Source organism: Chelonia mydas, chromosome 1 (genome assembly GCF_015237465.2).
Source record: "Chelonia mydas isolate rCheMyd1 chromosome 1, rCheMyd1.pri.v2, whole genome shotgun sequence".
NCBI classification, from domain to species: domain Eukaryota; kingdom Metazoa; phylum Chordata; order Testudines; family Cheloniidae; genus Chelonia; species Chelonia mydas.
Window position 1 is genome coordinate 200,306,986 of NC_057849.1, and position 119,784 is coordinate 200,426,769.

Consider the following 119,784-nt stretch of genomic DNA (forward strand, 5'->3'; position numbering starts at 1 on the left):
AGTCTGCAGCATTTGGAATTACCACCTGCTGGAATTGGAGTTACCAGCTGCTCCACAGCTTAGATGTGAGGTGTGCAGTGGAAGCCTCAAGAAAAAGTATGAAAGCCCTATGAGAAGTCCCCTGCAGTAGGACGCCATTGCAAGGAATGTGGCAAGCTGAACCATTTTAGCAGTATGTGCAAGAGCAGAGGAAGTTCTCAGAACAATTCAGACAGACTTGTACAAGAGGGGGATGGCACATCAGACGGTGGGGATGACATCATAACTCTCTCCTTGAGTCTAAAGCATATTAGATTGTCAGGACAGGAAAGCAACAGAGGACAATACCAATCTTCGTGCCTGCAACAATGTTAATAGGGAAATTCCTTGTGTGATTTCAGCTGGATTGTGGGGCCTCCTGCAGTGAGATTCCTCAGGGTGAATTGGACTCAAAGACACTCATTACAAAGAGCAAGCACAATCTAATGTATAATAAAAGCATAATGCAGCCCATAAGAAAATGTGAACTGTTAGTCCAAAAAATAACAGATCACCAACTGAAGTTTGTGGCAGTGGATAGTAAGCACCTCTGATCCCTTTTGAGGAACACAGCCACACAAACCATGGATCTGTTAGGGTGCAGCATGAGAATTTTAGAGCTGCAGAGCAAGAAACAAAAGGGGGAGTCCCACAGACAAGGGAAACAATTTTAAAAGCATATGAGGATGTGAAGGAAAGCTGTGATTGGAAGTAGACCCCAGAGTGGCACCTGTGTGCTTACCACAAAGAAATATTCCAGTGGCACTACAAAATCTAGTATTTAAGGAGCTCCAAAATCTGCAGATCAGGGGTATCATAGCACGGGTAGAGGCCCCTATAGCCTGGCGGTGGTAAACAAGTAATCAGGGGCAAACTAAGAATCTATACAGACCCAAACCCAGTGAAGGAGGCATTGAAAAGATGCCACTGTCCACTTCCCTCCATTGAGGACATCTTGCCAGAACTTTCCAAAGTCAGAATCTTTCTGGCCTGTGATGTGAGGAATGGGTTTTGGCACATAAGCCTGGATAAAGAGAGTCACGCATGCTGGTCACTACAGATGTCTGCACATGCCAATGAACATAAACTCAACACCAGAGGTGTTCTACAGAAGCCTCACTCAAGTGCAGGAAGGACTGCCTGGAATGAAAATAATTGCAGATGATATCCTAATTGTAGGTGAAAGAAGCAATGTTACAGAAGCTGAATGAGACCATGTCAGAAAACTATCAACTTTTGTACAGTGATTCAGGGTAGAGAATGCATCTGTCATGCATCCAACGAAGTGGGTATTCACCCACGAAAGCTTATACTCCAATAAGTCTGTTAGTATATAAGGTGCTACAGAACTCCTTGCTGCTTTTAGGGTAGAAGAATGTAAACTTCAACCCAAAAAAAATGTGATTCAGAAAGCGTGAGGTGTCATACCTTGGACATTTGCTCATGGCAGAGGGACTGAAAGCAGCTCCCAACAAGATCAAAGCAGTCAGAGACATGCCAGCTTCGGTGGGGGTGAAAGGGGTACAATACTTCAGAGGAGTGATACATTTTCTGTCCAAGTTCTGTTCACAGAACAGTAGCAAGACCCATATGTCAACTTACAAGGCAGGGACTGGTGAGATCCCCAGGAGCATTTGGCATGCTGAAACAATTGATAAGGGATGCCCCTATCCTGAAGTACTACCAGCCAGAAGAGCCACTGATACTCCAGTGTGATGTGTCAGAGGAAAGACTGGATGAAGCTCTTCTGCAGGAGCAGCCAGTCCCTTATGCCAGAAGAGCCTTGTCAGAGACTAAATAGGGGTATGCCCAAATAGAGAAAGAGCTTCCAGCTGTGGTATCAGTACACCTATGGCCACCCCACAATAGTGCAACCAAACCACAAACCCCCTAGAGATAATCATGGCAAAGCCCCTTCTTAATGCTCCAAAGAGACTGCAGCACATATTGATGCTTCTGCAGTGTTATCAGGTAGAAAATGGATATTGTCCAGGATGGTTACTTGTGTTAGTTGACACCCTGAACAGGGCATATATACTGAGCATCAGTGAGCTGGAGGAAGGGGATCAGGACATTGAATCCATTAACATGCTGTGCTATCTCCCGGTATCAACAGCAAAGCTCATAAACATCAATGAGGCTACTAAAAAGGACACCCAACTACAGGCAGTCAAGAGTGATACTAAGAGGGTGGCCAGAAGACAACAAACAGTACCAGTAGGAGCAGAACCATATTTTCAAATTAAAGATGACCTGAGCATGCAGAATGGAATCTTACTGCGAGGACAGAGCTGTTAACACCTTGTCAAGGTTCCTTCCCCACTCTGAACTCTAGGGTACAGATGTGGGGACCTGCATGAAAACCTCCTAAGCTTACTTTTACCAGCTTAGGTTAAAACTTCCCCAAGGTACAAACTATTTTTACCCTTTGCCCTTTCGCTGCCACCACCAAACATTTAACCGGTTACTGGGAAAGAGTTGTTTGGAAACATCCAACCCTTGCACCCTACTTCCTGGGGAAGGTTTGGTAAAAATCCTCATCAATTTGCATAGGTGACCACAGACCCAAACCCTTGGATTTTAAGAACAATGAAAAAGTATTCAGCTTCTGAAAAGAAGAATTTTAATAGAAGTAAAAAGAATCACCTCTGTAAAATCAGGATGGTAAATACCTTACAGGGTAATTAGATTCAAAACAGAGAATCCCTCTAGGCAAAACCTTAAGTTACAAAAAAGACAAAACCAGGAATATCCATTCCTTTCAGCACAGCTTATTTCCTCAGCCATTTAAAGAAGTCATAATCTAACACATATCTAGCTAGCTTACTTACTAAATTCTAAGACTCCATTCCTGTTCTGTCCCCAGCAAAAGCATCACACACACAGACCGAGACCCTTTGTTTCTCCCTCCCCCCAGCTTTTCAAAGTATCTTGTCTCCTCATTGGTCATTTTGGTCAGGTGCCAGCGAGCTTATCCTAGCTTCTTAACCCTTTACAGGTGAAAGGATTTTTCCTCTGGCCAGGAAGGATTTTAAAGGTGTTTACCCTTCCCTTTATATTTATGGCACACCTCATTATGTAAGGAGGTTATGCAAAAAAATACATATCTTACACCAGGGCATTGACAACTGCCTTAGACAGGCTTGAGAATGTGTTTACTGGCTGAGAAAGATTACACAACTCTGCTTCTTGAGAGAAGGATGTGACACCTGCCAGCCATGTGATAACCACCAGCAGAAAGAGGCTCCGTTGCCATATATGTCGTTCACCTGGCCACAGGAAAAGGTGGAGCAGACTTTACTTTCAAAGAACAGCCGTATTTGATTACAGTGAACTACTTTTCACATTTTTGGGAGACTGATGCCCTGCCTGCTACAAGAAGCAAGTCAGTGATTGGCAAACTGAAAGCCCACTTTGCAAGATACGACATTCCAGACACTATTCACTGATGACAGACCCCAGTTTGCCTCAGAAGAATTCCCAGAATTTGCACGCAAATGGGAGTTTGACCACCACATCACCTCCCCAGCATACCCAGAGTAAGGGTAAGGTGGAATCAGCTGTGAAAACAGCTAAGGGACTGTTACACAAGGCTGTTTCTTCTGCTTCAGTCCCTTAGCATTTTTGGCATATAGGAATACCCCATCACAGGGGTTCCAAAACAGTCCAGCACAGGTATTAATGGGATGAAGGACCAAAACATGTTATCAGTTAGGGCAGACCTGTTGCAGCCTGAAAGATGGAGAAACTGTCGAGAGGAGCTGGCCAACAATCAGAGAAAGCAGGTTGTGGAGTACGAAAGGTTAGCCGAGGACCTACCGACCCTGGAGACAGGCAATCCTGTAAGGATCCAGCCATTGAAATATCGGAAAGAGTAGCTGAAAGGAGTTGAGGGGTGCAGTGGTATCCAGGTCATACGCAGTGACTACATGTGAGATACAAGTGATCCAGAGGAACAGGACAATTACACCCCAGCAGCCACAACACTAAGTGGGAGCCTACAGACATACAGTGATCATCACAGAACAGAGACTGAGAACCATCTAGAGGCCAGCTCCACAGGGAGGGAGGCAACTCCACAGAGAGCTAGTTTGCTAGACTTGGAGACAGGTGACAAGACACTTCTGGTGTGGTTGCCTGTTGAGAAGATCAAACTCCTCAGATAGGGTTGCCAGGTATCTGGTTTTCAACCGGAATGCCCAGTCAAACAGGGACCCTGGCAGCTCCAATCAGCACTGCTGACCAGGCCACTAAAAGTCCTGTCAGCAGTGCAGTCGAGTCGAGCTAAGGCAAGCTCCCTGCCTGCCCTGGCTCCACACAGCTCCTGGAAGCAGATGGCATGTCCGGCTCCTAAGCACGGGGTAGCCAGGGGGCTCTGCATGCCGCTCCCACCCTGAGCGCTGGCTCCACAGCTCCCATTGGCCGGGAATTGCAGCCAATAGAAGTTGCGGGGGCAGCACCTGTGGGAGAGGGCAGCATGCAGAGCCCCTGGCCCCTCCGCCTAGGAGCCAGAGGGACATGCCGGCTGCTTCTGGGAGCCACCTGAGGTAAGCACTGCCCAGCTGGAGCCTGCACCCCCTCCCACACCCCAACCCCAGCTCTGAGCTGCCTCCCACACCCAAACTCCCTCCCAGAACCCACACCTGCTCCAGCACCCCAATCCCCTGCCCCAATCCCCCTCTGCACCCTAAACCCCTCACCCCAACCATCTGCCCCAGCCCTGAGCCCCCTCCTGCACCTCAGCCCCCTGCCCCAACCCCTTTGAAAGTGAATGAGGGTGGGGGAGAGCAAGGGATGGAGTGAGCAGGGACAGGGCAAGAGTGTTCGGTTTTGTCTGATTAGAAAGTTGGCAACTCTATCCTCAGAAACTATGTAACCAGCTGAGTCTGTAGCAAAGATGAGATATCAACCTGGCTATGTGCTAGCAACCTCTGGCCAAAGGGATGTAGGGTGGGGGTCTGGGCATCAATTATTTGTCTTTAATATTGATGTTAAAATGTTTATAAATTGATTGTATCATAGTCAGAGGTTGCATGTTTCCTAGAGGGGAGTATTATTGAGGGAACATGAGGAAAACAGAATACTGGGGACTTAGGCTGCAAGCAACTTAGCCATATGAACAAAGCAGTCCAAAAGGTTAAACAACCTTTCAGTTTTAACAGTCATTCAGCAGGTCTTTGAGAATGAAACAGGAGCAGAGAATCTCGCTCTGGTAGTTTTACATCTACTGTGCATTCACTTTACACAACTGTAAAGTAACACAAGGTGCAAGGCAGTGGAGAATCCAGCTCGTGATCACCAAGACACAGATTCTGGTCACAGATACACACATGTAAATCTGTATCACCTGTTGACTTGATGGATGTACTCCATAAAGATCAGAATCCAGCCCAAAGGGATTAAACAATTAGACTGGAAATATCTGTAACACCCCTTGCATCATATGCTTTATGAAAAAACTTGTACAGATACAGACAGACATCTTCCTTTCCAAATGCAAACAGATGGACATTGTACCAAAAGGACTGAAGGTAAAAAATCCATTACAATCTACATACCACACAGACTATGCTGACAGCTTGTGCCACACACTCTCAAAGAAACTGTGGAACCACCTGATGAACATCCTCTACAGCAAACAGGGAGAGATAAAGAATGAGCTCTCAAAAATGGATACTCTCAAAAAACCAACCTTCCACACAAACTTCCTCATGGCTGGACTTTACTAAAAGTAGACAAGCCATTTACAACACACACTTTGCTTCTCTACAAAAGAAAAAGGACACTAAACTTTCTAAACTACTACATGCGATAAGGGGCCACAGCAATGGTTCCCTCAACCCACCCAGCAATATTGTTAACCTATCCAACTATACTCTTAGCCCAGCAGAAGCAGCTGTCCTATCTCAGGGCCTCTCCTTCTGCCCCTCCACCCCCACGAACATGATACAGTTCTGCGGTGACCTAGAATCCTATTTTCGACATCTGACTCAAGGAATATTTCCAACACACCTCTGAACAACATACTAATCCACAGAGACCTCCCTACCAACACTACAAAAAGAAGGATTCTAGGTGGACTCCTCCTGAAGGTCGAAACAGCAGACTGGACTTCTACATAGAGTGCTTCCGCCAACGTGCACGGGCTGAAATTGTGGAAAAGCAGCATCACTTGCCCCACAACCTCAGCCGTGCAGAACACAATGCCATCCACAGCTTCAGAAACAACTCTGACATCATAATCAAAAAGGCTGACAAAGGAGGTGCTGTTGTCATCATGACTAGGTCGGAATATGAACAAGAGGCTGCTCAGCAGCTCTCCAAACACCACTTTCTACAAGCCATTACTCTCTGATCCCACTGAGAGTTACCAGAAGAAACTACAGCATTTGCTCAAGAAACTCCCTGAAAAAGCATAAGATCAAATCTGCACAGACACACCCCTGGAACCCCGACCTGGGATGTTCTATCTACTACCGAAGATCCATAAACCTGGAAATCCTGGGCCCCCCATCATCTCAGGCATTGGCACCCTGACAGCAGGATTGTCTATGTAGACTCCCTCCTCAGGCCCTACGCTACCAGCACTCCCAGCTACCTTCAAGACACCACTGACTTCCTGAGGAAACTACAATCCATCGGTGATCTTCCTGATAAGACCATCCTGGCCACTATGGATGTAGAAGCCCTCTACACCAACATTCCACACAAAGATGGACTACAAGCCGTCAAGAACACTATCCCCGATAATGTCACGGCTAACCTGGTGGCTGAACTTTGTCCCCAAATGTAAAATAGTTATGGGTAAGGACAAAGTCACAATGTATACCTTCAGATCAGCAGCACTGCTACGGGTGCCCGCATGGCCCCACAGTATGCCAACATTTTTATGGCTGACTTAGAACAACGCTTCCTCAGCTCTCGTCCCCTAACACCCCTGCTCTACTTGCGCTATATTGATGACATCATCATCTGGACCCATGGAAAAGAAGCCCTTGAGGAATTCCACCATGATTTCAACAATTTCCATCCCACCATCAACCTCAGCCTGGACCAGTCCACACAAGAGATCCACTTCCTGGACACTACAGTGCTAGTGAACGATGGTCACAAATGCCACCCTATACTGGAAACCTACTGACTGCTATTCCTACGTACATGCCTCCAGCTTTCACCCTGACTACACCACACGATCCATCGTCTCCAGCCAAGCTCTGCGATACAACCGCATTTGCTCCAACCCCTCAGACAGAGACAAACACCTACAAGATCTCTATCAAGCATTCTTACAACTACAATACCCACCTGAGGAAGTGAAGAAACAGATTGATAGAGCCAGAAGAGTTCCCAGAAGTCACCTACTACAGGACAGGCCTAACAAAGAAAATAACAGAACGCCACTAGCCGTCACCTTCAGCCCCCAACTAAAACCCCTCCAACGCATTATTAAGGATCTACAACCTATCCTGAAGGATGACCCAACACTCAAATCTTGGGAGACAGGCCAGTCCTTGCCTACAGACAGCCCCCCAACCTGAAGCAAATACTCCCCAGCAACCACATACCACACAACAGAACCACTAACCCAGGAACCTATCCTTGCAACAAAGCCCGTTGCCAACTGTGCCCACATATCTATTCAGGGGACACCATCACAGGGCCTAATAACATCAGCCACACTATCAGAGGCTCGTTCACTTACACATCCACCAACGTGATATATGCCATCATGTGCCAGCAATGCCCCCCTGCCATGTACATTGGTCAAACTGGACAGTCTCTACGTAAAAGAATAAATGGACACAAATCTGACATCAGGAATCATAACATTCATAAACCAGTCGGAAAACACTTCAATCTCTTTGGTCACACGATTACAGACATGAAAGTTGCGATATTACAACAGAAAAACTTAAAAACCAGACTCCAGCGAGAGACTGTTGAATTAGAATTCATTTGCAAATTGGATACAATTAACTTAGGTTACCTTGCATAATGACTTAGCCACTCCCAGTCTCTATTCAAGCCTATTTCCCCTTGTTTTTTGCTACCCCCCCCCCCCGACGTTCTTGTTAAACCCTGGATTTGTGCTGGAAATGGCCCACCTTGATTATCATACACATTGTAAGGAGAGTGGTCACTTTAGATAAGCTATTACCAGCAGGAGAGTGGGGTGGGGGGGAGAGAAAACCTTTTGTAGTGGTAAACACCCATTTTTTCATGCTTTGTGTGTATAAAAAGATCTTCTGTACTTTCCACAGTATGCATCCGATGAAGCGACCTGTAGCTCACGAAAGCTTATGCTCAAATAAATTGGTTAGTTTCTAAGGTGCCACAAATACTCTTTCTTTTTGCGAATACAGACTAACATGGCTGTTACTCTGAAACCTAGTATCCTTCTGGCACTAAAGCAATCCTAGAGTAAGTGATAAAAATGAATCCATAATTTAGTGGGAGCAGTATTGCCAACTCATGATTTTTTCCATGAGTTTTGTGATATTTGGTGTTTTTCTTAAAACTCCATGTAGCAAAGCAACAACTCACCAGTGTGGCACCACCTACTGGTCATCCTGGGAATTAGCTTAACTCCAGCTTCAGAGCACCATCAGCAGGCCAGTGGCTCACCTGCCTCAGGCCACCCCTCCCCCCGGACCCATTTACCCTGGGGTTTTACCCACTGCAGTACCCCTACGCACTGAGTCTCCCCTCCCAGGGGAACCCCCAACCCTCTACACCCACCTTACCTCAGTGGCTACTGCCAGTCATCATCTAGCCTCCTCTCACTGGGGCAAACTGCAATCTGTAAAGGCAACTCATCACTAGCAAAGGGGTCAGACTAGCTGCCTCTGCCTAACCCCAGGTTGCAGTTCAGCAAACCCACTACCTGCTTTGGCCTTTAACAAGGCCCACAGCCTAGGGATTTACTAGGCTAGCGCTCCCCAGCTTCTCTTACCTTTCCCTAGCACTGCTCTACTCCCAGGCAGCTAGGTCCTTCTCTCTTTACAGCTAGGGAGAGACTCTACCCCAGCTCCTCCCTAAGCCCTTATAACAGGGCCAGGTGTGGCCTGATTGGGGTGTGGCCCCAGCTGTGGCTGCTTCCCCAGTCAGCCTAGTTTTTTCCTCTGGAGTGGGTAACTGCCCCACTACACTCTAACTGTGGGAATCATGTGATTACATGAGCCTCTAAGCTTTCTTTCCTTTTTTTCCCCCAGTAAGTTTTTAGCCCTTATGATCACAGAGATAAGCTTGAAAACATGAAGCTAGTGCACACTAAAGGCTCCAAAACCAGAAGATAAATAAAATTAAATCTAAACCTTATTTTATGTTCAGTCCAGTGGTACTGAAACTAGGAGTGCTGTGGGTGCTTGAAGTACTAACAACTTCAAGCCAGTACCTGCTGGCTTGAAGTACTAACAACAAACACCAAATACATGATTTCCATTGTATCCATCAGCACCTCCACTATAAAAATTGTTCCAGCACCTCGGTTCAACCAGGCTCATGATTTTTGGAGGCCTGACTCTTGATTTTGAATGCTCAGGCGTGGCATTCTTGTGACGGCTCAGGTGTTGTTATACCACCTGCTCACAGCAGGATTAGACCATCCAGCCTGGTGCTCATGTCTCGTTGTGCCCATTCCCCACACCAGCCCTCTCCGGGGTGGGAGGGCCTAGCGAAGGGCTCCATCATAATAGCACACTAGCTGGCAATTCTGTATAATGACAGGTTTCAGAGTAGCAGCCGTGTTAGTCTGTATTCGCAAAAAGAAAAGGAGGACCTGTGGCACCTTAGAGACTAACCAATTTATTTAAGTGAGCTGTAGTGCACGAAAGCTTATGCTCAAATAAATTGGTTAGTCTCTAAGGTGCCACAAGTCCTCCTGTTCTTTTTGCGAATTCTGTATAAGTGATTCTCGGTGCCTTTCAGCCTGGGATGGGCCCGTCCCAGTGTGATGGGGCCTGATATACACAGTCAGCCCACGGGCCCCACATCTATAACCACATGTGGTTACCCCCTTTCAATCTGGAGGGTTACCCCCTAAAGACCACAACCCCCATCCCAGCATGCACTGCTCTATCTGAGTGCAAGGGGAAGGGGGGGGTCTTCTACCTACACTGGGGAATTATAATCCCTCGCTCGCGAGGCATGCTGGGAGCTGTAGTCCCTGAAGAGCCGCCTTGCATGCTGGGCTTTGTGGTCTCGCATCGAGTATGAGGCGGCGTGGATCGGGTCCATTTTATGCAAATTACAGGAGCGAGACGGGCGGGCGGTTTTACGGGGAGTGGGCGCGGCCCGGGAAGGGGCGTGGCCAGCGCGGCGGGTGGCGGCGCTGGCAGTTCAGCGGGGGCGCGTGCTGCCTCTTCGGGCCGGTGAGGGGGTTTCTGCGGAGCCGCCCGGACTCCTGGGTTCGCTCTGGCAGCGAGGGGAGACAGGCGACGGCCCTTCCCGTACCAGCCCCCGCCGCTGGCGAGGGGGGTGGTCGCTGCGGCCCCTCCCGTAACCCAGCGCCGGGGGGCTCGGGAAGCAGCCGCTAGGGCTGCCCTAAGGCCCCGCAGGCCGCTCCGACACCCCCCCCCCCCCCCGCATGGGGGGTGTATCCGCCCTGGGCTCTCCTCCCCCCCGCCCGCCTCTGACTGGAGCCGTCTCCTCACGCAGCTGCTGACTGTGTGGACGCTCCGATTCCGGTGTCAGCGCGCCGCGTTTTCCTGGAGTTGGATCCGGCGTGAAACCCGGCCGCGTTATGGCGGGATCGGAGCGTCCACACGGGGAGCCGCCCGGCGTGGGGACGAGCCCGAACTCCCCTCGCCTTAAGGCGCGGCTCGCTCCGGGTCTGTGCGGCCTGGCTGCCGCCAGCCAGCTCTCGCCCGCAAAGGGGGCCTCACCCCGCTGTGCAGCCGTGTTTGAGATGGTTTTCTGCAGTGGCAGGGAGCAGGCTACTGATGGGAAGACAGACCCGGCCTGGCCCTAGTATACCAGAAGTTGGCTGTCCGTGGTAATTAGTAGGGGAAACTGGCAGGCGTCCTGTGGTGGAATTACTGTAACAAGTTGTCTTTTCTCTTTATTAGCTGTGCAGATTGAGTGTTGACGAAGAATGAAGAGCGATGCACAGAAGATGGCTAAAGTTTAGCATTTTGGACTGCACATAACCGAAACCATGCTTGAAATATGCACTGCAGTCAAAAGACGTTAATTGTTTTGCTGAGCCCTTTGAAGAGGACAAGCATTCTTACACAAACAAATGTAGCCCTGAAGTTAAAATGTGAAGTTGTTCTAGAGAATTAAACTCTCAACAAGAGTTCCAGTGGATGGCCTAAAACCATGTCCCTGTCTCGTGTTGAAAATCCTTGTTTTCTGCTCTTTCTAGCTGTATTTCAAGCCATATTTATCCTGATTTTGTACCGAGGTGGAGCATCGAGTGTGTTTCGGGGATTTTTAGATGCACCTCAGCCCTGGGATTACTCAAAAACACAGGATGTGTATACAAACCTCAGCTTGTTCACCCGAGCTCCTAATGAAGAAACTATGCCATATTGCACAGCCCAGTCACCGATATTTGGTATGTATAAACTGCTAGTGTCTGAACTAGTGCATCAGTGTAATAACACTTTTCACTTTACAAAAGTGAAACGTATTTGTCAATAATTTACTATAGTGTTTGAAGCTTCTACTAGCATTTCCACTCTGGGGTTAAATTAATTTCTCCCTTTCATCCTAAATCTACATACTGGAAATTTACTGACTCTGACTGTGTCAGGTACTGTCAAACAGTGCAGATGGTTTTGTTCAGTGTATGCTTAGGCCCTGTTTATGCTAAACTTCACAGTGTGCTTGTAACCAGCTTTAGCTGGTTATGTCGTATACGCTAAATAGGTGGTGTGTGGGTGTTTGGTTGTTTTTTTTTGTCAACACATAACATAGTTAATACACAGGTTTCAGAGTAGCAGCCGTGTTAGTCTGTATTCGCAAAAAGAAAAGGAGGACTTGTGGCACCTTAGAGACTAACAAAACACAGTAACCATGGCAGCTGAGTGTTTAACATTCCTAGAGGCCTTGACTGGCCCATATTCTTATTTCCAGTTTGTAATGCTGTTGTTTTGCTGTTTGGAGAGGACCTTAGTTTACACAAGGAAATTCCGTACCAGTTTTCCAGCAGTGGTGTAGGTAGCACTGTAGCTGCTGCAGTACAAGCTATAGTGTAGACTGGGTGCTGTGCTATATTTACCAGTGTCATCTAGCCTTTCTCAGACTTCTGCCTGATTGCAAAATTACCTGCATCCAATCAGGTAGAACTCTGAGACAGACTAGATGACACTGGTTTTAAAAAATAAACTGCTTGTTTCACTGTTGGTAGCACTGATTCAGCTACATCACAACATGTTCCAATCTGGAAATGTTTATACATTTCCTAACTGCTTGTGTAACCAGTTCAGCCAGTCCTCCCTCCTCCCAGCTCTGTGTGGTAGGGCACCGCAATCTATTGCCCCCGTGCTGCAAATGCCATAATCTGTGTACGTCTTTCATGTACAATAGCCACTGCTGAGGCACGAGATGATAGCTGCCCAGATATTCTGAGATGTAGTGACGCAAATGCGATCAGGCAGTATGGTAAGCGGGGATACACAACCTTGCTTCACACATAATTGTGTTCTGTTTTAAAAAAAAAACTAATGTGTGGGCACAACACAGCTGTCTTGAACAGTTGCCTGGTTTAGTTAGAAAACGTGGATTTACTCATCTGGGTGGGCATTTAGACTAGCTCTACAGGGGTTATAACAATATTTGATCATCCTTTGTTTCTCCCTCTGCTACCACACTGCCTGTGTTTATTTCATTTAATCTCAGTGACAATGTGCATGGTTTCTCACTCGTGTTGTCTTGCTTGTATGCCTCAATCCTCTCTTGGAAACAGCCACTTCTGTGAGCAACTCTCCTCGTGGCCATTGAAATAATTGTCCGTGAGCCTACTGGCACAGATGCCAGTTATTATTTCTTGAGGTGTAGACTCAGTCTAGAGCAGACTAGAGCTCACTGATTCACTTAAGGGGGCCTGGATAGATAGCGACTGAAAATTTTTACTATGAGCCAAGTTGTAGACTAGCGAATGGATGCTTGCACTCACTTTCAGCAAACCCTAACAAAAATCCTCCTCTCTTAAAAGGCTTTCTTTAAATAGGAGGCTTTACTCTATCTTTAACCTCCAAACAAAAACGGTGAGCACTGTACAACTTGCCTTTCAGCCATCAGAGAATAATGTTTTCTAGGGAGCTACCAAAATGAGAGCAAATTAAAGAAGGAGTTTAAATAGATTAAATACTCTAGAGTAATTAGCATTTATGGAAACCTCTAGAGGAAACTAGAATTGTAATGTTGTTTCAAATGCATGCTGCAGAAAGCAACCTGGTGTGGTATTGGAACACCTGCAGTGTGTGAAATAAGATTCTGCTTTAGTTTACTAACTTTCTAACCAATAACACTTTTTTTAGTGCATGAAAAGAAATTTGTTTCTCCAGATACTCATGATCAATTGTGTTCAAACCTCATCCAAATGAACTCTTTTAAATGTATGCTCCTGTAAAAGGCATTTACTCTTCTCCTCCTTAGAACTAAAATAAATATACAAATTATTTATTAATAAAAACCTCTCTCAAGAGTCCCATTGAAATTAAAAACATCACATATGGAATAGAATATCTGTCCTTCCAATCCTTATTTCATAGTCTCCATTAAAGAAGACTTCAAATGTAATTCTTGAAGCTCCAAGTTGGAGACTGATAATAGGTCACTTTGGGCCCGATCCAAATCCCTCTGAGGTCAATGGAAAGACTCCCCTACCCATGGGCTTTGGATTAGGCCTTCTATGAAGTGTAGCCCTTTCTCTATTTATGTGTGTGGTAAATGTTCAGTGTCTTCATTACGATACGGAACAAGTAACTTTATTTCCATCTTGAAGATTGTCTAAGCAAAAGTCAGCTGCCTGCTATTTCATTTTTTTTTTTTTTTGTCTAACCTACAGTTGTATGCTCAACTTGAGCCCAGTCAAACTGAATCCATCTATTTATCATTTAACTTCAAAGTCCTGTGTTTTTGCACCTTGTTGTAATATTAGATTAGATTTGTATGATTTAGATTTAGCTCTGGAAAACTGGATAGGTCAAATTCCTCCCTCATGTACCTGCTGAATTAAATGGGTTTATACCAGGAGCAAACTTGGTCCAATGTCTTTGAAAATAGTCCCTCCTCCTTACTCCCATCTGTCATAGCCTTCTTGGGAGCATGACCAACTGCTATGGTACTAGTGAGTGGTCCCTGCAGTCGTGTCAAACTGATACTTTTCTATTAGGGATCGTACTTTTGCTTTGTATTTAAAGGGGAAAAAATAGGCAAGGGCATTTTTCTATGAATTGGGGTTAAGCCTTTAGCTGCAGTTGAGAGACCTAGCCTGGACGCACTTCTGGATTCGGCCCATTCTCCATCGTTAGGATTTGGTGCTTTAGCTAATGCTCCTTTACTGCTTCTTATTTCTTCATCTAAACAAAGTGGGCTTGTCTATATGGGGAAATGTACTGGCAGAACTATACCAGAATAATTGTACCAGTACAGTGACATAACTGGTGATATACCAGTGCACTAGAGTGATCACCTTTTCAAAAGACAAAAGTGGGACACATGCAGGAGCCCTGCCCACTTCCGTGGCCCAGGCCAAGCCAGAGCCGGGAAGTAGTAAGAGCCACCCAGGGAGCCTGGTCCGCTGTGGTCTCAGGCACCCCGTCCTGAACAGGTGGAGGGTCAGGAGCTCCCCACAACAGCCCGGGCTCCCTGAGAGGCTCTTACTATTGCCCAGCTCTGGCTGCCGGGGGGGCGAAGGGGGGAGCTCATAGCGAGGGGAGGAAGAAGGCCCACCTTGGTCGTGTCATGTTGTGTGTCGTTTCCCCCCCCACCACGCGCACACACGAGGAAGAGGTTGGCACCACCCCGGAATCTTGGGCAGCCGTGGAGTGACGCCGCAGTAAATCCAAGACACATGCTGTCCTGGAGTCATTCACACCAGGACTTGAACTCTGCATTTCGGGACTGTCCTGCCCAATTCAGGACAGGTGGTCACCCTACAGTATGCTGATGTAACTGCACATGTGGACACTCTTACTTTGGATTCAGGGTGTCCACACAGGGAGTTATACCAGTATAACTATAGTGGTATAAAGAAAAGGAGTACTTGTCTAACACGGCTGTTACTCTGAAACCTATAGTGGTATAGTCATACTGATATAGTTCTATCAATAAATTTCCCCATGAGGACAAGCTATTTCCATTCAGGGTAGTGCTTACATCTAATTGTTTAAGTTCCCCTTTGACAGGTTGAATCATGCAGGTCTTGCTGATGGCAAAACTTCTGTTGAAGTCAATGGTGTTGCATCCACTTACTCCAGATTAAATGTGTACCAAGAGGACCGTTGTAAGGTCATCTGATCCTAAGGTGTGCACACTCGAGGTCTGAAAGGTCTCACATTTCCCTTGAAATGAATTTGATTCAGCCAAATCCAGCAAAAACCTCTCAGTTTGAACGCATTGCCTAATAAGTAAAGCAGGCTGAGAATATGTCCTGCAGTGGTGCTGATGAGCTAAAGGGATGGACTGGGGGGCTCTGGTTTTTATATATGCAGCTAGAAGCTTCTTGTTCTGGTTGACCATTATACGTCTCTAAACATGGTTAAAATATTCTTTTCCATGTAATGTTAGATACAGAGCAACGGCTCAGGAAGCTTTGGGGCCATAACACTTTATAAAAAGAAAAGGAGTACTTGTGGCACCTTAGAGACTAACCAATTTATTTGAGCATAAGCTTTCGTGAGCTACAGCTCACTTCATCAGATACATCCGATGAAGTGAGCTGTAGCTCACGAAAGCTTATGCTCAAATAAATTGGTTAGTCTCTAAGGTGCCACAAGTACTCCTTTTCTTTTTGCGAATACAGACTAACACGGCTGTTACTCTGAAGCATAACACTTTTTATAGTTTTTGATTCAGTAGTACTCTAACCTGTTTGTTCTGCAAATCATTTCATAAGTAATGTGATTCAAGAGAGGATCTCCTACCTGAACTCCTCGCTGCTTGCCTTTGTTACATTCTGTCAGCCAGTGGTGGTCAAGGGAGCACAGGTTGGAAGCATGGTCTTTATGTAAATAGTGTCGGCTGAGAGAGAATGAATGATAGTGGCCAGGGCAAGAGCATCTTAATTCCTTCTACGGTACAAGAGTGCTCAGCGCCCTGTCTTCTGTGGCAGCAGAGTTTGCTATGGAATTCACCCTTTGCCATGGAGTTGTGCTCCAGAATCTGAATGTTGATTGAAAAATAAAATATTGTTTATAGCACTCGTGGTTGTAGAGAGAACTTTGAAAATGTAAATCGATGAAGTGCTGTCTGCACAAGTGTTCAGAGAGCTGAAATAATAGCTCTGAAAGGTGTGAACTAATCCATTCATTTTAACTGTGGACTATGGCATTTTTTCAGTACTTCTGCCCTGAAATTTGTTGTTTTTTGCTCCTGTTGGACCACAATGATTTTTCTGTCTACCTGCTCTGCAGAGAACCGTATGCAGCTGCCTTTACTTTCCCCACAAGAGGGAGTTCGTTGCATTACAGTGCTTGCTCCCTATGCTGTTCCATGGAGCTAGGAGGCAGGGGTTAGGGACCCAGACCTGAAGTCCAGCTTGCGGCCAGGGAGTGTGGGGGAGCCAGAAGTGCTTAGGGATACGAGCCATAGATGCAGCGTACAGGCTTCCTTTCTTTTCTCCCCCATGTGTGCCAGGGAAAGAAGCAGGTTCTGAGCTAGGTTGCTTGAACAACATCATAGGAACTGAGGAGCCACATGGCCAGGAGAGCATGACAAACAACTTTATTCTCTAAAATAATCATGGTTGGAAAACGCTTCCAAAATTCATCTATGAGCCATGGGGGTGGAAGAACAAAAATGTAAGAATACTGCACGTCAGTAGAATAAATTAAGGTTGATTTTTAGAAAGCAGGAGTTGCTGTTGTGGAATTTACAGATTGGCGCTACTGAATTTAGTCCTGCAGTATGCAGGGCCCTGATTATACTGAAAAAAACAACACCATCTCTTTAAAAAACAAAAAAAAAACCTCATACCCTTTGTTGTTGTGACTCCCATAAATGCAACTGAATCTGAATAGAGATACATTTTGTTAGTATCGCTTAGACAAATGCCAACTGACACTGGAGCAATAGTTAGTACTTACCTATAAAAACAGTTACTTTAACTTTTTTTTGTTTTAAATATAAAAACAGTATAATAGAAATGTACAGATTAAAAACAATAATGGAATGAAGTGTTTTGTTTTTAAAGACAGAAGCTGAGAGTTCCATAGAAGCAGCTAATACAATCATAGTAATCACCTAGCCATGGTAGGTATGATCTCGAGCTGTTCCTCCATAGCATAGTTACCTGAAGAACAGCCATTCTGTTTGTTGCAATTAAGCAAACATGGCAGCAGTTGGTTAGGAAAATTCTTGATAACAGAGTCAAAAATCAGAGTTCTCCATTAGGTTTCAGAGTGGTAGCTGTGTTAGTCTGTATCAGCAAAAAGAACGAGGAGTGCTTGTGGCACCTTTTAGTCTCTAAGGTGCCACAAGTACTCCTAGTTCTCCATTAGTTAGATATCTGGTTCCTTGATTTTTAAATACTTAGGAAAGCTTTGGGTTTCATGGGGGGGGCGGGAGAAGAAGCCACCAAAATCATTGGAGCTCATAGTGTCCTGCTGTAGCACACAGGTGTATTGTGAGGCTGAATTTATGAATCTTTACAAAACCTTTGTATTTTTTACCTTCCTGTGCAGCGTGGGGCATGGGTCACTTGCTGGAGGATTCTCTGTACCTTGAAGTCTTTAAACCACGATTTGAGGACTTCAGCTCAGACATAAGTTAGGGGTTTGTTACAGGAGTTGGTGGGTGAGATTCCGTGACCTATGTTGTGCAGGAGGTTAGACTAGATGATCATAATGGTCCCTTCTGACCTTAAAGTCTATGATTCTATTTGTAAAGTAGCAATGGTCTGATTTCCTGACACTAAAAAGGCGGCAGAGCCCATTCTCACAACAGAATGGACTGAGAGCTGGGTGTGAACTCTGAAAGGAGGAAATATTCCACCTACTACTAAATATCAGATTGCCCTTAGAACAGAAGGGGAACTTATCTTTGGGTGGCATGGGCTGCCGTGAGAGAAAGTGCCCCTGCTCCCTTGAAGTTCTGTTTTCTCCAAAATAGTTTCTTTGTAGTCACTACAATTCCTCCAGACCACTTTGTCCTTGAGCCCTTGCCTGAAATGAGGCATTGATCCATAAATGGGAAAAGGTAGTAAAGAAGGCAGATATGATTGTAGAAGAGTAGTTGGAGAAACAACCATCCTGCAATGATAAATATCTTGCCTTTTGTCGAGACTCCCTTGTGGTCTGCTTACACAACGTACTTCACAGGAGTCTGTCTTCTCTTCTAATGTGAGTGAAGAACAGCAAACGTCAGAAGAACAGGACTGTGGATCAGCCCACTTAAAGGCCTCCCTTGTGGATTCTAAACCATAGTGTGACAGATGCCCACTATACTGCTCCCTGTTGGGTATAGCTCAAGTGTTTCCAGCAGTAGAAGTATGAGGTTTTATTCTGATGAATTTGAGGTTGAACCAAATCACTGTTCAAATCCACCAAATTTTCACTTTTTTTATCCCCCTCCCCCCCCTCCCCGTTCCCTCGTTCTTACAGTTGGTCCATTAACCATCACCTTCAATGCATTCCCCAGTGAAAGAAGGATAATAAAAAAAAATCCCTTTGTTCGGTTTGGAGGCTGCTATAGCCCTCCTCACTGCCTGGCTCGCTACAAATCAGCCATCATTGTACCACACAAGAACCAGGAGAAGCACCTGCGATACCTTCTCTATTATCTACATCCCTTCCTGCAGCGCCAACAGCTTCACTACAGCATCTACTTGATTCACCAGGTAAATCAAAACCATGTGTGTCTATCACTGCTGCTGAGATTTCCAGTTAAGGCAGGGGTGGGCAAACTTTGTGGCCCGAGGGCCACATCTGGGTATGGAAATTGTATGGCAGGCCATGAATGCTCACGAAATTGGGGGTTGGGGTGCGGGAGGGGGTGAGGGCTCTGGAGTGGGGCCAGAAATGAGTTCAGGGTGTGGGAGGGGGCTCCAGGCTGAGGCAGGGGATTGGGAGGGGGGAGGTGAGGGCTCTGTCTGGGGGTATGGGCTCTGGGGTGGGGCTGGGTATGAGGGGTTGGGGATGCAGGAGGGTGCTCTGGGCTGGGACCAAGAGGGTGGGAGAGGGATCAGGGCTGGGGCAGGGGGTTGGGGCATGGGAGGGGATCAGGGGTGCAGGCTCTGGGCAGCGCTTACCTCAAGCAGCTCCTGGAAGCAGCGGCATGTCCCTGCTCCGGCTCCTACGCGGAGGCACGGCCAAGCAGCTCTGCGCCCTGCCCCATCCACAGGCACTGTCCCTGCAGCTCCCATTGGCCTTGGTTCCCAGCCAATGGCCTTGGTTCCCAGCCAGTGGGAGCTGGGGGGTGTTGCTTGGGGCAGCAGGTGGAGCCCCCTGGCTGCCCATACATGTAAGAGCTGGAGAGGGGACATGCTGCTGCTTCCGGGGGCCACACGGAGTCACAGCACGCGCAGAGCAGGGAAAGCCCCCCACCCTGCTCCCTGACTGGAGGGGGGTAAGCCCTGGACCCTGCTCCCCAGCAGGAGCTTGAGGGCCGGATTAAAACATCTGAAGCGCTGGATGCGGGCCCCAGGCCGTAGTTTGTCCACCTCTGAGTTAAGGAATGGTTTGGCTGTAAATGAAAAGTGGAGACACAATTTTCCCCCACCATGAGAAATATGGAGTTTGTGAATATGAACGTACAATGGCACATAATTAACCCACTCTCTTTGTAACTCTAAAGCGCTTATTGTATCTTAGCACTAGATACTGTTCCATGTTTGTTTTTTGGAGGGAGAAATTTAAAGGGTGATAATCTTTCCTGTGAAAGAGGACTGAATATGGCTGCTTCTCAAGTTCATTGGAGCTGCTTCTGAGTCAGTCAGAAGGAGGTGCCAGAGTGAAATCGGGTATCTTTACTGTCTGCCTAGACAAGAGTGAGATACAAACTCTAATTTGATCCTGCTCTGGGTCACACCTACATAGGCCAAACAGTTGGTGTTACTGATGAGTTCTGGTGTTGTGAAGGATCCCCAGAGAGGGGAAATTAACTAGTGGTGAAAACTGATGGCTAGTTAGGAAGGGGAGTATCTTTCAATTGTATGTAACTAGCATATGTGTTCTGATTTCTGGCTTCTTTCTAAAGAGGGATGAGGGCAATAATCTCTTTGTGCAGGGAAGTATAGTTGAAGATCTACATTTAGTCTGCTACGGAGATTAGAATCCCTTTTCTCTTTATGCCCATGGGCAAAAGACTTCCAACTTCGCAAAGTTCATAGAGTTGCTAAGGCAGTAGGTCAAATTTTCAAAAGCATTTAAGGGACTTCTGAAAGCTTTTCCCAGCATCACTTGGTTCCAGTCTCACTCAAATTGTAAAATCCATGGGAGTTTTGTCATTGACTTCAGTGTGAGCAGCCTTAGACCCTTGAAGCCGTTCCTGGAGTTGGTGAGTAAACTGCACGTTTTCTTTTCCAGGCTGGGAATGCTACTTTTAACCGAGCAAAGCTCCTTAATGTTGGTGTCCGGGAAGCCATGAAGGATGAGGACTGGGATTGTCTGCTCCTGCATGACGTGGACCTCATTCCTGAAAATGATTATAACCTCTATGTCTGTGATGAATACTACCCCAAACACATTGCCAGTGCCATAGACAAATTCCAGTACAGGTAAGGGTCTGCTTTTGGGATGGATGCTTTTGATGATCTTATAAGCAGTTCCTTTTCATGGAACATATAGTATAGCCTAGGACTGGACACTGAAGGATGTTACCTCAGTGTTTTCCCACCTGGGCGGCTGTTGCAGGAAGGGATGTGTCAGAGTAGCTAGTCAAATGATTCCTGACGCTCTCCCCCATGCACCCATATTAAAATGGAAAGACAGATCCTTCCCCTAGATGAAGGATGGAGAGCATTAAGCAGAACAGAGCACAAATATGACATGCTTTTTGCTCACTTGCAAACTTAACACCATTAATTTGGGCTTGAATAGGGACTGGGAGTGGCTGGCTCACTAGAAAAGCAATTTTCCCTCTCTTGGTATTGATACCTCCTCATCCACCCTGAGTGAATTGGCCTTGACAACACTGGTTCTCCACTTGTAAGGTAGCTCCCTTCTCTTCATGTGCCAGTATATTTATGCCTATATCTGTAATTTTCACCCCATGCATCTGAAGAAGTGGGGTTTTTTTTACCCATGAAAAAACTTATACCCAAATAAATCTGTTAGTCTTTAAGGTGCCACTGGACTCCTTGTTGTAAATGTGAGATGGTACTGCTGCTGAGTAGGAATCTGAACACGGAGATGTTGATGAAATCATAATCTACATCACTTTAAACAACTATGGCTTCCCTCCTCTGCAGCTATATAATTATCATGGATCATTTTATGACACACCAGGGCAAACCCAGTCCTTTATGAGCTCCCACCCTTTTTTTTTTTTTTTTTTGCCTTCAGCAGCTATTCAAAGCAAACTGAAACTCATCTTCCTGTGATGGATGGCTAATTATTTTCTTTCCTTCTTCTGTGAGCAGAGTACGGTATTTCCCTCACACTGGGGAAAAAAATGCCTGTCCGTTGCAGAACAGTTAATCTCTGAATTTTGCTGGTTAGAAGGAATCTCAGCTGAATTTACCAGTCTGATCTTCCGCACTGAAGTCTTAATATCCCACTTATTCAGTGACTAAAACTTTCTACAGGTTATCTTTCTAATTCAATACTTGCCACGTAAATATGAAAGAACTATCATCCAGCTTCTTGTGCAATATAAGTACAATAAGCTGAGACCAAGATGCATGTGACTCATCACTGCAGTGTAAGACAGTTTGTAAAGTGACAAACTCTCCATTTTGACAATTTGTTCTTCTCTTCGCCAGTTTGCCATATTGGTCCTTTTTTGGAGGTGTGTCTGCTTTGACTCCAGAGCATTACATGAAGATAAATGGGTTTCCAAACACCTACTGGGGCAGTCGTGGTGAAGATGATGACATTGCTGCAAGGTACTAACGGATAGAACTGGGCCATTTAAAATAGAACTAAATATAAAAGTAACAACATATTGCATGGTCTCCATTAGCCCAAGAGGAGGAACTATAAAAGAGCTAATAGGTTCTGGACAATTTTAATTTTATATAGTGCTATGATTCATAGATTCCAAGGCCAGAAGGGGCCATTATGATCATCTAGTCTGACCTCCTACTTAATACAAGCCACAGAACTCCCCCAAAATAATTCCTAGACCAGTGGTTCTCAACCAGAAATAAACCAGAGAGCAGGGCTGGCGCTAGAGTCACTGAGGCCTAGGGAAAAAAGCCGAAGCCCATGCCCCACTCCCTGGGGATGAAGTCTGAACCCTGACACATGGGGATGAAGCCAGCTTAGATTTGAGGAGCCCCCTGTGGCATGGGGCCTTGGGCAATTGCCCTGCTTTTTATCCCCTAATGCTGGCCCTGGCTTTTAATCTACTGGATATGTAGAAAAACATTTTTTGTGGCACAGGTGGGCTGTGCAGTATTTTATAGCATGTTCGGGGGGGGGAGGCTCAGAAAGAAAAAATTTGAGAACACCTGTCCTAGACCATATCTTTTAGAAAAACATTCAATCTTGATTTAAAAATTGTCAGTGATGTAGACTCCACCACAGCCCTTAGTAAATTGTCCAATTGTTAATTACACTCACCATTAACAATTTACACCTTATTTCCAGTCCAAATTAATCCAGTGCCTGAAAGTTGAAACTAGACAGTTATACTTTCTCTGCTAGATTGAAGAGTCTGTTAAATATTTGTTCCCCATGGAGATACTTACAGACTGTAATGAAGTCCCCCCCATTAAAGCTAAACTATAAATAGATTGAGCTCTTTGAGCCTATCACTGTAAGGCAAGTTTTGTAATGTTTTAATGATTCTGGTGGCTCTTCTCTGACTCTTCTCCAATGTATCAACATCTTTCCAGAGTTCAGTTCTGGGGACATTAAATTCAGAATTGATGGTCAGGGCATGTTAGATCTAACTTCCTACTGTACAAAAGTGATACTTTAAACAAAATTAGAAGCTTTCTTCAGATAGCTTGGACTTCAGGAGCTAGATAATGTTGCATTGAATACCCCTGTGCTGTCTCTGGAGTTCTTCCAAGAGCTGTATAAACCACTAGTGACTGATAGTTGACTCTCACCAAAATTAATCATTCCATAGGAGAGAATACTAGGCTGACAAGGTAGAAAACCTAGAAGTTAGCTAGGGGATTTTAGGGAAGCTTTAGATTTAAAAATAGGAGGGGATTCAGGACATGGCATTTACCACCTGAAAGACTGTTTCAGTAAGTACACAGTATTTGGGGAGCTCAGAATCTGGATTCCTTACATTACTGTCTTTAAACTGTCAGACACGTAGTGACGTATCATAGAGCCTTAAATACCTATGAGTCAGTGTTGGCAAAATGTGATGTTTTGTTGCTAGGAAGGTGACGTGCTATGGGTGTGAATATAGAGAGTTTAATTCCAGCTGCTGTGCCCAGTGCAGCTCTGTAGAGTACAGAATAAAGACCCCTTGGCCTTGTCTACTCTAGCAAGCATTGTAGCTGTAATTCACCAGTGGTACAGCTCTAGTAGCAGACATTGAGGCAAACTGTTGGGGAGGTTATACTACTTAGCTGGCAGTAAAAATCATACATTTATTTCCTGCTCTTATGCGGTGTGACAGGTTATGTAATTTTCAGTGGAACATTCTGTTCAGGGACTGTGGGAGTCTTCCCAAGCATTGTGCTCCTGAGCGTGGAAAGTTAGGTGTTTAAAAGTTAATTCCTTTGATCAGAGGAATCTTATTATAGGAACATAATTACTTTTAAAATTAAATGAAAGTACTATTTGATGATTGGAATATCAGGGTATAGTGCATCTTGAATTTCGAAAAACAAACAGAAGACCCACTCCAATGCTTTCTGCACTACTTCAGCTCTTAACATGGGTCTCAAGTGTGGTGCCAGTGGTGAGACGTGCCGTACCAGAGTCCTGTGCATTAGGGTGGACTTCCTTTTATTCCTTTATTTAAAAAAAAAAAAAAATCTGTTCCAGGGGCACTGTTCACCTGAGTAGACCCCAAAACATACCTTCCTTGAAGGAAAGTAAATCTCTTGTGAGAATTATGTACTACAAATGGATAACCACTTCCACTTGAGGGGCACATTGCTATTAATGGTGGAGGCTAATAATGATTCTTTGTTCACAAACGTACAGGCATGTGTTTACAAAAGTTTGTAGTGATTTGTGGTGCCTCCATTTTTGAGTGACCAACTTGAGACCCCTAAAAGAGAGCTGAGTTTTAGAAAGGACTAAGCACCTATGCTGTAGAACAGCAAAAATAAAACTGGAAATATGGCATGAACCCTTGCTGGCCTTGTCTTCTCGCTAAAGCTGTGTTATATTAAACACAACTGAAGAGCCAGGTTGGCCAATCAGTGCTGACCAGTTTTGCAGTCAGTACAGATGTAGCAAAGTTGGGTTCAACAGCATCAGCTAGTTGTGTTTGAACCTTAATCTCAGGCACTAGTATCCTCCTCGTTCACCTCCTATGAGAAATGAGCTTCAATATCTGAACAGGAACCATTTAAGTATTAACATTAAGCACAGACCATGTTTTATGCTAATTTTGTGGGTTTTTCATTGTTGCATTAACATAGCTTTTTGTATTTAAAGTTGCATTACTACAATTAGTCTTGCAATGCCAGACTAGAGTTCAACAGCAAAGTTAGCTCAGCTTTTTTGCAGTTGTCCATTTTTCTGTTTGAATGTGCAGTGTAATTAATGTATGGGGTTTTTTTTTAATGCAGACGTACAAACTTTTTTGCTACAGCCCAGGTTGAGATAATGGTACTTTACCAAATGCTAAGACATACTCCCTTAATGAATTCGTACCATTTCTGGGTTTATCTTTTGATAATTCTAGTCTAAATTTAACTATTGTTGGCACTCTGGCCTTTCTCAAGGGCCTGGGAGCAGGAATGTTGCAGTGCAGCTTGCTGCTATCTACCTCTAGCTCTATCTCTAAAATGAAACTTTTAATGAAAGAAATTGAATAAAAAGAAGTTTCAAAGATGTTAATTTGCCAAACTAAACTGCCTAAATCTTCAGCAAATTAAACAAACATGGTAGTAGCAATGGGTCTGGCTATTGGAGCCTTTCCTGCACTTGAGATCTATCCAAAACTGGCAGTGATTCACTACAAGTGGTAGTAGCACTAGGAATAATTTTTTGTAAAGTTCCCTAGGCTGGGCATTCAGACACAGCAGTTGATACAGCCTCTGGAACTCTACTGCCCTAGGCCATCTGAATGGGAGCATAATGCACTGCTGCTGGCCTGCTCACATTTATGTACCACACTACTTCTAGGTCAAATAAGTGTTCCCATCACAGTCTCCATGAGTGGTGTCCATCAAGTCAGTGGTGCATTATGCCTGATTCAGGAGATACCACTGAGTACCATAATCTTACTTCCTCTTCTTGAATTTGAAGTACTGTCTTTTCAGCCCTGTTGTATGTTTTGCTTTGGTTGCGTTTCTACCAGGAAACATCTCTGTACGTTGTGTAGCCTAGAGCTGGTATTCATAGAATCATAGAATATCAGGGTTGGAAGGGACCTCAGGAGGTCATCTAGTCCAACCTCCTGCTCAAAGCAGGACAAAGCCCCAGTTTTTGGCCCAGATCGCTAAATGGCCCCCCTCAGGGATTGAACTCACAACCATGGGTTTAGCAGGCCAATGCTCAAACCACTGAGCTATCCCTCCCCCCAAAAAAGTTTCATATTCTTGTATATAAACCTAGCTTTTGCTCTATCTTCATTTTAAAGGATTCAGTTAGCAGGAATGAAAATAGTCAGGACCCCTATTCATCTTGGACGCTACAAAATGGTGGATCTTGAGCAACACACAGGGAGTGAAGAGCACCTAAGAAGGTAACTATTATAGGAGGGCCCTGTCCTCATTTGTCCAAATTCCAGTGTGGCCATCCCTGGTCTGAAGAGCTTGCTGACTGAGTGCTAGCAACTTCCTCCTCATGCAGGGCAGAAAGCAGCTCCTTGGACTGTGCCTATCACTATCCCGCTTTTAAATGCTATTTAAAGAAACGGTCTCTGACTTTGTTCAGCACAGAGTTTGGGAAATTCACCGGGTGGAAGCATTTGCTTGATTTGTTTTGATTACAACTTTTAAATTTCTGCAGTCCTGCTGGCAGCCTCTGGACTCATGGATAAAAGAACATTTGTGATATCAGCAATATTGTCTGGTCAAAAGCCAATTACAACTGAACCTTACTTTCTTTCAGTGGTTATATTTGTAAAGTGTAGATGCTTTAATACTAGTTCATCACATTGTTTGAAGTCCTTAGTAGTAAGCTCATTCTTTTGATTGGCAGTTGCTAGCAAGTTTTGTACAGAGCCTAGCACAGTGGGGTCCTGGCCCATGATTAGGGCTCCAGGCACTACAGTAATAGTTTGTTAAAATATTCATATGAAGAAACAAGACAACTTCCACATTAGTTACCTCAAGGTATCTTGGAAACATTAAGAATCAGCCTTGAAGCTTGTTCTCTTATGTTTTCCTTCCTCTCAAGATTTTTATGTACATCTCAGACAAAATAAGTCTTAAGATTTTATGTAACAAAGTATTATGCTAGCAGTAGACAAACACTAAGCTGTATGCAGACCCAGTGAAAATGTGAAATCGGAACGCTGAATTCAGAAGACATGGGTAAGGTGAACCTTTATCTTTAACTTAAATCCCCAAGGACCTACTTACATACCAAGAGCTGGAGGAAGGTGTTTATGCTGGGGTGGAGGCTGTCTACATTGGCATCTCAGCCCTCATCCTTAAGACTAAGCTCCTTAACAGCTTCTCTCACATGTTCGCAAATCGACATACAGCCACCTGCATCTCCATTCTGCCTCTGAAATCCTCATTGCCACCTTTGCCTCCTCAAGCCCCATCTCTTCACGTTCCAACATGTGCAGTATGGTGCTGCCACTGCCTTTTCAGACCTACAGATCGGCATGGCCACATCATCCTTATACTCACACATGCACTGGTCCTCCCCATTCATTTCAGGCTCCAGTTTCAAACGGTCCTCGTTCATAAACACCACACAATTACTCCAGTCTTCTGCACCTCACAGCATGTCCCTGCTCCACTCTCTGCTCTTTCTGCTTGTCTAGAACAGGTTTCCTTTGTGCGAAGGAACAATCTGAGGTCTTTTGGTGGAACAGACTTTACCTGTAAAGCTGCTGCCACCTGGAACAGCTTCCCTATCTGCCTGTCTACATCTTACTTCAAGTGTTACCCAACAGTGCCTCTCTTCTCTCTGATTAAGCCACTTAATCATATTCACAAACAGAGTGTGTTGTGTATTTTTCAAGAGTTGTATTGTAACTGACTGGACAAAGATGGGAATATCTAACTACAGGTACTCTCCTCCCTTTAGGCCTGCTCCACTGCACAACACCAGAAAAACATGGAAGGATGATGGAATGAATTCTGTAGAGTTCAAACTCCTTTCAAGAAAGAAGCACCTTCTTTATACCAACATCACTGTGGACATTGGGAATGCTCCCACGCTGCCTCCAGAGGAGAAAAACAAAGAGAGTAGAGCTTGAGCATTGGTACAGCACCTGAAAGTTGTGCAACACAGGAGGTTCCAGCCTATAGTTAATCAGGAATCAGAGGTCTACGAAGATGGAGGAATTGTTTCCTGCTGTGCGCTTCATCTTTCCTCCAAACATGCGAGGGTTAGAAGAAAAGTCTTCAGGAATGAGGCATGACCACTAATAGACTGGATTCAGTTTATTGTAGAGAATCCCTTAAGCGCTGTAAAATGTGATGCTACTGAGCTCCCCCCCCCCACACCCCCCCTTCCGTTGCAGCCTTGAGGAGTACATCCTTCATCACCAGACAACTCCAGTCTAAGCTGTGTACTCTTAAATCAGCATGACCCATTAGCAGGATAGTTAGCTGAATGCCAGCTACATAACCTCTGCATATCCTACTGCTTACTGTTTTAAAATGGTAATTGGGATTAAACCCACTGAGGACATGTTCTGTGTTTTGTCTGAAAGCAACCTCAGTCCCGTCTCCCTGGGAAAGAGATTCTCTAGTTGCAATCTTTCTTGAAATAAGATTTTTTTTTTCCATTAGTGTTAAATATTTCCCTTTCCAACTGTTACATTTGTAAATATTCTTCAGGAAGTTTAAATACAAATTTTGAAAGTTAATAGCCATCTTATGGTTCCTGTTTTATGTGACCATTTGCTGTGTACGGGAGCTTCTCCACAGGAAGTCTAGCGGCTTGGTATAGCAGAAAGTTTTGTCTAGTCATAGAGCAGGAACCTGGGTATGGGCCTCCTGCATTTTTTGTGCCTGCCAGCACTGATCGAATTATAAATCTATTCACTTAGAACACTACTAAAACAACTCCGCATGGGACTGATAGAAATAAAACACTAAGAGCTAGAAAAGGGTTACTTGAAACATAAGTTACCAGTCTCCCCTCAGCTGCAGGAATTGGTAGGGCTCTTCCAAATTCACAGTCTATTTTGGTCATTTTCAGAGTCATAAGATTTTTCAAATCGTAAATTTCATGATTTCAGCTATGTACATCTGAAGTTTCATGGCGTTGTAATTGTAAGGGTCCTGACCCATAAAGGAGTTGTGGGGAGGTCGCAAGGTTATGGAAGGGGGAGTTGCAGAACTGCTAACCTTACTTCTGTGCTGCTGTTGACAGCAGCACTGCCTTGAGAGCTGGACAGCGGGAGCCTGAAGTTCTCATCCATTCAGAAGTACAATGCAGGCCTCGCTAAATTCCCGCCACCACCTAAACGCTGCCCTGAAGAAATCTGAATAAGTGGGGAATTCAGTCTCCACAGCCAGTTCACTCCTTGGCCTAGCTCTGAAACTGCAATAAAGGGGGAACCTGTCACTTTTGTGGTATGGACACTTTTCTCCAGTGAGTGTGTGAATTCTCATCTAGTTCTACAACACGTGCCACTTCTTAATGCTTTAGTAACTAATCTTGGGCTAACAACCTAGTTAAAGGCACTTATCTTCCCCCTTTACCAGTCCTTTCAGCCATCCAGTGGGCCATCTTTTCAGTTTTCACAGATCATGTGAGACAGCTAGTACATTTCACTACCTTTCCTCCGAATCAGCTTGGAAAAGAGGAGACTAAGGGGGGATATAAGTATATAAAATCATGAGGGGTGTGGAGAAAGTGAATAAGGAAAAGTTATTTACTTGTTCCCATAATATAAGAACTAGGGGCCACCAAATGAAATTAATGGGTAGCAGGTTTAAAACCAATAAAAGGAAGTTCTTCTTCACTCAGTGCAGTCAACCTCTGGAACTCCTTGCCTGAAGAGGTTGTGAAGGCTAGGACTATAACAGGGTTTAAAAGAGAACTGGATACATACATGGAGGTTAAGTCCATGAATGCCCATTAGCCAGGATGGGTAAGGAACGGTGTCCCCAGCCTCTGTTTGTCAGAGGGTGGAGATGGATGGCAGGAGAGAGATCACTAGATCATTACCTGTTAGGTTCACTCCCTCTGGGGCACCTGGCATTGGCCACTGTCGGAAGACAGGATACTGGGCTGGATGGACCTTTGGTCTGACTCAGTATGGCCTTTCTTATGTTCTTATGGATTCTAACAGTGTCACTGTGACCCTAGAACCAGCCATTTATTCTTAGCTGACTGCACACAAGCCTTGTCATAAATCTAAAGAAGTCATTTGCTCCTACTGTATTCAAGACCATTTCTTATGGAGTTACATCTTCTAAGCAGCTGATATTTAAACAGTCCCCTACTCCTTCTGTGTGTTGTCTGGAGGTCACACTGCTAAATGTGTTAATCTCTTTGGGGGAAGAGGAATGCAGCATTGCTAAACAGCTGTGGGGTGACCCTCAGGACTAGTCACTAATAAAGTTTAATTAGAGCAGTCACTCTCTTAGGTTGTTGAATCTTTTTAGCTGCCAGCTAAAGTAAGCCCCCTATCTTTCATTTCACACTGCCTTCCCGTCTGGATCCTTTCTGTTGTAGGATGCGGGAAGAGACATGTTAAGGAAAAATTACTTGGCATTAATGGGAATTAGAACACAGACTGTAGTACTGAGCTGTCTGCTTTTACCCAGGATAAAGGAGAAGCAGTTGAAGCTGGACTGTGTACACCACCCAGATAGATTAAATCAGTGTCTAAAAGGGACCCTTTTGACACATTTGCAGTAAAGCACCACTTGGAGTCCTGTCCTGTCCTGTTTCTTAATACAAACTGAATTTCTCCCCCCCCCCACCCCCCCTTAAACAAGGCAGAAGTACACAGACACAGGCTTTGTACTCTGTCCTGATAATCAACAGACTGGCTGTGTAAGGACTGGCAGTCTCAGGGGAAGGCCCTGTTTTTTTATTTCCTTTCCCCTAGCAGGGTCTGAATCCACACACGTTAGGATTAAAAGCCTCAGCGTCTCAACTATCTCTGCTGTTTGCTCCTTCTCTATGCCTTACCAAGCTGCTCTAGTTTATGTCCTGTGCCTATTAAAACAGGACTTAATTATCACCAACCAACTTCTCAAATGGCATCCAGAAACTACTAGAAAGAGCATAAGCACTGGCATGCAGAGAAATACCATTAATAAAGGCTACGGTCTTCTGCACTTGCTAACTCTGCCTTCCTGGTCAGTGTAGACTCGTGGTAGCATTCGGGGGGCGGGGAGACAAGTGAACCAAACTAAATGCAACTACAGTTTAATTTCCTTTTATCATTAGGTGGCACTAGCGATTAGTCTGTTCTAAAAACCACTTCTCCAGAGCAGCCGCTTTGTATTCAGTCTACAGACTATATCATATTCTCCACCATATGAGGTCTACTAGTGCCAAAATGAGGAAGTCCTTGTGTCATAGCCACAACACAATTTGTGGTGGCACAGAGTTCCTCTGGGCTGCTGATCTCTGCTGCATGAAACAGATACTTTTGACAGCTGCAGCTTCCTTGAGCAGTTATTGCGGCAGTGTTCAGGGGGAAACAGCAGATGGCAGCATATGATGGAATTTACTTTTCAAAGTGTTTATGGTGGAGCAGCGTCTCATAGCTTTTATAGCATTAATGATAGCAAGCATCTGCTATTTCCATTATACATCATTTGTAATTTTCACTTCCACACATTTTTAATTTTCCAAACATTGACCTTTTGTCTCAAGTTTTCAAGATGCAGGCTCTTGCTTTTTGGCAGAATTAAAACACAATTAAAATCCTTGGTTTTGAGGAATAAGTTAGGAAAACCCTCCACACTTTTCCCATTATAAAACCACTCTAAGCACACAATACAGTGAGAGCTAGAATGACTGAAATGTAAAATTTGGCCCATTTGCTTGATTTGAGGAAAAAGGTAAGAGTGTAAAAAATCTAACTTTTCAGACTGAAACAGTGTCTGGAAGGTCCTGCCCCCTTTGTGACCTCACTGTATACAGTCCACCTGTTCAGCCCTGGTGGGCTTGAGCAACAGCTGCTTTTGGGACAGTTTTACAGAGGGGAGAGATGGAATTTTTTTCCCCCGCTCCCCTCAAAAAACCACCTGCCTGACCATCAGCAACAACAGAAAATAGTGGAAGTGAAAAATCTGTCACTGATTTTAAAATCTCAGCAATTTTTGCTACATTCCAAAATATTAGTAATTTCAGAGCTAGTCTGAAGGTCAAATGGATGCAGTTGGCAAATTCAGGGGCCAAGATGGACACTGTTCTTGAGTCTTTCCTCTGCAGAACAGAATGAATACGGTTAGCAACTAGCTAGGAAATAATTCTTTAGACTTCATGCTACCATAAGAGGGTTTTTAATATTCAAGTTTCTAGGCAATAAATTACTGCTTTCTAGAAGAATTAATATAACAAACATCAGAATCAAAGCTTTTTTTCTTGAGAAGACTATGATCTTACATTTATTGATTGCAACCAACATCTACCCATCAAGCAAGTGTCAACACAGTGCTGTCTGCTGCTGTAGAGAAGGGGCTTACACCACTCCCATACATTTGCAGTTGAAAAACTTGCGATTTACTGCAACTGCTAACCAGTTTATCCACAAATCCACTCCATTTTTTCTAAAGCACGAACTACAAAAAGCCAAGTCATTACCTTACTGGGTATTTATACCACACCGAGCACCAGGCTAACAGTGTCTAGGAAGCAAGAAACTGGGGGTAGTCTCAATCCATTTTACACTACTTATTTGTGTGTATTCCCTCAATGCCCAGCCCAGACTGGCACAGTAGGTGATAACCACACTACTGTCTGTATTACAGGTTTGCTGCAGAAATAAGTGAGCCTTTCATATACCCACAGGACTCTTGAGCACTCCCACTAGGTACTGAATTGAACTGATGAAGGACAAGGGAATCCTTTGGAGTGAAATGGGTTGTATTTTATTGAGAGTTTTTAAATTCTCTTCAACGTGGCTGCAGTTAACATGATTACTTCCCTCTCCCTTTCCTTATTTACCCAGGCTGAGATCAAATCAGCCTTTCTAAACAAGACTTTAGGCTATAAAATATTCTTGTGCTTTGTATGATAACAGTCTCACTCCTTTAGAAAACACGGCAATGTTGGCTCCTGTGTCCTGCTCTCTAATGGCAGAAGGTTTGGAAACAGCTACTGGAGCTGAAGCTTTCAGTGGGTGTAGTTCAAGCTCCCAACAAGGCCAATGAAAAGCCAACAGCCCGAACAAGTAGACTTTCTAAATATCCCAGTGAAAACAAACTAACAGGCACGGTGACATATCCACTCAGGCAGTTCAGGTCTCCAGCTTAACGCACAGCGCTGCCACAAAACAAATTTGTAACCAAATAATTAGAAAGGATGAAAGAAGCTATTTCCTCTGCATTGTCTCTGTGCTGCAGGGGGACCCCTTCAGGCAGAACGCTGCCTTTCCAGTCACTGCAGCAGCTACCGCAAGAGGAAGATCTATTTCCGTCTTCTAGAATCTACAGGAAACAATGTTACAAGATCTTGGGTGGCACGCTGAAATCTACTGTGACATTAGTGTACAAAGGGTTGTGCTCCACTGAGAGCAGTTTATAGGAACAGGAGTTCAGCCCATCTGTTTTCCACACTTGGGACACCTGCCGCAAAAGTTTCATCCTAAGGATATAAATCAGAGAAAAAAAATTTTATAGGACTGTAGAGTTGAGAAACCCCTACTCCAGAGCTGGAGGTGCCATTACAATTCACAGCAGAGGAGCATCAAGCTCTACCCTGCACCTAGGCTATTGGTGGATCTGAAGGAGAATCACAGAATATCAGGGTTGGAAGGGACCTCAGGAGATCATCTAGTCCAACCCCCTGCTCAAAGCAGGACCAATCCCCAATTTTTGCCCCAGATCCCTAAATGCCCCCCTCAAGGATTGAACTCACAACCCTGCGTTTAGCAGGCCAATGCTCAAACCACTGAGCTATCCCTCCCCCCTAAGTGAGAGCACTTTAAAGACAGTGTTCCTTTTACACAGTTTTACATCTATTCTCATGTGTGCATGTGTACTGGGAAGCATAGAGTCCTGCTTTCCCTTCCCTCAGCAGGATCAGATTCACATGTACAGGTAGCCTATAATTTCATGAAAACTCCTGGCTTTCTAACCTTTGAGGCTTGAAAGATAATGTGCACCCAAATGATGGATATGTGCCTTTAACTGTAACTCTGTCTTAGCTGTTGGTGGCGGGGGGATGATTTATGTGCACAATTTTAAGAGGTGATCAGATACCATGCAATGGTCTCCAGGAACAAGCCTAGCTAGTTAGCCTCTTTCTCCTATAAGGCTCACAGGAGAAGGACACCTCAGAAAGCACTTTCCCAGATGGTGTTAGCAGGAGAGAGGCTGCACCATCAGTCCTTTCTGTCTCCCCGTACGGCGAGAGGGTGTAGAACGGAATGCTAGTCCTGACTCACCTTTCTCCATTCACCTCATTCCCTCTGTCTCTTGTGTGGAAGATCATAGTGTACTTTCCTACAGCAGGGGATGGCCGTATCACCCGCATCTTCTGCATCTCAACCCTGAAAGTAATAACATTACAGTGAACAGAACAGTACCTTTAAGCATGGCAGGAAGGGGGTCACAGACTTGTCAAGGGCATCTAGAGGATGGGGAGCTAACGTATGTATATAGACAGAACAGAGAGCCACACCCCCAGAGAACTCAGACACACCCTCCTCTTTCCCCCACACCACACTCCACCATAGAAATGGAGCCTAGCAAACTTCTATTTTCCCACAGCACACTCAGTTACGGCTCCAGCCATCCATTCCTTTTGACCACAAGCAATTAACTGTTAAGTTAGTATGGCTTACTTGGGGGTTTAAACACATTATACTACAGAGCATTTAAACAGCCAGTCTTTCTCTCTAGCCTTGCAGCCTGTTTCATGTTGGCTGTATTCATCCAGGGAGTCTATGGCAAGGCCTCGTTCATTCTACAGTGAACTTGGCCTAACTTCTGTGGCCAGGGCGCTGGATTCTGAGGCTCTCGGGTGACAGTTGAAAATTCCAGGGTAGCATCAGGAAAATTAAAAACAACACAGTCTAGTCTGTCTTGATTGTATGATGGAATGCATATTTAATTCTATTATTTATTTTCATATTAAAGTCACATTATTTTATGCCATTTTCAATGAGCTACAGGCTTTCCCATTGAAAACACAATGGCATTGAAGAAGTTAGAGGGAAGCTAAAGATTTCAACTACGAAGGCAGGGGACCCTTGTGGATTTTGGCAACAGGGGAGGCAGTTCAGCATAACGGGGTAAACACACAAACTGGCAGTTTGTTAGAAGGACCAAGACACATGGGCAAGGAAATAATAACATTGATATTCTGGCCCCAATGAAGTCAATAGGTTCACATTCATCGTTCGGGTACAGAATGAACATCTCACTGCACTCACTGGGCAGCTGGCACCTCTCAGACTTATTGTTTCAGGCTGTCTGCAGACTGAGACACCACACATCATGGCATCAATTTAACCTCTTTACATTTTGAAGGGTCTCCTTGCAACAGCAAGTACTAGATACCTGAAGTTCCTCACATGCATTATAGAGCCTAACTTCAGGCACCCACCTTTGAACATTTTGGGTGTTTTGTTTTTTAAATAAAAGTTTATGGAGCATAATCCTCCTGCAAGTGACAAGTGCGAAAGCAAATTTCGTGGCCACAGAATTGAGAAGTACCCAGGGCTATTTGTCACCAAAGCAGCTGAAAGAGCATCTAGCTTGCAGTCAGAAAGCTAAACAGGGTTTGAAGAGTTGAAGCCCTAAGGCTTCTTGATGACTGAACCCTGGTCTACATTACAAGTTTAGGTAAAATTTAGCAGCATTAGATTGATTTAACCCTGCACCTGTCCACACAATGAAGCCATTTTTGTCAACTTAATGGGCTCTTAAAATCGATTTCTGTACTCCTCCCGACGAAGAGGAAGAGCACTGAAATCGACATCACCGGGTCGAATTTGAGGTAGTGTGGACGCAATTAGATGGTATTGCCCTCCGGGAGCTATCCCAGAGTGCTCCATTGTGACCGCTCTGGACAGCACTCTCAACTCAGACGCACTGGCCAGGTAGACAGGAAAAGCCCACAAACTTTTGAATTTCATTTCCTGTTTGGCCACCGTGGCAAGCTGATCAGCACAGGTGACCGTGCAGATTTCATCAGCAGAGGTGACCATGGAGTCCCAGAATCGCAAAAGAGCTCCACCCTGGACCGAACAGGAGATACTGGATCCGATCGCTGTATGGGGAGATGAATCTGTGCTATCAGAACTCCGTTTCAAAAGATGAAATTCCAAAATATTTGAAAAAATCTCCAAGGGCATGAAGGACAGAGGCTATAACAGGGAACCGCAGCAGTGCCGCATGAAACTTAAGGAGCTCAGGCAAGCCTACCAAAAAACCACAGAGGCAAACGCCCACTCGGGGTCAGAGCCCCAGACATGTCGCTTCTATGATGAGCTGCATGCAATTCTAGGGGGTGCCCCTACACCTACCCCACATCTGTACGTGGACTCCTGCAACGGAGTCTCACGCAACAGCGATGAGGATTTTGGGGACGAAGAAGATGATGAGGAAGGGGAGGTTGAAGATAGCGCACACCAGGCAAGCGGAGAAACCGTTCTCCCTGACAGCCAGGAACTCTTTATCACCCTGGAGCCAATACCCTCCCAACCCGGGCTCCTGGACCTTGACGGCGGAGAAGGCACCTCTGGTGAGTGTACCTTTGTAAATATAATACACGGTTTAAAAGCAAGCGTGTTTAATGATTAATTTGCCCTGAAGACTTGGGATGCATTCGCGGCCAGTACAGCTACCGGAAAGGTCTGTTAACGTGTCTGGGGATGGAGCGGAAATCCTCCAGGGACATCCCAATGAAGCTCTCCTGGATGTACTCCCAAAGCCTTTGCAAAAGGTTTCTGGAAAGGGCAGCCTTAGTCCATCCTCCATGGTAGGACACTTTACCACGCCAAGCCAGCAGCACGTAGTCTGGAATCATTGCATAAGAAAGCATGGCAGCGTGTGGTCCCGGTGTTTGCTGCCATTCAAGCAACATCCGTTCTTTATCTCTCTGTGTTATCCTCAAAAGAGTGATATTATTCATGGTCACCAGGTTGAAATAGGGGAATTTTATTAAGGTGACATGCAGAGGTGGCCATTCCTGCTGGGCTGTTTGCCTGTGGCTGAAAAGAAATCATCCCCGCTGTTAGCCACGTGGTGGGGGGAGGGGTGAAGTGATCATCCCAGAGAATTTAGTTTAGTTGGGTTTGTGCTGCACGTTAACCCAGAAACATCAGCCTCTCCTTTTAAATGGCCAATGTGTCTTTTTCAATTTTACTCTCCCTTTTTTATCTCCTGAAGCTGCAAATGTTTCAACGCTGCTACGAGCATCTCCGTCCCAGAGGCTAGCGCTGATAAGAAGGCAAAAAAAACATACTCACGATGAAATGTTCTCTGAGCTCAAGCAGTCCTTCCACACTGATAGAGCCCAGCACAATGCGATGAGGGAAACAATGTCAGAGTCCACGAAAGCACAAAATGAACGCGAGGACAGGAGGGACGAGCGAGAGGAGAGGTGGCGTCAGCGTGATGAGAGGAGGCAGGATGCAATGCTGAGGCTACTGGAGGATCAAACTGATATGCTCTGGCGTATGGCTGAGTTGCAGGAAAGGCAGCAAGAGCACAGACCACCGCTGCAGCCCCTGTGTAACCAACCGCCCTCCTCCCCAAGTTCCATAGCCTCCACACCCAGATGCCCAAGAACGCGGGGGTGGGGGGAGGGGGCTCCCAGCACCCAACCACTCCACCCCAGAGGACTGCCCAAGCAACAGAAAGCTGGCATTCAATAAGTTTTGAAGTGCAGTGTGGCCTTGTCCTTCCGTCCTCCCCTCCTCCACCACCCCACCTGGTGCTTCCCTCCTCCCCCCCCTCCCCCCCGCGCGGGCTACCTTGGCAGTTATCCTCCCATTTGTGTGACAAATTAATAAAGAATGCATGAATTTGAAACAACAATGACTTTATTGCCTCTGCAAGCGGTGATCAAAGGGGGGAGGGGAGGGCGGTTGGCTTTCAGGGAAGTAGAGTCAACCAAGGGGGCGGGTTTTCATCAAGAAACAAACAGAACTTTCACACCGTAGCCTGGTCAGCCATGAAACTGGTTTTCAAAGCTTCTCTGATGCACAGTGCGCCCTGCTGTGCTCTTCTAACCGCCCTGGTGTCTGGCTGTGCGTAATCGGCTGCCAGGCGATTTGCCTCAACTTCCCACCCTGCCATAAACGTCACCCCCTTACTCTCACAGAGACTGTGGAGCACACAGCAAGCAGCAATAACAATGGGAATGTTGGTTTCGCTGAGGTCTAACCGAGTCAGTAAACTGCGGCAGCGCACTTTTAAACGTCCAAATGCACGTTCTACCACCATTCTGCACTTGCTCAGCCTGTAGTTGAACAGCTCCTGACTACTGTCCAGGGTGCCTGTGTATGGCTTCATGAGCCATGGCATTAAGGGATAGGCTGGGTCCCTGAGGATAACTATAGGCATTTCAAAATCCCCAACGGCAGTGGTGAGCTGGAGCCGGTTCGCACCTGTCAAGGTTCCTTCCCCCCTCTGAACTCTAGAGTACAGTTGTGGGGACCTGCATGAAAAACCCCCTAAGCTTATTTTTACCAGCTTAGGTTAAAACTTCCCCAAGGTACAAACTATTTTTCCTTTTGTCCCTGGACTTTATTGCTGCCATCACCAAGCGTCTAACAAAATATAACCAGGAAAGAGCCCACTTGGAAACGTCTTTCCCCCCAAAATCCCCCCAAGCCCTACACCTCCTTTCCTGGGGAAGGCTTGATAAAAATCCTCACCAATTTGCATAGGTGAACACAGACTCAAACCCTTGGATCTTAAGAACAATGAAAAACCAATCAGGTTCTTAAAAGAAGAATTTTAATTGAAGAAAAAGTAAAAGAATCACCTCTGTACAATCAGGATGGTAAATACCTTACAGGGTAATTAGATTCAAAACACTGAGAATCCCTCTAGGCAAAACCTTAAGTTACAAAAAGACATAAGAACAGGAATATACATTCCCTCCAGCACAGCTTATTTTATCAGCCATTTAAACAAATCAGAATCTAACGCATATCTAACTAGATTGCTTATTAACCCTTTACAGGAGTTCTGACCTGTATTCCTGCTCTGGTCCCGGCAAAAGAAAAAACACACAGACAGAGAGAACCCTTTGTTTTCCCCCACTCCAGCTTTGAAAGTATCTTGTCTCCTCATTGGTCATTTTGGTCAGGTACCAGCGAGGTTATCTTAGCTTCTTAACCCTTTACAGGTGAAAGGGTTTTTTCCTCTCGCCAGGAAGAATTTAAAGGTGGTTAGCTTTCCCTTTATATTTATGACAGCACCGGTTCGCTGGAACCGGTTATTAAATTTGGAAGCCGACAACCGGTTCTAAAAGGGCTTCTAAATTTAACAACTGGCCAAAAGTGGCGCCTTAGGCGCCGAATCCGTGGGTGTTCTGAGGCTGGAGCATCCATGGGGAAAATTTGGTGGGTGCAGAGCACCCACTAGCAGCTCCCCTCCCCACCCCTGACCCCAGCTCACCTCCACTCCGTCTCCCCCCTTGAGTTACGCTTCGCCCCGCTCTGCTTCTCCGCCCTCCCCCCCTCCCGGCTTCCCACGAATCAGCTGTTCGTGCAGGAAGCCTGGGAGGGCTGAGAAGCAGGCCGTGGCTTCGCGCTCAGGCCCAGGGAGGCGGAGGTGAGCTGGGGTGGGGGGGCGCAAGGAGGGCCGCCCGCGCCGCAGCAGGTAACCCGGGAGGGGGGGGGCGCAGGGAACCGCTCCCTGCCCCAGCTCACCTCCGCCACCCTCGGCCTGAGTGGGAAGCCGCTGCCTGCTTCTCAGCCCTCCCCGGCTTCCTGCCGAACAGCTGATTCGCGGGAAGCCGGGGGTAGGGGGGTGGAGAAGCAGAGCAGGGCGGCACATTCGGGGGAGGAGGTGGAGCGGAGGTGAGCTGCAGCACCCACCAAATTTTCCCCATGGGTGCTCCAGCCCCAGAGCACCCACGGAGTCGGCACCTAAGGCTGGCCACTTTTGATGTGATCAGTGGGGGGAGTGGCCGCTCCCCCTGCTCCCCCCCAGCTACGCTACCCTGCCCCTAGGAGCCAGAAAGACCTGCCAGATGCTTCCCGGGAGCCACCCCAGGTAAGCACCTCCAGGACTCCCCACCTCACCCCCCAGCAGGTCCCTCTGGCTCTTAGGGGCGGGGCAGGCACCCACTACAGTGGCCCACGAGACCCTCCTGCTTCCAGGGGCAGTCAGGGGACAGGGGAGGGGGCTGGATGGGGCAGGAGTCACGAGGGGCAGGGGCAGGCCACGATGCCCTCGTGGGGTGAGGAGGGAACCGGTTGTTAAGATTTTGGCATCTCATCACTGCCCAGTGGTTATTTTCTGGTCTGGAAAGTAAGTCCCTTGCTGCAGCCGTTCCCAGAGACCAGAGTTCCTAGAGATGCGAGCATCACGTACCTTTCCCAGTCATCCCACGCTGATGTTGGTGAAACATCTCTTGTGATCCACCAGTGCTTGCAGCACCATTGAAAAGTACCCCTTGCGGTTTATGTACTGGCTGCCCTGGTGCTCCGGTCCCAAGACAGGGATATGGGTTCCGTCTATGGCCCCACCACCGTTAGGGAATCCCATTGCAGCAAAGCCATCCACTATGACCTGCACATTTCCCAGAGTCACTACCCTTGATAGCAGCAGCTCAGTGATCGCGTTGGCTACTTGGATAACAGCAGCCCCCACAGTAGATTTGCCCACTCCAAATTGATTCCCGACTGACCGGTAGCTGTCTGGCGTTGCAAGCTTCCACAGGGCTATCGCCACTCGCTTCTCAACTGTGAGGGCTGCTCTCATCTCGGTATTCTTGCACTTCAGGGCAGGGGAAAGCAAGTCACAAAGTTCCATGACAGTGCCCTTACGCATGCAAAAGTTTCGCAGCCATTGGGAATCATCCCAGACCTGCAACACTATGCGGTCCCACCAGTCTGTGCTTGTTTCCCGGGCCCAGAATTGGCATTCCATGGCATGAGCCTGCCCCACTGCCACCAGGATGCCCAAATTTCTGGGGCCCGTGCTTTGAGAGAAGTCTGTGTCCATGTCCTCATCACTCTCGTCACCGCGCTGCCGTCGCCTCCTCGCCTGCTTTTGCAAGTTCTGGTTCTGCATATACTGCATGATAATGTGCGAGGTGTTTACAATGCTGATTCACCAGTGGTGAGCTGGAGCCGGTTCCCACCAGTTCGCTAAAACCGGTTGTTAAATTTAGAAGCCCTCTTAGAACCGATTGTTCCGCGAGGGACAACCAGTTCTAAAAGGGCTTCTAAATTTAACCTGACAAAAGTGGCGCCTTAGGCGCCGACTCCATGGGTGCTCCAGCCCTGGAGCACCCAAGGGGAAAATTTGGTGGGTGCAGAGCACCCACCGGCAGCTCCCCAGCTCACCTCCACTCCACCTCTTCCCCTGAACGCGCCGCCCCGCTCTGCTTCTCCGCCCCCCACCCCAGGCTTCCCGCAAATCAGCTGTTTGCGTGGGAAGCTGGGGCAGGCTTCCCGCTCAGGTCCAGGGAGGCGGAGGTGAGCTGGGGCGGGGGGGCACGAGGAGGGCCGCCCGCACTGCAGCAAGTAACCCGGGGGAGGGGGGTGGGGGGGGCACGCAGGGGAACCGCTCCCTGCCCCAGCTCACCTCCGCCACCCTCAGCCTGAGCAGGAAGCCACCACCTGCTTCTCAACCCTCCCCAGCTTCCCGCCAAACAGCTGATTCGCGGGAAGCCAGGGGGCGGAGAAGCAGAGTGGGGCGGTGCGTTCAGGGGAGGAGGTGGAGCGGAGGTGAGGTGAGCTGGGGCTGGGCACGGGGCAGGGAGCTGCCGGTGGGTGCTCTGCACCCACCAAATTTTCCCCGTGGGTGCTGCAGCCCCGGAGCACCCAGGGAGTCGGCACCTAAGGCGCCACTTTTGATGTGATCAGTGGAGGAGCGGTCGCTCCCCCTGCTCCCCCCCAGCTATGCTCCCCTTCCCCTAGGAGCCAGAGGGACCTGCCGGATGCTTCCTGGGAGCTGCCCCAGGTAAGCACCACCAGGACTACCCACCTCGCCCCCCGGCAGGTGCCTCTGGCTCTTAGGGGTGGGGTGGGCACCCACTACGGTGGCCCATGAGACCCTCCTGCCCAGTTCTGGGGGCAGTCAGGGGACAGCGGAGGAGGGTGGATGGGGAGATGTCCTGGGGGGGGCGTCAAGGAACGCGGGGGGGTTGGATGGGGCAGGAGTCCCGGGAGGCAGGGGTGGGCAACGACCCCCTCGTGGGGTGAGGAGGGAACCCGTTGTTAAGATTTTGGCAGCTCATCACTGCTCATAACTGCCATGGTGATCTGAGCAGGCTCCATGCTTGCCGTGGTTATGGCGTCTGCAGGACAGCAGAGCTGCAGGGGCAGCAGTGGTTGGATGACCAGTTTTGCAGACCTACTGCACCGTCTGCTTCCAGGACACAACAGCTGAGCGGGCTGCATGCTTGCCGTGGTATGGCGAGACAAGAGCAGCCGAGCAGAGTTGCAGCGGAAGCAGTGGACGACGACGGTCATATAGACAGAGGACCTGTGAGACCACCAGGAGAGCAGAAAAGCAGAGTGGCAGCGGAAGCGGTCGTTCGATGACGACGGTTTGCAGACCTACTGCACCGTCTGCTGAAAGCAGTATGGCGCCCGCACGGAAAAAAGGCACAAAACGATTGTCTGCCATTGCTTTCATGGAGGGAGGGGCGACTGACGACATGTACCCAAAACCACCCGTGACAATGCTTTTGCCCCATCAGGCATTGGGAGCTCAACCCAGAATTCCAATGGGCGGTGGAGACTGTGGGAACTATGGGATAGCTACCCACAGTGCAACTCTCCGAAAGTCGATGCTAGCCTCGGTACTGTGGACGCACTCTACCGACTTAATGCACTTAGTGGGGGGACACACAATCGACTGTATAAAATCGCTTTCTAAAAAATCAACTTCTATAAATTCGACCTAATTTCATAGTGTAGACATACCCTGAATAAGCAGTAAATTGTCAAATGAATGAGACACACTCAGTTTGCATCCTCAGACTCTCTTCACAGAACTTCCTTTAGGAGGAGGCTCAAAGGAGAGTAGTATGTTTAATACAGAGTCAAAAAGCAGAATACGGATGTAATTGCTTCCGCTGCAGCCCTGAGGAGGATTCTCAAGGGATGCCCCTCTTCTGATACACAGAAGAAAACAACACTGAAAATCCTACTCAAAATTAACGCTTCTGCTCTCGGTGAAATCAATCATTTCCCCATAACACAGACAGCGCAGCTATGTAAGTATCCTGCTGCCAGACACAACCATAATCAGTTGTCATCTCGATTCCACCACCCAGTAACACACTGCTGATCAGCCACTAATACCCTGCCACACGCATTGCAAATTCCCTAACTCGTTTACTCTTCATATCTCAAGAACTTCCAGTGGTACATTCCCTTCCCTATTCCATCTGAACTGAAGTGCTCATGTTAAGTCACACTTGGGATATTATAGGCAGATATCCCATTCATCCACATCCTATACCATACTATACCATACCATACACACCCATTTCCCACTAGCCATTTGGTTACCTGATTCGGAGGTCGTCATCTTCTCCACCCCAGCCCCAGTAATTGTTAGAGAATCCATTCACCTTCGAAAACTGATCCCTTGTTAGAACAGTTACTCCCCCAAAATATCCCTGGTAACGCAACCTAGAAATGGACAAGAAGGTATAGTGAAAAAAACTGAAAGATAGAAGTGACATGAAATTTAAGAACTAATACTACTGGAAACACAGCCCTGAAACCTTGGGCCCAAGCTGCAAAGTTTGAATCAAGGTCTGAACTTTCTCCAAAATTCAAAGGTGTTCAGGTCCTGGATTTAGGCCCATTTTGCTCCAAAAAACAATGATTCACTTCAGAGTACTAATCAGAACAACTCTCTCTCCAACTGGCAGTCTGGAGCATTCTTTACTTTGCTCTTTAACTCTGGACCTGTCCTTGCCAGTCAAAGATGGCTCTGTATCCCAACAGCTCTAGATGAAAAGGGAGGCAGCAAGGCTACACAATGACATACTGAAAGGAAGGCAAGCTATTTTCTAATCAGTGGATTGCTGGTATTACAATTTGACAGTAAAATCTTGAAGACTGGATACGAAAAACAGATTGTAATGGTACGGAGCTAGAGGCACTGGAGGACAAATTCAGAGGTGATGTGTAAGATACTGTAATGTGTAAATTACATAGTGATAAATTAGTGTAAGGGAGCTTGACTCTAAGGGAGATTAATTTCAGCTTCTAGCTTCTCTGTCTTGGAAATTACACCAATTAGGTGACACACTTTACTCGCCCTTTTACCCTCTTGCTAGTTGCTTTTTCTGGCACACTCCGCTCCTCTGGCCTTCAAGGCCTGGGTTACAACACAGCCTGCCAGGTGATATGCAAGTGGCTATAAATTATATGTTGGTGAGTAAGTCTAAGCAGATGTAATGCATAAGCTGAAGAGACTGGAAGAAGGTGTCCATTGCAGTTTATACAGAAGATAAGCAAAGTAAACTGAGCCTGGAAGACCCAAGATCATTTCTTTAGTGTGCCCAGGATGGAACAGTCTCCCACCAATGACCAAAACAAGGGCTCCCACCCACCTATTTCCCCAGCCTATTTTCTTTCTACAGTCAGATTATTTAGGCTGCCCCTTGTACTCCTGTCACTCTCTGGGACTGCAGTCTGCTTCTCTAGAGACAGCATGCCTTGTCTATCTGTGAGCAATGAAAGACGCTGTTCTGGCTAGATACACTCTCCCTCTGATGTCTCACCTCTTCTTTCTCTTCTTCCCCTCCTTCTTACAACTTCTCTTCCTGCTTTCCCTTCACCTCCTCCCCCAGCATGCCAAAGGAGATCATCAGGCTGCAGCATGCAAGGATTGATGGGGGGGAAAGGATCTGAGATCCTATTTTGGATAGAACTTGCTGGGAATTTTAGCTGTGTCTCACCACCTACAAACTGTAGTGATGGGTGGTTTAGAAAAGCAGACTGATTTGATCAGCTAGATGGACCAGCAAGTACCTCATCTGTACAGACAAATGCAAGGGTTTGAGTGCAAGCCCATTTGAAAGCATGAGCCCTTGCACCTAAAACTAGTAGCTCTTCTAGCTATCTGAAATGGGACAGTGGGTTAAGCCTGCCAAGGAATGGGGAGGAACCAATAAAACACTGACTTCAATTCAAGGTTTTGAATTCATTTCAGGCCAGTCACATTAGATCTGTGCAAAGTAAACAGAATTATAATGAGACCTCATATACACACACCTCACCCATTTTACAATCCAGTTTTGCTCTCTATTGGATGTGTCATTGGACTCCCTGCAATAGTGTTGCCAAGAGATTATCCCTATTGTTCACCATAATCCACATTTGCTAGAACAGTAAACAAGGGTTTATAGCCATTAACCTATGGGCCTCAATGTGAATGTGATTTTGTTGTTTGAAGCAAATGAAGTGGCATCATCCCAGCCTTGAGGAAATTCCAGGATGCCCATCTGCGGAACAGTGAATACTTGTTGTGCACAACAGTGGGGATAATAAAGAGCTGTTTCTAATCTGCTGTTCATCAGGTGAAGCTCCACAAACCTGCTTTACTCAAGACACCCTGTTGCACAACAGGTTTTAAGGCTGAAAACAGCTTACTAAAACAGGAAAAGCCAATCTCTTTTGAGTTTTGTGAATGGGCTTTTAACAAAGCAATAGGAAAGGAGTGATAGACTCCACCTAATGACCCGGTTGTGCGTGTATTAGTGTTCCAGCAACCTCAGAGGGGTTCTTTCTTAGGGGAAGAGGTGGAAGCCTCTCACCTGGGACTGTTAAAACTAGACTGGGAAAAAAAAAAACACTAGAAAAAATACAGTAGCAACAACTGTGTGCTGGCCCCAGGGAGCTAGAAGTGTTTTCCATCCTCAACTTCTGGGATTCAATATTGTAAGTCTGAGGAGAAAAGTTTCTTACCGTCCCAAAGAATCAAAGATCAAATTGCAAACTATATAAATACAGAACTACCGAAATGTAGCCACTCTGGGGTGAGTGCAGCAGCCAAGTAGACAGTCACCACATAGCAACAGGAGATGAGAGGAGATTTTCTACAAGGCCACTAGGGCAAATCCCTCCTTTTACAAAAAATGCCCTATAAAAGTGTCTATGTACAACAGATAGGCCCTTGCATTTTAAGGTCCTGTTTCACAGGCACCAACTCTGTGGGTGCTCTGGGGCTTAAGCACTTACGGAAAAAAAATAGGATATGTTCAGCACCCATGGACAGTGGCCCCGCCCGCGCTCTGCACTGAAGCCCTGCCTCCACTCTGGCTCTTCCCCTGTGGCCCCACCCATGTGGTGCCTCTTCATGCCCCTGCCTCACCTCTTCCCCGAAGCCTCCGCCGCTTGCTCCTCTCCACCCCCATCACTCGCCCTTAAGGCAGGAGGGACAGAAAGGAGTGAGCAGCCAGCAGAAGGCGCTCAGGGGAGGGGGCACGGGCACAGTTTGGGGGAGTGCAGGGAGGCACTTTCCCCTCAAACAGAGGTGAGGTGTGGGGAGGGGGGGTGTTACATGGGGTCATGTGCCACTTCTCCCCCCCCCCACCCCGATTTCTGGGAGGAACACTGAGCTGTAGAGCAGGCTTGCTCTGCTTGGCCTGCAGGGCAGGCCTCCCCCTTCTACCCACCCTGCCCGGCATGTTTTGGCTCAGGGAGAGCAGAGCGGGCAGGACAGAGCAGCTGTTCTCCAGTGCTCCAGGCCGCTGCCTCCTGGGTCCTAATGCCCACCTGTTCACCATACAACGGTATGTGCGGGGGTGGGGGGGAAGAATAGACAGTGGGCAGGGAAAGAGAAGGAGATGGGGCAGGGGACAGTGGGGAGAGGAAGGGGGAGGGGATAGGGAAGAGGAGGGGTTACGGGAATGGGCGGGGAGGAAGCAGGAGCCCAGCATGTGGCATCTGCTCAGCAGCAACAATAGCCCCAGCAGGGAGGTGGCCGCAGCAGCCCTAGAGCAGTGACATTGCTGCCACAGCTGGCACCGAAGTGGCTGCCAGCAGCAGCTGGGGCTCCCCTGTTAAGGCAATTCATCCCCCCCCCCCCACCCCCACTACCACTCCAGGCAGTGGGAGAAAGGCAGTGAGCCAAAGAAACTGGCTTCAGTGTGCACGTGTGTGCATGCATGGGCACACTCCTGCCCCCTCCCCACAAAACAGCAGTCAAACTACACCTATGGGAGGGGAGCGGAGAGGAGCATCGGGGGAGCAGCGGACCAGGGGCAGGAAGAGGCGGAGCAAGGGCAGGGCCTCCAGGGAAGAAGCCAATCAAGGGTGGTGCACCCCCTGGGAAAAACAAAAGTCAACACCTGGGTCCTGTTTGAAAGATCTGCACCTAGTAAACTGCCTCATTTAGCCACCTCAGCAGGACAAAAGGCTGAGTCAATCCTGATGGGGTTTTAAGACGTGGTTCCAGGCACTAGGGCTCTATCTGTCTAGGTTCTTACATGGCTCTCCTGAACATAGGATCGGAGTCTCTCTCACACGATAATGAAGTTGCTGGGATATAGGGAAGAACTGTCCCAATTTTAAAGATGGGTACAGGAGACAGAGATTTTAAAAAGTGACTTTGTCGAAGCTCACATGGGAAGTGTGTGGCAGAGCCAAGAATTAACCCAAGATCACCAGTCCAGTGCCTTAACAACATACCTAGCCCTCTGACGGATTCCCTCCCACCTCCAAACCAAGGCTCAAACCACTAAGTCATGTGAATGAAAACTAACAGCTCTTTCCCAGGGACAAAAGGCGGCTTAGAAAATTAACTGGAAGAAAATCGCTAGTAAGAGCAAAAATTCATCTGTGATTCATTACTCAAAACAGATACAGTAACTAGGGCATCTGAGGCCATTCAAGTGCCTCAAGGGTCATTCCATTGTTACTCTTCTGGAATCCAATTGACTCTTGAATAACTGGGGTGCTTGCTTCTACTGTGTTCAGTGGGCTGTCTTATGGCCCCTGGTATTCTCTTTGCAAGGCACAGTACTTCCGGAAATCTGTTATGAGTCTGGTTGGAATCCTGGAGTTAGACTGACTGAGTGGTAAGGGAGACAAAATGGGAGAGGTAATATCTTTTATTGGACCAACTTCTGTTAGTGAAAGAGACAAGCTTTGGAGCTCCACAGAGTTCTTCTTCAGGTCTGGGAAAGACATGGTAAGAGGCTGTTTATCTCATGTAAGGAGCTGCACATTAAAGTCTTCTCCTTGCCCCCTCCCCCCCCACATCTCTTTATAAAGGGTATAAAAGAGTTCTACTTTCACACACTGCAGATCAGCTTTTGAGCAGCACAACTTTTATCACTAATATTTGTATTGGCATGGCATAAAAAAAGGAAGGACATCTTCAAAGAAAAGGCTACAGCATTCCTACTCAAACTCCTCTAAGTATTCAGGCCAGATTTGAGGGCCTTGTTTATCTGAGGCGGGTGGGACTTGATTTCCTATTTCACACTCTAGATGTATTATTTGTGTTTCGGTAACACCTAGAGGGCCCAACTGGCATCAGGACCCCACTGTGCTATGAGCTGTAAAAACAGCTAATGAGAGAGGCAGGATCATCCTCCCTAAAGTTGCTCTAATAAAGTTTCCTCTTCTACAGATGTAGGCCTGATATGAAGATCTTACAGAAGAGGAAACTTTATTAGAGTAACTTTTGGGAGGATGATCCCGCTAAAATCACAGGACCAGGAGACCTGAAATGAATTCCTGGTTCTGCCACAGTGTCTATGCATAACCTGTGGTACATCACTTAGCTCCCTCAGAACCTCCATTACCCCATGTGAGAAACAGGGCTAACCACAGTGACCTACCTCACTGGTGATTTGAGAGACTAAATTCATTTATGTTTGTAAAGATCCTTGGATGGAAGGCGCTATAGAAGGGCAGAGTATTATATGAGATGGCAGGGAATGCACCAATCTAAGGGTCCTTTAGAAAGGGGAATGTTACCAATAATCTGGCAATTACTAGTCAAAATGTTCTCCAAGCTCTTTCATTCCTACCTGTACCCAGTGTTGTTCCTGCCAACTACAAGGTGCTTTGGTTGTTTGTCACACGTGTACATGTTAAAGTCATTCTCTGGCACCAGGTCCACATCATGGAAAATGAAACAGTCCCAGTTTTCCTCCTTCAGGGCCTCCAAGTATCCTACATTCAGCAGTTTAGCTCGGTTAAACTTGGTATTGCCAGCCTGTGAGTAAGGAAAGGAAAACAAGGCATACATCAAACCCATTAAAGGTTATTTGCAACCTGCCTGGATTCCATCCTAATTGCATAGGTTACAGTATGCTTCATGGCTCTCAGCCTTTATACTGTACCAAGTTCTCACACCAAACAAAGAGCTATTCCTTGACATTATATTTGGGCATCAAAGCAGCCAATATTGTGAAGTGTTTCTTCATCCCCCACCTGTCATGAATGGCCATAGACAGAGTCAGACAAGGCACAGGTTATCTAGCTGCCAGAAGTAACTTAAGTTGTGTGATACTATTCTACTCCCATCACTTCTTGCCTTAGAATTTCCATCAGACAAAGTAATGAAAGAGCAACGACCATGTGGCTTAGAAAGCGCGGAGTGTAAATGCAGTTATTATTAGCATGAGTTACATAAACATAAAAAATAACTGTATTCTAAAATTTAGCACTTTTCCTCCATTGATTTGCGAGCACTTTACAACAAGGGAAAGTATTGCTATTTCCATATAGAGAAGCTAAAGCACAGAGAAGTTAGTGACTTGCTTAAGGTCACACATTATGTGCAGAGCTAGGGAAAAATGTGGTACTCCTACCACACAGTCTGGTACACTACCCGCAATCTAGACACACTGTCTTTTATATACACAGAGCTGTACCGGGACTCCTGGCTTCGGATTTTATTTTATTCTATTTTTTACTGGATTGTACATGTTTACTTTTTGCTATAGTTTGGTGCCTCTTCCCTTTTCAGAGGGATCTGTTCTATAGGTTTATTTTAATTGTAGCTGAAGAATTTTGAGCTGTAGTTAGTCGTTTCTTAAGCCTATGATGGTGACAAAATTCAGTTAGAGCAATGACGCAGCCATCTCGTGAGCATGCATGCATTTGAATGCACGCACGCACGCACCCACACGCTAGCCTGCAGAACACATCCTGTGGCTATGTGTGAACAAAGGCCTGCAGTGCAAACAGAAAGAGAATGACAGTTCACATTCCCTTTAAAAAGGAAGTTGACTATTTTCCATCTTTATCAATGTGTAGGAGCAGGATTTTATAATTGTACTATAAGAGTCGAGGTACTAATGTAGGTCTTGATTTCATTTTACCAGCCACCCCATTTGAATAGCAGAAAGGAATGACCCTCTGGGACATTGATAGAAATGCATCTGACAGACTGCCAGTGTCTGTACTGATGTTAAGGCAGGGACAGACCAGAACAATCCTTATGACTGATTATGGTCACCCTTTTGTTTTAGGATAAGTTATAATGTCTACTATGGTTTCCTATATGTAAATTAGGCACTCTAGATAAATATACATTTCTTTGTTTTAAGGTTTAGTAAGTAAGAGACAGGACCTTGTACTGTGTCTATGTTAAGAAGATTCAAAATAAACTGACACTGTTTGTATTCTCAAAGGTCTCTGTAAAAAGACTGTTTGTGTATGAGGAATGTATGCATCAGGAAAAGATAAGGTGTGAAGGCCATTGTTATAGCCAGATGGTCAAGGAAGAAGGCGTAAAGAGACTTAACGACACCACAAAATCATCAGCGCACATCCATAATGAAGGAAGGGCAAATTGACGACCCTGAGGTGAAGGCTGGCACCCCTAAAGGCAGGACAATTGATTACATCGGAACCAGGACAGGATGACCCTCTCGGAGGTGTATTGGAACGTTTACGTCAAAAGATACACCAATTAGGAAGTAACCGGTCACAAACTGACACAGCAAAATCCATGGACTTCAACAGAGAAAAAAGACTATAAGAACAGGGTGCTTAGCCATGGGACTTTGGGTTCATCTTGTCACACTCCAGGAGCATCGGATCGCGACCGACAAAGCTCTGCTCCCCTCTGCGACCAATCTGGCTGGCCACTAGATTGATCCAGACTCTGGACTCGTAACTCTAAACGTCGACTGGCAGGACTGTGTGTGTGAATGAAAAGCATATGCTAACTGTTGTATTCTCAATAAATGCGGCATGCTGCCTTCTCCCCTATAAAGATCCCGTGTGCTTCTTATAAGTATAACAAATGTTTATTTTTATAAAACCATCTGCTAAAAAATTATGATCAATATTGTTTTATCAGTTGCCATTGGACTTAACCCTAAGCTAATATATATTTCCTGCAGACACAGCAGCGCACACACACACATAGGATTCAGTTGTGACAGACAATGAGCTGCAATGTATTAATCTAGGACTACTGATGTGCAATAATTATATGAATATTTAAGTGACCTGATCAGGGAGGTACATTTATTGTGTAACTATGGTGAGTTAATAGAATTGCCTATAAGACTGTACTGATCTAACTTAATGAAGATCTGAAGGGAGAACAAACAGGAAAGCAATGCAGTAAACCTAGATAAGCAGCCTCAAGTGCATACTTGGAAGACAATGGGCCAAGCTGTTAGCTTCTAGGATCCTGTCTCCAGGTTGAAGTGTCAGAGTTGTTTTGCCAAAGCTGGGAGCCTGGAGATCAAAACACTCAGGGCTTGGCTATACTTGCGAGTTACAGTGCAATAAAGGAGCCCCGGGCACACTAGCAAGGCACGTAGAGCGCTCTGACGCTGTGGCTACAGCGCTGCTGGTACTCCACCTCAGCGAGTGGAATAACGTTTGCTGCGCCCCCACTTCAGCGCCGTGGCGCCAGTGTGGATGCACTGGTCCTATAGAGCACTCTGATCAGCCTCCAGAAGTGTCCCACAATGCCTTTGCTAGCCACTCTGGTCATCACTTTGAACTCTACTGCCCTGCCCTCAGGTGACCAACCATCAAACCCGCCATTTAAATTCTCTGGGAATTTTTAAAATCCCCTTCCTGTTTGCTTAGCCAGGTGTGGAGTGCTCTCAACGAATCTTTCCAGGTGACCATGCCTCCACGCGCCAGGCGAGCCCCAGTATGGAGCAATGGCGAGGCGTTTGGGGGGAGGAAGGGGTCCAGTCCCACCTGTGCTCCAGCCGTAGGAATTACAATACCTTCAGGCAGATATCAAGGAACACGATGGAAAGGGGCCATGACTGGGACACACTGCAGTGCCGGGTTAAAGTGAAGGAGCTGCAGAATACCTACCGCAAAGCCCGTGAGGCAAACAGACGCTCCGGTGCTGCCCCCCACGACCTGCCGTTTCTACAAAGAGCTGGACGCGATACTTGGGGGCGACCCCATCTCCATTCCGAGTACCACCATGGACACTTCAGAGCCCAGTTCAACAAGGTGGGAGGAGGAGGAGAAGGAGGAGAAAAGCGGGAGTGAGGGTGCTGAGGCGGAGGAAGACACCCTGGAATCCCTAGATGCATGCAGCCAGGAGCTGCTCTCAAGCCAGGAGGAAGGTAGCCAGTCGCGGCGGCCAGTGCTTGGGGAAGGACAAACACCAGAGGAGGTTCCTGGTAAGCGGCTTTTATTTTGGGAAGGAAGTTATTCGGTGCAGGCTCTTGGGGTGAGGAGGGTTAGGGCTGCAGGCATGCCGAGATGCGGAATAGGGCATTGATGTGCTCTGTCACATCACGGTAATCGGCCTCGGTGATCTCTTCAAAGGTCTCCTCCAGAACTTGGGCAATGCGCTTGCGCAGGTTTCTCAGGAGAACCACTGTGGTCCTTGTCCAAGTCAGGCTAATATGTCCGCGCCACTGTGCCATGAGGGGTGGGGGGACCATTGCTGCACACAGGCAAGCTGCATATGGGCCAGGGCGGAAGCCGCATTGCAGTAGAAGACCCTCCCTTGCTTCCCAGGTCACCCTCAGCAGCGAGATATCTTCCAGGACGACTCCTGTGGAAAATGTGGGGACAGTGTTCAGTATAGGGGCCCCCTGATGCTGTTGGCTCTCCCCAGTGCACAGAAACTCAGAGGACAGTACAGCCGTGAAACGATCAATCACGCTTGACCCTGTGCTTACTCACCATTTTGGGGCTCCTGTGGGTTATGTGTGCTCGCATTGGGATGGACAAATTATGCTATTGTGTAGACTGTGCTTGCCCTTAAGTGGGGGAATGATTGCTCTGTCTGGTGTGAACAATGCTGCCTCTGTTAAGTGTTGCATTTTGCCTTTACAGATGCAACCTTGAGATCTCAGCCGTCTGTGTTATCACCAGCCGAAAGACTCCAAAGAATCAGAAAGAGGCCACGTAGAAGCAAGGAAGATGTTGCATGAAGTAATGCAGCATTCAAATAATGAAAATTGAAAAGTGCAAGAGTGACGGGACAGTGAAAGGAGGATCCGCCAGCAGAATGAGGTGCGCTGGCACAAAAGCGCGGTGCTCCGGCAGCAAAGCACGGATCGGCTGATAAGCATCATGGAGCACCAAGCGGACTCCATCCAGGTGCTCGTAGCCATGCAGGCGGAGCGCTACCGTGCCCGCCCCCCCGCCGCAGCCCTTGTCCCAAAACTCTTTCCCTTGTGCCCCCATGTCACCTCCAACCCATTCTCCCCAGCATCCGGGTTCTTAAAGCCAGTAGCTGCCTCCAATACCTGTAGCTTCACCACCCAGCCCTGAAAACTACGACCCTTACCCTCTGCACTCAACCCCCATCCTGAATTATAGCCATCCTGAAGTGCAGCACTCATTGCACAGCACTCCAGACAGGAAGGCTGAGTATGATAACAGGACATACCCAAATCTGTGATTGTACCATTCCCCACCCCACCCTCTTGCTCTTTCTGTTTCCCAAGCAGTTGTGTTTCTTTTCAATAAATGAATTTTCTTTTCAATAAATGGATTTTCTGGCTTTGAAAACATTCTTTATTATTGCATAAAGTAAAAGATACCTTAGCCCAGCAAAGAAACAGGCACTGCAAGTCAGCATAGCAAACACAGATTCTTACTAACATTGGAACGACTGCAATTCATTCCCATGCAGGGCACCAGACATTATTGGTGGCTTTCAGTCTCAAATTGCTCCCTCAAGGCATCCCTAATCCTTGCAGCCCCACGCCGGGCCCCTCTAATAGCCCTGCTCTCTGGCTGTGCAAATTCAGCCTCCAGGTGTTGAACCTCTGAGTTCCATGCCTGAGTGAATCGTTCACCCTTCCCTTCACAAATGTTATGGAGGGTACAGTATGCGGATATAAGCACGGGGATGCTGTCATCGGCCAGGTCCAGCTTCCCCTCAGAGAGCACCAGCGGCCCTTTAAACGGCCAAATGCACACTCCACAGTCATTCTGCACTGACTCAGCCTGTAGTTGAACAGTTCCTTGCTGCTGTCAAGGCTCCCTGTGTAGAGTTTCATGAGCCACGGCATTAAAGGGTAAGCGGGGTCTCCAAGGATCACAATGGGCATTTCGACTTCCCCTATGGTGATCTTCTGCTCTGGGAAAAAAGTCCCCGCCTGCAGCTTCCTGAACAGGGCAGTGATCCAAAAGATGCGTGCGTCATGCACCTTTCTGGGCTCGCCTGTATTAATGTCAATGAAACACCCACGGTGATCCACAAGCGCCTGGAGAACCATAGAGAAATACCCCTTCCGATTAATGTACTTGGAGGCTAGGTGGGCTGATGCCAGAATTGGAACATGCGTGCCATCTATTGCCCCTCCACAGTTAGGGAAACCCATTTGTGCAAACCAGCCACAATGTCATGCACATTACCCAGAGTCATGGTTCTTCCGAACAGGATGCGATTAATGGCCCTGCCAACTTGCATCAACACGAGTCCAACGGTCGACTTCCCCACTCCAAACTAGTTAGCAACCGATCGGTAGGTGTCTGGAGTTGCCGGCTTCCAGATGGCAATAGCCACCTGCTTCTCCACCGTCAGGGCGGCTCTCAATATCGTGTCCTTGCGCCACAGGGTGGGGGCGAGCTCCTCACACAGTCCCATGAAAGTGGCTTTTCTCATCTGAAAGTTCTGCAGCCACTGCTCGTCATCCCAGACTTGCATGACGATGTGATCCCACCACTCAGTGCTTGTTTCCCGAGCCCAAAAGCGGCATTCCGTGGTGGTGAGCATGTCCGTGAATGCCACAAGCAAACTCGTGTCATATGCGTTACTCGAGTCAATATCACCGTCAAGCCCTCACTGTCACTTTGAATCATAAGGAATAACTCAACGGCCAAACGTGACGTGCTGGCGAGACTCGTCAGCATACTCCTCAGCAGTTCAGGCTCCATTCCCGCAGACCAAAAGGGAAGACAGAGCACGCAGTACAAAAAACGTTGAAAGATGGAGCCAAATGTGGACGGAAGCAAAGGGAATGCTGGGATGCGAACCAATGCATCATGGGGCGTTGGGACAGGACCCAGAATGCCCTACACTCCCCACCCCATTCCCACAAGCCACAGCGCCAGAATGGGAAGAGGTGCTCTGTGGGATAGCTGCCCATAATGCACCGCTCCCAACGCCACTGCAAGTGCCACAAATGTGGCCACGCCAGTGCGCTTGCAGCTGTCAGTGTGGACAGACTGCAGCGCTTTCCCTACTCAGCTGTATGAAAGTGGGTTTAACTCACAGCATTCTACATCTGCAAGTGTAGCCATGCCCTAAGAGTTTAAAAGCCCTTCTCAGAGGAATGAGAGGGGGTCCTTTCAGGATCCATCCAGGGAGACAGAGAAGTGCTCTGTGAAGGAGTCTGAAGAAGTTGTTCCTTCTCACATCCAGGGGATGGTAAGCCTGGGGGAAGAGCAGGCATGCATATAGGTTGAGTATGAATATGGAGCCTTTCATTTACATATTAGGTCAAATTCAGCCTAGGCTGGTAGTTACAAAGAGTCTAACATCTGAAGGCTGTTTGGTGTCACTGATCAGGTCATCCCAGTCCAGTTCCTACATGCAGCAAGCCACATCACAATTACCAGTGGCTCTAACTGGCCCTCTTGTTGCCAGTTTCAGCCTAAACCCAAGGACTGAATAACTCATGGAGATTAAACTCCCCTCTCTCCCCCTATAGGCAAGTTTAAGGCACACTGGGGGACGAATACATTGTGGCAAACAGTGCAGCACCTACTTTGTGAACAAAGGAAAGATTTGTTCTTTAGGGCTTTCACCAGCACCCTTAAAAAAAAAAAACATGATATTTTAAAAATAATGTAAAGGTGACCTGCAGAGAGAAAAGAATTGTCTTGGTGCCCTTTTCATGATCAATGGAGAAGACTCAAAAGGCCCTTTGGGGGAAGGGAAACTCAGTGGTTTGAGCATTGGCCTGCTAAACCCAGGGTTGTGAGTTCAATCCTTGAGGGGGCCATTTGGGATCTGGGGCAAAAATTGGGGATTGGTCCTGCTTTGAGCAGGGGGTTGGACTAGATGACCTCCTGAGGTCCCTTCCAACCCTGATAGTCTATGATTCTTTCTCCCATCACCCAAGAGGCAGTCTCTGCATGTTTAGTATTAAAAAGTCAGGTGTGGTCCACCCTGCTTTTTCTGGAACACAGTGTGGACAACTAATAAGGTTATGACTTCACCGTTAACAAGAGCAAGTGACAGCTGATCTTCAAAATCCCTTCTCTGTGTTTACACATTCTGGTTTTGTGTGTGCCTATCCATCAATACCCCCTAACAATAAAGGATATGGGAGAGTCCCAGTCCACATCTCTGGGTCTTCAAAAAAAAGACCCTCCAGCAAAACAGGGAAAACAAGACTTGGCACTGGTGATAGATTAGACAGAAGGAGCTTTGGGGCCTTCTTTAATACATCCTAAAGTAGTAAAGGAAGGACATCCCCCTCTTCAGCCAACCTGTAAAACTCCGATTCAGAGTAATGAAAAAAACAAAAAAACCAGGATATTCCAAGCAAAAGCAGATCCTGCCAATCACTGCTGCTCCTGTTCCTAGATGATTTAGAGCCAGAAATAGGTCTTCATTCAGAATTTCCTGCCTCTTGTTGGTTTATGACACAATTGTGAGGTTATTTAAACAGAACAGGGTGGGGAGTTTTGAATTAAATTTGTTTCCTGCTATCTGAAGAGTGAATCAAAGTAGAGCAGACGTGAATGGAAGTTTAAAAACAGAAAGCCCTGAGAGTGGGTTACGAGAAAAGCATTTGCTGGCTTCCACTCCCAGAGCAGACTTATGCTTCAAGCTCACCTGACCACAGTACCAGTGTTGGGTATGAAAGAAACCCAAGCAAGAGTTAAAATGCTCTACAAAATTAGCAATTAATTTAGCGCAAAGCCACTGAATGTGAACAGAATCTCGAAGGTATCAAACATACTGTCAGGACTTCACATTCCATTCATCTTTGCTACGCAAAGGGTATCTGTATGCCAAAGAGCTCTTATTTAGTGTTTTATTCCAGACAACAGGAATTCGTACACAAGTACTATGATGTGAATAATGATTGTCACTATCAATAAACTACCTGAAGGGGTGAAAGAGACCCATGAACCAAGATCCTTGATCTGAACACCCCCAAAATTTTGGGGCTGAGAACGCTTCATCCTGGTTGTGTAAGTTTAACATGCTGGGTAAGTTAATTTTCTCAGTAACAAACATTAGGATGGTCACCTCAAGGCCTAGGTCGGAAATGCTAACTAAGCTACAGGTTTCAGACTAGCAGCCGTGTTAGTCTGTATTCGCAAAAAGAAAGGGATGACTTGTGGCACCTTAGAGACTAACCAATTTATTTGAGCATAAGCTTTCATGAGCTACAGCTCAAATAAATTGGTTAGTCTCTAAGGTGCCACAAGTACTCCTTTTCTTTTAACTAAGCTACAATACATTTCATAGTTTCTTCAGGCTGGCAAGGGCTTCCTATGTATGATTTTGAAGGCTCTAGCTACATCAAGGACATTTTCTAAAAAGATTCCCATCTTTACCAACAATAGTCCAGATTCCCCAGTACTAGCACCAGTGTGAGCCCCAATGCAGAAGGGCTGCCAAATCCATGTTAGCACTATAACAATTAGACTTGTTCTGAGCAGGCTGGATGGCATCCTGCGTAAAGCACAAGAGGCAGCTACCAGCCAGTTTGCCTTGAAGCTCGCAGCACTGTTAACACAGACAGAACTGAATTGGTGTTAGGGAAGGTGGGACATTTTTAAAGAGCTTCTCTAATTCAGACAGGATCGCTGAACAAAAGGAATGCCATTGTCCTCTAGCCAATAAAGGAGACAGCCAGCCCTGAGGCACCATCACAAAGCCAGGAGAAATATCCGCAGGGCAGAAGAGTTTGGGATGCACAGGAGTTAATTAATCTCCTATCCCCCCCCAAGCAAGCAGTTCTCTTGCCTTCATGATTGCCTCACCTGGTGGATGACATAGATACCATAGTCCAGTTGCTGTCTCTGTAGGAATGGGTGGAGGTGCTCCAGCAGGTACAACAGGTGCTTCTCTCGATTGCGGTGTGGGATCAGGATGGCCACTCGTTGCAGTGCTGAGCACTCTGCAGGGCGATGCCGGCCTTTTGCCACCTGAGGATTCTCCTTCCGTACCTCTTCGAATGTGAGAGATGCTTTGAACTTGAGCTTGCTGGGGCCCTCTATAGGAGAAGTACAGGAAGCATTCTTAATTCATTTCTGGTTTCAGGCTAGCTAAGTGCCTTCATGGAAGTGACTCTGCACTCCAGCATTTATAGATTCCGAGACCAGAAGGGGCCATTCTGATGATCTTGTCTGACCTCCTTTACATCACAGTCCATACAACAGCATGAGAAGCTTGGGTTCAATCTCAAATTCTAATTTATCTTGCTTCCCAGATCAAATGGAATGGAGAGTGTTGTAAAGGCATTACATGGGTCCTGAAGGGAGTGGATACTTGGAGTTGCTTAGCATTTATTCACTTGAAGAAGCAATGTCAGTGATGTATAAAAGGAGTCCCATTCAATCAGAAGGATAGTCATTGTTTCAACATGGGCTTCAAGGGGAGAGAGAGTGGAGAGAGATGTGAGAGTAGAAGTGCAGGAAATCATCATGGCTTTAACCATGGACATTGAAGGATGTAAACATTTTAGGGTCAGGAAATGCCTCTTACTAATCCAACATTCCCATGCCCAAATTAGACCTTTTCAGTGGCTGCTGTGCTGATCTTTCATTATAGCCTCTGCTGACATAGAGAAAGCTCACTTGAGGGAGAAGAAATCACACAACTGTGACTAGAGATGGTTGCAAAGTTTTGACTGAAAAAAACTCCCAGAAAAAATGAATTTTTTTTAAACTATTTTTTTTGCAGGAAAAAATGTCAGCATCGCCCAACCAGCTTGCATGAGCATGGGCATACAAGGAGGACGACATGGTCCAGAAGCTTTGTGCTGCTAACGCAGAAATCGCCCCCTGGCAGTAAAGCTGAAAAAGGTAGCATGGGCCAATATGGCAAACCTCAAGGTTCCATGGGCTGCTCAAAGTTCCATGGAGCTACGGTACTAATAAAAATGGCCAGTCTAAGGAAGCCTCTGAAGATGTCCATATGACCCCTAGCCAGGAGGATAGCATTAGTCCCCAAAACAGTCACACAGTCTTTGTCAAAGGAAGATACACTTATGAAACTGCATTTCATTTCCCATTAGGGTTTTCACATCTGCTGTGGAGATGGAAAGTGGAAGTGTATGGGTTGTGAGGAGGATGGAAATATCTTACCACAAAAGCAGGGTTCAGCATAAAAGAAAGAGGGGGGGTGGGAAGCAGTGGAACCAGCAAGCAAGTCAGGTAGGGGCAGAGGCCCATTTCCTACTAAATTATTATTCTGGAGTTCAGCATGTTGCAATATGCATTTCAGAAGATGGGCTGTACTTAAGTACTGAAGATTTAACAGATTAAACAATGAAGAGCACAGTATGGGACCTATAATGAGCCCAGTAACCAGGTACCTACAGTTGCCAATGGAGCACAGTATCCAGATATCAGGCTGCTACAGCTATTTCTGATGGGTTTTCCTTCCCCGCCTTCTGTTCCCCTGTCTAACTGGCTGCCATAGCCAGTAAGTACATATGGGCCAAACTAGTCTCATAGGCAAGTAGGGATGTCATCCATTCCATCTCCTTCCAGTGTTGGCATGGTGGGTTTTTGCTAGCCTTTCAGAATGAAGTCAGGGTGACAGCATCTAGGTAACTCATGAGCTACCAGAGTTAGTTTAGTTTACCTAGCCAAAGCACCACCACTGGGCATGGTGAGGACCCAACAACCTCTCCCCATAATGTATTAAACTGTCCTACACATCTCTTTATACTTCTTAAGTATTTCTAGGGTGAACAGATATCTAACAGTTGAGAGGACGCAGTTTATCTTTTATGCAACCGTCACTAGCTTTGAGTTTGATTCACAGGAAAAGCACCTGGGTGAAAGATGGCTAGAGGGGAACCAAGGAATCAGTAGCACAAAAGCAGATTTCATTCATTAAAGATACTGAAGACTGAGCCACTTACGCAGGTAGGGAGAGAGAGCAGGGCAGTGACTCACGGTAGACTTCACTGTGGGAACTTCTTCTACAGTTGACATGGACTTCTTTTTCTGATTCTCCTTCTCCAGCATGGTTGCATTCCTGAAATTCTCCACCAAGCTCTTTGCTTTGGGAGTCTCCTGTACAGTGTCCACAAGGTAACTGGAGGTGGCCCATGCCACCACCATTATGCAGAAGATGAAGATCAGCAGCAGCCTGAACTTGTAGGAAAGGTGAAGGATGGCTGAGCTCAAGCCCATGGCCCTCCCTCGTATGCAAGCCGCTCTCTCAGCAATTTTCCTGATGCAGCTCTTTCACCATACACCTCAGATGGGTGAAAATAAAGGACCCAGAAGGAATGTCACAATAAGGCAGGAAGCTGGGAGATATCAAAGGCTGCTGAGCCTCCTGTTGCTTTGGAATTCATGGAGTTCTGGTACAGTGATTGTTGGAAGGCAAACATCACATGACTCACCCTAGTATAAAACAGAGAGAAGAGGTTGTTTTATATTCCCTCAGCTGCACTGCAATGCACTCCCGACACCCACCTCCCCGAATTCACTAGAAGAACGTGGGGCGCAAGGGGTGCTAACGGAGAAGCAGAGAGCCTAAGCGGAGAGCCAAAGCGCTACAAAAGCAGCATGGTCTGGTTGGTAGGGCACCAGACAGTAAGTCGAGAAACCTGGGTTTTGTTCCCAGCTCTCCCACTGACCTGCTGTGTGACAGTGGGCAAATCTCTTCCACTCTTTGGGCCTCTGTTTCGCCTCCCACCCTCTCTCTGTCTGGTCCTATTTAGATTATGAGCTGCAGCAGAAACCGTCTCCTACTATGTGTGTGTACAGTGCCCAGCACAATGAGGCCCTGATTTTGGGTCTCTAGGACTATTTCAGTACAAATTATTAACACCAACTGGAAAGCAGGAAGCTCTGCCTGGCCTGCCTCTAGCCATACTCCTGAAAAGTGAGGCACAGCTGAAATTACCTCTGAGGAATGAAACTTGCTTTGCTTTAAAGTTTAAGGAGAGATGTTCTCAGGGATGCACCCCAGGAGTGAGCCACACAATGCTTACTTAGTGTCAGAAATCCTTCCTTCCCCAGCCACTCAGCATTATTACCTCGTGACCACTGCCCTCCACTTTCTTCTCATCTGCTCTCAGAATGTTGAAGAACTAGCCGGGAGGAGGCAAGTTTTCCTGTTTTTCTGAGTGGGAGTTTCCTTTTCAAGTGAGATCTTTCCCAATGATCCTGTGATACTGGCAGACCAGGTGCCAGCTCATGCCAAGGCCCCAGGCCTCACTGAACATTTACAAATACACAACTGGAAACCAGTCTTGTTTACTTACATCAGAACAGATATTAAGTGTTAAGTTGATAAGAACATGCTTAGTGATTAGACTTGATAAAAAGCTTGTAGGATGCTACATGTATTACTCTCATTTATAATCTCTATAGCCCATGGTACAAAATTATGCATGAGTGTTTGCATTGTAAACTTCTGTAATTGTATTACACAACAAACAACAAAAGAAGCATCGATAAAGTGCTTGTCCTGCACACAAGAATAGCTCATTGAAAGCAACTGACCTATTTTGTAGCATCAAAGGACAGAGACTTTGTTGATTGCATTCCTAACTCCCTCCAGGAATCAGAAGCCTATGCATGAACTTATCCCGTCAGTTTTGGGCTCTAGAGAAGAAGGGATAAAAATCCCTAAGGAGGAGAAACTGAATCTCTCTTATGCTGTGTGGACTTGGAGGAGCAAGGATTCCTAAACACAACCATAGAGTTCCCCATGATGCTTGGCATGGTTTAGCCCTGGGGGGGCGGGGGCAGGAGAGAGAACATTTTGCATTGACAGATCACTACAACTCTATCACTCTTAGGATTTAGACTGCAATGCATTTGTGTTACATGCTTGTATATAACTCTTATTTCTTTTTCCTAGCTAATAAACCTTTAGTTAGTTTATTACAGAACTGGCTACAGGCATCTTTTATGAGAGATCCAAGATACCAACTGAGCTGGAGTAAGTGACTAGTCTCTTGGGATTGCAAGCAACCTATTTTGTGATTTTTGGTGTAAGTGACCTTTTATCACTGAATCCAGCTTGCCTAAGTGACAAGATAGACTGGAGAGCTTAAGGGAACTGTCTGTGACTCCATGGTAAGACTGTTTCAGTGATCCAGGAGTTCACATTTGTTACTGGGTTGTATAATTACATTTCACCAACATACCACCAGTTTGGGGTGTCTGCCCTGTTTCTGACAGTCTGCTCTGAAGTAAACACTCATGGTCATGAGCCACTCCAGACAGCATGATAGATCCAACTTTTTATTTCTTCCCCCAACCACCTCACAGGTTCCATGTCCAGAAGACACTCTTCTCACTGCATCATGATCACATAGCTATTATGTTAATTTTTCATGATGCAAAACATACAAGGAAGAAAGAAATTAGATTGTAACTGTGATACGTAGCCTATCCCTTAAATCAGCTTCTGTGCCAGATGATGACTGGAGGATAGCTAATGTGATGACAATTTTTTTTAAATGCTCTAGAAACAATCCCCACAATTACAGGCTAGTAAACCTAACTTCAGTACCAGGCAAATTGTTTGAAATTGTAGTAAAGAACAGAGTTATCAGACACATAGATGAACACAATTCGTTGGGGAAGAGTCAGCATGGCTTTTGTAAAAGGACATCATGCCTCTCCAATCTATTGGAATTCTTTGAGGTGGCCAACAAACATGTGGACAAGGGTGATCCAGTGGATATAGCGTACTTAGAATTTCAGAAAGCCTTTAACAAGGTCCCTCACCAAGGGCTCTAAAACAAAGATGTCATGGGATAAGAGGAAGTTCCTCTCATGGATTAGTAACCGGTTAAAAGATAGGAAACAAAGGGTAGGAATAAGTAGTCAGTTTTCACAATGGAGAAAGGTAAATAGTGATGTCGCCAAGGGATCTATACTGGGACCAGCGTTGTTAAACATATTCATAAATGATCTGGTAAAAGGGATAAACAATGAGGTTGCAAAGTTTGGAGACGATAAAAAATTACTCAAGATAGTTAAGTCCAAAGTAGGGATGTAAATAGGGTTTAAAAATAGTAACAGTTTAACCTATTAAAATTCTTGTCAATTAAACAGTTAACCATTAAGGAGTCCCAGCAGCCAGGGGAGTTTAATTGTTCACCGAAACCGGTAAGACTACTCCTGAGAGCATTCTGTGCCTACAAATTCTGCACACAATATTTTAAAATTTTGCAAGTTTTATTTGTCAATAAATAAATGCAGAGGCTCCAGCATGGCAGTGGGGAGCACAGGCCACTGGCTGCACAAAGGTGGAAGATCACCCTGCAGCCCCCCCACCCCAGGACACAGACTCAGCAGAGAGGTTGCACCCAACCCTGACACAGCACAAGGCCTGGGCCTGCCCCAGAAACACCCTGGGGCCATGCCCCTCTGTGCCAGGTGCACCAGGTGTGGGGCAGGCAGGCTCAACCAGGCAGGACCCAAGTGTGGAGGGGCTCAGTGTGAGGAGATAGAATTCTGTGTGAGACAATCTGGATGCAGGCAGGCAGTGGGGTGTCTGAGTGTGGGGGGATCTGGAGGCACAGAGGCTCATTGCGGGGGTTCCAGGTGCAATGGGACTCTGCAGGGGCTTCCAGGTAAAGGTTGTTGGGGCTCAGCAGAGCGCTCTGTGTGTGGGGTTCGCAGCGGGGGTGAGGGGAGTGCTGGGAGAGTGGGGCTTGGTGGGGGTCTGGGTGCAGGCAGTTGGCAGTCAGTGGCATGGGGTCTGGATGTGGGGGCTCAGGGTGATGCATCAGGGTGAGGGTTTGAGTGCAGGGAGCTCAATGGGGGGTGGTCTGGGTGCAGGGGTAGGCGTCCAGAGGCAGGGGTTGAGGTTCAGTGGGGTGAGGTTCGGGTATGAAGGGCTAGGGGGCTTCTGGATGTACCAGGTGAGGCTTGGCAGGGAGGTCTGGATGCATAGGAGTTGGGTTGATGGGAGAGCAGCTCCCCATACAGTGACCCCTCCTCCACAGCTGAGGAGTGATGGGGGCAGGAAGCAGGGCAGGATGCTGAGCTTCCTGCAGCTGGGGGAAGTTTCTGGGGGTGGGTCTGACACAGCCCCAGCCACTCCTTGCAGGGGAAGAGGAAGTCCCATCCTCTCCTGCCTCCAACCAAGCCGGGACTTGGTTGATTCTGGATCAGGGTAGGAGCCACTGGCTGGGGTGTTCCCAGCCCCATGGTGATTTACCTCTCCACTGGGTGCCTGAAACATTGTACCTGCACTACTAGGGAGTGGTGCGTGACTGCTCTTGCAGCTTCCCTTTGCTTCCCTGTGAAAGTCATTTTTCTGCAGGGAAGAAAAGAAATCTGCAGTGGACATGAATTCTGCGCACGCACAGAATTCCCCCAGAAGTATAAGACTCATGCTTATTGGTTAACTGGTTAAACTTTTACATCCCTAGTCCAAAGCAGACTGTGAAGAGTTCCAAAGGGATCCCCCAAAACTGGGTGACTGGGAAACAAAATGGCAGATGAAATTCAATGTTGATAAGTGCAAAGTATTGAACATTGGAAAACATAATCCCAATTAGACATACAAAATGATGGGATCTAAATTAGCTGTTACCACTCAAGAAAAAGGTCTTGGAGTCATTGTGGATAATTCTCTGAAAACATCCGCTCAATGTGCACCACCAGCCTACAACAGGGTTCAAAAAAGAACTAGATAAGTTCATGGAGGATAGATCCATCAATGGCTATTAGCCAGGATGGTCAGGGATGCAACACTAAGCACCTTGGGGCAACGACTTTCACCTTCCTCTGTGAAGGTTTTTCACCTTCCTCTGCAGCGTAGGGCACGGGTCACTTGCTGGAGGATTCTCTGAACCTTGAAGTCTTTAAACCATGAGTTGAGGACTTCAGTAGCTCAGATATAGGTCAGGGGTTTGTTACAGGAGTCGGTGGGTAAGATTCTGTGGCCTGCATTGTGCAGGAGGTCAGACTAGAAGATCATAATGGACCCTTCTGACCTTAAAGTCTATGAGCAACACTTGGAACGTTCTCTGGGTAAAATACTCTTCCCCAAAAACATCCATCAGTTCCTCACTCTCTCCCCCTACAAATCAATGAATTCTTCCACACTCAGCCAAGTTCTGTGAGCTGATTGGTTGGGAATAGGTTCCCTCTGATAGAAAGGCTGAGTGATAATGTGAGGAAAAGATCCCTTTAATTCTTGAGGTAGGTGCGTTTCCCCTAGAAGATTTTAGAAGATTAGGTGGGAAAGGAGGTTATCTTAGCCGGTGGGGAAGGGAGTTGTGAAGGAAGAACAGTGCTCCAGGCTCACTCTCAGTACCAACTCTTCAAACTATAAGAGAGACAAGGTAGGTGAAATAATATTTTGTATTGAACCAAGCTCTTCAAACTAGAAGTAGCTGATGAGAGGGACAGGCATTGGCAGGGAGAGAGGTAGGCTGCAATGGCTACAGGATTCCTACTCAGTGCAGCAGCAACTTCTTCCCATCTCTTCCTTATTTGTGACTCAAGTGAGCTGTGCAGAGGAAAGGAGGGCCCAAGAACTACGCACGGCATCCCTCGTTCACCGTTAAGTGTCATCCATAGTAGACACTTGAATCTGAACAGGTTGACGCACAAACAATTCAGTGTATCCTCACTAGCCTTGCTGAACTGGCTAAGTTTGGGCCAGTGTCCATGCTGATTTGTCAAAACCAATTCAGGTACTTGTACATTATCTCCACGATGGAGGGTGTGTTGGGAGCGGAGCTCGCAGTCCCACGCCACAGCTGCAGCCCATAGTTCATTGACTGAGCATCCCCATTTTGTCTCCCTTACCATGAGCACACTAGAAACATACCCTCAAATAATGCCCCCTGAAAACATTCTCCTCCCCCAGCCTTCAGTAAACCCCACAGCTTTACATGTCCTATGTCAGCAAACCACACTTAGTTTGCTAGCTGACAGGCCCCTCTCTGCCCCCATGCCATGCCCTATATACTTCTCACCCCACCTTAAGTCAGCTGTGGAAATCGTACCCCACCACAAGCCTACGCTAATCCCCTCCATTTCCACTCTAGATAACCTTGGCTACAAATACCCTCTCAAGAGCTCCCACACTTTAGTGCTACCTCCAGTCATGCTAAACGACACCCCACAGAAGGTACTGCCCCATCCAGTGCTGACAAGAGAAGCTGATCTCCATCAATGCAACATTTCCCTCTCCCTTCCACCTCTGCAAAGAACTCATTCTTCAAAACCCTTGACAAAGAAGCAACAAAGAATCATGGAATTCAAGAGGGTCAGAGAAACAACATTCTTGGTCTAACCTTACAGGGAACTGAGGATCAGGTTGCTAACAATTATATAAAGTATCGGACTTAAATTATTAAGCATATTTAGGACATACAGATTAATAAAGCAGAGACTTCATGTTAACAGATCTGTAGAGAGGGTTCTTCGGAGCTCGTCCCTCTCCGGGGCAGCAGGGAACCACACCGCCTCCCTTAGTCCCTGCACTGGCCCTTGGGGAATCAGTAGGGCCACAGGAGTCCTGGTTCAAGCCATCCGGCAGGGGCTGAGCAACTACAGGTAACAGTTAGCAGTTAACAAGCCCAGGCCTGGGTCAGGGTGGGGTAGCAAGGAGTTCAAGGCTCAGGCCCTCAGGCAGGGGCTGAGCAGCAGTATATATAGTAAACAGGCCCAGGCCCTGGGTCAGGGCGGGGCAGCAAGGAGTTCAAGGCTCAGGTAGAAGCTGAGCAAACACAGGTAGATAGCACACCCAGGCTTCAGGCTCTGAGCAGCCAGGGATTGGGGGACTGCCATCCACGTGTTGGGTGGCAGGGGTGGGACGCAGGCCCTCCCCTCCACTGCGACCCAGCCCGGGGCCCTAGCAGCGGCCAAAGGCCCGCTGCTGTGTCAGTGGGGATCCTGGCAGCAACACACTGACATGGGTTCCGGCTATGCTGCAGCCAGACTCGAGTCAGCTGCTCCCGGGCTACTTCCCAACTCCCTCTCTGGAGGTACCTGGGTCAAGGTGGTGTCCTCAGGGCAGGGGTCGATCACCATTGGATCCTTGGGGTAGCTGGCAACAGGTAGGCTCAGCGACTCTCCCACGCACTGATCTGCATCAAGTATTGGCCGATCAGGCCAGTCTCCAAGTCCGTCGCTGGTTGCTGGAGTTTCCCCAGCAGGAACTGGGCCAGAGGCGTCTGGCCTCTCCAGCGGCTGCCTCTCAAGTGAGCTCTGGGGTTTGGCTCTTATACTTCCTGTCCAGCACCTGACCCTCTGGGGTGCGGGCTTGGAGTGCTCTGGCTCCACGTACTCTGGTATCCGGCGGAGCTCATCCCTCTCCAAGGTGGCAGGGAACCACACCGCCTCCCTACAAGATCCTTATATTTACTTTCTAAATGCAATGCTTTTCTTTTACAAATTGTATCTTAAGATCTTATTCTCTAAATAAACAGATTATTCAGTCTAAAAAAAATAAGAGGTCAAGAACTTAATTAGTCTGTAGATAGGAAAGTGGGAAATTACAAATACACTTCACTGATTGGGCCCTCATCTCTATCTGCTTGGCATCTTTTAGGTGCATGTTAGGGGGCTTTCCCTTCACTCCCTCCCCTGGTTCTTGTCATGCAGACAGAAGGCAAAAGACCAGAAGTCCAAAGTGCAGGCAATGCGATGTTTATTGAGGTTAGTTTCAAGCAAGCACATCCATAGCTCTGACGCCACAGAGCCTTTTCCCAGTGTTTTATTTTCCCCCTCCTTAGCAGGCATAATTATACCTGTAATGCAAGCCTTTGGCCCCACCTCTTACTATCTATGGTCATGTTCCTTTTTGGAGGGTTATGAGTCTGGGGGCTTCAGTACTACCCCTTTGCTATCCCACGGGAGGGGTAAGGAGGGAGGTTATGCTTTGGTCAGGGACAGGTATGTCTTTGGCCTTTTAGTGTTTTTTATACCTTCCCCCCTCATCCCCCTTGCCCCTCCCAACTGGTTGCTTGACCTTATTTCGGGAGAAGAGTTTGAGGCAGGACTGTCCTTCAAGTGTATGCTCGTATATTACATTCCCACTTTGCTTAGTAACACTTTAGCTCTCTCTCTTTCCCCCCCCCATTTGTTTGTGGGCAGATGTAACACAGTGTCTTTGTTCACACATATTAGTAAAAAGAAAAGGAGTACTTGTGGCACCTTAGAGACTAACCAATTTATTTGAGCATAAGCTTTCGTGAGCTACAGCTCACTTCATCAGATGCATACTGTGGAAAATACAGAAGATGTTTTTATACACACAAACCATGAAAAAATGGGTGATTATCACTACAAAAGGTTTTCTCTCCCCCCACCCCGCTCTCCTGCTGGTAATAGCTTATGTAAAGTGATCACTCTCCTTACAATGTGTATGATAATCAAACACATAAGCTATTACCAGCAGGAGAGCGGGGTGGGGGGAGAGAAAACCTTTTGTAGTGATAATCACTCATTTTTTCATGGTTTGTGTGTATAAAAACATCTTCTGTATTTTCCACAGTATGCATCCGATGAAGTGAGCTGTAGCTCACGAAAGCTTATGCTCAAATAAATTGGTAAGTCTCTAAGGTGCCACAAGTCCTCCTTTTCGTTTTGCGAATACAGACTAACACGGCTGTTACTCTGAAACCTGACATATTAGTAAGAATATAAAAATGTCAAAAATTAAATGGGCAAACAAGAGCCAAAATTCTATTTCAGGCAAATATACAGGCTTGAATATTATTAACACTCCTAACAGTGCACAATTTCTGTGGCAATGTCAGAATTAGAGAGTCACTTTCTGCTGACAATGAACAAGAAACTCTTTTAAAATAAGGAAGACAGTATTATCCGTAAAGATTGCTGCCTGTCCGTCTCTGCTTCACTGCAGAACTTCTGCCTAGAACCTCCCCCAACCTCTGTACTATGGGATTTGAAGAAACAGTGCACATAACTTGCATTAGCAGCAACACTGGCCACTGCACATCTTGTCTGCCACTCATAACACTGAAAATGGTATGAAGATACATGGAGTACCAGTGGCCACTGACTGAGTGATGAAAAGGTCCACAGTTACAGCAGATGGGAAAGTCACTGACATTCCTCCAACACTGGTTTATGAAATAACACTGCTTGCATGCCCTTTGGGAGTCCTGTGAGACCCAAGAGTCCAGCCGCTCTCGCACTCCATTCTTTGGCTCCCAGTCCCACTCTGGCTATGTTCTACTGTAGCTCTGCAGCCATTATGTGCTGTGGCTCTGTTTAACTGGTGTCCAAGGTGGTGACCCTGCAGACGGTTCTGTGGTGAAGGTGCCATTGCATTGTTTAGAGCATGAAGTATTACCTGCACCCATATATTTGCAATGTCAGACCTGTTGGCAAGAGCACCTTCCTTCTGCCACAGAATTACCAGACCATCTCCTGAGCCTGTAAATCTTGACACACTCACTGGTTCGGAATAAAATCAGACAGGTGAAATGTTATGATAATCAAAGACCGGGAACACTTCCCGCTCACTTCATAGTCACCTGAAGCGTGTGCCAAGTGAACAATATGTAAGTAGAGCCACCTTGAGTTTCCTGCTGGTAAACAGTTCAACGTCTGCCTTTTCTAAGACTGGGATTCACAGGCTTCCTGCTAGGCGACCACTGAATTCTATCTCCGAAGTTCATTTCAATCAGCTCAGGACTCTTCATTCTCACAACCAAGTGGCCTTGATGTACAGTACTGTTTTTGAATTGAGGAAGCACCAGCTTCACAACATTTAAAGAAGACCTGCAAAGGGGGAAACAATTGGGCTTTTTCCTTTTTTGGCATCTTTGTGATGGATAAAAGCAGCCTGAAAAGTGAGCCTTTTGGTGAGGCAGAGGGGTTGCCTGCTTGCTTTTAAATTAGAAACATACAGGCTTGTCAAGCCTGTAAAATTCTATAACCTTTATCTATACTAAGGGAATTTTGAAAACATTTCCCATTATTGATAATACAAGTTCAGCTTCACCGGTGTTAGCAACAGCTGAAAGAACCGAGTGTAAATGGGCTGCCAGCAGCCACTGGTATTTTACATGCTATATGGATTAGGTCTGGGCTGAGCCTGGTACCTCTTGATCCACCATGCTGCTTCCTTTCCAGCACCTCATGGAGGCTTTGCTAGGTGACTACCCAATTTGGAGCTTGTGACGTTACTGACATAACCTGTAACCATATACTGTTATATATTTGCAACAAATATTGTACAAAGGTTGTCATGTAAGGTGTCAATGGAAAGGTTATGATTTGCTGATTATGATTATGCTATCTGTATGGGTGTATCATTTCTGTAGTTGAAGTTATAAATATTGGCTATGTATGTGAATATCAATGTGCTTTGATTCTAAATACCCCCAGTGAAGCATTTGGTCAGCTTCTTAAAAAAGAACTATTCTCAGGCCTTGGCTACACTTGCAGATGTACAGCGCTGTGAGTTAAACCCGCCTTCATATAGCTGAGTAGGAAAAGAGCTGCAGTCTGTCCACATTGGCAGCTGCCAGCGCACTGTCGTGGCCACATTTGCAGCACTAGCAGCGGCATTGGGAGCAGTGCATTATGGGCAGGTATCCCACAGAGCACCTCTTCCCATTCTGGCGTAGTGGGTTGTGGGAACGGGGCGTGGGGTGCGGGGCATTCTGGGTCCTGTCCCAACGTCCCGTGATGCATCGCTTCGCATATCAGCAATCCCTGTGTTTCCATCCACATTTGGAGCCATCTTTCAACGGTTTCTGCGCAGCACGATTTGTGTTCCGTTTCAGTCTGAGGGAAATGGAGCCCGAACTGCTGAGGAGTACGCTGACGAGTCTCACCAGCACATCACATCTGGCAGTCGAGCTATTCCTTAAGAACCAAAGTGACAATGAGGAGTCCAACGATGCTATCGAGTCGCGTAATGCGTACGACACGAGATTGGTTGTGGCATTCACAGACATGCTCAGCACCATGGAATGCCACTTTTGGGCTCGGGGAACAAGCACTGAGTGGTGGGATCACATTGTCATGCAAGTCTGGGATGACGAGCAGTGGCTGCAGAACTTTCAGATGAGAAAAGCCACTTTAGTGGGACTGTGTGAGGAGCTCGCCCCCACCCTGCAGCCCAAGGACACGAGATTGAGAGTTGCCCTGATGGTGGAGAAGCGGGTGGCTATTGTTTACACCAAGGCAAACCAAACCAGCCAAAGAGAGAAGACTTCGGTTTTACCCCACTGGCTAACCATAAGTCACACAAGCAATTTCCTTAGCTGTCAGTTTGTATGGCAACTTCCAACTTATCTGTATGTATATATATTTCTTTTTACTATACGTTCCATTCTATGCATGCAATGAAGTGGGCTGTAGCCCACGAAAGCTTATGCTCTAATAAATGTGTTAGTCTCTCAGGTGCCACGAGTACTCCTGTTCTTTTTGAGGGTTTGTTCTTTAATGTTGCTTGCCGAAACATCAGTATGTTCCACCAAAATTTCAAGTCCCATTCAGTTGTCATTTAATACGTTTTTCCTTATCTGATCTTTCTATTCCTCTAGTGTCATTTCTACTGTACTACTCACTGAAGTAAAACTTCATATGATGTCCTGACTCCCAATTGTGGTCATCAAAAATCCCCTTCACATAGAACCCTGGTATTCTAGCCAAATTTCAGCTCACATATTTACATTTTGCCTACCTAAATTCTCCCTCTAGCTTCTACTAGATAAAATATTCGTCTTCGCTATCTTTCATAAACCACTGTGTTGCTATGCATCATTAAACAACTGATACATTTCTCCCCAGAGATAGTTTCCCTTAGTTGGTGGGTGAGTTATCACTGTATATAGTGTGATTTGCAAAGAGCTCTAGGAAACCTTGGGATGGTAAATTAAATAAAATAGTTATCTTTATATAGCTCTTAACATACTGGAAATTTACTCTGTTTAAAGGCATTTGACCAAGACCAATTTACTACAGTCATCTATAGGCTTGGTTTCATTAACAGCAGATTTCACTTCAGAGAGTGTATTCCTTTAAACAAGGTAAAATAGCTACCCACACCTGAAATGTGCATGTGTCAGTTTCACAGTAATGACACCTCTGACACCTTCATGGTCTCCTTGTGGGTACCCCCACTCATGTCTCATGCCTCAAGCTGTCACCTTTTTCAGGGTGGGAACACGCATACCCTCTCCCTCTAGACTGGGGATTTAGGCTTCAATTCATCCTGTAACTCACCGATCACCTTAGCAAGCCTGAGTTTATTTCAACAATATATATATAATAAAAATAAATAAAAGGAGGGAGTTTCTGAGTAAGTTTGGAGCTCTGATGTACCGTGCTTCTACCCCACTCGCAATTTCAGTCTGACTAACTCAGTCAGCGTAGCACTGGGATATGCCAAATAAAGATACTTGAGAGATGAAGTCTGGAGTCGGACAGAGTTCTTGGGAAGCTGAGCTGAAAGAGGCCTCGGAGGGAACCCCAACATACTTGTGTAGAAATAATTTTCTTTTGCATTTCTTCCACATTTACTAGTCCAGACTGGAGAACTGGGGAACTCTTTATTTTAATGAAAGACTGTGTATGACTCAGTTTCCCCACTCACCTTATACTGTAGGCTAAAAAGACAGAATGACTGAGCCAGCTAAGATAAGAGGGAGAACACCCAAAGAACCATTTACTATAAACAAGATAAGTTAGGAATGTAGCGATGAGGTAAAGAGTAAGTCAAGCGTGGACAATGATTGGTTCCTGCAAAGTAACCAAGCCAATCCAAAAATATGTAATGCAATGTATAGGAAATGTAATGAGATGTGTTTATTCATATATACATATAAAATTTTTATTTATAAATATATAGTTTTATATAGTTATATTATATGTATGTATGTGGCAGGATGGGTGCTGAGGGAGGCATCTGTCAGAATTGATCAGGTATCTGCTGGCTGTGGAACTTTATTGAGCTGAGACCAGAACCACATACGGTGACTGGTGACATAGGGTGGTACTGGAGACATGGCTATAGAAGGTCTGAATGAGGAAGGAGATAAATGTGTGGGAAGTTTCCCCTGATCACTATGAAAGTTCTACTCACTGTGGACACTGGTAAACCCACATGGGTGTACAGCTCAATGTGAAAAACTGGGGGCTGAGGGAACTGTGTATGGCAATGCATACAGTCATGAAGAGGTGTGAGTGATCAAAATGAAATACGTCTCTGAGATTCAGTACCGGGTATACTATGGCACCGCCCACCAGGCCCACACCCGGAGCCCACAATGACTACAAGGGGGCCCACAAATATGTTTGGCACCAGGGCCCACAAAAGGTTAATCCAGCCCTGGTCAGCTAGCGTACTATCATATAAACTTTACAGCAAGAACTCGTACCTCCAAGGCCCTGCAAATGTGGTTCTGCCAGCATCTATGTATTTTAATGCAGGCCAATTATTTCTCATAAATATGGATACCAAGATATAACTGTTGACTTTACAGTTAGATAAACTCCTCTCACAATAGATAAACCTGCATACGGTGGGCAGAGATAATTGAGAAACATGCAGAGCCTTAACGTTTTATTCATTTTGTACAATAACTTCACAAACTATATGAAAAGGAATCACTTCCCCCTGCCGATGAAGTGTAATCATAACTGTGGTAGAATGTTTACTAGTGCACAGCAAAAACATACTGCAGTTTAGGACAGGAAGCAAAGAACACCATTATATGCAACTGAAACTCCATGGGAAAATACAAGGAGGTAAAACATAATTATCCAAATTTGAATTTAGCCAGAACACCAAAGTCAATGGCTTTACGAACAGTACTATCAAATTTTTGAGAACTATGTGCATCAGACACTCCTTTTCAAGACAGACAAATACCAGGATATGTATTGCAAATCACAACTCTATACAGAACTGCAGCCAACCCTGCCAAAAGGAACAAATTAATTTGCCCATCCTCCAGGTATAACACATACCAGTGACATTTGCATACTCACACACTGAGTTAGTGTACCCACAAGGGTCTCCTGCAGAGAAAAGATCTCTCCCCATTTTCCAGCCCAAGTAATTCAGCTAAGCACTGGAGAGGGGGAAGAATCCCACATAGCAATCTGGATGGGGAGCAGCAGCAGAGCAATTAGGGGAACCACATAGTGGCAAATTCTCTGATCCTGACCTTTTCTGCACAATCTAGCCCCAACCTTCCAATCACTGCCTTCTTCATGTCTTGCATGACAGCATGCTGACAGCTCCATGAAAATGGGCTCCATGCTGTACAGGGGACGCCAAATACCCCCTGCTCAGTGGAAATACACCAGTTCCACTAAAAGAGGACCTTCCATACCTGCAGAAGATGGGATAAAATTCAACCTATACTGAAAAACACATTTGGTCCACACATGCTGTAGCAGGGACCAAAGTATAAAAGAGTTCTTGGGACAGTGTTTATCAGATCAGAATTCTGCAGTTTACGATTCAACATCTGTACTCAAACTGGATCCCGAAAGTAGAAACAAGGTTATTGCCGAGGGCAGCACGGACTAGCAAAATGACATTCCGGCCCACACCTTCCAAGAAGGAGGTGATCTCTTTACAGGCAACTCAATAGAAATACTAACTTATGGTATCTGCTTATCATGCAGGACAGTCCAAGCTTCTGAGTTCTGTAAATGCTTATTCCAGCCCCTTCTCACAGGTTTTTTCAGGTCAATACATGTTTTAGTTTGCCATTAAGCTAACTCTAATTCGTGTCACCGCTTTAGGACACTTCCTTACACACTAAGCTTAAAATTTCCTCTCCACCTTTTCCGAAAGAAAATCTTTTCAACCAACTTTTCAGTCTGCACCCAGAAAGGGACTGAATTCACTGGCTATTAAGCTTCCACCAACCCCCGCCAAACCAACACCCCCTCCTTTTATCTTTTCAAACCAAGAGGAAGCAAGCACATTAGATCTACTTACTGCTGCTGCTCTCTTTCCTGTAGAGGAATCACTCTGTGCTGTGTTATGGAGATTCCTGTGTGAATGGCAGGCACTTCTCAGCCATGAAACCCCACACCACAAAGACGCCTTTATTGCCTCCTACATGCCAGGAAAGAGTCAGCTCAACACTGCAGGGAGCATCGGAAAAAAAAAATTAAGTCAACACTTTCGGTTTTTTCCACCCCACAGGCCACTCCCTCGTCCCTTCCTACATGCTCCTCCTCCTCCATGCCCCCCCACCCCTTTCTGAGTGTGCGGAGAGCTTCTCTCTGTCTTCCAAAGCACACAGCAGTCTATCCTGGAGGCGTTCAGATAGATCCAGGAGGGCAACATGCCAAAGGCGCTACCACAATACGAATAATGAACAATAATAACAGTAAGTCTGTATTATGAAAGATTAAGAGCCTCATAAACACAAAAAAGATTTTCACCTGAGCCCCCATAGCCTCTGTCCTTATAGAGATTCTTCAAGTGCAGCTTCTATCATCCTTATCTAGGTTAATCTGCCTAGCACCATCTTCCAAGCCCTCCTCCCCAGCAACACCCACAGACCTCTCCATCACACTGTCACTGTGTCCGAAGACATGCACTTCTTACACCTATCTCAGGCCCTGTCTATACTGGCAAGTTTCTGCGCAGTAAAGCAGCTTTCTGAGGTGTACACACCAACTCCCGAGATGTACACACTGCCAAGCCACTTAGTGCACAGAAACTGCACAGTTGTAGCGCTCTAAAAAAACCCACCCCAATGAGAGGAGTACAAATTTCTGCGCCAGGGCTACAGCACCGCAGTGCCAGTGTAGACACCGTGGTCGATTACAGTGCTGCAATTGGCCTCTGGGAGGTATCCCACAAGGACTGTTCTCACCTCTCTGGTCATCAGTTTAAACTCTACTGCCCTGCCCTCAGGTGACCAACCATCAGCCCCATCCTGTAAATTCCTTAGGAATGTTGAAAGTCCCCTTCCTGTTTGTTCGGTGACCCATGCAGCGGTCTAAGCACACCTTTCCAGGTGGCCATGTCTGCTCCATGCAGCAGGCGATCCTCCACTTGGAGCAATGCTGAGCTGCTCTACCTCATCAGCATTTGGGGAGAGGAGGCTGTCCAGTCCCAGCTGCGCTCCAGCCATAGGAGCTGTGAGACCTACGGACAGATTTCACGATGCCTGACAGAAAGGGGCCATCACCGGGACATACTGCAGTGCAGGGTCAAAGTGAAGGAGCTGCGGAACGCCTACCACAAGGCGCGGGAGGCAAACTGCTGCTCCGGTGCTGCGCCCGCAAGCTGCTGGTTCTACAAAGAGCTGGATATGATACTCTGTGGCAACCCCACCTCCACTGCGAAGACCACTGTGAATACTTCGGTGGCTCACGTGCCAGTTGAAAGTGGACTGAGCCAGGAGGAGGAAATCTTGGAGGAGGATGTGGAGTGGGGGACTCAGAGGATGACTCGGAGATCAGAGATGCATACAGCCAGCACTTTTCTACCCCGGAGGAGGCTAGCCAGTCACTGCTGTCGGATGTTGGTGAAGCGCAAACAGGAGAGAAGGCCCCTGGTAAGTGGATTTGATTTTGGGAATCGCTGAAGTGAGTTGGTGGGGGGAAGGAGGGTTGCAGAAAGCAGGCTTGTCTCCCACCGCATGCCTAGTCTGAGCGGCAGAACAGGCTGTTGATAGACTCCCTCACTTCACAGGAATCTCCCTCAGAGAGCTCCAGGAAACTCTTGTGGAGATACTGGGCAGAGCTGCTTTGTTTCTTGCCCCATTAATGGTAACTTTCCCATGCCACTGTGCCATCACAGGACTAGGGGGAGGGCAGAGAAGACCATTGCTGCACACAGGTGAGCTGAATAGGAGCCAGGGCGAAAGCCGCAGGCTTGGAGAAGACCCTCTCTTGAGTCCCTGCTCACCCTCAGCAGTGAGATATCTTCCATAATGATCACATCCTGTGGAAAGCATGGGGACAGGAATGATTATGAGGCCCACCCTACAGTGCTGGCTCTCTCCAAGAGCCACATGCCCAGTGTTCAGCAGGGTCTGGGAAAAGTGATTTACCCTGCCCCTGTGGCTACTCACCATTTTGGGGTCTTGTGGCTCATGTGTGCTTGCCTGAGGTCAGCAAGTTAGTGACAGGTGTGTGAGTACTGGCGGTGTTTTAAATCACTGAATCAGTGTTCTGTGTTGCAAACAATACTGCTTCTGCAAAATATTGCTTTTAAACTTCACAGAGATGACCTTGGGAGCCCAGCCTCCCTTTTTGCTATTGACGGCTGAACGGCTGCGCAGAATTAGAAAGCGGCCACGAAGAACTAAGGAGGACTTTCTGCATGATGTTATGATGCACTTCACTGCCAAGAAACAGGAATTGAAGGAGTGGTAGGACAGCGAGAAGAGGGACCAAAAGGAGAACGCGGCATGCCAGAATGAAGCCACCGAGCAGCTCTTAAAGGTTATGGAGTGCCAAGCAGACACACTCCAGGAGATACTTGCTCTTCAAACCGAGTAGATCTGTGCCTGCCCACCCCTGCAGCCGCTGTCGCAAAACTCTTTCTCATGCTCCCTCCAGACACCCTCTTATCAATCACCTGGTTCCAGTCTATACCCGTGGCATTCCACTTCTCCCCCCTCACAGTTCAACACTGCAGAATCCCACTACCCACAACACCCATCCCTCTGTAGTTTGGCCCTGCTGAAGCATAGTACCCACTGCATTGTACTCCAAAGGAGAAGGTTGAATATGATCCCTGGAAAAACACAAATCTTTAGCCATCCCAGGACCCCTCCTCCTCCTCCTCCTCCTGGGACCTTCCCTTCCCCCATCCCCCTCACTGCTAATGGTTTTTTTCAGTTTGACTCTCTCCTCTGATTGTTGTTTTTTAATAAAAGAATTGTTGGTTTGAAAGCAATCTTTATTCTACTAAGTGAAAGCAAAAAGAGCCCTGCAAAGCAACGTACAATTATGTTAAACGCACATATTGCATTGTCTGCACCAATCACCTCCTAGCATTACAAGCACCGCACTCCTGAGTATAGCAACAAATATCAGTGGCTTTGAGCTTCAAATTGCTGCCTCAAGGCATCCCTCATCCTTATGACCCTGCACTGTTCCCCTCTAATAGCCCCGGTCTCTGGCTGTTCAAACTTAGCCTCCAGGCGCTAAGCCTCTGAGGTCCAGCCCTGAGTGAAGCTTTCACCCTTCCCTTCACAAATATTATGGAGCATACAGCACGCAGCTATAAGCATAGGAATATCGTCATCGGCCAGGTCCAGCTTCCCATAGAGGCACCGCCAGCGGGCTTTTAAAACACCAAAAGCACAGTCGACAGTTATTCTGCACTTGCTCAGCCTGTTGATGAACTGCTCCTTGTTGCTGTCAAGTTGCTCTGTGTATGGCTTCATAAGCCACGGCATCAAGGGGTAGGCAGGGTCTCCCAGGATCAAAACGGGCATTTCGACTTCCCCTACGGTGATCTTCTGGTCTAGAAAGAAAATCCCTGCTTTCAGCTTCCTCAACAGGCCAGTGTTCTGAAAGATGTGTGTGTCATGAACCTTTCCGGACCAGCCTGAGTTAATGTCTGTGAAATGCCCACGGTGATCCACAAGCACCTGGAGAACCATCGAGAAATACCCCTTGCGATTAATGTACTTGGCGGCTAGGTGGCCTGGTGCCAGAATTGGAATATGCATGCCATCTATTGACCGCCCCCCCCGGTAGTTAGGGAAGCCCATTTGTACAAAGCCATCCACAATGTCACACATGTTGCCCAGAGTCACGGTCTTTCACAGCAGGATGAGATTAATGGCCCTGCAGACTTCTGTCACCACGAGTCCAATGGTCAACTTTCCTACTCCGAACTGGTTAGCAACCGATCGGTAGCAGTCTGGAGTTGCCAGCTTCCAGATGGCAATAGCCACCACTTCTCGAACAGCAGGGCAGCTCTCATTCCCGTGTCCTTGCGCCACAGGGTTGGGGCGAGCTCATCACACAGTCCCATGAACATGGCTTTCCTCATCTGAAAGTTCTGCAACCACTGTTTATCATCCAAGATGTGCATCATGATATGATCCCACCACTCAGTGCTTGTTTCCTGAGCCCAAAAGCAGTGTTCCACTGTAGTCAGCACCTCCGTGAATGCCACTAGCAATCTCATGTCGTAGCTACGACGTGTGGTGAGATCAATATTGCACTTCTCTTGCCTTTGTACTTTAAGGAATAACTCCACTGCCACTCATGACATGTTGGTCAGAGCAAGCAGCCAGTAGGTCAACAGTTCGGGATTCATTCCTGCAGCCCAAAGAAGCAGGGCGCGTAATACAGAAACCGTTGAAAGATGGTGCCAAATGTGGACAGAAGCCCAGGGATTGCTGGGATGCGAAGCTATTCATCACAGGGCACTGGGAGAGGACCCACGATGCTCTGCGACCCCCTCCTCCTTCCCACAACTCTTAGCGGCAGAAGAGGAAGAGATGCTCTGTGGGATAGCTGCCTAGAGTGCACCACTCCGAATACCACTGCAAGTGCCACAAATGTGAACATGCTATTGCACAGGCAGCTGACAGTGTGAACACACAACAGTGGTTTCCCTTCAATGCTCACTGAGCAGCGCTGTAACTCCCGGCGCTGTAGTTCTGCCAGTGTAGACATGCCCTCAGTATCAGTTAGTCAAAGTCAGTCAGAGGCACGTCATCAAGGACAGAGTTTTGCACTACATACTTCTCTTCAAGTGCACTCCGACAGCTCTGGCAGATTCAGTGAGATATAGCACTTGTCTATATGAACGATCAGTTTGCAGCAAGCTAGGGTGTGACTCTACCTCACACTAGCCAGCCATGCACTAACAATTTGTGTAGATCCTGCTGACATACATTAACAGTTTGTTAGTGAGCTCTGACTTAGTCCCATTTCAAAGAGGACTAGATCAAACCTAACAAACTATTAATGCATGTCAGCAGTGTCCTCATGGACAGTTAGGCCAGAGCTGGTTAGTATGGGGTAAAGTCACACCCAGCTTGCTGCAAACTAAGGCCAGGTGTACATTTCAAACTTACATCAATATAACTACATCGCTCAGGGGTGTGAAAAATCCACATCCCTGAGCAGCACAGTGATACCAACCTAACCCCTGGGATGGACTGTGCTACGTCAACAGGAGAGATTCTCCCATCGACGTAGTTACCACCTCTCATGGAGGTGGATTAACTACGCCGATGGGAGAACCTATCCCATCTGCGCACTACCATCTTCACTAAACCGCTACAGCAGCTTTAAGTGCAGAGCTGCCCTTAATGTTCATGTAGACAAGCCTACGGTGTTTTTACCCAAGACTCCTGGTGTAAGAACCTGCAAGGCTAGAATCTCAGATCATGGGTTTTCTGGGCTACTGATGCCTCCACATCACCACTAGAGGCTTGGGCTAGGTGTGCTTGGGAGGACCCCACAAAACTAGACTTGGCAGGAAGTACCTTCTCCAAAGGACCTGACTGGCAGCCCCTGATAGCCACCGGGTGGGCTGATACCAGTATATAAAACCAGGAAGCGATGATGGGGAGCTGTCTGAGCAACCTCCCTGCTTCTACTTCAGACCCTGCTAGCAATAGATCCTAGACTCCAGCTTCCGACCCTCGTTCATCCTTGGCCTCACTATTTGATTGCTGTCAGTAACCTGACACCCAACCCCAGTCTCCTGGTAACCTGACCCTGCCTGCCTCCTGACACCTGACTCTTGGTCTGCCCTGTCTCTGACTGACCTCCTGGCATCTGACCAAACCCAACTCCTCCACTAGGTCAGACTGCCCACGCCCCAGTCATGACAACTGGCTTCTATTCTCAGCTCTGCCACTGACTGTATGTGACCATGGACAAGTCAGACCAAAATTTTGAAGAGTGAGCTTTAGGTTCCTTGGTTTTAGGATGAGATGCTTTGAGTGTAGTTTTCAGAGTTGTTGAGCCCCCATAGACCCAGTTAAAGGCAATGGGAGCTGTATGTTGTTCAACATCTCTGAAAAAAAATCAGGACTTAGGTGTTTCAACTAGGGCATCCAAAAACTCCAGGCACTCCAAATGAGAGGTTACTTCTGAAAATGTTGGCTTAATTCTGTCTGTTACAGTTTTTCCCATCTGTAAAATGTGGTTGTGACGCATGGCTAGAAAGGGTTAAACATCCTGCAAAATAAATAACCCACAGAAGACATATGGGGAGATGTTTGCGTTTTTGTGTATTTACATACGTATAAGTAGGGTCCACAATGTAATCAACAGTCCCTGTCTATGCTGTATTCTGATAATTCAGAGGTCAAAAGAAGTTCCTATCATTTAAATGAATTGTAAACATGGGATATCATGGTATTCATCTCTCTCTGAAATGTACTGTGAATGGTGGAGGAACAAGCAAATGGCCTTATGTTAATGGACCTCCTTCAAAGTCATCCTAATTACCTTTTGTTCCCTGAGGAATTCCAACTTGTCAAAAGACATGAAATTGTATAAAGGATCCTTGGGTCCTGATTCTGTCATCTCAGATCTGTCTAGGCTTTGTCAGGGGAAGTTTGAGTCGCAAGTCTGAAGTCCCACTTATGCTGGTAAACCCCGAATATGAGATTTGGACATATGAAATATGACCTATGAACTGAATTCTAAAGGAACTCTTTGCAACCACAAAGCTCACCATCTCTGCCCCTAAATGAATTGAACTCATGTCTGTATGTATATTGATCTTTTAACCATACTCTCTCTTTTGTTTTTTAATACAGTTTAGTTTAGTTAATAAGAATTGGCTGTAGCGTGTATGTGGGTAAGGTCTGGAATATTCAATAACCTGGGAGATAATATGTCCAATCCTTTGGGATTGGGGTAGAACCTTTTCTTTTCTATGATGAAACAAGATTTACATAAATTTTCATATTTGAAAATATGAGTACCTGGAGGGAGGCCTGAGGCTGGATCATTTTAAGGGAACTGTGTTGTTTGGACTTCTGAGTAACCAGTGAGGTAATAAAGAAGCTGTTTTATGCTGGCTTGGTAAATCTAGGTATTGGAATATCCACCAGCTTTATGAGGATTGTCTGCCCCATTCTTTGCAGTTCACCCTAACTGAGTGACCACAGCTGGCACCCACTAGGACCCCGGTCACAGTGGCGTAGTCCACAGGTTAATTGGGTATTTGGATCAGAACCCCATGCTTGTCAAAATTTAATTTTGATATTGGAGAGATTAAGGGTTAAAAATCAGTTACAGTGAGTGACCCATGATCAAGATCCTGACAGAAAAAGCCTGGGAGAATTGTGCTCACAGAGGGGGTTGTCTTTTAAGGAAAAGGCCCCAGAGCAGGTACTGAAAAATCTGTTAATTGCCAGCGATAAGGAAGCAGACCCAGCGAAAATGCTTGCAATGAGAAACCAGCTGCTAGAACTTGAACAAAAGCAAAAAATAGCTGATATGGAAGGAGAAGCTACTGAAAGAGAACACCTGTGTTTTGAATATCAACAAAGAATGGCATATATTTGATTGCAGGAACTAGAAGCTAAGCCAAAAGTGGACAGACTTAAGCTCCAACTCAAAAGAATAAAAGGAACAACAGGAACTGAATCATCCTGAAAATCCAGCTCCTCTCAACAACAAAGATGGGGATAGAATCTATTCAGTTTGTAAGAACGTTGGTATGTTGTTTGACTCTAAGCAGTTGACTGTGTGTGACCAAATTTACCCCAACACTGCCACCTTTTATGTAAATGCTTTTACTGTGAGCTCAGGTGAAGGTAACCCCATAACTTGTGCACAGAATGTAAAAAATCAATGGTAAAAGCTGTTTAGGGAACATTACAGCTTCTAACATCACTCTTGTTACAGCAGATCTTGTCAAAGAGGAATATTATTTGCCAAATAAGATTGTGAATATTGTAATCCTCTGTGAGTTTACTGTAAGTATGCCTTTAGCCAGAATCCATCTTGAATGGAATGGTGTTAAACATGAAGTTATAGCTGGGGTAAGAAAGTTATTGCGTAAAGATCTTTTGATTGGGGTGATATTAAAACTTTGTTCAGTCAAGTTGATGACATAAACCAGTCACAGCAAAGAAATAATCCTGAACCTGTGTCTACTGGGGCAAGGATTTGCCTATGGAGGGTTTCTCCAAATGTCTGTCTGAGGAAGATAGCTATTTATCTGTGCAAAGACGCAGTGCATATATGGAAAAAATTTTGGAGTGTCTGTATGGTATCTCAGAAGTGAATCTGGCATTAGATAAGGCTCAGGAAGATGTTTCTCTAGAGCAAATTAAAATTGGTCATCAGATTAAAGCCCTAACTGAGGAAGGAAGGGGTACATTCTTGGTGAGTGATAAACTGTTGGCTAGTAAAGCTTGGGAAAGTAAGCCTGACCCAGGTAAAAGTGATGTGCTTAAAGTAGCCCAGCGTAATAAGACTCTATTTGTGGAAAACAACAGATAAACTGCTAAGGGAGGGGAAAGCAAAGCAAGTTTAGATGAGCATAGGCAGCTTTGTCTAACCAGCAGTTTGGGAAGGCAAGGTTAGTGGAACATGAGTATCCATATACCTTACCTGTTACCAGTGTGGAGAATTGTGACAGTGAAGGAAATGTTCCTGTGTCTGTTAGGGGTAATGACTTGCCTATGAAGGGAGCTACCCCAATCTCCAAGCAATTGTCTGTGAACAGCCATGTGTGCTGGGACAAGGGAAATGATATCCCAAGCTCTTTGTCTGTTAAAGGGGAATGTTTCTTCAGCTTTTTTCTGTCTGTAGAGCAGAGAGAAGAAGCCTGTCAGCCTATGACAGTTGAAAATTTATCAGTTGACCCAAAGTTGGTTCTGGATACGACTAAAGCCCAGGAAGGAAGTGGTCCAAAATTTGTATCTGTAGGGATGATGACATTGCTGCTGGGTTGCATCCAGTTGAGGTCATAAAAAGCTCCCACAGACCAAGCAGTTCTAGTGCTCCTATTTTGTATATTGCTAGTGTGTTGCTGAGTAAAGATATGACAAGCTTGTCTGACCAGGGTGATATCATAGCCAGGACACAAGGAAAGCATGAAGGTGATTTGACTATGTTAGCCACTGACAGCGTGGCAACTTGTAACAAGGAGGAGAATGCTTCTAATCTTGTGACAAGGAAGTCTAGCAGTTTACCTGAAAGGGAGTTGTGTGAAAATCCTCCTGATGGGCCAGAGGTAATTCTGGATGTATGTGAAACTCAAAAAGAGTTTGGTGATTTGTCTGTTGTGCCAAAGTTGGTTCTGGACATAAATAAAGCTCAGAAAGAACCTGTTGCAGTGCATGATATTGCAGAAGGAAAGGAATTTCTTGGTGAAGTCTTTGAAGTCTGTGAAAAGGAATTGTTTCCATGACTCTTGATGGATGATTGTTGGTAGTAAACAGTCTCTCTTCTGAGGAAAGTGTGTTGGTGCCTAGTGGCCAAAGTCTTTCAAATGAAAATGAATCCACTGAATTTGTTTTGAAAAAAATCCATTGTGGATAGCTTTGCGGAGATTTCAGATGGAATAAAAATTGTTAGGGAGTTTAAACAGCACTATCAGCTTAACCAGCTTGTTGGGGAGACAATGTTGTTGGAACATGAAAGTCTCCATGTTGATTCTTTAAGTAAGCAGTCTGTGACTCAGGTACTGAGGAAAGATTGGGTTACAAGGATGCAGGGCAGAGCAGGCAAACTCTTATCTCTAGATATTTTGGACATGATTTGTAGACATTTAATTCCATGTGGAAGCAGAAGTTGGTAATGGAAGGACAAAGGAACATTAGGTCTAACATGCTAGTGAAAATGGATGGTATCTCTTTAAGACAGAGTCCAGCCTTGGAATTGGTAAAACTTGAGGATCTAAAAAATAGAAAACAAGCTAGTGTCTGTGTTGATGCAAATTACCTGACTGACTGGGAGAGAAAGACTTGCCCAAAGCCATTAACAAAGAGGACGCACCCAGCCAGCTAATGGATTCTGTTACAGCAAAGAGTTCAGATTTTGACCCTACTGGGCAGGGAGGAAAGGAAACATTAAACCTTGCAAAAAGCCACAGATTAACCCTAAAATACCAAAACATCAAGGAAGTGGTTAAACTGAAAGCCTATGTTAAGGAAGACCCTGAGGTCAAGAAAAAGCTAACAAAGATTCAAGAAGGACATTGAACAAGCTGACCTAAAGAATAATCTGTCTAAACCAAAGACTTGGCATGACAAAAATAATTATAAATGTACACTTGTGATAAACCTGATGTTATTGCTAATGATTGTAACTAACTTGTTGCTGATAGGAAGAACTGTAAAATGTACAATGATAGGTTTCAGAGTAGCAGCTGTGTTAGTCTGTATTCGCAAAAAGCAAAGGAGTACTTGTGGCACCTTAGAGACTAACCAATTTATTTGAGCGTAAGCGTTCGTGAGCTACAGCTCGCTTCATCGGATGCATTCAGTGGAAAATACAGTGAGGAGATTTATATACACACAGAACATGAAAAAATGGGTGTTATCATACACACTGTAAGGATCTCACACAAAGTGATCTCCTTACAGTGTGTATAACAACACCCATTTTTTCATTTTCTGTGTGTATATAAATCTCCTCACTGTATTTTCCACTGAATGCATCCGATGAAGCGAGCTGTAGCTCACGAAAGCTTACGCTCAAATAAATTGGTTAGTCTCTAAGGTGCCACAAGTACTCCTTTGCTCTTTGAAAATGTATAATGTGCATGGTTTTTTGGAAAAACCAGTGAACATGTTGGGAGTGATGCATAAGAACTCATTATATTGTAAAGGCCTTCATGGTTATACTGTCTCATTACATGACAACACACTTTGTGCTAAAAAGCCTAATAAGGCTGAGGCTTCACAGCTAATGCATAGACATATTTCTAAAACATTCCAGGGCAGAAAAACCACTACAAGCTTGAACTGCTGTGCACAAAGGGAAACTGAGGTACAACACCTCGCAGCCTTCATGTCTGAATGCCAGAGTAAGTGCTCTCTGAAGAACGTTAATGGCTATGTTAAGTCAACACATAGACCAAACCCTGGAATCGCTAAATTGTTTCACAAAGTATGGACTAAGTTTTTGGCTGGGGCCAAAGCATGCATCAATAATTTGGTGCACCTTACAAAGAATTCAATATAAACACAGCTCAGATCAATGCTGGGAGGTCATTAAGGTGTATCCAGGAGCTCTATTTTCGCTCTGCCACACCAGTTTCACATTTGGGGGTGCGACGCCTGGCTAGAAAGGGTTAAACATCCTGCAAAATAAATAACCCACAGAAGACATGTGAGGAGATAATGTTTTTATTTTTGTGCATTTACATATGTATGAGTAGGGTCCACAATGTAATCAAGTCCCTACCTGTCTATGCTGTATTCTGATAATTCAGAGATCAAAAGAAGATCCTATCATTTAAATGAATTGTAAACATGGAATACCTCGGTATTCATCTCTCTTTGAAATGTACTGTGAATGGTGGAGGAACAAGCAAATGGCCTTATCTTAATTCGTATAGCTAAGTACTAGTTATGGATCTCCTTCAAAGTCATCCTTTGTTCCCTGAGGAATTCCAACTTGTCAAAAGACATGAAATTGTATAAAAGATCCTTGGGTCCTGATTCTGTCATCTCAGATCTGTTTAGGCTTTGTCAGGGGAAGTTTGAGTCGCAAGACTGAGGTCCCACTTTTGCTGATAAACCCTGAATATGAGATTTGGACATTGAAATATGACCTATGAATTGAATTCTAAAGGAACTCTTTGCAACCACAAAGCTCACCATCTCTGCTATGAATCTGCACCTAAATGAACTGAATTCATGTCATGTTTTTTTAATAAATTTTAGTTTAGTTAATAAGAATTGGCTGTAGCGTGTATTTGGGTAAGATCTGGAATATTCAATAACCTGGGAGGTAATGTGTCCAATCCTTTGGGATTGGGGTAGAACCTTTTCTTTTATATGATGAAAAAAGATTTACAGAAATTTTCATCATATTTGATGTGAGTACCTGGATGGAGGCCTGAGGCTGGATCATTTTAAGGGAACTGTGTTGTTTGGACTTCTGAATAACCAGTGAAGTAATAAAGAAGCTGTTTTATGCTGGCTTGGTAAATCTGGGTATTGGAATATCCACCAGCTTTATGAAGATTGTCTGCCCCATTCTTTGCAGTTCACCCTAACTGAGTTACCATAGCTGGTCCACTAGAACCGCATCACAGGGGTTAATAACATTTACTTAATACAGAGGGGGATTGAGAGACTTTGTTCATATTTGTGAAGCACTTTGATATCCTAAGAAGACTATTTTTATAAGAGGGAAAAGTATTAGAAATAATGCTACCTAAAACTTTAGAGATAAATTTACATTTATGCAATGCCTTTTATCCCAACACATGCCACAAACTGTATTAACGCAATTCTATTGAAATGCAGCTCTCTTTGGGTTGGAGGGCAGCAGCCAAGCAGCACACTACAGAACAAAGGGTGGAAAATGTTTGACAAAGGATGACAAAGCAAATTCCTGACTCCTACAAAAAGTACAAAGAGGAATGAGCATCTACCCACTGGAGTTCTTTGATCACTAACAGGGAAGTCTATATTATGGTGATTAAGCATCTGGCTTTTTTTCCCTTTCAGTTTTAAAGATAAAAATGTCAGATAATTGTACAACTGGATGGAAAATCCTGCTCTGAGTATAGGGTAAGAACGAAGAGTCCTAAACAAGACTGAAAACAGCAACATTTGGTTTGTAGGCTGTGAAAAAAAATCACCCAGCCACTCCATAATCAGAGATAAGAACCTCTACATCTCTGTAAGGAGCTGGTAAGTGGAAGTTTCCATAGGCTTCAAGCACAGGTGATCATGCCCTCTCACTCACCTCCCTACCAGGAGACCACAAGGTGGAGTTGGAAGCCTGCCTCCTATCTGATCCAATGAGCCTAAGAGGTGGGAGTTCTAGCTGTGGTAGCATCTGCTTCTATAGTCAGGTAGCTGAGGGGAAACATTCCAACATGTTTGAACCTTGCTAATGCACAATGTGGTTACACAGGCTGTGCACTGAATCCAGAATTTGAAGTAGTGTAGGTGGTGGGTGTGACAGGTTGCCCCTGGGATGCCACCTGGAACTGGGGTACTGCTGAGCCCTCTGACCCACCAGCCTGGGCTTCTTCTCACACTGTGCTGCTGTGACAAGCTGCAAAGCCCTCCAAGCCTGCTCTTTCGCCAGCATTCACACAGGAAGGGACACACCCAGCTGCAGTTACATGCTGGCTCTCTAACAACCAGCCTCCCAGCCTAGGACCTCGGAGCAGTACCATCCTGCCCTGGTCAAATCTGGCCAGTATATGGGTTTAATACCTGGTCCACCTCTCCCTCAGTGTGAAGAGGACCATGCACACTTGTAATCAAGCTGAGATTTCCCCCAGACACCTTAGTCAAACACACACTGGTTTGGATTAAAACATATAATAAAAGTTTATTAACTACAAAAGGATAAATTTTAAGTGATAGCAAACAGATCAAAGCAGATTACCTAGTAAATAAACAAAACCGCAAACTGAGCTTAACATACTAGATAGGTAGGATATGAATTAGCAAATTCTCACCCTGAATGATAAATAGACTGGCACAGTCTTAAGGCACAAGCTGCCTTTGCTTTGCAGTGTGGGTTTTCCTACACAGGCTAGAAATCCCTTTAGCCTGGGACCATCACTTCCCCTAGTTCAGTCTTTGTTCCTCAGGTGTTTCCAGGTGTGGTGTTGTAGGGAGAGTGAGGTACCATCATGATGTCATTTCCCCCTTTTGTATCTTCTTCCCACTTGCTGGAAAGCTCTTTTGCTGTGACCTGGGTCAAACAGTTCCCATTGTGTAGTGCTATCTCTGAGAGGTTTCTATTGTACATAGTTCCTGGGGTAATCCTTGTGCTTGTGTGCATTTCTTCAATAAGCCATTAACATTGATTGGCCTTTTTACTGTTGCACCTGAAAGGCTACTTGTGAGTATTTTCAACTTCACAACATGTTTCAGTAACACATATGTAGCCAAACTTCATAACTTCACATACGACAATAGCACATACAATCCAGTGAGATATTAATGTCTAGCAGATCAAGACTTAGAATGATACTTCACAAGGCATAGTTTGTGCAAAACATATCCTAATTACAGGCAGTCCTCGACTTTATGACATTCGACTTACAACAAACAGCACTTATGACGTTTCTGAATTGACACCCTGATTCGACTTACGACATTGGTTTCAACTTTATGGTGCTCGGTCCCGCAATGGAGTGGACTGCGGTTCAGAGTTAGGATGTTTCAACTTACGATGCAATTTTCAGGAACCAATTGTGTCCTAAGTCTGAGGTCTGCCTGTATATGACAGTGGTGAATAAGGAGGTGCCAGGGATAGTGTGGGGAGCGGAGAGCTGGTCTCTCAGCTCCGCTGGCCACTACCTACCAGGAGACTGGCTGCCCCACAGGCTCCCAACAGGCTGCCTCTGCTCCCCATTCCCCGCTGAGAGCAGGCGGAAGCCACCCAGGGTTTCTCTTCTCCCACCCACTGGGAGCCAGGCAACCTTGTCAATTTCACGCATCAGGGAGCCCTGAAATTGACAGAACAGCAGGGAGCAGGGTCTGCAGCCACCCAGCTCTCCAGGGAAGCAGGAGTTTTCTTGTGAATTTCATGGGTCCTGCTGTGAAACTGACAAAATAGATGTAAGGGATGCAGTGCCTACACAGACATGGCATGGCCCTAACTATACCGACATAAGCTTTATGCCTCTAGTGGAGGTGAAGTTAATATGTCCGTGTAGTAGGGAACTTAGGTAGGTGGGAGAAAGGCTGTAGTGTAGACACTGACATAATTAGGTTGACATAGAAAACTTCCAGCCATGGTTCTAGAATTACTGTGCCTATAGTAGTCTGGAGAGTGTAAGTAACACGGCTACTCAATCACCACTCACCAAGCCTAGGAACTGGCTGCTAACAGACACTCATCTGTCAGTTGCGGGAAGAAGCAGTCACAGGCTGCTCTAGCTCCAATGACCTTCTGCACTCCTCTGACTATTTTTCTTAAATTTTAGTTTAATAGTAGCACTTGTGACCTTCATGCAGCAGGATGTTAGAGGTGCTAGGTAAGGCTGGACATGGCAAAAGGTGGCTCAGGTTTCTGTTGAACTCACAGTATTTTAGAAAGATGACAATAGGCAATACATTTCCAGGCAACAGCAGATTGACTTGGTTTAAGTCAGTGTGTAGAACACAACCGGAATTCCTTAGAGGGGGAATTTATGATTTAAAGGAAAGAAAAAGACCAATGTGCATTTATGGGGCATGGCTAGAACATCACAGGTAGTGAAAAATCCTATTTGTGTCCAGAGTACAAACAGTTGTGCAGGTTGCACTCCTCATTATCATTATTTGTTATATAAGTCTCTTTGTGTTCAGCATACAAGAAAATGAGATAACAGCAATCCCTGCCACAATGAGTTTATAAACTAGAAGGTCGACAGAAGATGCACTGGGAAACAATTTGGAAGTCTTATGTATTTTTAAAATCTCAGTTTTTGTGAGCATCATGGAAGAAGGGATTTAAGAGGGATTTCAATGAGGAAAGGTTTGTCGCTCCAAGATTGAGAAGATATTTGATGTATAAGGAGCAGCATGGAAAACAAAGCAAGACAAGAGTCTCCACACAACTTTAACTCTGCCCTGTAGGAACACCAAATGAAACTGGGACCCCAGGACCTTACTCATCTCTAAAAATACCTGCCATTTTATCTGTGCCTATCCTAACTCCAAATCAGCTATCCTATTCATACACGCCAACATGCTCTGGGCACCATCACTGATCAAAAGCATACTTGTTTCTGGTTGGAAGAGAGCACATTAAACAAACACTTAGCCCTGGTCTACACTACGACTTTAGGTCAGATTTAGCAGCGTTAGATCGGTTTAGCCCTGCACCCATCCACACTATGAAGCCATTTTTTCCAACTTTAAGGGCTCTTAAAACTGGTTTCTGTACTCCCCGACGAGTGGATTAGCACTGAAATCAACCTCGCTGGGTCGAATTTAGGGTAGTGTGGACGCGATTTGACTGTATTGGCCTCTGGGAGCTATCCCAGAGTACTCCATTGTGACCGCTCTGGACAGTGCTCTCAACTCAGATGCAGCGGCCAGGCAGACTGGAAAAGCCCCACGAACTTTTGAATTTCATTTCCTGTTTGGCCAGTGTGGTGAGCTCATCAGCAGAGGTGACCATGCAGAGCTCTTCAGCACAGGTGACCATGGAGTCCCAGAATTGCAAAAGAGCTCCAGCATGGACCGAACGGGAGGTACTGGATCTGATCGCTGTATGAGGAGATGAATCTGTGCTATCAGAACTCCATTTCAAAACACAAAATGCCAAAATATTTGAAAAAATCTCCAAGGGCATGAAGGACAGAGGCTATAACAGGGACGCGCAGCAGTGCAGCATGAAAATTAAGGAGCTCAGGCAAGCCTACCAAAAAACCACAGAGGCAAATGCCCACTCGGGGTCAGAGCCCCAGACATGTCGCTTCTATGATGAGCTGCATGCAATTGTAGGGGGTGCCCCTACACCTACCCCACAACTGTACGTGGACTCCTGCAACGGAGTCTCACGCAACAGCGATGAGGATTTTGGGGACGAAGAAGATGATGAGGAAGGGGAGGTTGAAGATAGCGCACACCAGGCAAGCGGAGAAACCGTTCTCCCTGACAGCCAGGAACTCTTTATCACCCTGGAGCCAATACCCTCCCAACCCGGGCTCCCGGACCTTGACGGCGGAGAAGGCACCTCTGGGAGTGTACCTTTGTAAATATAATACATGGTTTAAAAGCAAGCGTGTTTAATGATTAATTTGCCCTGAAGACTTGGGATGCATTCGCGGCCAGTACAGCTACTGGAAAGGTCTGTTAACGTGTCTGGGGATGGAGCGGAAATCCTCCAGGGACATCCCAATGAAGCTCTCCTGGAGGTACTCCCAAAGCCTTTGCAAAAGGTTTCTAGGGAGGGCAGCCTTATTGCGTCCTCCATGGTAGGACACGTTACCACACCAGGCCAGTAGCACGTAGTCTGGAATCATTGCATAAGAAAACATGGCAGCGTGTGGTACCGGTGTTTGCTGCCATTCAAGCAACATCCGTTCTTTATCTCTCTGTGTTATCCTCAGGAGAGTGATACCATTCATGGTTACCTGGTTGAAATACGGGAATTTTATTAAGGGGACATTCAGATGTGGCCATTCCTGCTGGGCTGTTTAACTGTGGCTGAACAGAAATCATCCCCGCTGTTACCCACGCGGTGGGGGGAGGGGTGAAGCGATCATCCCAGAGAATTGGGAGTTGGGGGGGGGGGGGCGGTTAGTTGGGTTTGTGCTGCACGTTAACCCGAAAACCACAACCCCTCCTTTTAAATGGCCAACCCATTTTAAAGGGCCAACCCAACGGGTGCTTGGTATGCGAAATGAGGGTGCTGCTGTTTGAAACCATTCCCACATGTTAGGAAGGTTAAAGAAGCCAAAAGACTGTGGCTTACCATGTCTGCCTGCAAGCCGAATTCTGTTGCCCGCCAGCCCTGCATGTGTGATCTCTCACACCATACTGACAGGCCTTCAATATAAGAGGCAAAATGTGACCTTGTAAAGAAACCACACGTGCTATGTAATGCTAACAGCTTGGTTCACCATGAAAGAGTCTACCCATTGTTCTCTAAAATGTCTCTTTTTAAAGACTAATCTCCCTTTTTTCCCTCCCGCAGCTGCAAATGTTTCAACGCTCCTCCATCATCTCTGTCCCAGAGGCTATCAAAGTTTAGAAGCCAAAAAACAAAAAAAACAAAAAAACAAAAAAAACCCAAACAAACAAAAACGCACTCACGATGAAATGTTCTCTGAGCTCATGGAGGCCTCCCATGCTGAAAGAGCCCAGCACAATGCGATGAGGGAAACAATGTCAGAGTCCAGGAAAGCACAAAATGAACGCGAGGACAGGAGGGACGAGCGAGAGGAGAGGTGGCGTCAGCGTGATGAGAGGAGGCAGGATGCAATGCTAAGGCTACTGGAGGATCAAACTGATATGCTCCGGCGTATGGTTGAGCTGCAGGAAAGGCAGCAGGAGCACAGACCACCGCTGCAGCCCCTGTGTAACCAACCGCCCTCCTCCCCAAGTTCCATAGCCTCCTCATCCAGATGCCCAAGAACACGGTGGGGGGGACCTCCGGGCACCCAACCACTCCACCCCAGAGGACTGCCCAAGCAACAGAAAGCTGGCGTTCAATAAGTTTTGAAGCGCAGTGTGGCCTTGTCCTTCCGTCCTCCCCTCCTCCATCACCCCACCCGGTGCTTCCCTCATCCTCCACCCCTCCCGGGCTACCTTGGCAGTTATCCCCCCATTTGTGTGACGAATTAATAAAGAATGCATGATTTTGAAACAACAATGACTTTATTGCCTCTGCAAGCGGTGATCAAAGGGGGGCAGGGAGGGCGGTTGGCTTTCAGGGAAGTAGAGTCAACCAAGGGGGCGGGTTTTCATCAAGAAACAAACAGAACTTTCATACCGTAGCCTGGCCAGTCATGAAACTGGTTTTCAAAGCTTCTCTGATGCGCACTGCATCCTCCTGTGCTCTTCTAACAGCCCTGGTGTCTGGCTGCGCGTAATAAGTGGCCTGGCGATTTGCCTCAACTTCCCGCCCCGCCATAAACATCTCTCCCTTACTCTCACAGATATTGTGGAGCACACAGCAAGCAGTAATAATAATGGGAATATTGGTTTCGCTGAGGTCTAACCGAGTCAGTAAACTGCTCCAGTGCGCTTTTAAACATCCAAATGCACATTCTACCACCATTCTGCACTTGCTTAGCCTATAGTTGAACTGCTCCTGACTACTGTCCAGGGTGCCTGTGTATGGCTTCATGAGCCATGTCGTTAAGGGTAGGCTGGGTCCCCAAGGATAACTATAGGCATTTCAACATCCCCAATGGTTATTTTCTGGTCTGGAAAGTAAGTCCCTTGCTGCAGCCGTTCCCACAGACCAGAGTTCCTAAAGATGCGAGCATCATGTACCTTTCCCAGTCATCCCACGTTGATGTTGGTGAAACGTCTCTTGTGATCCACCAGTGCTTGCAGCACCATTGAAAAGTACCCCTTTCAGTTTATGTACTGGCTGCCTTGGTGCTCCGGTCCCAAGACAGGGATATGGGTTCCGTCTATGGCCCCACCACCGTTAGGGAATCCCATTGCAGCAAAGCCATCCACTATGACCTGCACATTTCCCGGAGTCACTACCCTTGATAACAGCAGGTCAGTGATCGCGTTGGCTACTTGCATCACAGCAGCCCCCACAGTAGATTTGTCCACTTCAAATTGATTCCCGACTGACCGATAGCTGTCTGGCGTTGCAAGCTTCCAGAGGGCTATCGCCACTCGCTTGTGAACTGTGAGGGCTGCTCTCATCTTGGTATTCTAGCGCTTCAGGGCAGGGGAAAGCAAGTCACAAAGTTCCATGAAACTGCCCTTATGCATACAAAAGTTTCGCAGCCACTGGGTATCGTACTTTGAGAGAAATCAGTGTCCATGCCCTTATCACTCTCCTCACCGCGCTGCCATCGCCTCCTCGCCTGCTTTTGCAGGTTCTGGTTCTGCATATACCGCATGATAATATGCGTGGTGTTTAGAGCGGTCACAACTGCTGCGGTGATCTGAGCGAGCTCCATGCTTGCCGTGGTATGGCGTGAGCAGGAGAGCAAAGTGGCAGCGGAAGCGGCGGGTGGATGACGATGCTGACAGCAATATGGCATCCGCACGGAAAAAGGCGTGAAATAATTGTTGGCCGTTGCTTTCACGGAGGGAGGGAGGGGTAGGCTGGCAGCAGACAGTGCTGTTGGCTGGGAGAGCTATCCCTCTGCCAATATTCCACGCAGGACTGAATCTTCATTTGACAAAACTTAAAGAAGAGAATGACCTGAGTCACTCCCATTTATGTGCAGGCACCCCCGACAGACCTCACCGAGATCTGCCAGGAACACCCATGTCTGTCCAGGCGCCCCGACCAACCTGACCAAGGCCGGCCGGGCACCCAGGAGATGACAAGGATGGCTACCAGTCATACTGCACTATCTGCTGCCACAAAGCAATGAGCTGCTGCTGTGTAGCAATGCAGTCCCATGTCTGCCAGCACCCAGGAGATGTACGGTGACAGTGAGCTGAGCGGGCTCTATGCTTGCCGTGGTATGGCATCTGCATGGGTAACCCATGAAAAAAGGCGCAAAACGATTGTCTGCCGTTGCTTTCATAGAGGGAGGAAGGGAATGGGGGCCTGACGACATATACCCAGAACCTCCCGTGACAATGTTTTTTGCCCCATCAGGCATTGGGATCTCAACCCTGAATTCCAATGGGCGGAAGAGACTGCGGGAACTGTGGGATAGCTACCCACAGTGCAACACTCCAGAAGTCAACGCTAGCCTTGGTACTGTGGACGCACTCCGCCGACTTAATGGTCTTAATGGTTTTAGGTGGGGACACACACAATCGACTATATAAAATCACTTTCTAAAAATTCGACTTCTATAAATTCAACCTAATTTCGTAGTGTAGACATACCCTTAGGAAGGAGTAATGTACTGGGACATCCCTAAGAGACACCTCAGGCAGACATCAAAGATGTCAAAGTCAAGGTTGCGTGGCTGTGTTTTGTGAGAATCACCACCTTAATTGTACATTTCCTGGATCTCTGACATTTATATTGTGAGGTTTCAGAGTAGCAGCCGTGTTAGTCTGTATTCGCAAAAAGAAAAGGAGTACTTGTGGCTCCTTAGAGACTAACCAATTTATTTGAGCATAAGCTTTCATGAACTACAGCTCACTTCATCGGATAAATTCAGTGGAAAATACAGTGGGGAGATTTATATACACACAGACCATGAAAAAATGAGTGTTACCATACACACTGTAACAAGAGTGATCACTTAAGGTGAGCTATTACCAGCAGGAGAGTGGGGGGAGGGGGGGGGAACCTTTTGTAGTGATAATCAAGGTGGGCCATTTCCAGCAGTTGACAAGAACGTCTGAGGAACAGTGGGGGGTCGGGGGGAATAAACATGGGAAAATAGTCTTACTTTGTGTAATGACACATCCACTCTCAGTCTCTATGCAAGCCTAAGTTAATTGTATCCAATTTGCAAATTAATTCCAATTCAGCAATCTCTCGTTGGAGTCTGTTTTTGAAGTTTTCTTGTTGAAGAATTGCAACTTTTAGGTCTGTAATCGAGTGACCAAAGAGATTGAAGTGCTCTCCAACTGGTTTTTGAATGTTATAATTCTTGACATCTGATTTGTGTCCATTTATTCTTTTACGTAGAGACTGTCCAGTTTGACCAATGTACATGGCAGAGGGGCATTGCTGGCACATGATGGCATATATCACATTGGTAGATGTGCAGGTGGTTTTTCTTCTTATCATAGAAAGATAGGGTTGGAAGGGACCTTAAGAGATCATCTAGTCCATCCCGCATCCCCCTGTGCTGAGGAAGGATCAAGTTACCTGCCAGGGACAGTCTAGGTTGTTTTTCCAACCTGTCTTTTAAAACCTCCAGTGATGTAGATTCCACAACCTCCCTTGGAAACCTAGTAAAGAGCTTAACTACCCCTAGCATTAAAACAATTTTCCTAATGTCTAACCTAAATCTCCCTTACTACAGATTAAGCCCATTAATTCTTGTCCTACCTTCCACAGACATGGAGAACAATTGATTACCGTCTTCTTTATAACAGCTCTTAATATTTGAAGACTTAGCAGGTCACCCTTCAATCTTCTTTTCTCAAGACTAAACAAGACCAGTTTTTTTAACCTTTCCCCATAGGTCACTATAATAGGCTATACCTTTCTAGCATCTTCCTTGGGGAGAGGGGTGGATACTGCTACAGCCTCAGATTCTAGGTCAGAGCCCTCCCACGGTGCTATTCAGGATGTCTGGCCCCCTTACTGGGGAAGCTAAAGTAGTCCAAACAGTCTATACGCTTCCATAGCCCACGAAAGTCAGTCCTAAGCCTTCAGGAAACCAAAGAGAAAAACAGAGAAGGGAAAAGTACCAATCCTTCTTTCTGAAAGGGCCTGGGCAGCCAAGGTTCTCAAGGCATTTCCCCAGTCAGCAACCCAGAAGAATGGTCCTAATATGGGTCACACCAAGGGTCCATCTAGCCAAGTATCCTGTCTTTTAACAGTGGTCAGTGCCAGATGCGTCAGAAGGAATGAACAGAACAGGGCATTTACTGAGTGATCCAACCCCTTTCACTCAGTCCCAGCATCTGGCAGTCAGAGGCTTAGGGACACCCAAAGAATGGGATTGTGTCCCTGACCATTGTGGCTAATAGCAATCAATGGAACTATCCTCCATGAATTTATCTAATTCTTTTTTGAACCCAGCTACGCCTCTGGCCTTCACAAAATCCCCTGGCTGACCGTGTTTTGTCTGAAGTACTTCCTTTTCTTTGTTTTAAACCAGCTGCCTATTAAGGAACAGGGGTCACCCAATGAAATTATGTTATACGAAGGGGTAAATAACACTTCCATGTCCGCAGGTTCAGCCGATCGCAGCTCCCACTGGCGGCGGTTCGCCCCCATTGGCCTGGAGTGGCGAACCACGGCCAGTGAGAGCTGCGATCGGCTGAACCTGTGGACGCGGCAGGTAAACAAATCGGCCCCGCCCAGCCCGCCAGAGGGCTTACCTTGGTGGACTGCAGGCCAAAGGTTGCCAATCCCTGACTTAGACTTACCCAACCACAGTATAAGGGCTAATGCTAGTAAAGTGCTTTGAATATGCTGACCATTCAAATGTTAATCATTAGTAAGCAAATTTCCCTCCTATTTTGCCAATAACTTCATAGTAGAATAATTTTAAAGGGTACATTTACTTGTCATTGTTATGTTGTTGCTTTACTTTTTGCATTTCTCCCAAGACAAGGAAATATCAATGAAGACCATTTCTCTTTTGTTTATAGTTGATTTCCTTTTCCCATTGCTGCACTATATATGAGTTGTCCTTACACATATATTGCAGTGGATTGCTTATTTGTCTCCATGGGAATTCTTTCTTTAATTCATAGAAACATTTATACCAGTGATATTCAGACTACGGCTCACAAGCCACAAATGGCTCTTTAAATGTGTCTCCTGGCACTCTCTGCAGAACATGATATTAAAACACTATGTGATTTAATTATTAACCAGTCAAGATGCTTTTATTATGTTATTAACCAATTATGTTATCAGCTTGCACTCAGTTACTAACTTATACACTGTGAGAATAATTTTATATATAAAGATTTCCCTTGTGTTTAAATATGAATAATACTACAGTAAATGAAACAATGAAGTTACCCAAAAGAACCACAGTGTAATGTTGATGGCTAATTTGGCTTCTGAACCACTGAGGTCTGAGCATCACTGATTTATACTATTCTTGGGTTTGGAAGGAACTTAGTTTTCAGAGAGTCTAAACAGTGCGTCAAATTCGAGGGGACAGCTTCCTCTAGATACACACCCCGTCGCTTTTCTGAAGTTAGACTGACAGCCCACTCACTTCACACCCCAAACTCCTGATGCAACACCGCAATGCAAAGCCACCGCAAATTCACAGCTGGGGCTGATCCCAGTACACACACACACAGACACCCCGGGGGGAGGGGCGCTAAGCCCCAAACTACTTCACAGCTCCAAAGCAGGTGCCCAGAGAGGCGCTTCTCCATTTCCACGCTAGAAACCCAGAGCGACGCAAACAGGGCTTCACAGGCTCGCCGCAGCTGCCAGCGCGGACACGGGGCGCTGGCTCGTTACCGCAGCCGCTCGCGCGAGGGAGCGCGGCCGGCAACGGGCCTCGCGCTGGAGCTTCGGCCCCGGGAGCTTTTACGTGCTTGGCCCGTGCAACGGCGGCATGGGGGGGAGGGGCGGGAGCGGTATTGCCGAGAGGGGGCCGGTATTACTGGCCCCCCCGACCCCCTTTCTGCCCTTGGCCCCGTTGTTTCGCTCGCGGGAAGGGCAGGTCGCTCCTAGGAGCCGGGCCACGGGGCGGTGACCCGTGACGGGCCCAGTCCCCAGCCGGGCCGGTTCTGGGAAGCTCCGGGACTGTGACCGTCCCCGGCTACCGCCTCAGATCCCCTGGGGGCCGGGGCGGGGGGCGCGGACCGGGCCGCTCCTCACCTGCCTCCGCCGCGGTGCCGGTACCAGCCCGCATCCCGTGCCGCCGACCATAGAGACGACGGCAGAGCGGCCGCCTCCCACCACCGAGACCCCGGCGGAGGGATAGAGCGACCCCTCCCCCCAACCACGCCCGCGGGGGGCCCCTCTGCGCTCCCTTCCCCCGCCCTTGCCTCGTGGGGCTGGAACCCCCGTTCCGCACGCGCCATCCCCGCCATCATCTGCCCCGCGCGCGGGGCGGGGCGGGGCGGGGCCGGGCCCCTCCCACCCGCCGCCGCTCTGTGGGACGGGGGTTAACCCCGCCCGTAGCCCCCGGAAGGTGTCAAGGCCCCTGTCCAGCCCCACAGCCCCCACCTGGCACCGTCTGAACGGGCTCCGTGGCAGGGTTGCCTCTGGCTGCTGGGTACCTGCGATGCGGGCCTGCGCTCCCCCGGGGCCAGCCTCCCCCAGGGGCCACACTCCCAGAGGTTGTCACAGTGCCCGCTAAAGCATGCAAAGAAACGTGGCGCCCCGTAGCCTGATCGCTTCCCTGAAATTATCCAGTCGGCGGCACCCATTATGAATTATTTGGCCAACCAAATTCTTTGCCTCCCCAGACTTTAATTTTAATCAAATAATAGTTGATAATAATAGCCCTGTTGTCATCATCAAGCTACCACCATTGCATCACTGCCGCCAGTTCAAGCAAAGCAGACTTTGTTAAAATGATCATCCTTTTCTGATCATAGCTAAATAAGGCCCCAACCTTGCAAAGGTTTATACATGTGTTTAACTTTACTCAGGTGAGTAGTCCCATTAGGTGACCCACTGCAGCCCTAGGGCCAAAGAATTGCCACATGTTCTCAGAGGAATCCATTATGTTTTGCAATTTATATAATTTCTTTTTTTGTCCCTCACTGAATTAGTTATACTTGGCAGCTATTCTGATTTATTGTACTGTGATTCCTCTCTCAATATTGTTATCTTGGCTGGTTATTTACATTTGATTAAGGAAAGTGCAGGCCCCTTACTGAATGAGGGTGGCAACCCAGTGCCAGAGGATAGGGAAAAAGCTAATGTACTCAATGCTTTTTTTTGCCTCTGTCTTCACGAACAAGGTCGGCTCCCAGACTACTGCCCTGGGCAGCACAGCATGGGGAGGAGGCGACCAGCCCTCTGTGGAGAAAGAAGTGGTTCGGGACTAATTAGAAAAGCTGGACAAGCAAAAGTCCATGGGGTCGGATGCGCTGCATCCAAGAGCGCTAAAGGAGTTGGCGGATGTGATTGCAGAGCCATTGGTCATTATCTTTGAGAACTCATGGCGATCGGGGGAAGTCCCAGACAACTGGAAAAAGGCTAATGTAGTGCCCATCTTTAAAAAAGGGAAGGAGGAGGATTCGGGGAACTACAGGCCAGTCAGCCTCACCTCAGTCCCTGGAAAAATCATGGAGCAGGTCCTCAAGGAATCAATTCTGAAGCACTTAGAGGAGAGGAAAGTGATCAGGAACAGTCAGCATGGATTCACTAAGGGCAAGTCATGCCTGACTAATCTAATTGCCTTCTATGACGAGATAACTGGCTCTGTGGATGAGGGAAAAGCAGCGGACATGTTGTTCCTTGACTTTAGCAAAGCTTTTTACAGTCTCCCACAGTAATTCTTGCCAGCAAGTTGAAGTATGGGCTGGATGAATGGACTATAAGGCGAATAGAAAGTTGGCTAGATCGTCAGGCTTAATAGGTAGTGATCAATGGCTCCATGTCTAGTTGGCAGCCGGTATCAAGTGAAGTGCCCCAGGGGTCGGTCCTCAGGCCGATTTTGTTCAATATCTTCATAAATGATCTGGAGGATGGTGTGGACAGTACCCTCAGCAAGTTTGCAGATGACACTAAACTGGGAGGAGAGGTAGATACGCTGGAGGGTAGTGATAGGACACAGAGGGACCTAGACAAATTAGAGGATTGGGCCAAAAGAAATCTGATGAGGTTCAACAAGGACAAGTGCAGAGTCCTGCACTTAGGACAGAAGAATCCCATGCACTGCTACAGACTAGGGACCGAATGGCTAGGCAGCAGTTCTGCAGAAAAGGACCTAGGGGTTACAGTGGACGACAAGCTGGATATGAGACAACAGTGTGCCCTTGTTGCCAAGAAGACCAATGGCATTTTGGGATGTATAAGTAGGGGCATTGCCAGCAGATCGAGGGACGTGATCGTTCCCCTCTATTCGACATTGGTGAGGCCTCATCTGGAGTAGTGTGTCCAGTTTTGGGCCCCACACTACAAGAAGGATGTGGAAAAATTGGAAATCCAGCGGAGGGCAACAAAAATGATTAGGGGTCTGGAACACATGACTTATGAGGATAGGCTGCGGGAACTGGGATTGTTTAGTCTGCGGAAGAGAAGAATGAGGGGGGATTTGATAGCTGCTTTCAACTACCTGAAAGGGGGTTCCAAAGAGGATGGATCTAGACTGGTCTCAGTGGTAGCAGATGACAGAACAAGGAGTAATGGTCTCAAGTTGCAGTGGGGGAGGTTTAGGTTGGATGTTAGGAAAAACTTTTTCACTAGGAGGGTGGTGAAACACTGGAATGAGTTACCTAGGGAAGTGGTGGAATCTCCTTCCTTAGAAGTTTTTAAGGTCAGGCTTGACAAAGCTCTGGCTGGGATGATTTAATTGGGGATTGGTCCTGCTTTGAGCAGGGTGTTGGACTAGATGACTTCCTGAGGTCCCTTCCAACCCTGATATTCTATGATTCTATTTGTTTTAGAAACATTTAATAATTCAGAGGTATAAATTGAAGCCATATAGGTGTGGTCAGTATCTGAATGCCTAATAAGGCTTCAGTTTTTCTTGACTGCAGTCCCAGATATTATGCATGTTTTTATGGTTCCAGCACATGTGGAGAATATCTACCCCATTAGCTATGCATCCGGCAGAGTTCTGAGTGCTGCTGACCTCAGTGATTTTGCACTGAGTGTACAGTACATTGTGTTTACTAATAAAAGTTATAAATACCTTTTAGAACACTGTCCTCAAAATGAGAGCATTTAAGATGTTTAAAATTTTAAAGTGACATAAAATTAGTGCTGTTCAGCAGATGTTTTGAAAATGTAAGAAATCATAGAACTAAGACACTTGCTTCCCAAACATCAATGTTTGCTAAAGGGAGATGGACTTTCTGCTTCTTTAGTTTTAATCAAAATCAAGGAAAGATCTTTTGTTTCTGGAACCATATGGTAGTAAAGGATAGAACAACAAGGTGTGTGTGTGTGTGTGTGGATTCACTGACAGATTTAAAAAACAATCTAGTATTTCCAACTTCCGGTACATTTTAACATTTAAGATTTTGATTTTGAAAATTCTTCATTTAGGTTTATCAGTGTTAATTATAGGTTTCAGAGTAACAGCTGTGTTAGTCTGTATCCGCAAAAAGAAAAAGGAGTACTTGTGGCACCTTAGAGACTAACCAATTTATTTGAGCCTAAGCTTTTATATACACAGACCATGAAAAAATGGTTTATTCCTCGGCCCTCCCCCCCCCCCCCCCACTGTTCCTCAGATGTTCTTGTTAAACCCTGGATTTGTGCTGGAAATGGCCCACCTTGATTATGATACACATTGTAAGGAGAGTGATCACTTTAGATAAGCTATTACCAACGGGGGGGGGGGGGGGGGGGGGGGGAGGTGAAGAAGAAGAAGAGAGAATATCACTACAAAATCCAGGTTTTCTCTCCTCCCCTCCCCCCCCGTTGGTAATAGCTTATCTAAAGTGATCACTCTCCTTACAATGTGTATCCTAATCAAGGTGGGCCATTTCCAGCACAAATCCAGGGTTTAACAAGAACGTCTGAGGAACAGGGGGCGGGGGAGGGGGAGGAATAAACCATTTTTTCATGGTCTGTGTATATAAAAACATCATCTGTATTTTCCACAGTATGCATCCGATGAAGTGAGCTGTAGCTCACAAAAGCTTGTGCTCAAATAAATTGGTTAGTCTCTAAGGTGCCACAAGTACTCCTTTTCTTTTAGTGTTAATTATGACACCTACTTTTTGCACTTTTCCCAGCATGGACAGTCAAACTAGTCCTTTCTGGTTTTCTTGCACAGTGCTACCATGTGTAGGTTCGCAAAACTGCAGAGGATTAATTCACATTCCAAAAAGCTTGTTTCATTTATATTTTTAAAATTGTAAATACACTTGCAAACACTTCCACTTTTGTAAACCCTTCCACTTACCCATTCTTCCCCCACCCCCGGACCCTATATTTAGGAGCCTGTACTGTTTGCCAATATCCCTTTAAACAAGTTTATTTTCTCTAAGCCAAATCCTGAACTCCTTATTTGGACAAAACTCTCACTGAATTCTGTAGGAACTGAGTAAACACACAGACCCACAATGATTGGCTCAGGCAAGATGAAAAACATAGTACAGTATGACCTAGTCTCCTTCTGAGCATGGGACCTAGATCAGCTGATCCATACCAGACAATTCAATTGCATCTTTTCTCACCTTAAAAAATCAGTCTGTCCAGGATTAGACTTTCTCCATCCATACTAAGCCCCCCTGTGATAGTGTATGACAAGAACTAGAACTTTGGATCTGAACAAGAATTGGATTCCAAACTTTGAGAAAAATTTAGATCCTAGTCTCAACCTGCATATTGCAGGCTAGGCCCATCTCCATGGGTGAATTGTTACATGTGAGTGCAAGCTAGCACCTATGTCTTTTTCCAACCATTCCAGTGAGTCAAGTTTTTCAAACAGTAGAATCATAATTAACAGTAGTTAGTGTTTGGACAAGATCAAGGAACACATGCTCCAACAATAAGAACTGCTGATTTCAGCCATCACACTGTTGGCTATAAATAGTAATAACCGTTTCAAGGGAATGCAACTTTAAAAAAAAAAAAATCCATTCTGCAGAGAGACATAGTACGTACCACATGGAGTTATGTCATTGCATTAGGTTGGTGAAGTCAGTTATTTTCCACAGTAGGAAGCAATGAGATTGGACAAAAAAATATGATCACCTTCAACTTCCTTTGTGCATCATGAAAAAGAAAAAAATCTTCCCTCAGCGGCATAAATTCACAATGGCACATTTCTTATGCAAGGAAAAGACACTGATGAAGCAACCTTGATTGTTATATACCACTTTCTGACCTTACAGAAACATTAGAATTTTTGACCAGCAGTTTCGACCTGTATGGCAACAGCATGAATATCCTTGCCTACGCAGACGATCTGGTCCTGATCGCAAACAACCCTGAGAGTCTTCAATAAACGCTCAACGTCACGAGCCAGGCTGCCAACTGGATGGGACTCCGCTTCAACGCTAGGAAGTGCGCATCCCTGCATATTGATGGCAGTAGAAGATACTCGGTCCATGCAACGCCTTTGCAGATCCAGGGTGAACTCAGGATCTTCCTCAAGGGCGGGCAAGCATACCAACATCTTGGCACGTCCACGGTTTCCACATCCAGCAGACACCTGAGGATATTATCGCAGAGATCCTATGAGATGTGGCCAGGATCGACTCCTCCCTACTGGCACCATGGCAGAAGATCAACACCTTGAACACCTTCCTGATCCCCCGTATCTCATTCGTCCTGAGGGGACCTGCCGTGGCAAATGTACCTCTGAACAAGGCAGACAACACCATCAGACAGGTAGTGAAGAAGTGGATGTTTCTTTCCCAGAGAGCCAGCAGTGAACTGGTGTACATCTTGCACAGGCAGGGTGGCGCCAGCGTCCCTCATATGGATGATCTGTGCAATACTGCAGTGATCACTCATGCCTTCTGACATGCCCGGACACCATGGTGAGGAACATCGCAGAAAGTGCTATGTGGGATGCCATGAAGAAGCGAATCGCAAGGACCCCTTCCAATCAAGATGTTGCCACCTACCTAAGCGGCTCGCTGGAAGGCGAATTTGGAAAAAACGGGGGAGACTACTTCTCTAGATTAACGTCTGCAACGCCACGTGACAACTGGAGAAACGTATCAGCTGCCGCTGGACGTGGTGCGAGGAAAGGCAGGAGCTGGGAGTCCTGGTGCCACAGGTGAAAAATACAGAGCACAGTCCTCACTCCGAAAGTTAGAACCATACTGGAGAGGACCCTGAAGCATCCCATCCACTGCCAATACGTGGAAAACCCGAAACGGAAGCCAGACCAGGGCAAGGCATTCAAGGTGATGTGCAAGTAGGACACCAGCAACCACTTCCTCCCTGGGGGAAGCTTCACCCAATTTGCTGACTGGAGGTTCAGCCACAGGGCCCGTCTGTACTGTGTTCCACTGAAGGGAGCCTTCCACCACAGGAATTGGGACAAGTGATCCAGGAAGTGCGGCTATGCCAGTGAGACTCTACCCCACATCCTGTGTCGCGCAAGCCCCATTCCAGAGCCTGGCAGGTCCGACATAACGCTCATAGATGGTGGAAAAGGTGTTAAATTATCCATATTTGTCCCAGTTCAACCTGGCCTTTCCCTTTTCTCCCCCCACCCCACCCCCAATAAAGTTTGTTTGTTTAAACCTCTGTGCTTGCAAATTTGTACTGATTTGCCGAGCAAAGGTGCTCAGAGTGGTTATAGGTTCTCTGATTCCTGGGTGGTGACCTGAGCCAAAAAAAACTTAAGGAACTAGAGAATCCCCTTGTGACAAAGTTCCTCCTCTGCCTTGGTGGGTCCTGCGCTTTTTTGGCAGGTTTGCTTACCTCAGAGGATCACGGCAGCCCTCAGTTTGGCCACTTCTGCTAGAGGCTCAAATCTGCCATTCACTCAGCTAACCTTATCACTGGCCAGCATGGGGGAAATGGAGAACAATCTCTACAGTCTCTGTTGTCCCACCTAATGGGTCAAGGACAGGCCAGATCTCTTTCCAAATTAGACCTTCCCTTCTGGTGTTGCTCACAGACTAGGTCAACTCCTCCAGTGTCTGACCAGGAGTTGGGGAAATGGTGGGGGGAACACAGGCCCAGCCTCTATACTGGGTTCCAGTCCAGGGTTCTGTGGATAGCAGCTGTCTATATCTCCTGTATCAGCTGTGTGACAGCTACAACTCCCTGGGCCATTTTCCCAGCCTCCCCCCAGCACCTTTTTTATCCTTGCTACAGTATCTTCCTCCTGAAGCCTGATCATGCTTGTACTCCTCAGTCCTCCAGGAGCATACCTTCTCACTCCCTGCTCCATACACACCCCATGCTAACAGATGGGAGGTCCTTTTTAAACCAGGTGTCCTGATTAGTCTGCCTGCAATAATTGATTCTAGTATGTTCTTAATTGGCTCCAGGTGTCTTAATTAGCTTGCCTGTCTTAATTGGTTCTAGCACATTTCTGATTACTTTAGTACAGCCCCTGCTCTGGTCAGTCAGGGAACAGCAACCTGCTTCTCCAGTGGCCAGAAGCTTTGCCTCTGACTATCTCCTATAGTCCTCTGGCCTGAAAGGAGATGAGAGACTGCTACTCCTGCTCCTACGAGGTCCTGGGCTCTTGCTGCTGCTGCTTCCCCTGGCTAGGCCAGATACCACCTCCTCCTTCTCTGCTACCTGGTTGCTGGCTGGCTACTGGACCCCCTCCTCCCATACTTGGTTGCTGCTGCTCCAGCTACAGCCCCTTGGGGGGGGCCTGCTGGCCTGCTCCCCAGAGGAGGGGAGTTAGGGATCCCAGCTGTTGCTGCTGTGGACATCACCACCACTACCTGTGAGGGGCCCTTCCTGCCTGGCCACCAGACTGTTGCCTAGAGCTGCTGCTGTGTTTGCTGCTGAGGAGCTGCTGGAGCCCTGAGGAAGAGTAGAAGAGGACCATCTACTGCTGGGGAGCGCACAGAGACTCTGCAGGCTACCATGGAGGGGGCCTCTAACACTGAATAACTTTTGACCTGTGCTCTTGTGGTAGGGGTTTTGACTGTGTTTGTGGGGACATAAGGGGTGTAGCATGAAGCCTGCTCCCTGGTCCATCTGTGTGTTCCCCTTTGTCCCCACCATCACTGCCCCCTCCACCACTCCCAGTGGACACTTACCATCTGCCTCAAGCTCCTGCCTCTGGGACTCAGCTGCTCACCTGGCTTGCCATGCACTTTCACCACCTTCTGGGCCTGAAGCAGCAGCCAGCCCAAACTGACTTTTGCAAGTACACGCGAGTGCACGTTCCCCACTCCTTGGACTGACCCCCTATCCCCAGCTTTTCCCCTTGTTGTTTGCCCCTTGCAGCCTTTTGCTCTCCCCTTTGCCCCATCCCCTCTCACTAGCTTCAGTTTGTTTGTCTGCCCTGCCCGTTTTCCTCTGCTGCTCTGTTTGCCCCGCCCCAGCCTCCGAAGCTAGTCCCTGGGTCTCCTTGTCCTACCTCCAATATGGTTGTTCCCCTCCGCCTGCGGTCCCCCTGCCCTGATTAGCCCCTTGCTCTATACACCCATGCCCCCTCCCATGTACTTGTGCCCCTCCTGTTTTAGTTGACCCTTATATCACTGCACCCCCCTAATGCTATTGTAACCCCCTCTCCTCTAGATAGCTAAAGGAGCTGGAATCCTGTCCTGAGTTGGTGACAGACCCCCACCCCACGTCCTTGATAGCTCCCCACATGCAGCTCTCCCCTCCTCGCCCGCCCGCAGCCTAGCGGGGAGGAATGGTTGACCTGTTCCCCTTCTCCCCCCTTCCTCTGGCATTTATCCCCCCTTATTACAGCAAAGGATGAGGTGGGTGGGACCCCTCAGGCAGCCCCCACTGCCCTTCCTCCACGTGCCCCCCCATCACTCCCCCTAGTCTCTACCTCAACCGCCGCTGCCAAACCACCTGCCATCGCCCCCACTGGGGCACCAGCAGCAGCGGGCAACGGGGTGACCTCCACTGCTGCCACGTCCCTTGCCCCCTCTGATTCTGGGGGAGCTCCCCCAGCTGGTGGGAGGGGCCGGAGCAAGAAGAAGGGTCAGGGCCCTGCTAAAAAGACTAGGCCCTCCATGGCAGGGGCTGCCCCCACTGCCGCAGCCCCGCCACCGGCTGTGGCGTCCCTCCCCTCTGCTCCCTCCACCAGCTCTGCAAGTGCCCCCCTGCCTGCCGCTACGTCATCTCTCCTGGCCACCGCCTCTGCTACCATCTATAGCAGCTGGGGCCCCTTCCCCACCTTGACCAGGAAGCACCGCGTCCGTTGCCTCCTGGTGGCCCTCTCGCCCCACATAGAAACCTACGTTCAGGCATTAGCGAGGGTGGTGGGGACCACGGCCATCGTAGCAGCCTCCAAGATGTGCGGAAAGGTCGTGTTCTTCCTAGCATCGGAGGCCACTACCCAGGAGGTGGTGGAGAAAGGCCTGGCAGTGGTGGGGGGGTGTTTGTCCATTTCATCTGGTCACCCTACAAGTCCTCCAGTGGCTCCAGGGGGACAAAGTATTGGGACACATGGGGGAAGCAAAAAAAAGATGGCTGGAGTGGCTAAAGCCGCAATGTCGGAACAAATGGTGTCCCGACCGTGCATCGGTCGGGACGCAGGACAACGAACTAAAAATCGGGACAGTCCTGTTTTTTATCAGGACATCTGATCACCCTAAGGACCTGGGCATCCGAGTGGTCCTGACCTCCCTTCCTCCCCAATGCCGCCCTGTTACCCGTCCTCTCTACCCTGGGGAAGCCCCTCTCCGTTGTGAGCCCTCTCCCAGTGGGTTGCAAAGACCCCACCCTCCGTCACGTCCTTTCGTTCCGTTGGCAGGTGCAGCTTCAACTGCCACCAGCGGCGCGTGACAGAGAGGCGCTCGAGGGGTCCTTCCTGGTCCTCTACCAGGGCACCCGTTACCAGGTGCATTATTCTATGGGGGAGGCCCGGTGCTACCTCTGCCGGGCGATGGGGCACTTCTGGAGGGACTGCCCCTTGGCCCAGCATGGAAGAGCGTCTGGGAGCCCTGGCAAGGCGCCAGCCCCGTCATCACTGGCACCCCTGGCTGCCCAGTGCCCAAAGCTACCGCTCCTCCTTCCCAGTCCACCACTGCTCCCGCTTGGGCCCAAGGGGTACCTCCCCCCCAGTACACCCAGACGAGCGGGAGAGCCCCACCTCCGCTGCCTGCAATCTGGTGGGGCCTGTGGAAGAGGGTGCAGTAGGGATACCGCTGGGCATAGAAGAGGGCCCGCCCCAGGGGGAATCTTCCCTCCCTCATGCTGCCCCACCATTAACTCCCTGAGTCCCTGAGCCACCGCCCCTGCCCCACAACCCAATACCTGTTAGCCAGCCCCCAGATGCTGCCATGGAGGGCTGGGCCCTAGTACAAGGGAAGTGGGGCAAGCGGAAGGCTTGAGCTCCACTCCTTCCATCCGATGCAGAGGCCCTCTGAAAGACCAGGAAGGGGGGCACCAATGCCGAGCCGTCTGCCTTGCCCACGGGGGTGTTCCATCCACTGGTGCCGGCTGGGGAAAATGTGGCAGCATCAGGGAGAAGTGCTGCCCCTCCACGGGAGTCCCTTCCCATGGAGGCCCCTGATGGAGCCCCTCCTGCCCCTTAACTTCTGGAGCCCCGAGGCAAGCGTCGCTTCGGGCGCTGGCGGGGAGAACTCCAGGGTGATGGAAGGCGATCTCCCTTCCATCTACGAGGAGATCAAGGCCCTGGGTCTGATCCCGGTCACCCAAGGGGAGGACGACCCTCTGCCAGCGGGCCTCGATCTGGGTGACCTCACCCCAGCCCCCCTTTCCCCATGCTCCCTCCCCCTAACCGCTGCTTCTGCTCCTGCCTCCTAGGGTCCCCTGGATTCTTCCATCTGCCCGGACGCAGGTGGTATACTGCTGATGGCTGCTGACGGCCAGTGCCTCGCAGCCAGGACCTGAGTTAGCAGGGGCATCCCTCATTGGTGCGGGGCAACTAACCTCCTTCCCGGGTGGTGGTCCCACCAAAGACCATACGCCACCTGATGCCTTGGCTGTCACGCCCACCATAGAGCCTGAGCCCGGCATCACAGATGGCCCACTCCCCAGACCCCTGAGCCCTACCGAGAGGAGCCACCTTCCAGCGGCCCGGCTACTGGGGCCCAGGATCCTGCCTCTGCCCTTCTCCCCGCCCCTACTCCTGACCCCCTGCCCTGACCCTGATGCTGACCCTGTCCCTATCCCCTCTACTTCCTGTGATGCCATTGCCGCCCCTGGAGCCGTTTCCTTCCCTTTCCCAGAGGATGGCCCCCAGGGAGCAGCCTTCATGTTCCCCTGCCCCAACCCACTAGGGGCTGCTATCTTCTCTCCACTGCCCCCATTGAGCCGGGGTCTGAGGCAGGCCATGTGGCAGCAGCCTATCTGGCACCACGTCGAGGGTCTGCCCCTTGCCTGCCCGTCTTGGTGGACCACAGAGCTGTGCAAGGAGCCCTGCTGGAGGACGGCCAGGGGCCAGTGACCACCACCCCCTCCATACGCTACCAGAGGAGCTGCGGGAGTTTCTGGAAGATGTCCATGGCTCCTGCAACAAGGTGCAGCTTGCTCTCCAGCGATGGGGGGAGATTTTCATCAAATCCTTCAGGCTGCGAGGGCTCTCACAGGGGAGGGTAAAAGGACCGGGAAGCCGCAACCCACCAGCAGGTCCGCAGCTTCTGTGACTCCTTGCTCACCTATGGGGTAGGTCACAGTTTGCTGCATGGCCCAATGGGGGCCCTGAGTGTCCCTGCTGGCGAGGATCCCCCCCAGCCCTCCTCATGGCACCCATCATCTTTGCAACGTTGAACACCCAAGGCTGTGGGATGGGTCTCCGCAGGTGCCTGGTGCTCCCCTTCCTTCGGGAGGGTGGGTACTCTGTAGCTTTCCTGCAGGAGACCCATACGGATCTGGCAGCCGAAGACAGTTGGCAGCTGGAGTTGGGGGACAGGGTGTACTTTAGTCATCTCACAGTTCACACAGCTGGAGTGGCTACCCTGTTCTCCCCTGACCTATGGCCCGAGGTGCTAGGGATCACCAAGGCTGTGCTGGGTCGCCTGCTGCACCTCCGGGTCTGCATGGAGGGGCTCGTGGTCAACGTTGTTAATGTTTATGCCCCAACATCAGGCCTGGAGCAGCTGCGTTTCTATCAGCAGGCCTCTGCCTTCCTTGGCTTCTTGGATCCTCGTGAGTGCCTGGTCCTGGGCAGGGACTTTAACATCACCCTCGAGGAGCGGGACTGCTCAGGGACCGAGCAGTGCCCAGCCACAGCAGACATCCTCCGGGAGATTGTCGACCATCACTCCCTGGTGGACATCTGGCGCGACCACCACCTGGACGACGTCTCGACGTTCACCTTTGTCCGGGTGGAGGCCCATCAGTCATGCCACTCCCGGTTGGACTGCATCTACTTGTCACGCTTCCACCTTTCACGGGCCCACTCCTCCAGCATCCGGCCGGCCCCGTTTTCGCATCACCATCTAGCCACCGTGACTGTCTCTCTCTGTGTAGAGAGGCCGGGGCTGGCCTATTGGCATTTCAGCAACAGCTTGTTGGAGGATGTGGGCTTCGTGGCGTCCTTCCGGGAGTTCTGGCTGGCCTGGCGAGGGCAGAAGCACGCCTTTCCCTCAGCGCTGCGGTGGTGGGACCTGGGGAAGGTGCACGCCCGGCTCTTCTGCCATGACTACGCCCAGGGCGCCAGCCGACAGAGGGATGCAACAATAGAGCAATTGGAACAGGAGGTCTTAGAGCTGGAGAGGCGTCTGGCCATCAGCCCTGAGGATCCATCCCTCTGCGGAGCGTGCTGGGAGAAGTGGGAGGAGCTCCAGGCCCTCAAAGACCATCGGGCCCAAGGTGTCTTTGTTTGTTCCTGCATCCGCTTCCTTTGGGAGATGGGTCGTGGCTCCCACTTCTTCTACGCCCTGGAAAAAAGGAGGGGGGACCAAGAAGCACGTCACCTGCCTTCTGGCAGAGGACGGCACCCCCCTCACAGATCCAGCAGAGATGTGCAGGAGGGCCAGGACCTTCTATGCAGTCCTCTTCTCCCCGATCCGACAGATCCTAACGCTTGCAGAGTGCTCTGGGACGGACTCCTGATGGTCAGTGCAGGCAACCGAGACCAGCTAGAGCTGCCTCTCACTCTGGCCGAGTTCTCGGAAGCCCTCCGCCGCATGCCCACCAATAAATCTCCGGGCATGGATGAGCTGACTGTGGAGTTCTACCGCATGTTCTGGGATGTCCTTGGCCCAGACCTAATCACTGTCTGGGCCGAGTCTTTGGAGAGTGGGGTCCTCCCTCTCTTGTGCAGGCAAGCCGTGCTTGCCTTATTACTGAAGAAGGGGGACCTCCGTGACTTACGGAATTGGCGTCCCATCTTGCTCCTCAGCACGGACTACAAAGTCGTAGCGAAGGCCATCTTGCTGCGGCTGGGGTCCATGCTGGCAGACGTGGTCCGACCAGACCAGACCTACACCATCCCGGCCATACCATCTTTGATAACCTGTATCTGAACTGGGATCTCTTGGAGCTTGGGTGTAGGGATGGTGTGTTCACCCTCCTGTCCCTGGATCAGGAGAAGGTGTTCAACAGGGTGGACCATGGGTATCTCCTGGGCACTCTATGAGCGTTAGGCTTCGGACCCCAGTTTGTGGGCTTTCTCCAGATGCTGTAGGCCTCCGCAGAGTTCTGGTCAGGCTCAACTGGACCCTGACCAAGCTGGTCAGCTTTGGGCAGGGAGTATGGCAGGGGTGCCCCCTCTCGGGCCAGCTGTACGCTCTGGCGATCAAGCCCTTCCTCTGTCTCCTCTATCAGAGGTTGACGGGGTTGGTGCTGTGAGAGCCAGAGCTGCGGCTGGTCCTGTCGGCGTATGCAACCTGGCGTGGGTAGAGATTTGCCAGGCCGTCTACTCAGCAGCCTCCTCCGCCCCAGTCAGCTGGGTCAAGAGCTCTGGCCTGGTGGTCGGAGATGGGTGGCAGGCGAGCTTGCTCCCACCTGAGCTTCAGGCCATCCAGTGGAGCGTGGGTCCACTGCTGTATCTCAGCGTTTACCTTTCTGCCACGCATCTGTCTCCACCGGAGAACTGGTACAGTTTAGAAGGCAGGGTGGCAGAGTGGCTCCAGAAATGGACAGGACTACTCCGGTGCCTTTCCCTTCGACGGAGGTTAATCAACTAGTCCTGTCCATGCTCTGGTACCAGCTCAACACCCTGGTCCTGGCCCCGGCTTTCCTGGCCAACCTCCGGACGATGATTCTGGAGTTCTTTTGGCCAGGAGTGCACTGAGTCTCTGCAGGAGTCCTCTACCTGCCCCTGGAGGAGGGAGGGCAGGGCCTGAAGTGCCTACGCACTCAGATCCCTGTCTTCCACCTCCAGGCCCTTCAGAGGCTTCTTTATGGTGCAGGTAGTCCGGCGTGGAGAGTACTGGCGAACGCCTTCCTGTGCCGCTTCTAAGGGCTCTGATACGACTGGCAGCTCCTTTATCTCCATCCAAGAGGTCTTCCGCGAGACCTCTCTGGGCTGCCGGTCTTCTACCAGGACCTCCTCCAGACCTGGAAACTGTTCTCAGCGACAAGGTCCGTGGCAGCCACCAAGGGGGCAGATCTCCTCGCGGAGCCCCTGCTACACAACCCCAGCTCCATGTGCAGGTGGCGGAGTCCTGCTCGGTGCACCAGAGATTGGTGACTTCTGGCAGGACCAGAGTCGGAGACCTCCTAGACTACGACCGGGGAGACTGGCTGGCCCCCCTGACGCTCACTTGGCGCATGGGGCTCTCCATACCTTGTACTCCCCAGCACGTACTTCAGGAGGTGAGGGCTGCTTTATCGCCTGCTGCTCAGGCCTACCTCAACCGGGTCCTGGGAGAGGGCACGCCCCACCCACCCTCCACCCTAGGCCCTCCGGACCTTTTCATCTGGCCCCTGCCCCGTGGACCAAACTACCCCTTTACTGCGAGCCGGCTGCATAACTTTCAGCCCGTTCAGTTCCAGACCGCGCCAAGAAAACAGCTATAGGAGCTCATGCTCCACGCCCTTTACGTCCTCACCCTTGCGTTCCTCCCCGACATGAAGTGGCAGGACCTCTTGCCACCTCTGGAGGGTGAGGAGCCCCGGTGGGCCAGCCTATATTCCACACTGGTCCCAAGGCCCGCTGGGGACATCAGCTGGCGGCTCCTTCATGGAGCCGTGAGCGCGGGCATGTACTTGGCGCAGTTCACTCCCCTCCTGGACACCTGCCCCTTTTGCAGCATGAGGGAGACCCTGGTGCACGTGTATCTGGAGTGCACCAGGTTGCAGCCCATAATTCCGGCTCCTCCTAAATATTTTATTATGGTTTTGGTTGCACTTTTCTCCTCACCTGTTCATTTATGCACTCCCTATCCTTGGCCCCACAAAGTCACGGGATCTCCTTATCAACATCCTCCTAGCCCTGGCCAAAATGGCCATCTACAAAACCAGGGAGAGGAGGTTGGCCGATGGGGTTTCCTGCAACTATGGGGCCTATTTCCGTTTCTTGGTCCGTTCACGCAGCCGGGCAGAGTTCCTCTAGGTGGCGTATGCTGGCTCCCTGGATGCCATCGAGGAGCAGTGGGCGTTATTTGGGATTCTCTGCTCAGTGTCCCCATCAGGTTCCCTTTGTTTAGCCCTGTGACCTCACTCCCATTCCTGTTATCTCATTAGTTGTACCCCTGCCCTTATTTGGAATCCCAGACTTGTGGATCCTCCCCTTAGGCTGAGGGAGGCCCTTTCATAGTGGGAGGACAGAAGCCCACTCACCTCCTGGATACCAGCAGGACCAGACTCCTGTACCCCACAGGTCTGGGTACGTCACACCTAAAATAAGGACCTGGCCCTTGTTGCTGCCAACAGATCTCAAGGGGTATGAAGCAAACAATCATAAGTTGTGGGATAGCAGTTCAGTAGTGAGAGTGTGAAGGGATATTTGATGAAATGAAGGAGAGATTGATTGAACTGATGGATTTTTAAGGAGACTTGAAGCAAGAGGTAGTTGGCAGAAAGGAACAAGGGAACTACTTCAGGCTTTTAAGGGGCAGAATGGAGCAAAGGCACAAAGCATGGCAGAAGGAAAAAGCAGATAGGAGAAAATGAGAGCAGAGATGGACTTAGACAAATTATGTAGAATCCTGTCTGTAAGACTGAGGAGTCTGAATCTTCTGTTTGTTGGCCACTAGTGAGCAGGGTGGAATGGCCACTCTGCATCTACATTTTAGGAGGATCCCTGTAACTTCCCCTTAGGTGAACGTGTGCTCAGTAATGAAGGGCCCTTTGGAAAGTGCCTGTCAATGCTCTGCTGTGTCTGCCATGCTGTTTGTAGATGTGGGTGGGCCATCCTTGAAGTGCTCCTTCTCCAGCCTTGGAGCCCCCTACTGGAATCTGAGATACACAGCTTTGCACCAGGCAATGCGCCCCCACCCCGAGATCAGTTGAAATGCAGTAATCTCATTGGTCAGGAGCACTTCAGAGCAGGTGAGCCCATCAAGGGGGTGTCAATGCTGATGATCTCATCTCTCCAGTATGTTCTCTCAGAGCCAGTCCCTGCCACAGTGTCATTTTCCCCAGCTGTGCCAGGGCTTTCCGACCCAGGCTCTGTTGGTGTCAGAGGTGGGCCTAAGCCAAAGGATTCAGATCCTGATCTGGATTTCAACCTCTTCTCCTAAAGATGGGGAGGTCTAGGGGGTTGATACAGTGATAACAGAGCAGGGTCATGGGGATTGTCAGCAAAGCAGCTGATCTCCCACGAGGGAAGTGCAATGGATCTCTGGACTGTACTTCGCAGGGGTTAGTGGGGACAATTCCCTAGTTGTCCTAGGCTTACTCCCTCTGCCTGTGAGTATGAGGGAAAGAAAGAGGTTCCCAGGTCTCCCTGAGCACTCAGTAAATAATGTGCCCATTATAAGCACTAGAGATGAGGCTGAGGTGCTAAGTTCAGAACCAGATTTCACACAACCCAGTGTCTTGGAGTGTCTACATCCTGGGTTTTGGTATGATCTTCACTAGGGATGGGGGTCAGCTTTGAAATTCTGATCTCCTGGTTCAGATTCCAAACCTCCCCAAAGTTTGGGGTTGATAGGATTTAAAAAATTGGTTCAGGTCCCTCTCTACCTGCAAACTTCAATACAAGCTGAAATTAGGCAGCCTGAGAGAAAATGTGGGTAATGACTAAGGGATTCATCCAAAACCCAGTTAAGTCCATGGGAATCTTTCCATTAACTTCAATGGCCTCTGAATCAGGTCCTAAAAATACTAAATCTATTTAATGGGTTGGAGCAGAGAGACCCAGGGGATGAGGGAACATGATGAGTGTCAGTAAATCTACTGTAGAACAGTTTAATGAGAGAATAAGAATTATTCACAGCCTTAGAGGGGGATAGAATAAGGAGCAATGGCCCAAAGCCAGGGAGGGAAACATTGAGCTGAGACATTAAGGGAAATATACTAGCATTAGAAGCAATTGCTTACTGTATTAAGCTAGCAAGAGGAGGTACCATCAGTGCAGAGATTAAAGAACAGGTGAGATGAGGTTTTTAGCACAAATGACAAGCGGAGGCACTAGAGGATGTGAGCTAGTCCCCATACAAAGTTATTAAACATTTTCTCTTCTTTTCCAATTATTTCTATTTTTGTCTTCTTTTCACAAAGTCTGTTTCCTATCTGTCTCTTGTCTTTTTTTTCATTTGTCTCTTGATGCACTGCTCTTCTGGTCCTGATCCATTTGCCCTTTATTAATAATTGCAAAGCATCTTAGTTAAATACTTGATTATTTGATTGTAAATAATAAAATGATCTGAGGGTTTGTGTATTTTTTGCCCCATCTGTGTTTTGAGTCTAGGAAATTCAATCCTTTGAACTGAAGCCTCTAGGCGGGACACAGATGAACAGGGACTCCAGTCGGATGGGAGTTTTGTAAGGGAATAGACAGATGCCAATGATATACTGGGAGAAATCAGTCGAAATGCATCAATGCACACTCATTGGCCAGCTGCAGTCCTAGTTTTAAGAGTTGGTAATAATGGTAACACTGGGGTGTCACACTGGGAATGACACCTCTCAAGGTTCCTTCCCCACTCTGAACTCTAGGGTACAGATGTGGGGACCTGCATGAAAGACCCCCTAAGCTTATTCTTACCAGCTTAGGTTAAAAACTTCCTCAAGGTACAAACTTTGCCTTGTCCTTGAACCCTCTGCTGCCACCACCAAGCATGTTAAACAAAGAACAGGGAAAGAGCTCACTTGGAGACATCTTCCCGCCCAAGCCCTACACCCCCTTTCCTGGGGAAGGCTTGATAAAAATCCTCACCAGTTTGTATAGGTGAACACAGACCCAAACCCTTAAAAGACAAATTTTAATTAAAGAAAAGGTAAAAGAATCACCTCTGTAAAATCAGGATGGTAAATACCTTACAGGGTAATTAGATTCAAAACATAGAGAATCCCTCTAGGCAAAACCTTAAGTTACAAAAACAGGAATATACATTCCATTCAGCACAGCTATTTTACCAGCCATTAAACAAAAGAAATCTAATGCATTTCTAGCTAGATTACTTACTAACTTTTTATAGGAGTTCTGGGTTGCATTCCTGATCTGTTCCCTGCAAAAGCATCACACAGACAGACAGACAGACCCTTTGTTTCCCTCCTTCTCCCCCCAGCTTTTGAAAGTATCTTGTCTCCTCATTGGTCATCTTGGTCAGGTGCCAGCAAGGTTATCTTAGCTTCTTAACCCTTTACAGGTGAAAGGTTTTTGCCTCTGGCCAGCAGGGATTTTATAGTTCTGTACGCAGAAAGGTGGTTACCCTTCTCTTTCTATTTATGACAACACCATATTTCCATAATTTACTCTCTCATGCCCCTGTCATTGTGAGGTCAGGCGAAGGCTTAGCAAGTGTCAATATTTTTGCTATAATAAAGAAAAATTTTCTATAGGTCTCATGGTACATAAGAATCTTGAACCTATACATACAGAGAGTGCTACAGCGGAGATTGGAGCCCACCAATAAAATTCAGGGGACTCTGAGGGCAACTCCAAAAGCCTACCTTGCAGCTACTGCTGGCAGAGAAGCTGATCATGTGTGTTTGTTGTTTGTCATATCTTCTTTAATCTGTAAACCCTTTGGGGCAAGGGTAAGACTTGTCTGTGGTTTGTAAAGATATTTACAGCGCTACAGATGTAAATATAACCATAACCCTGTGCCACATCCCTCGGTTCTGCTCCATGGAAAGGAGATAAACACCTCCCAGCATTCCTCACTTCCAAACCCCTTTTTTGCTTCCACCTTCTTTACATTTGAAACTATTTTGCTAAGATAATAAGGGGAATGTACTAAGTACAAAGTAATGCACATTGCAAAACATAATCCCAACTATGCATATAAAATGATGGGGTCTAAATTAGCTGTTACCATTAAGAAAGAGATCTTGGAGTCCTTGTGGATAGTTCTCTGAAAACATCCACTCAATGTGCAGCGGCAGTCAAAAAAGCTAACAGAATGTTGGGAATTGTAGGGAAAGGGATAGATAATAAGACAGAAAATATCATATTGCCTCTATATAAATCCATGGTATACCCACATCTTGAATACTGCATGCAGATGTGGTTGCCCCATCTCAAAAAAGATATATTGGAATTGGAAAAGGTTCAGAAAAAGGCAACAAAAATGGTTAGGGGTATGGAATGGCTTCTGTATGGGGAGAGAGTAATAAAACTGGGACTTTTCAGCTTGGAAAAGAGATGACTAAGGAGGGATATGATTGAGGTCTACAAAATCATGACTGGTGTGGAGAAAGTAAATAAGGAAGTGTTATTTACTCCTTCTCATAACACAAGAACCAGGGGTCACCAAATGAAATTAATAGGCAGCAGGTTTAAAACAAACAAAAGGAAGTAATTCTTCACACAATGCACAGTCAACCTGTGGAACTCTTTGCCAGAGGATGCTGTGAAGGCCAAGATTATAACAGGGTTCAGAAAAGGACTAGATAAAATAATGGAGGACAGGTCCATCAATGGTTATTAGCCAGGATGGACAGGGATAATGTCCCTAGCCTCTGTTTGCCAGAAGCTGGGAATAAGTGACAGGGAAAGGATCACTTGATGATTACCTGTTCTGTTCATTCCCCCTGGGGCACCTGGCATTGGCCGCTGTCAGAAGACAGGATACTGGGCTAGATGGACTTTGGTCTGACCCAGTATGGCCGTTTTTATGTTAATCAAGTGCCAGGCTTCAGGGCTTCAGC

At 47.3% G+C, this 119,784-nt stretch overlaps 2 protein-coding genes across 10 annotated transcripts; one reads left to right on the forward strand and one right to left on the reverse strand.

Annotated features, from left to right (window-relative positions):
* The first annotated feature begins 10,191 nt into the window (after positions 1-10,191).
* Positions 10,192-28,491, forward strand: LOC102937186 (beta-1,4-galactosyltransferase 3). 4 transcript variants are annotated; one of them, XM_037909232.2, is made up of 7 exons: positions 10,218-10,388; positions 11,085-11,575; positions 18,789-19,024; positions 20,712-20,902; positions 22,109-22,231; positions 26,074-26,178; positions 27,699-28,491. In XM_037909232.2, the coding sequence occupies exons 2-7, from the start codon at positions 11,338-11,340 to the stop codon at positions 27,868-27,870; spliced, it is 1,065 nt and encodes a 354-aa protein (XP_037765160.1). In that variant the 5' UTR covers positions 10,218-10,388; positions 11,085-11,337; the 3' UTR covers positions 27,871-28,491. The 4 variants fall into 4 exon arrangements, with proteins under 4 accessions (XP_037765153.1, XP_037765160.1, XP_043394635.1 ...); XM_043538700.1 differs by having other exon boundaries at positions 10,340-10,424; XM_037909241.2 differs by lacking the exon at positions 10,218-10,388 and adding an exon at positions 10,639-11,004.
* A 4,166-nt stretch (positions 28,492-32,657) lies between these two features.
* Positions 32,658-99,931, reverse strand: B4GALT4 (beta-1,4-galactosyltransferase 4). Of its 6 annotated transcripts, none has more exons than XM_043538704.1 (10): positions 99,691-99,824; positions 75,452-75,600; positions 67,501-67,855; positions 62,035-62,136; positions 60,438-60,927; positions 58,327-58,559; positions 48,951-49,138; positions 43,465-43,587; positions 34,198-34,302; positions 32,658-33,395 (listed from the first exon to the last, which is right to left on the reverse strand). In XM_043538704.1, the coding sequence occupies exons 5-10, from the start codon at positions 60,709-60,711 to the stop codon at positions 33,254-33,256; spliced, it is 1,065 nt and encodes a 354-aa protein (XP_043394639.1). In that variant the 5' UTR covers positions 60,712-60,927; positions 62,035-62,136; positions 67,501-67,855; positions 75,452-75,600; positions 99,691-99,824; the 3' UTR covers positions 32,658-33,253. The 6 variants fall into 6 exon arrangements, with proteins under 6 accessions (XP_043394639.1, XP_043394640.1, XP_037765179.1 ...); XM_043538705.1 differs by lacking the exon at positions 62,035-62,136 and adding an exon at positions 74,667-74,834; XM_037909251.2 differs by lacking the exon at positions 62,035-62,136 and having other exon boundaries at positions 99,691-99,931.
* Between the last annotated feature and the right edge of the window lie 19,853 nt (positions 99,932-119,784).

What these genes read in the sequence shown, in the direction of transcription:
- LOC102937186 (XM_037909225.2), top strand. Translation starts at nt 11,338, where the DNA reads ATGTCCCTGTCTCGTGTTGAAAATCCTTGTTTTCTGCTCTTTCTAGCT. An exon ending in AGCCCAGTCACCGATATTTG is followed by an intron (nt 11,576 to 18,788) that starts GTATGTATAAAC and finishes TCGTTCTTACAG; the next exon opens with TTGGTCCATTAACCATCACC. An exon ending in AGTGAAGAGCACCTAAGAAG is followed by an intron (nt 26,179 to 27,698) that starts GTAACTATTATA and finishes TCCTCCCTTTAG; the next exon opens with GCCTGCTCCACTGCACAACA.
- B4GALT4 (XM_037909251.2), bottom strand. Translation starts at nt 60,711, where the DNA reads ATGGGCTTGAGCTCAGCCATCCTTCACCTTTCCTACAAGTTCAGGCTG. An exon ending in GTATCTATGTCATCCACCAG is followed by an intron (nt 49,139 to 58,326) that starts GTGAGGCAATCA and finishes CCTTACTCACAG; the next exon opens with GCTGGCAATACCAAGTTTAA. An exon ending in AGGAACAACACTGGGTACAG is followed by an intron (nt 43,588 to 48,950) that starts GTAGGAATGAAA and finishes GTCCATTTCTAG; the next exon opens with GTTGCGTTACCAGGGATATT.